Source organism: Cynocephalus volans, chromosome 3, assembly GCF_027409185.1.
Source record: "Cynocephalus volans isolate mCynVol1 chromosome 3, mCynVol1.pri, whole genome shotgun sequence".
NCBI lineage: Eukaryota > Metazoa > Chordata > Mammalia > Dermoptera > Cynocephalidae > Cynocephalus > Cynocephalus volans.
In genome coordinates this window covers 175808254-175952432 of record NC_084462.1, presented here as the reverse complement: position 1 = coordinate 175952432, position 144179 = coordinate 175808254, and the positions used below count along the sequence as shown (strand labels likewise).

Genomic DNA, 144179 nt, shown 5'->3' with positions numbered 1-144179 from the left:
TTATCCCCAACGTGACAACAATCCTGGATGGGACAGGGCCAGTGCCTGCCCTTTGATACTGAGAATGGGAGAAGAAAAATAGGGAAAATTGTGAACTCCACTGAAGTGCCCTGGCCACAGAAGAGGCTCATGGAAATCTAGTATTTTTCCGATGTATAATCAGAAAGAACTGCATTTTTTGGGGGGGGAGATTGATTCTTTTCATTATGAATCATATCCACAGCACCAAAAATACTAGAAAACAGAAGAAATGATGGAATGAAATGACTCTGACATCTTCATGCCACACACTTCCAAATCGCTTTGATTTCCTAGAGCTACACAGGATGCCTCCAGGTCATCAGGGTTTAAAGAGGTCATTTGGGAAATATCCCTGGGGGTTTTCTCCCTCCACATGGATTGGGCTGTTGGGAGGGCACCCTCTAGCCTATAGCGTAGAGACTTTTGGGGCAGGATACTGCAGGGCTCAACTACTCTGGCCTGCTAGGGCTCCCCTGTGCTGGGATCAACTGGCAATGCCTCATAGTTGCAGATCGCTGATCACCTTTCAAAGCGCCTTACCTAACTTTTCTTCCTTTTTGTTATCACAACAACCTGTAAAGTTTTCTGGGAAGGTGTTATTACCCCTGTTCTTTAGATGAAGAAATGGGAGCTCAGAGACATGGAATCACTTGCCCGGTCACAGTGAGTGGAGGCCAAATAGGAGCGAGAACTGAGGTCTCATGGCTGCTAGGCGGGAGGCAGGTGCGGGGACAAGGGCTTTGGAGTGAAAGTGTGCACACGCCTGCTGCCTGGCCCCCGTTTGCCAGGAACCCTTTCTGAGCCTCAGTTTACCTGTCAGTGAATGGGAAGGATGGAGACGTAATGCTGCTTCCTGGAGCTGTTGGGATAATGTCATGAGGTAATATGTATGGAACACACAAAGGAAACCTTCAGATTTTGTCTCGTACAACCACTTATTCAGCAAGATATACTGAGGGACTGAGTGACAGTCACCCCTATAAACTTGTGTAGGCAACTACAATCCAGTTCTAGAATAAAGGGGCAGGCTTTGGAGATGGACCTAGTGCCTGGAGAGCTTACTGAGCCCTCAGCAGAAGCCCACGTGACATTAGCCAGTTTCGATCCCAGTACACAGCCACCGGACCCCGTTCAAGGGTGATCAGAGGGAGGACCATTCTGGGAGCTGAAGGGCACTTTGCCTCTTTGGCCACAAGGTGTCGCCAGCGTTGGCTGAAGTCAAGAAGCACCTCTGACCCGAGGGCACCTGAGTGCTGCACAGACAGTGCATCAGATGGTCATGGCTCTGTGCTGTACAAACCCTCTTGATCTTAATCACAAAGATCCCAGTCCACTGAGGTGCTGGGACAGAGGGTGTTGGCAGGGGCTGCATTGTCACCTGCTTTTGAAATTCTGCTGCAGCTTGGGAGGAAGGAGGGGTCCCCACAAGCTCAAGGAGTACACTGGAAAAAGCCCTGAACCTATATGATGTCCTAAGTTCCCATCTCAGCCTGCTGGTTGTAGGATATCAGGCAAGTCATTTTCAAGTCTGCACTGTGTGGTTGTGCAGGTAGTCTACTGCACAAGGTAGTAATGAGAAGTTGAAATCTCGTCTGCACTTTGCTTTCTGAGACATGCACCATGGAATAGCACTGTGTCAGTCCAGAGAACAGGTCGTGTTTTCCTAATCTCCACAAAGACACTAGATGGGCCCGCAGCAGCCTTTGTCCATTGCTTTTGGAACTTCAGTTTTTTCTTGTAAGGAGTAGGGGGACTTTTAGGGACATGTCCCTAGGAATGCTAGATCTCTCTCCTTCCCACTTACTATTATTTCTTTTTCCCTTCTCTCTCCTTCAAAAAAAAAAAAAGGCTTTAGGTTTATCTCTGAGCTTCCAAAAGGGAAGATGGAAAGAGACAGACTGTGGGCAGAGCCTAGAGATATTTAGAGGGTAATCTCAGCAGGACTTGCTAGGGGGCTGGATATCAGTGGCAGGGAGGCTGGAGCTTCCCCTCAGGCTCGGCGCCTGGCTGGGCAGAGAAGGTAGGGAGCAGGGGGCAGAGAAGGTAGGGAGGAGGAGGCAGAGAAGGTAGGGAGCAGGGGGCAGAGAAGGTAGGGAGGAGGAGGCAGAGAAGGTAGGGAGGAGGAGGCAGAGAAGGTAGGGAGCAGGGGGCAGAGAAGGTAGGGAGGAGGAGGCAGAGAAGGTAGGGAGGAGGAGGCAGAGAAGGTAGGGAGCAGGGGGCAGAGAAGGTAGGGAGGAGGAGGCAGAGAAGGTAGGGAGGAGGAGGCAGAGAAGGTAGGGAGCAGGGGGCAGAGAAGGTAGGGAGCAGGAGGCAGAGAAGGTAGGGAGCAGGGGGCAGAGAAGGTAGGGAGCAGGGGGCAGAGAAGGTAGGGAGCAGGAGGCAGAGAAGGTAGGGAGCAGGGGACAGAGCCTGAGAATGGGAGGTGGTGAGGAGTGAGTGTATCCTGCCCAGATGAGTTTATGGACCTTCCAGGAGAGATGCACAGACTGCACAGGTGTGAAACTCAGAAAAGCAGCCTGGGCTAGGGGCACAAATTGGAAAATCATGGGGCACCTCACAGATGAGCCCACTGGATCTACATTCACGACTCCAACTGCTGTTAAAGAAGGAAGCTGTTTCAGAGCAGGGAATAACAAGATCCTAGAGCCACTCAGGCTCCAGCCTGCAGAAGGTTGTGGTTCCAGGTGGGGCTTCATGCTCCAAAGGTGCAGAAAAAGGGCTCCAGACCTCTCTGCAGGCAGAAAATGATCACAAAGGCTGAGCTGGGCCAGGTCTGCCTCCCCAGGCAGTCAGGCTGTTGGAGAAGGAGATCACAGGCATTTGGGTCAAGCTCTGAAAAACGTTCCCGTCTGGGACACCTTCTCTAAACTGGGCCTATTTTTAGAAATTGTTTTTAATGAACAGTATACAAAACTGTGGATTCAGCAGAGTATATGCCCACTGGGTTTGCTCCACAATAAATTTTAAATGGAGTCACTGGAGAAAGCAGCTAATGTACTCTCACAAATGCCAGTTAAAACACTCTCATGCTGTGCTTTCTGTGACCACTGGCTGTCCCTTAGTGATAATCATAGTATTAACAGCCTGACACATGCCTGGAGCACTTTACAGTTTGCCCAATGCATTCACCTCATTGACTCACTTGATCATCAACAACACAGAAAGGTAGGATTATTGTCCCATTGTACAGATGAGGAACTGAGGCTAAACAAGACAGATCAGCCCACCCAAGACCACACATATGGAGGTGCTCACAGTAGTGAGGGGAAAGCTGGACTAGACACATACAGACAGTACCAGAGCAGCTATGGGAATGCAGGTCCCAAGGACCATAAAGCATCCTGCAGGAGGCCATTGCTGGGATGTAACAACACAGGACTTTTCTATACTCGCCTGTGTCTGCTCAAGTATCTCAGGAGACAGTCTGCTTGGTTGAGCTCGAGTCATGTGCCCATTCCTTGTCTAGGGGAGTAAAGGGTCCTTTGAGTGACAGCTCCTTCCAGAATGCATACAAAGAAGAGGCGGCCAGGGTGCATTAGTAGAAAGAAGAGAAATAGGCCTGGGAAGCAAAGGAATCATCCAGTATTCACTCCATTCTTCAAAAGCTGTGTGTGAATCTGGTTTCTAATGAATGGGATCTTGTGTTTTTCTTTCCTCCGACTTCCATTCTCTTTCTAGCGCTATTTCCACTTCATCTCTGAATGCTTCTGTGAGTAATACCATCTAACTTTTTGGCTGCACACAACTGTATGTGACTTTAGACCAGTCCCGCCCTCTCTGTGACCCAATTTCCTCACTGACACCCTGAGGGAAAACTCTGTATCTGCAAATGCAAGGGAGCCTGAGAGTCCTGCAGACCCAAGGCAGGGACCCAAGTTCAAAAGGATAACAAGAAACAGACCTTGGGAATCTTGGCAGTGCCTCTCACACCAGCCATCTTTTCCATCCTTCTCCGAGCTCCCTCTGATTCTGTGCCTCATTAGTGTCCTTGCCATGTTGGATTAGTTATGTTTGCTTTTTACCAGACTGGGAGCATCTCACGGGCAGCACGTGCATCTTGCTGTGTCTGTATTCTCAGTGTCTAGCATGATGCTTCACTCAGGGCAGGTGCTAAGTGACAGCTTATGAGATAGCGAGTGAATGAATGAATGAATTGATAGATGGATGAAATATTTCCCAAAAGTCATATGAATAGTTGATGGCCAACCGGCTCTAGATCCCAGTCTTTCCACTCTGGAGCAAGTCATTCCCAAATGAATTCTTCTATTTCCCCTGACTCATAGATGCAGTGACATGGTCTGTGTTCATTTTGACTAAACCCCTGCTCCACTGGATGTGTACCTGTTAGGGCTGCTGCTTTATTAATTCAGTCACTTTGCAAACAGGCACTGAGCAGCTGCTCCAGGCCAGGCATCATGCTAACAGCAGGCAGTCCAATAGCCACACTCTGCACCCAGACAGCTTCTGCTTACCCTGACCAGTAGGAGGCACGGCCATACTCTGAGAGGAAGGGGGACGTGGATCGTGGAGAGAGTCTGAAAGAGCCTCTATGGGAAATGAGAGAAGGTGCTAGCCAGGAATCTTGGGAGGTTCCTGAGCAGCACGGGGGATTCCTAAGCAATGAGAGACCATGAGTCTGTAGGGCAGCAGCTGAAAGGAAGGAGTGGACTCCTGGGAAGATCAACCCAGAGAGGAAGCCTCCAAATGCAACTGGGGTCTTGTGGACGGCATGAACTGCAGATAAACCCAACAGGAAGATGCAGGCCATCTCAGGCATTCTGGTTTCACGTGGGGAGCAATTCCAAAGCTTCACGTATTGTCAAGGCAGTAACCAACAGGGACAGAACTTTTAAAACATTTTTTATGTAACAGAGAGGGTTTGAAGAGGGAAGGAGAAATCCCACAAATTCTCCACCACCTCACTAAAAAAGGATCGGTTTGCTATCACTTATTCTTGGAGCTGGGAAAGGGTGGGCATGGAGGGTGTCGTGTATATATTCGATGAATTATTTCTTTTCTCTTGCTTCTCTCAAAATAGATGTCACATACACCCAGATGGGCATTTGTCTGCATTTATGTTTGTTTCTGTAGGGAGAGCAGGAGACAGGGATGCTAATCTTCTTAACTTTAAGCAAAAATGTGAAAGACTGGCTCACTCGTGTGACTGACTTTAACTCTTTCTCATGTTCCTTACATTTTTGAGGACAGTGGCATTTCTTCCAGGTGAGTCTTGGCTCTGCCACCAACCCACATAATTTGTCCAGATTTCAGGTTCCTTTTCTGTAAAATAAGGGGCTTAGAGTCAATATCCAAGACCCTCTGAACCCAAATGCACCACGAGTCTTTCACATCAATGGGAAAAAAAAAGCCTCGCGTGGATGGCTGTGCTCTGCCACTTCTCCCAGAGGCAGGACGTGCACAGATCAAATCAAAGTATAAATCATCAAACCCTGTTATGGGTCTCACACACAGTTTCTTTTAATAAAATATGCAAATATTTCGCGGTAAATTGATTTCCCAGTTTCATTCTCTTATCTCCATATTTATTATTCATGATTCTTCCACTCCTCACTTCAAGCATAAGCGTGGTGGGGAAAAATCTAGAAAGCAGAGTTTGCTTGCTTTCTTCCAGTTATTATTAGTACAATGTTATACTCCCAGGAGTAAAAGACACATGTAAATATTACTTCTAGCCTCACACCAAGCTGAGAACAAAATGCAAAAAAGTCTCCATTGATCTAAATCCAGGCACTTGAACTTCCTGGCAAACTTTAATACAAATGTGACTCTGCTGAGGAAGATGATGGCGATTTCAGATGCGACTGCCTGGATGCTGTTGTTTCACTCATTAAAAGTAAATACATTGTGTCTCAGTTGAGAATTTGGTGCAAAATAAAAATCTAGGAAACTTCTTATTGTTTGGCTAGAGGGTTTAAAAAAAAAAAAAAAGAATATTTGAAGGATATTCATTGTGTATCAGATATAAAGCCTAGATCCAAATGGTCCAGTCTCAGAAAAATGTCCCATTATAAGCAGGAAATCAAACAGAAACTTCAGCCACCAGTCACACCCCTTGAAGAAGACAATCCATAGCAACTCTTAATGACAGCAGCCATCCTCTCCTTTCTCCCGACACCCTGCCACCCCTGGGAGCTTTTCTCTCTCCTGCTCCAGCAGACTGCTCTTTCCTCCATGCCGTTCCACCCAAGTCCTCTTGCACTGGGGCACTCTTCAACCGCCATGCCTCGACTTTTCAGGCTCTCAGCCGCCCACAGCTCCCAGGGTGGACAGATGCCTCACCCATCACTGCTCTGCTGCAGGGCTTCCGCCCTAGTTAGTTCAGTCTTTTCCAACTTCCCTCACTGCAGTGGATTCAAGGGAATTCGGGGTTTGTCAGGGGGAACTACGACCACAAGGTGGCAGTAGCTCCCTAGGAGCTTTATTTGGGTGATGCTTTGACAGGTTTGGTGCGGAGGAAAATCCCTCACAGCTCGACACTGTCCAGGGGCCACCACCCAGAACAGGAGGAGGGCAAGGAAACTCCGGGGGCAGAAGGGGATTAGAGAAGGGACTATCTAGGGATATTGCTCAGTCACCCAGAGGGGAGTCTCTGGGTCAGAGATCTTTGAAGGGCAGCAGCAGTTTGGGGTTTTTATGGCTACTGGGCCTATCTCACCTATGGCTAGCAGACATTGGACATAGTTTTTCAGGGTTCATAAATCAGGAAGGCTCTAATTGGCTAACAATCTGCTTTTCTGGGCTATGTTTAAAACAAATGAATGTATAAAATTTGTTTGGGTCAGGTGGGCTTTTGAGCCATGCTGCGAATGTAACCTCCTTCACCTCTGAGGGTGGTGCTGGCTATTGGCTGGGATGTCTTTGTTATGTGGTGTCTCATCCTCCACTAAGCTAGACTGGGCTTCTTTGTATGTTGGCAGAAATGTTCCGAAAGGCTAAGGTCAAATGTGCAAGCACTTATTGACTGTACTTACATCATACTTGTTTATGTCTCCTTGGCCAAAGCAGGTCACACAGCCTAGACCAGAGTCAGTGTGGGAGGGGACTACACAAAGGCAAGGAAACCTGGAGGTGTGACTCATCTGGGGCCACTACTGTGACAATATGTTGTAACTCCTGAGCTGCAGCCACAGTGAAGGTTTTTTATATGGTGTTGACTTTTCTGTCTATTGGAAGAAACTATTTTCAGCCTAGACTCCAACCGGGAAGTTACTCTTCCTGATTAAAGAGTTCCTCCCAAAGTAGATTCTGATAAAAGAACACTGGTGCAGGTAGCTTACTTGGGAGACCATCCCACGAAGCACAAGTGAGTGAATGGGGGAAATGAGACAATGAGGGAGAAAACCCATAAAGCGTATGCTGTGGAGTGGGTTATCATTGTGGGAAGATGAAGCTTAATTCTGCTGGGGACCCTTTGAGAAACCATGTGGACAGGCGTCAGAATTTTCCATCAGAGGATGAGGAAGCTGGAGCATTTATCCACAACTGGTTGAGCAACTACTGAGATGATGGGGAAAGTCTGAAGGCAGAGAAAACAAGAGCCCCAGGGACTTGAGGTGTGCAGTGGTCCAAGGGCTAGACACAGTCCACCCCAGCCACAAGGGATCCAGTGGGCTGAGGGGATATGGGTCAGGCCATCGATGGCATCTGATACAGGTCAAGAAAATCCCTCCCTCTATCAAAATGTGAGTGCAATGCAGCCAACACACACAGAAAGAACACAGAGCTCACGAGCAGCAGGGAAGAGCTCCAAGTCACAGAAAGTTCACGTCTGGATGACGAGTGACCGTCACTGAGTACTCTCCTGAGCAGAGTGTAGAAGACAAAACACCAGGATCAGCAGTGAGAGAGAATTAGGACTGAAGGTGAACTTTGAACGATCTCATATGTAGAGACAAAGATAGGTTTTGCAAATAGAAATAAGGGTGTAATTACAAAAAGTGGTCTCCTTCCTGGTATTCTCATGCTGGAACAAACCACTCGGGACTCAGAAAGGTCTCACCTGTTTCTTGGGAAGAATGGAACAGAAAGTTAATAGCAGAATTCTACGTAGTAGCTGTAGTTGGTTGTGGATAATGGTGCTTAAGTTAACTATATAGTTAACAATATATACTGTATTTCATTGATTCTGAAAAACACCAGCATCTAAATTTTCATGTTTACTGTTTCTGAAATCAGAATACCTCCTACAATTATAACTGGCAGAAGTTTTTCTTCCTTGGTGATATACAATACATATATGATATACTTGTAAAATACTGATGCACCTTAATATCTTAGATATGATGAACTATGGACGTTCTTATTTCAGAGTATAGGTTCAACCAGGTTGGAATAATCCTTTCATTAACTATTCAAAGTACCAAATTAAAGAACTTTTTCAAACCACAGTTATGGAGAGATGCCTAAACCAGGTGGTCACCCCTGCCTTTTCCAGTTAAGATCCTGAGGTCCCAAGGAGACACACAGAGGTCTGCAGACCTCCTTTCAGAACTTTGCTTTTAAAACTCCTAATTCTCTTGGTTACCCAGGCTATATTTTATATTCAAGATATCAACTTTTCAAAGAACTTGCACATCTATCTGAAAAGCAAATGGTAAGAAATCTAAAAAGAATGCAGAAACAGCAACAGAACTCTGAGCAGGGAAACTTGATTTAGATTGGGTCCCACAGTGCACAACAGAAAGCCCAGAAGAATCCAGATTAAACAAGTTAGAGGATCATTCTCCCTCCTGTGAAAGATGACTGGAGAGAGGCAATTCCAGCCTGGTGAGGAAGCTCTATAGTCACCAGGGATCCAGGCTCCTTCTGTCTTTCTTACTCAAACTTGAAGCACCTTGATACTTCACAAGGTTACTTCATGGTCCATGAGGGCTGCTGGACCTTCAACCACCTGATCTACATCCCAGGCTGGAGGGAAGAAAAAGGTTGAAGGTCAAACAGGACTCCTTCGCCCACCCCCTTTTAAGAAGACTACACAGAAGCTCTGCTCAGCAACTTCCACATGCCATCTCATTGGCCAGAACTTAGTCACATGACTACCTCTAGCTGCAAGGGAGGCTAGGAAGTTAATCTAGCCACAAGCCATGTTGCCCCCATGATGCAGAGGGTGTTAGTGAGAAAGAAGGGAGGAGCAGGCATGGGGGAGGAAGCAAGCAATCCAGGCTGCAGGAAGATTTCCATGGAGAAACCAGCAAGTGGGGTAAGCAGTTATATGAGCATGGAAGATTCCAGAACATCGCAGGAGGAAACTAAGTACAATACCCTTGGTGGAAGATACATTGGCAGCTGTGTTTAGGAGAGCTGGATGGGGAGGCCTAGAGGCCTGGATTCCAGTCCTGACTATCACAAGACTAGCCTCGGAGCCCCATGGGAGCCATGCAGGCTCCATTGAAGGCTGCAGAGGGAGGACCTCTGTCTCCACCAGAGAGGGTCCCAAGGTAGGAAAATGCAAAGCTGTCAACATGCTCTTTGCTTTCTATTGCGAAAGTGAACATGGGCTCCTGCCTCTGTGGCCAAGACTCTGCTCCCATCAGCACACTGTGGGCCACAGGAGGTGGGTGGGCCTGGTCATTAATGCATTTTCCAGGCGGGAGTTCCAGAGTGGGCCTTTATCATGGTCGCTGGTGGTCTCAGTGTCCCACCAGCTCCGCGGGAATCCAGGCCACAGTGAAATGTTCTTGAAAGAGGAAAATGACGCAGAAAGCATCTCCCAAAGAAAAGTCGGCTTTAAAAAAGTTTGTATGTGTTGCAAAGCTTTATCTTTAAGTCCTCCAGCTAGGCTAAAAGCCTATCCCATTCCTCCCTGGGATTTCTAGTGAATTAATAATGCTACTGATGAATATTCAAAAGTAGGCAGCTATTGTGCCTCGAAGCACATAATTAATTATTCATTACACATTTTTATTCACTGAATTAAAAAACACAGGGTGCTCTGGGAAATGAAGTGTACTTCACTGCGGGGGCATGAAATTCCACACTGCCCCTTTAAGGACTATTATTCTCTATTTGTGGTTACCAAGCAACATAAATGCTGGGCAATTAGATCATAGGTTGTCCCTGAAGACTGATGGGATAATAAGCGGTAGTTAAGTATTAAGTTGACCCAGTGAAGGTCCCATATGAATAAACCTGGGTAGGACCACAGCTGGTGTCTTTTAAATGAAACTTTTACATTAATACTGTACAAAAGGTGATTCTGTTCCAGGAGCCCACGTCGGCAAAACTCGCTCATCTGCAAACCCCGCACAGGTTGAACGTGTCGTCCCTCTGACACCACTGCACTTGCTAAGTTGTGCGGGGAGTGTGCCGTCCACTCCCAAGTGGGGCAGCGGCTCACTTCCAGGGACCAGCCAGGTAGAGCATCAGGATTCAGCCTCAGCCTCTCAAAGAAAGCAATTTATTAGTTGGGGGACTTTCAAGTATAAGGAGCAGGTGGAAGTGATAACTGAGTTCCTCTACTAGAGAGGCCTGAAGTCAGAACAAAGACCAGCCGCACCAGGAAGGCCCAGCCAAGGAGAGCACTAGCTACCCCCTCTCACGGCCACTCACTCACTTCTGGATCCCAGTCCCAAGAAGGCATTCCTGCCCTTGACCCCAGTGCAGAGTCCTGACTAGCCCAGGGCTGGAGCTCCAGGTCTATGCAGCTGCATCTCTCCTAGACTCCAAATCCCTCAGGGATCACAATTCAGATCCTACTCATGTCTGTATCTTCAGAGTCTGGCACATAGTAGGCTCTCAATGATTACTGAATACATATTAAGGGGTTTGGGACACTTTCTTTATTAGTCATGTTGTTTGCTTGTAAAACAAAGCTTGGACTAGTGATTGCAGTTAGCTATTTCTTTACATACTCCAGTATTTGCAAATCTCCTTCCACTCTTCTTAATGCTAGTGAGTGCTGCCGACAGGAATGCCATATACAGTTGTACAGGATGTGCGCTGCACAAGGGTGCCTGGCCAAGCCCCCTTGAATGGAATCTGAAATCTGGCTATGGTCCACTAACCAAGTCATATTCCTGTCCAGAAAAGCCACCTTTTTCAGTTCTCACAAAGGCACCAAATGGGCTGACAGTGGCCCTGGCTGTAGTTAGCAAGAGGGTGGCAGAAGGGGAGAGCGGCTCTGAGAGTGGAGCCAGAGTCCTGCTCGGGAAGAAGCAGTCATCAATCTGGGTAGTCAGATGCCAGAGCCCAGAAGATCATGGGCTTCCCCAGTGTGGTACAAGAGACAAAAACCCGCAGGGAAAGGCTGCTTTCTGTCCTCTCACAGTCCCTGTGTCTGCTGTGTACAGCCCAAGAATAAGACGGAGGCCTCAGGTTATCCTCACTGATGATTCAGAGACATGGAGAGAACGTATGGGGTGCTAGCAGCAAGCACTAGCAAGACAGAAACCAGGACATTTTTATTAGTGTGAGTCTCAAAGCAACCCCGTGAAGTGTGCATCCCCATTTGCAGATGGAGAGACTGACGCTCAAAGAGTTGAAACCACCTGCCCGTTGTCACAGAGCTAGAGAAGCACCAGGGTTTCAACCCAGACAGCATGGCTCCAGAGCCCATGCTCTGAACCAGGGCTGATGTTCAAAATCGTTAATCAGTCGGGCGTTAGAACAGACACTAACCTTGTGGTGAGAGCAGGGTCCTGGAGGCCCCTGCTGGCCCCCGGCTGCTGGATTGTTGGGTGGTCAGGGTAGGGGAGGAGGGCCCTGTAGGGATCAGGCAGTAGCTACCTACCAACTGGATGCAAACATTTAAGCCCACGAAAGCACCATGCAGGTGCCTACATGTCAAATGTCAGCCTGCCTCAGTGGTTCCTATGAGTCTGGAGGGAAGCATAAAGGAGGTGGCCAGAAGCGCAGTCCTGAGCAGGGATCAGACTCTGGGGTCGGCAGGTGCAAATGAACCAACAGGAGGTGATGAGGTGACAGCTGGGGAACTACTGGCAGCCAGCTTTTCAAGACTGGACTGGTCCTTCCTGCTCAGGCAGTGAACTTAAACTCACTTGATGGGCAGCTGAAGATGGAAAACAAGGCTGATGATGGAGATACCAGGTGCTGGACCTGGGAGAGCACTGACCTGGCACCCTTGGACACAGGTCCCATTCCCCCACTTGTAAAATAAAGGCTTTGAGCTAAAAAAAATCTCCTAGGAGCCCTCCAACAACAATAACATTTTGTGATTCCATGTTTCTAACAAATGCAAACACTGACAAAGGAAAGAAAATAAAAACATGCACTTTTTGCCATGGAGGTTTTGTGGTGATGGTGTTGTTGCTGAATCTCAGAATGTCCTGTGATCCCCATTGGTGACAAGAGATGATGGTTTTATTGTAGTTGTAGATCATTAATTTTGTAGACAAAAATGTGAAAACACAGCTTATCTCTGTCTGCAGACACTTTGCTATGCCAGAGCATGAAACAGTTCTCAACTGAAGATAGAGAGCTGCTGTCTAGAGTTTTGTGATATGAAGCAGGGAGACAATTCTCCCCCAAAGCTAAGTGGGATCCACGTTAGACATGAGAGATACCGCTGCAGCAGTCCCCAGCTCTATCTCCTGGCTGAAGTTCATCAGGCAGGAACGGAGGTGGGGGTTGGAGAAGAGTACCCCATCCTGCTCCACTTCCACCCCAACCCACCCCACCCACCCTGATGCTGTGCAGACCTTCTCAGAGCTGCTGTTGAGGCTGTCACCGTGACTTTCTTCCTTCCCAAGTGCTTTTCTTGAGAGCAAAATTGTTTTTGTCTCTCAGCTGCTAGCACAAGGCCTGAGGCAGCGAACACTTGGTAACAGTTTGATAAACGGAAGGATGGAAGGATGGATGAGTAATCCAGGGACTCTCAGTGTCTCCTCTCTCTCCATTCATAAGAGGTCAGCATTTGCAAATTTAGGAAATTGCTAGAAGGTTTTTTTCTTGCAAATATCCTGCAGGTCTTCTCATGATTGCACTTCTAACTCTGAGCCCTTAGAAGTCAATGCTGGCAAGACTTACCAGTATAGCAGGGCAAGGAACAATGATAAAACTGAAAAAAAATTGTCAAAAACAACCTGCTATGAGTCAAATGTGTCCCCAAAAGTCCGTGTGTGGAAACTTGATCCCCACTATAACTGTTAGGAGGGTGGGAAATTGGATTATGATATTTGAAAGGTGGGGCCTTTGAGATGTGATTGGGTCATGAGGACTGTGCCCTCATGAATGCTGGCACGGAGTAATGGATTAATGGTTTAATGAGTTGTCATGGGCATGCACTCATGGCTTTATAAGAAGACCAAGCGAGCAAATTAAAGAGCTTCAGCCATTCTTGCCATGTGACACCCTGGTCACCACAGGACCCTGTAGAGGATTCCCACCCAGAAGAAGGCCCTCATCTGATGCACCCCCTGGACCATGGACTTCCCAGCCTCCCAAACTGTAAGAAATAAATTTAATTTTCTTTATACGTTACCCAGTTTCAGGTATTCTGTTATCAGCAACAGGAAATGGACTAATACACAACCATTGCAGAGATTTGTAAATCAACCAAAGTTACACACCAAATTGAGAAGTGGTTACTCACAAAAAACTACTGAACTTCAGATAAGAACCATGGACATATGCAGCATTCTTGCCGGGGGCTGCTCCCATCCCCCACCCCAGATCTGTTCTTTCCTGGGGAAGCAAGTGATGAGAATTAGCAGCTTTGCAGCCAGAGGGGGCTGACTGGCTTTGGAGGAGAGAACTGAAAAACGCCACACCCAATGGCATTGTCAGGAACACTGGAAATCTGAGAAGCAAGTGAATAGGGAAGGCCAGCCTGAGATTGTGGTCTGACTGGGGCAAGTACAGAGCAGCAGACTAGCCAGAAATTTAACAAGGAGATATGAGAAATGAGACAACCATAGGCACCCTTGATACGCTCTTGACACATCTAAGTAGGAGAGACCTGAGGGTCCGAGCTCTCCAGACATTCCACACAGTGAGCCTGTACATGCAAGCTGCGGAGATATGTAAGGCCAGGACAGACTTTAAAACTGCTTGAACTTTGAATGTCTTCCTCTACTTGTACATGCTGATCCATTAGGAAAGGGTGGAAGCCTTACTTGCCCGAGGTGTTTAAGCACAAGACTGACAATCATTGTCTGACCAGCAGACCCAGGGGTACTTACTTAGGGGTAAGCCTTTAGGAAGCCAGGCTTAACAAGAAATAGACAACCCAAAACAAATGATTTTTTAAAACTGAGGAGAGACATGTGCAGCTACAATCTGCAGTAAAATAGATTTCATTCAGGCAATTTACTAAACAACAATCAAACAACTACAGCCACTGCCCTTGGAAGGTGAGGGAGGATCAGAAAGCACAGTTACAAAAATATCTAATCTTAAAATATTCTGCTTTCAACAAGAAATTATGGAATGTGCAAAGAAATAGAAAAGCATGATTTGTACTAAGAAAGGGAGAAAAATATCAGTCAGGAGAAACTTTGTCTAAGGGTCACCCAGATATTGGAATTAGCAAACAAAAATACCAAAGCAGCTATTGTAAATGTTTAAAAAAAAAAAAAAAAAAAACTAAATGTAACTGTCTTTCAAAATATTAATATAAAGTATGATGACAATGACTCAAGAAACAGAGAATATCAACAGAGATAGAAATTATTAAAAAGAACCAAATGGAAATTGTGGAACTGAAAGGTACAATAACTGAAATAAAAGATGCATAAGAGGGACTCAACACTGAGTTGGAAATGGGCAGAAGACAGAATCGATATACTTGATGCTCAATGGAAATTATCCAATCTGAAGAAAATGGGGAAAAAATGCAAACCAAAACCCACCAGAGTCTTGAAGGAATGTGAGACAACATCAAGCATACCAATGTATGAGCAATGAGGATCCCAGGAGAGGAAAGAGAGAGAGAGAAAGGGTATGGTACAGGAAAAAACAACTCAGTTTCTCCTAGTACACTCTTATAAAACTGAACACTTCTGTGACCCCAGATGCGTGAATTCTTATCCCCACACACCAAGCAAGCAATCAGTTCTGCAGGGGACACCAGCTGGGTATCCTCTAATTCAACCTGATTCTGACACCATCTACCTGGAGATAGCACCAGATCCCACAGGTTGAGAACTCAGTCCTGAAAGATGCCAGTCACAAGCACAAGTTGTGGCCTGCACTTCTGACCAACCAGTTATAAATCAGGGAGGTTCCCATAACCCTCTCCTTGGGTTTGATTCATTTGCTAAAGCAGCTCACAGAACTCACGGAAATACTTTACTTACATTTTTGAGAGACGCACAGGGCAAGATACGGGAGAAGGGGTGTGGAGCTTCCATGCCCTCTTCAGGCACGCCACCCACCAGGAACCTCCATCTTTGCAGCTATCTGGAAGCTCTATGAACCCAGTCCTTTTGGGTTTTCATGGAAGCTTCATTATATAAGCATGATTGATTAAATCATTGGCCATTAGTGATCAACTTAACCTTTAGCCCTTCTCCCCTCCCTGGAGGTTGGGAGGTGGGGCTGAAAGTCCCAACTCTCTAATCTGCCTTGGTCTTCCTGCGGACCAGCCCCACGCTGAAGCTACCTAGGGGCTACCAGCCACCAATTATCTCATTAGCATACAAAAGACATTCATTACTCCACAATTTCCAAGGGTTTTAGGAGTTGTATGTCAGGAAACAGGAACAAAGAACAAATATATATTTTACAATATCACAGAAAGAAAAAGGAGAAAGAAATATGAAGAAATAATGGCAAAAATTTTTCAAACTTGGTGAAAAACATGACATATTCTGGATTCTTAATGAACCACAGTAGAATAAACATAAAGATTCACCCTAGACTTATCATAGTCAAATTGTTGAAAGACAAAGAAAACATATTGAAAGCAGCAAAAGTAAAATGACTCATCATATATGGGGAACAACAATATGATTAATGGCTTCTCGTCAGAAACAAGAGACCCAAAGGCTGTGGAGAGACACATTAAAAGCACTGAAGGAAAAACTGTCGACTAAGAATTCTATACCCAAAGAAAAACAAAAAACAAACAAATGAACAAACAAAAAGAATTCTATACCCACTAAAACTATCCTACAAGAATAAAAGTGAAATGGAGACATTCTCAAACAAACAGTAACTGAGGTAATTTGTTGCTAGCAGACCTGCCTTACAAGAAACACTAAAGGAAGGCCTTTAAGCTAAAAGGAAATAACATCAGACTTGAATTCATGAAAAGAAATGCAAAGTACCAGAAAAGGTAAATATGTGGATAATATAAAAGCCTATTTTAAAAAATCTTTTCCTTCTTTAAAAGATATAATATCTGGATCCCCACACCAGCCAGCCACAAAAAAATAAATTAATTAAATAAAATAATAAAAGACATTATTTCAGAAAACAAAATCAGAACACTGTATTGGTGGGCTTATAACACATATATGCACATATATATTAATATATATGACAAATAATAGCATAAAGGAGGGGGGACAAAATGGAGCTCTATTGGAGCAAAGATTCTGTAATTTAGATGAATTAAGTTAGCATTAATCTGAAGTAGATTGTGATCAATTAAGAAGCATATTGTAATCCCCAGAGTAACCACTAAAAGAAAAAAATAAAGAAATAATAAATAAACTTTAAATAGTTTTAAAAAGCCAACAAAGGAATTAGTATGCTAAAAATTATCTGTTTAACACAGAAAAGAGTAGAAAAGAAGAAACAAAGGAAGAAAAAAGGGCATGAGACATATAGAAAACAAATAGCAATATGAAAGACATAAATCCAACCACATCAGTAATTACATCAAATGTGGATGGATGAAACACTTTAATAAGGAGGCAGGGATTGTCAGGCTGGATTTTTTTTTAAAAGTTCCAACAATATGCTACACACAAGAATCATGTTTTAGATTCAAAGTCACAATAGGTTGAAAGTAAAGGAATAGAAAAAGATATACCAGGTGAGCAGTAGATGTAATAGAGTTGGCGTGTCCAGACAAAATACACTTTAAAACAAGAAATAGAACTAGAGACAAAGAGGGACATTTTATAATGACTAAAAAGATCAACTTATTATATTATAATTATAAATATATACATGACTAACAACAGAGCCCTCAAAAGTATGAAACAATAATGAACAAAACTGAAAGGATATTCATTGCAGCATTATTCACAATAGGCAAGAGATGGAAGCAACCCAAATGTCCCTCATCAGCGGCTGGATAAAGAAAGAAAATATGGCATATACATGCACTGGAATACTATCCAGCCTTAAGAAAGAAGAAAAACACATGCTGCAACATGGATAAATCTGGAGGACGTTATGCTAAGTGAAGTAAGTTGCAAAAATACAAGTACTGCATGACTCCACTTACATGAGGTGAGTCGATCTCATAGAAACAGAAAAGAGAACGGTGGTTTCCAGGAGCTGGGGGGAGAGGAAAATGGGGAGTTATTTTTCAATAGGTATAGAGTTTCGGTGTTGCAAGATGAAAATGTTCTAGAGCTCTGTTGCACAACGATGTGAATATACCTAACACTAAAGTTGCACATTTAAAAATGATTAACATGGTAAACTTTATGTTATTTTTCACCACAATTAAAAATAAAAATAAAAGAAATTGACAGGACAGACAATTCAATAATAGTAAAGATTTCAGTCTCCCACTGTCAATAGTCAATAGAATAATTAAACATATCAGTAAGAATACAGAAGACAATGCTGTCCACCGACTTGACCTGACCAACATCTATAGAATACTCACACATTCTTTTCAAGCCCACATGGTACCTTCTCAAGGACAGTATTCTAGGCCATAAGACACGTCTCAGTAAGTCTAAAAGATTGAAACCATACAAAATATGCTCTCTGATCACAACAGAACTAATTAGAAATCAACAACAGAAAGAAATTTGGGAAATCCCCAAATATTTAGAAATTAAACATCACACATGGGTCAAAGGAAAAAATCAGAAAGAAAATTGGAAAATATTTTAACCAATTAAAAACTAAAACAAAATATAAGAAAATTGATGGGATGCAACTAAAGCAGTGTTTAGAGGAAAATAGAGAGCTTTAAACATTTACATTAAAAAAGAATAAAGGTATCAAATTAATAACTTACGCTTTCACCTTAAGAAACTAAAAAGCAAAGAGCAAACTAAGCCCAAAACAAATAGAAGGAAGTAAGTAATAACAATGAGGACTGAATTCAGTGAAATACAAACCAGAAAATCAATAGACAAAAATCAATATAAGTAAACATTCATTCCTTAAAAAGATCCACAAGGCTGACAAACTTTTAGCTACTCTGATAAAGAAAAAAAGAGAGAAAGCACAAATTACCAAGGTCAGGAATGAAAGAGGTAATACCAACCAGAGGTTTAAAAGAATTAGGGGAGAAATTATGAATGAATTTATATCAGTAAATTAGACAATTTAGGTGAAATGAAGAATTTCCTAGAAAAACATAAATTACCAAAACTGGCTCAAGAAGACAAAAAGTCTAAATAGATTTATAATTAGCATGATGGTTAATTTTATGTGTCAACTTGACTGGATTAAGAAATACCCAGAGAGCTGGTAAAACGTTATTTCTGGGTGTGTTTGTGAGAGTCTTTCCAGAAGACATACATCTGAATAAGCAGACAGAGTACAGTAGATCACCTTCACCAATGTGGGCTGGCGTCATTCAATTTGTTGAGGACCCAGACAGAAGTAAAGAGAATGTTAAAAAAGGAAATGTTAATTTGCTCTCTCTTCTGGAGATAGGAAATCCATCTTCTCCGGCCCTCAGATATCAGAGGTCTAGGTTCTCAGGCCTTCAGCCTTGGACTGAATTACACCACTGGCTTTCTTGACTTTCCATCTTGCAGACAGTGTATCACGGGTCTTCTCAGCAAATTCTCATAATAAATCCCCTCTTATATATTTATATATTTCTTATTGATTCTGTTCTCTAGATAACTCTGACTAGTAAAAAATAAACATTTTTTAAAAATAATAATTCAGGCTGGCCAGTTAGCTCAGTTGGTTAGAGTGTGGTGTTGTAACACCAAGGTCAAGGATTCAGATCCCTGCACAGGCCAGCCACCAGAAAAAAAAAAAAATAAAGTAAAAAATCTTTCTACAAAAAGCCTAGACCTCAATGATGAATTCTATCAAATATGTAAAGAAGAAATAATAAGAATCCTTTACAAACTCTTTCAGAAAACTCATTCTATTAGGAGATATTGCCTTGACACCAAAGCCATATAAGACATCACACACACACACACAAAAACCCAAAACTATAGATCAATATGTCTCATGAACAAAGATGTAAAAATTTTAAACAAAATATTAGCAAACCAAATCCAGCAATATATAAAAAGGATTACTCACCATGACCGAGTGGGATTTGTCCCAGAAATACAAGGTTACTTTAACATCTGAAAATCAATTAACATAATACACCATATTAATAGAATAAAGAACAAAAACCACATAGTCATTTTAATAGATGCATAGAGAGAATATCTGACAAAATCTACCACACATTTATGATATAATAAGAATAGCAAGGAAAAAGAGGAATAGGAGGGAAATTCCTCAAACTGATAAAGAGCATCTATAAGAAAACCTATTGTGGGCTGAGCCCGTGGCGCACTTGGGAGAGTGCGGCGCTGGGAGCGCGATGACGCTCCCGCCACGGGTTCGGATCCTATATAGGAATGGCCGGTGCACTCACTGGCTGAGTGCCGGTCACGAAAAAGACAAAAAAAAAAAAAAAAAAAAAGAAAACCTATAGCTAACAACATACGGAAAGTGAAAGACTGAGCACTTTCCCCCTAAAATCAGGAACAAGGCAAGGATGTCCACCCTCACCTCTTGTATTCAATATTATAGTAGCAGTTCTAGCCAGTGCAGTCAGGTAAGGAAGATAAGTAAAAGACTTCCAGATTGGGAGAGAAATAAAACTATTAATTCACTGATGACATGATCCTATAAGTAGAAAAGCTTAAGGAATACAAACGCACACGCAACACACTGCAGAACTAACAAATGAGTTCAGCGAGGTCACAAGACACAAGATCACTGTGCACAAACTATTATACTTCTATATACAATGCTTACAACAAATAATTTGAAAATGGAATTAAAGGAGAAAATCCCATTCACAGTAATATATATATATAATATATATTATATTGTATTATAATATTTATAATATTATAAATAATTATATAATATTTATAATATTATATTATATGGAATTATATATTATAATATATATTATTTATATTATATAATATATATAAATATATATTTTTTGACTAAATTTAACAAAAGAAGAAATTCAAGATTTGCACACTGAAATTATAAAACATTGCTAAGATAGTTTAAATAAAATTTTATTTAGATAAATGGAGAGACAGTCCATACACATGGGTTGAAGACTCAGTATTGCTAAGATGACAATTCTCCTCAAATTGATCTATGTATTCAATGTAATCCCTATCAAAAACTCAGTAGGATTTTTTTTATAGAAATTGACTAGCTGATTCTAAAAATCATATGGAAATGCAAAGGACCCAGAATAGTCAAAACAGGGCCAGCCTGTGGTTCACTCGGGAGAGTGTGGTGCTGATAACACCAAGGCCACGGGTTCGGATCCCACATAGGGATGGCCGGTTGCTCACTGGGTGAGTGTGGTGCTGACAACACCAAGTCAAGGGTTAAGATCCCCTTATCGGTCATCTTTTAGGAAAAAAAACCAAAAAAAAATACAGAATAGTCAAAACAATTTTTTAAAGAAAAAATTTGAAGAACTTACACTAGCTGACTTCAAAACTTACTGTAAAGCTACTGTAATCAAGATAATGTGGTTCTGGCCTAAGGATAAGATTGATGGAACAAAATTGAGAGCCCAGATTGTTACATTTATGATCAATTGACTTTTGACAAAGGTGCCAAGACAACTGAACGGGGGAAGAATAGTCTTTTCAACAAGTGGTACTGGGATACTTGAATATCCATATGCAAAAGGATTAACTTAGACCCGAACCTCAAACCATAAATAAAAATTAATTCAAAATGGATCAAAAACTTAAATAGAGCTCAAGCTATAAAACTTCCACAAGAACACTTAGCAAAAAAGTTTGAACTTTGGGTTAGGCAGAATTCTTAGATATGTATCAAAAACAGAATCCATAAAAGAAAAAAAATGATAAATTGGGCCACATCAAAATTAAAAAATTTTGTGCTTCAAAAGATAACATTAAGAAAATGAAAAGAAAAAACACAGAATGGGAGACAATATTTGCAGGTCATTTGATAAAGAATTTGTGTCCAGAGTATATAAAGAATTTTCACAACTCATTAATAATTAGAAGCCCAATTAATTTAAAAATCCAGTTTAAAAATAGACATCTCACCAAAGCAGACGTACAAATGGCTAATAAGCACATGAAAAACATTCAATATCCTCAGTCATTAGGAAAATGCAAACCAAAACCACAACGAAATACTATTACATACCCACTAGAGTGGCTATCATCAAAAAGGCAATAGCAAGTCTGGAAAGTGTGTGGAAACTCACACCCCACACTTTGCTGGTGACAAAGAATAGGCCAGGAAAGGAGAATAATAGGAAAGAACCACAGTGACTCCATTTTTAAAAAATTTAATTGACTTGTTTTCTTCTAGCTCAAGAAGCTGACCTTCTGTTAGAATTTACTGCTTAACAAACAAACTCTTTACAGGAAATTTGTTATTACCAAGATACCCATTACTTAGATAAACGTAGATGGCTCTGCTTATAGAAATCCTGGGAAAACAGGATGGCCGTTAACCTGTTGTATTTTAAACAAAAGGGAATTACTTATGAGTCAAGTAGTCTAGATGAGAGTAGCCATAAATATCATAAAAGGCCTGAGAAACCATCACGCAATATGTCACGGTCAGCTATCCACTCAGTCTTTGTCTGATGTTTGGAACTTGTATACTGCTTAGACCTTCTGAACTTATACAGTATTAAAACCTCCTCACCTTTTCTGCACGTTGGACAGACTCACATTTCATTCTGCGAGGCGATCTCCTGATTGCAAATCTAACAAAAGCCTCATTTAAATTTCCTTACAGACTGAAGTGTTTTGCTTCGACACTGGTGGGAATGTACAGGGAAAAAAAGTGTGGCAATTTCTTGAAAAGTTAAACATAAACTTACTCCACAATCCAGCAATTACACTGCTAGGTATTTACTCAAGAGAAATGAAAGCATTTCTCCACACAAAGACATGTAAGTGAATGCTCATAGCAATGTTATTCATAGCAGCCAAAAAACTTGAAACAATCCAATTGTCCAGCAGTTGGTGAATGAATAAACATAATGTTGTATATTCTGACAACGGAATTGTACTCAGCAATAAACAGGCACAAACAAACACGTTACAACTTAGATGATCCTCAAAAACATCACGCTGAATGAAAGAAGCCAGCCGCAAAAGACTGCATATTATATGATCCCATTTATATGATATGTCCATCAAAGGCAGATTTATAGAAACAGAAAGCAGATCAGTGCTTGTCAAAATAAGGAGGATGAAAAAGTTCTAAAATTAGACTGTGGTGGTGGTGATTATACAACTCTATAAATTTAGTAAACATTATTAATTATAGACCAAAAATAAGGGATTTTATGGTATTTAAAGTACACCTCAATAAAGCTGTAAAACAGCAGTGAAGTTATTGCTCCAGGAGGGTGTGGAATGGAATAGGGCCCACCTCCACCCTGGCCAGTCTGACCCTTCGCTTTCCACACGATGTACACACCAGGCCATGCAAGCAAATGTACAATTTCGTTACTGAAAGGTTAGGGACAGGGAAGTTTCAGAAGGGGCATGACAAGGTGAAGGGGGAAAGGCTAACGTTTAAAGATTTGGGCACTTCCTTGAATCTCACAAGAGAGTCACACTCACATCCTCTGAATACACCTGCTCCCAAGTGCCGTTTCCTCCTGAATCCTCCTGCATCCTTCAGCCACTGCCAGGCCTCATCCAAGGGATTTATCACAGCTCTGGGACAGAATCATGGCTCCAGGCCCATAGGTGAGGCCCATGCACCTTTAATTCTGGTGCCCTTCGTCCTCCTGAGAGCCAAGCCTGTGGCTTCCTTCCCCAGGTGACCATTTCAGTAAGCCCACCTCACGAAGAGGAGACAGGCAGAAAAGCCACAGGTAGGAAATTCTATTCCTGCTACTCAAGGCTCAAGCTGGCCCTTGGACCCCTGCTCTAGAGCTGAGAAGATTTTAGGTTCTTTCCTGATCATCCTGGGATCCAAGGGTCTCACAAACGAGCTACCACCTTGATTATATCCAGATTAAAGAATTTTGATCAATGCCTGTCTGAGAGAGAAGGGTAGCTTTATTCCTCCCCCTGTACTTGAATGGAGGTTTCCTATACTACGACCCAGAGAAGAGGGCACCAAAGGCCCCAGAGCATCCAGTCTGTGTTGGGATTTGATCAGGGCCTGAGGGGGTCAACCAGGGCAGGGCCACAAGAGTAGGACAGACAAGCAGTCAGATACCAGGAGTGGAACCAGCTGAGCAGAGCCTGAGCCAACAGGAGAGCAGCTGGTTGGTGTCAGCATTCCAGGCCCTAGACAGGAACAGCCCATCCCTAAGTGGGGCACTCCAGGTGGATCATGAGGGTGGGCAACTGATAAGGCACAGCTGGCTGGAGAGAGAGAGCAAGGCAAAAGAGCAGATCCTGGTGGACGTCTGTGCAACGAATGCTGCTACCAGCCTGGCCAGGGTGCCAGCAGCCACTCATCTGGTTTACACAACAGCCCAGCTTCTTCCTCGGCCCAACTCTCAGCACGCCAGTCAGAGTGATCCTGTTACGATCTAATCAAGATCGTGTAACCCCTGTTCTCTAAATCGTCAACCAGAGTAGCTGAGCTCCAAAGGGTAAACGCGCAACCAAGTCAGGTTGGCTATGCCAGGGCCAGGGCTCTCTTTTGGAAAAGAAAGTGACCTTGACACACAGGATGAGAACACTTATGTTGGTACTCTCAAAAATTTTGAATCATCAGATTCCTCTGCACCCTGAAGAAGTGGCCCACCCCTCCCTACTAAGAGCAGAGACTCCCCTACAAGACACCAGGTGACCCCCCTCAGGATCTGTTTCCATTTCCCCTTTTGACTGCTAGGCTATAATTAGGGTTAAATCTTGATATAACCCAGTTGGGGACATGTATACCAAAGGAGCTTCAAGACCCAGTCAGCATGTACCAGCAGGAGTCTGCCAGAAGAGTTCTCACGGCCTTGTAGTCTGGGGGGGCTCGATCAAAGGGGCCAGAGTAGACGGCTGGAAAAAGGAGGCCTTATCAATTTGGGTACACTCTCCCAGAATCCAGGAGTTAACCTCCTGATGAGGATACGCAATGAGGGTGCAGACCCACTACTGGGATGGCTCTGGGAAGAATGGATTAAACGGGGCCCACACTAAGTGAGGTTGAAATACCAGGATCGTCACGGCAGTCAGTTCAAGAGGGATTAAAAGGCTCAGAGACTGGGTATTTGGAGTGGACATGCTGTGCAAGGTCAGAAAACACACCAGATGATTATGTTCCATGGATTATGTTAAATGGCTAACGAGAGGAGCACCAGCATCATGACAAGGTCCACTGGGGACTCCATCTGTAGGCCGGGCTGATGGTGGTAGAAGATGCCATTACAGAACTCAGTTCACGACAGCGACAGGGATGAGCTGTCAGAAGCCAGGCGGATGCAGTTGTCGTAGGAACAGCAGGGCTGGCATGGCAGCCTGGGCTCGCAATGTGGGTACGACTGAAGTGGACAGCAGCTTCATCACAGCCTGCTCAGAGGTGCCCTCGGAATTCAGTTGTGAGGGAAAATCCTCCAAAGGGGCTGAGCACCTGGTCATCTGCTTTTGTGACTTAAGGTTAGAATAGATATGGCTTCACGGCCAATGGCCAGTACCTCGGTGGGCTGTCAGGGGCTTTTAAGAGAAAGACTGGATGGCTCTGACAAAGAGGTCTGGGAGAGAGATGTGGGTGGACAGCCGTGCCACGAAGTGTGAAGACGCCCTTATCACAAGGCCCCCCAGAGTACATCTACCATGGAGCACAAAACAACAGGATGACTTGGCTCTGTCAACAGCCACCCCAGTGCTGGCACGAGGGACACATGAGCAAAGTGGCCGTAGAGACTGCGCATGGCCTCAACAGCATGGGCTCCCACTCACCAAGGCTCACCTAACTACTGCCACCACCAGATGGAAACCCAACAGAGACAGAGACTAATGCTGAGTCCCCAGTATGGCTCCATGTGTCACTTACTGGCAAATGGACTGCATCGGACCCCTTTGACCCTCAAAAAGCCAGACATATATTCCAGGTGTGGTTTTTTCTTTCTCGCCTGCAGGGTCTCAGCCATCACCATGATCCAGACACATACGGAGCGTTTGATCCACTGGATCAGGGTCCCACATTACCTTCGTCACACCAGGGAGCCTGCTTTACAGCAAAAGAGGTGCAGGAATGCACTGTGGTCATGGGATCCAATGGTCAGACCTGCACCACCCGGAAGTGCCAGCACAATAGAGTGTTGACACACCACTGAATCCCCAGCTGGGAGGGAGGACTTTGCAAAGAGTCATCCTCCAGGATGCAATATGCAGTTTAAATCATGGACTTTTATATGGTGCTGTGTCCCAGCAGAAAGAATACATGGGTCAGTCCGGAACTAAGGGATGGAGGGAAAAGTCAGTTATGGGCTCAGTTGTGAACCCTCAAAATTCATATGTTGAAGTCCTAACTGCCGTACCTCAGAATGTGTCTGTAACTAGAAACAGAACCCTCAAAGAAGTAGTTAATCTCCAATGAGGTCATGTGGGTGGACCCTTATCCAACATGAGTGGTGTCCTTAGAAGAGTTTAGGACACAGACACACAGAGGAAGACACAGGGAGAAGACAGCCCTCTACGAGCCAAGGAGAGAGGTTCTCAGAAGAAACCAACCCTTCGGACACCTCGATCTTGGACTTCTAGCGTCTGGAACTGTGAAGAAATAAATGGCTGTTGTGTAAGCCTCCCAGACAGTGGTACCTGTCGTGGCAGCCCAAGCAGGCTAATACAGAGTCCCTCTTATCATCACTTTCAGGGGTTCACTGGGGGAGTTGGTGCTTCCTATCCCAGCTTTGAGCTCTGTAGGTTTAGAGTCCTGGTTTCCAAGGACAGCAGTTCCACCAGAGGCTCAGCAAGATTCCCACTCAGTCATCTGGATGCTTCAGGATCCCTGGACCAAGAAGTCAGCAAGCAAGAAGCAGAGTCACCATCCTGGCAGAGCTGAGTGACCCTGATCAACAAGCACAGTAGGGCGGCCGCTGCACAGTGAGGGTGGGCAGGGAGGAACACGTCTGGCACCCAATGGTCCACTTGGACACCTCTTGGTGTTCCCTTGCCTGACTGTGAGGCTACATAGAAAATCACAGGAACCCAGGCCTAGGAAGGATGACGGTTGGGGTCATGCAGCCAGGTAAGAGTGGCAAAGGAGCTAGCTGGGGTGAGAGGAACCTAAAGTGTCTAGCAGAGAAGGGAGATGAGATGATGACATTGGCTAGAGGCCATGAGAGCAGCTGCAGCTCAGGAGCAAAGTCCCACCAACCTTCCCCTTCTAAGTGTCCCCAGGAAGAGAGGTCCACCGACGTCCTAGAGGAGTGACTCCCACAACACATATGAAGAAGTGGATCCCAGAGGTACAAGCGGCAGACTGTGGTGGACACTGTAATGTGTCCCACATCCCCCTTCCATGTGACCTTTGCCCCAGCTGCCAGGAGTGCTATTGGCAGACAGACTTCAGTTCTCAGCTGCTTCAGGGATCGCCTTAGCTGCTGTGAGTCCCCTAACCCAAGGTCACACCCCTTCCAGTGCAGCCCACAGAACTGATGCATGCAGGAGGACAAAAGCCTGGCCACCTCGGCCCAGCTTGGGACAACATGAAAGGCCATTCCAAAATTCACCATGGGGTCCACCGAGGCTGGGCTTGGGCCTGTGCCACAGCGTGTCTTCCTCCAGTGCCCAGTTCTGTCCTCCCCTCCCTTCCACAGGTTTCGATTTCTGTATATATGAATGTGTTTAAACAGTCGGTGTTCACATGCCTGGGCTGTGTTTCGTAGTCATGTCACAACGCACACCCCCCACTTCAGAATGCACGCTTCTGTCTGAAGGACTAAACTTCCTCACTGTCACGCCCACCCCACTCACCCCCGGCACAGCGTCTAGTCTCGTCGCCTTGGCAATTTATAGCAGCAGTAGGCTGCCTTTTTTTTTTAGCACATGGTTTTGTACCGGGCATTTCTCGTGCTTTCTCTCATCTGATCCTCTCTACACCCCTATGATGTGGGCACTACATTCTTTCCAGTCTGGTGAAGAACCAGAGCTCAGAAGGTTTGATTACCCTCTCAAAGTCACATCCCTTGTCAGCAGGGAAACCAGGAGGCACAGGGAGGTCTGACTCTGAGTCCACTGCTCCCCCACACCCCCACTCCAGCTCTGATGCAAGAGAAGGATGCCCACTGGGTGATTCCAGCTGACAGGAGGGTAACCAAGGGGTGGGCATCATAGGAAGGCAGTTTTAAGGCCCACAAGAGGGGGACTTTAGCAGGGGAATGGGCTTCTTTCAGTGGTGGTCAGAACCCTATCCCTGGGAATATCCAAGCTTCCACCAGAACTACAAGAAATGTCAAGCAGAACAATCAGAAAGGCCCCAGCCACCTCTCAGAAGAACTGACTGTTTGATTTCATACAGGACATTCAAATCCCCCAGCACTAGGCTGACTTGAAGGTTCCAGCTGACAGTGATTCAAGGAGAGGCAGAGTGTGACCGGCACAGAAGCCACAGAGTGAAGCCTGACCTGACTCTGGAACACGGCCAACTGCTGGTGGTGACTCTGACCAGCCTGAAAGCAGGAGGCCAAATCGTGTGACCGCTGGAGGTCCCTCCACAACGTCAGTGCCCTTGACTGCAGCCGGCCAGGTGCTTAATGGATGCTGTGGATGTGCATGGGAATGAATGCCAATGAGCCTCGGAGGGCAGACTGTGGAGATGCAGGTGGAGATCGCTAACTGTAGTCTTTCCACTCTCATGCATTCTTCCCCTGCTGAAAAGGTGTGTGGGTCCACACCCTGGCCTGCCTGTGTGTGTGTTACGTCAGCGCCAGGCTTTGAGCCAAGCCCTGCTCCAAAACCCTCTTTAGCTCCCCACTGGCCATCAGGATTCCCTGCGGGGGAGGGTAGCATCCCTGAGTAGAGACCTACCTATCACCACCCCATCCTGGCAGCAAACCTGGGCTTTGGAGCAATTCAAAGTAGTTCCTTGTTGAGAAAAGTGCAACTTTCAACTCAGTTTACCTCTTCTCCAGTCACCCCTTTAGATCTAAGGGAAGCCAAGAGCATATCCGCTATCAACATAACAAACTGGATTCTTTGGGGTTTAATTCTCACCTGGAATCGATTCATTCATTTAACAAATATATACTGAGCCAGGACCTATAGAAGGCTCTAACACAGGGCCAGCAAACTTTCTGTAAAGGGCCAGATAGTAAATATTTTAGGCTGTGTGGGCCAGCCAGTCTCTGTCACAGCCACTCACCCCTGCTATCACAGCATGAAAGTAGCCACAGGCAATATGTAAACAAATGAGCATGGCTGTGTGCCAATAAAACTTTATTTACAAAAATGTGCAGAAGGCCAGATTTGGCACACAGGCCTTAGTTTGCCAATCCCTGATCTAAGAACACAAAGAAAAACAGATACATTCCTCTCATCTTCTGAAATTTTATAAAACTAGAAAAACAAGTTTTGATCATAACTAACTTTAACATGTCACAGCAAAACCAAGGCATAGCCAGTGAATCTCTTCCAACCTCAAGCTCCTGACAGCACTGGACAGCCCTGGACCAGGAGACTTGGGTTGGAGTCCCTTCTATGCCGTTTACCAGTGTAGATGCCGCTTCACTGATCTCTGGTTCCCTCTTCTATGACATGAGAATATTGACACGTACATGCATCATGGGATTGTCATGAGCATAACATCAGATAATAACTGTGGAAGGGTTCCATAAATTATAAAAGCTATGGAAATGTAAGAGATTGCCATTATTATCCTCCAACCTAATGCAAAGCCTGCGATTTGGCCCCGGCCCTGCCTCTGATTAATTGTGGGGGCTGGGAGGTCCCCTGTCTCGCTTCACTTTGGTCTCCTCGATGCTGAGATGCTCAGAGGAGGTGACGCAAGCTCCATGTGGAGTGTAGAATGTGCATTTCTATCTTGTTGTCTTGACATCACTATTAGATAATAATAACAACCATCATCATTTTTTACCTTTATAATTTTCTTTGTTTTTATCTGAGCGCTCCCTAGATATTTTTGTCACCGTAGCGTATTCTCATCTGCCTAAGCCGCTGACAAGTTTCTTTCCCTCTGACCCTTTGGAGCAGGCCGTCCTTATTGCTCCCAGCATGCGGTCGGACCCTCTTCTATTCAAGTCAAAGTACAGTAACTGTCTGTCTGTCTGTCTCTCCCACTGGACTGTGAGCTCCTTCAGTATGGGGAGGGAAACTGAGTCTGATTCGTCTTTGCACCCCAGCATCTGCCACAGGGCCTTGTGCGTAGCAAACTCTTGCCAGATCTTCTGAGAGTCCCTGGATCTGCCTGGTCATGATTCTCTGCTTGATGCTGCTGCTGGTTCTCCAGGAAGATCACCTGCTTGAGGGCCACAGAGAGAAGATTTCCATCTTCCTTGCCATTTTCATGGCAGGGCCTTGTTGCCAAGGTGCTCCTCTCTGGCCTTCTGCTGCAGCTGAACCCAGTCCCTCAGATCACCCACAAGGACAGTCCAGCACCACCTCACCTTACTCCTCCTGCACTGTCCTCTCACCTCCAGGTTACTTAGTGACCTGCTCCCAGTAAGTAGGATGCAGTGGAGGTAATGGCATATGACATCCAAAACCAGGTCTTAAAACACACTGCAGCTTGCTCCTCTCCCTCGGATCACTTGCTCAGGGGGAAGCCAGCTGCCATGTAGAGAGGACACCCCAGAAGTCCTACGGAGAGGCCCACGTGGCAAGGAACAGAAGCCTCCAGTCATCCCAGAAGCAGGGCCTGTAGCCCCAGCCAAGCCTGTAGATGAATGCAGCCCGGCCCACACCTTGACTGCAGTCTCACGAGAGGCCCTGAGCCAGAACCACCCGGCTGAGCCACTCACGGATTCCTGGCCCTCAGGACCAGGTGAGATGATAACTGTGTGCTGTTTTAAGCCTCTAAGTGTTGGGGTGATTTGTTACACAGCAATAGGTAACTAAAATGACCTACAACACCATCGTAGCCTCGTCCTTGTCTTAGGGCTACCTTCTCGTCCCACTATGCCAAACCTCCACCTCCCCAAGTATCCACCCAACATCCAACCCTTCCCTTCTCAGTGAGGAAACTTGTCTCCCATTGTACGGGGGTGGGGGTAGGGGTGGGGGTGGGGTGGGGTGGGGTGGGGTGGGAGTGGGACTGGGGGTGGGGAGGGTGGGGGGGTGAAGACAGGCTCTCAGATGTGCGCAGCTGCAGCTGCCTGGCCCCCTCCATCCACAAACGCCCCCTCGCCCAACTGCCTTCCCACCTGTCACTGGGGATGAGTCCCTCTCCCCACTCCACGCGCTCCTGTCAAGACCAGCCCTTCCCTGCGCTGCTGCTCCCTATTGTCCTTGATCCCTCTGGGGCCCTCAGCTGTGTCCCCTCCACAGCCTGAAACCATGTCCCTCCCTCCTGCGCAGCCCCTGGCCGAAGGCCACATCCTGCTGCCCTCGTCTCTCCTTCTGCAGCTGAGCACCTTGATTCCCCATCCACTAAGCAGTAGCTTCTGCCCCCTTCACCAAAGCTCCTCTCACCTGTTGTCCCTCAGCTGCTACATCCAGGGGATGCTTCCCCGTCCTCTAGGGGGCTGCTTTGTGGCATTTGACATGTGGGCCACTCCTGCTCCTGGCCTCCACAACCTGCTCCCTCCCAGTTCCTCTGACTGGCCCTCACCACCTCTTTTGTAGACCCCACTGCCTGTGCCCACAGCTCAGAAGGGGTGTTGTCTGGAGTCCATCCTCAGTCCCCTCCTCCAACTCTTCATGGCAACAACCACCACCCCACGCCGATGACTCTCAGATCTGTGCCTAGTCCAGACTGGTTCCCTGAGTGTCCAATTGTATCCTGCTGCCTGTAGGGTTTCCCAGAAGTTGCTCAAAGCCACCATGTCCTGAAAAGGCTTCTCCTTTTGTTCTGCATCTCAGCGAATGGCACCTCCAGCCACCGGCCCACGCCCAAGACCTGGGAGTCATCCTGGGAGACCTTCCTCCCCTTGCAAACACTCCGCAAGGCCTGTCACATCTACTCTGCAGAGAGTCCTTAAATCTGTCCCCTCACTCCATCCCCATGACCCCTGTCCTGGAGTAGACCTCGTTGTCGTCTCTAACTTGGATCTTGTTACAGGCTAAAGATCTAAGGGGGAGAAATCAATGTGGCTCCATGCTGCAGGTCAGGGAATTTTCCAGAACTCTAATCATTTTGCCACCTCCCTAGAACTCTCCAGTGACTCCCTTTCACCCTCTGTGCCCTGTCTGCTGTCAGCCTGACCATCCTCAACCCCCATCACTCCCAGACTTGCTAATCCCAGTGCCATCTATCTGCCCACATGCACCCCACACGGTCCAACCTCCAGGCTCTGCTGTGCCGACCCTCCTGTCTCTGTGCCTTCCCCCTCTCCTCACCTGCCTAACTCTTTGCTGTCTTCCCAAACACAGCTCAGATATCTCTAGAAAGCCTTTCCTGAGGCTCCATTGGCTATATCCTCCTCTGACTCTACTGCAACCTTGTGACCTTGGTGTATGGGACAAAATGGGGGTAATACTCACCTCACAGCACAGTCACCAGGCTTGAGTGAATGACACAGGGGACTCTGCATAGGGCCTGGCCCAGCTTGCAGCCACCACTACTCCTCTGTGCTCGCTTTGGTAACTCCCGTGAGCCCACCTGCCCTGACCTCGTGGCTGTGGTTTGCTCCCCGTCTAACCAAGAGCTTGCCAATGGAAGGACGAGGTCCCACGCCCAGAGCCTGCACGGTGCCTGGCGTGGAGGAGAGCTGAATACACGTTTGCTGCAGTGCTGAGAAATGAAAGGAAAGGTGAAGCACCTGGAAGCACAGAGAGCAGTGTGTATGATGGTCGGTGCCCCAGCCGCGCTGCCCCCTGCTGTCCCTGACTTGGTCACTGATTGCCTGGTGGTCCTGGTGAGATGACTCCAGCTCTCTGAGCTTAGATTCACTTATCTTTAAAATGGGGATTATAACAGTGCCCGGGGAGGTTGTACCCAGTGAAGACCATCAGCCCAGGGTCAGCTTGAACTGGCTGCGTATGATGCTCTGTGCTAGGGCGGGCCCTGGGCTGTCCTGTCCCAGCCCCTCACGGACACAGCCGGCCCCTTGCCCATTTCTTCCTGCCAGGCTGGCCAGGTGGGGTGGGGAGCCCAGGGGGCACACATATGTGCTGCAAACTTGTTTTCTTGGAAAGGAAGCATCATTTTGTCCTTGTGGCTGTCTGAGACAGCCTGTCTAGCTGGGGGAGGCGTGTGGGAGTCAGGGGCTGGGGGCCCACGCCCACCATGCCGCACCTCCTGCTCTCCCTGCTTCTGCTCCTCTCCCCCCCCTCCCCCTGCTCCCCAGCGCCTCTCTCCTCTTTGGCTCCCCTTCCTTCTGACACTGTCCTTCGTCCTTCATCTCTCCTCTCTGTCTTGTTTCTCTCTCTCTGTTTCTTTTCTCTCTCCTTTTTCTCTCCCCTGTGATTTAGTTTTATTCCTCATGCACTTTCCTTCTTTACTGCCCATTCTGTGCAAAGAATCGTTCCCCTGCTGCCTCCAGGCAAAGTTGGTGGAGAAGAATGAATTTTTCATTTGTTTTTCCATTATTCTGCTCCTGTACCCAAGAAAATGGAACTCAGGTCCCTCCGTATGTGACTAGAGATGTGACACACCTTGATCTCCGAGTTTTGTTTTGTCATTTCCCATAAAAGTAAAACCTGCTTGGAAAGCCAGGCACCAGGCCCGGGCATCAATGCAGCAAGACTGTGGGTGCACCCAGTGGACTTGGCCCAGCTGGCAGTCATGGGAGGCCAGGAGCTGCCTTGGCCGCAGTCCCTAGCGGCAGGGTAGGAACACGGAGAAACTCTTCTCTGAGTTTCCAAGGATGCAGGAGTTGGAAGATATGTTTCTAGTCAAGGACGCTGGCTGAGTACACATGTGCACACACACAAACACACACATTCAAAGGAGGTCCTGTGTAGGTCTCACCCACCTCCCTGACAAATCTATTTACTGGATCAGGGTCTTGAGAAACCAGAGCCAATGTGACAAGGAGCATCGTGGGGATAACAGACTTCCCCTAATGAGTTTTTCCTTCCTTGATCTAGTTTTAAAAGAGGAACTGAGTCTGAACCTACTCACCTGGATTTGTCTTCTGTCTACTTTGAGGATGGCACATCCCTCCCTGCTCCTCCATTTCCCATAACATGACGGGATTCAGCGAGACTGGGTCAGTGTCAGATGGGAGCACCGCAGGGATGTTCAGTGCTGCTCAAAGGGAACAGGATGGTCCTCATCACAGCCCCAGCTCTATTTTGCCCTCTGGGTCTCAACTTGAGTGGCATTTCCAATGAAGAGTTCCCTTGCCACCCGACCCAACACACGCGAGTCCTTCTTATGTTTTCCTATCCCAGCCTCCAGCGTGCTCCTTCCCAGCACCTCCATTGGTCTGTAGCCATTGGATTAATTTGTGGGTTACTTGTTACCACACCTTCTCCCTAAAATGCAAGCCCCATCAGACAGGGACCTTGTGGCTGTTGTTTGACATAACATCCCCAACATCTGCCACATGGTAGGTCGCCAGTAAATATCTATGGAATGAGTGAATGAGTGAATGAATGAATGAATGAATGGTCATCTTAGCCAAGCTCCTGATGTTATCCATGAGAGTGACAGGCCCCAGGGGAACAAGCTATTGCCCAAGATTGCACAGCCAGGTGGGGGCCCTGCCAGGAGGCCCCTCACCTCCAGCCCCACTCTCGGGGTCCCTTCCAAGCAAGGTTCCTCCCATTAACCAAGAGTCCTTCCATAAAACTTCAGACCCACCCTCCTACTATCCTCTTAAGCCAGACCCATATTTCCTTTGGAGTAATAATTAAAATAACATATTCACCAGCTGTTTTTTTTTCTAGATTTAATCTGCCCAGGCTCTGATTTGCATATTAAAAGCACTAATTAGCCCCTCCGAGTGCTTGGGCACGGAGAGTGCAGCAACTGGTCACATCGTCCCTGCAGACCCACCCCAGCGCTCTGGGCAGGGATTCGGATGGCGGCCGAGCCCTGGGCACCAGCCACAGCCTTTGTTTCCCAGCATTTGGGGACAAGAACGCTCTGTTGCTTCATCCTGTGGCTCTTCCTCTCTTTCAAGTGTTGTGTTTGATCTGTTAGCTTGTCTGTCAATTTTTGTTTTAACTCCTTTGGAGTGTGTGTTTTAACCCCTCCCGGCCACACCAGGCTCTGAGCCCCTGAAAGTGCAGGTGGCCTTAGACCTGCAGGACAAGAAGTGCGACCGTGAGCCACTGGTCCCTGGGTGGTGGGGCCGTCTTCCTTCCCAAGCTCTCTCCGACCCCTGCCTCCCAATGAAGATGAGAAGGGACAATTCCAGCATGCCGGTCCCTTTAAATTATTCCTTTACCAGAACCATACAAAGGAATAGCTAATTGCCCTTGTTATTATTTCCTTAAAAATAAAATCAGGGAATGTGTGTGAGGGGAGGACGAGGGGGCCAGTCCGTAAAAGCTGTCATCCCAGGAAGGGGGATTCTGAGCATGCTTCCAGCAGACTGGATGCCCAGGGGTAGCATGCAGTGTCCCCAAGACAGCTCTGAGATGTTAGAAGGGGACCTGCCTGCTCCATCCATGGCTCTGGGAGGGAAACTGAGGCCTAAGCCTTGCAGGAGCTGGCAGAGGCCAGCAGGGGCCTGGCTGGGGAGGCAGTCCCAGAATTTCAGAAATTCCAGCCTGGCATCCCACATGCTGCTCCCAGACCCTGGGCTTTCACAGGCAGACAGCCCCTCCAGGAAGGCCTGGGAGCTACGGGGGCTGGGCCACAGCAGAGACAGCCAGATGGCGGCTGTGTGAGCACCAGGGGGCAGGGCCAAAAACCGTAGATGAGAAGAAAACACTGGCAAGAGAGCCTCTTTATTTTCCTCGCCCAGGCTCGGGTGGCATCGAGCCCTGATGGCTGGAGCTTGCTCACTCGGGCTACAGGCAACGGTGGCCTGTGTAGAGTCCCCTGACCAAGCACCTGCAAGAAGGCCACCACGCCCTCTTCGGCTGCTCTGGAGGGAGTCAGTCCTCAGAGCAAGCCCATCCCCTCCCAGCAAGATCCTTGGCCACACCTGATATGCCGTCACCCATGCTGGCAGAGGAGCCTGAACACTCTGCACCCCTTCTGAGCTGTTCTGGAGATGTTCACACTGGCCTCCCTTGTCCTTCCCATGCTGGCCTCCCTTGTCCACCCCACGCTGGCTCCAGAGATGCTCGTTGGGCATCTGGCCTGCACCAGACATTAAGAGAGCATCTGGGAGTCCATGAGTGTGTAAACTTGATTCTCTGTTCCACCAGATCAGCTTCCCAGAGGAGGCAGCCTGACTAGAGACTTGCTGGCTTTGAAGGGTAAGTGTGAAAAATGCAGCAGGAAGCTTGAAAGTCAAGTGTATGGGGTGCAGTTGGCACATACACCGTGAGGGAGAAAGGAGGGAGGGGTGGCACCGGTGACACCCTGTGGACAGAGACTTCGACTTTAGACTCTTAACTCTGGGGGAAAATCACTAGAAACTCCAGGAAACATGGAGTCAGCTATAAAGTTTTATACTTTGCTGTCCAGACAGGGACTGTGGGACAGAGAAAGAGCCAGAAACAATGGAAGCTGTAGACTCAGGTGGCAGAAGAATAGCGGGGAGCAGAAACCTTCTGAGCCAGCAAGGCCTGCATAGCAGCATCGGGGCCTGGACCCCAGGAGCTGGAGCCCAGGCTGATGCCTGGAAGGGAGTCACCCTGCTGGGTGCCAGGGCTGTGTGGGCATGAAGAAGTTCTCCAAGGGCAGGGACAAGAGATTGCAGGAGGAGGCACGTGTGACGAAGGGAAGGAAAAAGGGACGCCCGCAGAGGAGAAGCTCTTGATGGTTTTCTCTGGACCTCAGGAGAGTTGTCAAATATTTCCAGCTTCCAGTAATGAGGGACACAAGGGACTGGGAGGAAAATGTCGCCCCTGCAGGCAAAAGCATAAGCTTATCAGCAACCCACGTGGACGGCCAGACCGTGCAGGCCTGGCACTCCCGCAGGGGCTGGAGAGTGGGCAGGAGGCAGCGGTAGAGAGGGCTGGGGTTTAGGTTGGCCGAGTGGCCTGATGTCAATGGGGCACCCTGTTCCTAAGGAGAAATGGTCACCCACCCTCGGTCCAGGATCCCAGCGACAGGAAAACAGAAGGCAAAGGAGAAGGGCCTCTCGGAGAAGGTGCTGGAGTGAGTGAGCACAGTAGTGAGCAAGACCTTGGCCCAAATGTAGAAACCCGGGATTGCAGCTCACAAAGTCCTAAATTCCACGAGGAGATACGAGTGTTCTGGATGCTACTTACCAGGAATGGCAGGTTTTCCACTAGGGAACAGAATCTTTCCAAAGGTGGGGACAGGGAACCCAAATCAATCTGTTGCTGAGAAATTCCTCCTGATTGCACCTAAGGCCCACAGATGGGCACTGGCAAGACTGGCACAGAAGCTGACAATGTGGCTCTCGACCACGTCCCCTTGCTCTGAACATGCTCATTCCTGCGCTCCCCCCACCAGGTACACCTGCTGGAAAAATCTTTGCTCAGTGACCAAAGATCTAGACTGCCACCCCAAAGCAGGTCACTATGTGGCTCTGAGGGCACTGCTCTGATGTGGGGAACACAGTTACCAGGGGCCATGAGAGACCATCAGCTGCCACTGCTTTGGGGCCTCTTGGTTCTCGAATGTGGCTAATTGGTCAGCGTGTGGATGGCAGGCAGTCCTGAAGAGGCCTGAGGCCCAGGAACTGTGCAAAGGTGGGACACAGAGATGACGATGGGTGTGGCATTGCCCTGCCCCTCAGACTTGCAGTTGGAGAGGAACTGGGGAGAGGAGGTTGCTTCATCCGCCAGGATAGAAACAAGGAGACCTAGGCTCAGACAGATGCCCAGACGAGTGTGCATTTTAGCTAGAACTGGGTAGACCATGAAGACATGGACAGGCAAGAGACTTTGCACACATGTTATGATTTCAATTTCTCTAAATCAATCGCTAAAAGTAAGGGACTGATAGCCATGACTAACTTTTAAATAGAAGACAGCTCTAAGTGCCACGTTTGCAAAATGGGCAGATATTGTGGTGTTTTGTGCTGTGTATAATGCTTTCCTTGGACCATGTTGTTGGCACAGTTGTGACTCAATTGCCTGCTGCAGGTGATGTGACCTGTCTGGTGGATTGTCTGGAGGGGACGTCTGGCAGATTAGGGGGTGGGGTGGGGACCTGAACCTAGTATCCCATGGCCTTGGATAAATGTGGGTTGGACACAGCCTGATGTGTCTAGGGGGCTTCTGAGGCAGCATGAGCTAGCCACTCATAAAAGGCTGAATTTCACATCGGCTTGGACCCAAGAGGGTCTTAAGATAGGCTACAAATTGAACTTGCAAGGTGCATCTTCTCTGAGATGCCCCTAATTCCACCCCCACTCCCCCCAAGAGGTGCATATCCACACACCTGGCTGATCCCAGGCCTGGTAAGAGAGGGCTAGAGAACCCCCTAGAGAAGAAAGGCCCAGAAATAGGCACGACCTCCTCCACAACCTCCTCTCCTCTCAGGCCTTTCCTCACTGAGGAGAGCAGCACGAGCAGAGGGTGAGCTGGGAGCTGGGCTGCGAAAGCTGCTCTCCCTCTTCTGTCCTCTCTCCACCTTTCCCCCTGTTGGATGGCTGGTCCAGGGAGATGTGTTGAGACCTCATGGCTATTCTCCCTGGAACGGACCTTTGGCCCTGAAGACAGCCCAGCACAGAGCCAGGAGGGGAGGCACCAGGTTGCTGGTGGCCAGGGTGGCAAAGCTGGTACTCACTTAAGGTCACACAGTGAGTGTGGCTCCTCTCCTCTAGGTAGAGTCTGTTTCCCAAAGGGAAAGATGGAAGCGGTAAGGTCTCTCGAGGCCCAGGCCCCCGAAGGTGCACAGCATCACGTCTGCCACTTTCAGTCTGTCAAAGCAAGTCAGAAGGCCAGCTGAGAAGAAAATGTTGGAGAAGGACAGGAGCTGCGAAATACCATAGCCACATTTCCCACCTACCACACACACAGGCTCCTCAACTCAGCAATTCCACGTCTAAATGCATGTCCTAGACCTAGAGAGACTCTTATACAAACTGACAGGTACAAGAATGTTCATTACAGCCGTTTGTTATGGCAAACTCAAAAACAAAAATGCCCATCACTGGAAAAATGTATAGATGAAAAATGGCATGTTCATGCATTGGAAAACTATACAGAAATTTATAAAATGAAGTAGATCTCTATTTACAACTCGGATGAATCAGAGATTATGTTGCTTGGTAAAAAACAATTTATAGGATTAGGGATAGTATGATTCGATTTCAAGGAAACTTTTTTAAATACAAAGACAATACCATATATTATTTGCATATACTCATGTATGTAAAAGTACAGAGGGAAGTGGAAGGGATCCTCACCAGTGAGATGAGATTCGGTGCTATGGGAGGAGCGGGGTGGGCGCGGAGTCGGGGCTGGGGTGTGGGGTTGAGCCCTCACCCACAGCAGGTGGGAAGAAGCGTGCAGAGGGTGAACCCTCCTGCCCTGGGTCACGTGCTCCTTTGCGGCCTCCTGCCAACTCTCTCTGACCTCTTGGACTCCGAGGCTTTCTGGCCAATGGTCACCTGGTGGCCAGGCTCTGCGTCCTAATCTGAAAGCCAGGGCTTCTGGGGCCTTCTTTCCCCATTGCCTTCTACATCCTTCTGCCTCTCCATTACACCAGACACGGAGAGGAGTGTTAGCATTCCCTGAGTCTACAACAATCCGTGGAGTTCCTTCCTGGGTGGGGCCATGAACGTGGGCAGTGTTCTGGGCTAAAGGGGGTGGGGAGATTACACTGGGTGAGCAAGATAAAGATCCAAAGGAGGCCAGACCAGGGAGAGACCCATGCTCCCCTAACTACTCTCTGCTCCCCAAGCACCTCCCACATACTCACCCCTCCATGCTCACTCATGGTGTTTATTGCCACCTTGAGCAAATTGGGGGAATGTGCCCCCACCTTTGAAATATGAGACCCAGTCCCAATTCCACCTCCTCTGGAGGGCTTCCCATGACCCATCACCTTCCCCAGGCTGAGCTGAGACCCTCCTCTGTGCTGGCATACACTCCTCTCCTGTGGCTCTGAGCATGCAGCGTGTGATGGCAGCTGGGACTTTAGGTCTCTCCACCCCACCAGGCCACTCACCTAAGGTTCTTCCTCAGTGTTACCTACAGATGGAAGAAAGAGGGAGGGCAGAAATTAAGTGCTGGTTCACGAAGGAAGGGGGGAAGGGAACTGTGGGGTGAATGGAGAGGTGAGGTGACACTGGCCACTTGGTACAAAACCCCAGGAAAGGATGTGGCTTTGGCTGGGCCCTCACATGTCTAGGAAATTGGAGGAGCCCATGGCTATGATCACACCAAGGAGGCCCCCTCAGAGCACAGCTGACTGCGTGGCTCTATCTGCAGGACCAAAGGGGCATGCCAAACCTAGAGCTTGCACAGCACTCCAGCTCTCCCTGGAGCCGGAGTACCTGACTATCTCCATTCTCACACATTTGCTGATTCAATATTCATTTATTAACAACTGCAGGGACAAGACCCTGGATGGGTTCCCTCACACAGTTCAGTGATGGGCTCTGGAGTCAAGTTGCTGCTTAGTATCAAATCCTGCTGCTTCCTGGCTGTGTGACTGTGAACCGGTTACTAACCTCTCTGAGTCTCAGTTTCTCATCTGGAAAGTAAGAGGAGTACTAGCACCCACCCCACTGGTCGTTCTGAGGATCAGTAACAGACCACATCACTGGAGCACTGACCTTTTTCTTTATGTTCATTATCTCACTTTATCCCTGTTTAATTCCCAGCTTGAGGGAAACTGAGGCTTAATGAGGTTGCATGGCACCACCAAGGTCTCCAGCCCGCAGAGGGAAGAGCCAGAATTTGGGCCCAGCTCTTTTGTCCAGCCCTGGGGAAAGGAGCGGGCCCAGGAAGGGCCATGCCAGCCCTCCCGCCTCCCCCAGACAGGCCCAAGAGACCCTCCTTCTGTGGTCATGTCTCCAGACATGACTGATCAGTGGTTCTAAATGGCAGCATGTTGTTAACCAAGAGGTCCCTGTGCTCTCCAGCCCACTGCCATCTGGCTGCACCCCACTCTAGCCCCCACCCACAGTGCTCACACCCAGGCCTCCAGGGACCGCCTCATGGTCAAATGCAAAGGCTGCTGTCCAGCCTGTCCCATCCCCTGCTCCCCAAACCCGCTGCCCCTTGGCTCCTGAGTCACTATTACGTGCACCTGCTCTTCCTGCAGCTCTCCAGCTACATTTCCCAGATTCCCTGCAGGCTCCTCTTCCCAATCCTGGAACGCTGCCCTTCCATCCATCGCCCTTGTGTTCTCAACTCTCAGCCTCTCCCTGGGCATTCTTGCCCATGCTCATCCATGCCCACAGCTGATAACCCATGTAACTTCAGCCCGGGCACCTCTCTGGAGGTCCAGACCCACAGACGCAATAGGAATTCTCTACCAGGATGTCCCACCAGTCCCCAGCAGCCTCAGGGCACCCATACCCAGACCCGTTCTCTCTCCCAAATGCCCGCTCCTTTTCTGCCTGTATTCCCACCATCCGCCACCCAAAATGGAAATCCAGAATCATCCTGGATGCCTTCCTTCTTTTTCTTCATATCAAAAGAGTGGCCAAATCCTGTTAATTCAACCTCCTTACTATCTTTTTCATTTGTCACCTCCTTTCCACCTCTTGGGTCTTCTACTCAAAGCTCAAGGCTCCTCATCTCTTACGTGGGCCACTGAAGCTTTATCCCACGCGTTCTCCTTGGTCCGGGTTCCCCTGTACTCACCCCCTCCCCACACTGTGGCTGATGATCTGGTTGCTTTTCTCCCATCGATGGCAGCCCATTCCACGAACACCCACTGAGTGTCCCATATGTATCTGCACTGTGCTGGGTGTCGGGGGATCAATGTGATGAAACACAGTTCTGCCCTCAAGGAGCTCCAAGTCTCACGGTAACAGCAAGTGAGGAATGAATTGCCATGCTGATCACAAACCACAGCAGATAACGAATGGCGTAGTGGGAGCACATGGGGCCACTTGACAGTCTTAAGGGGCCATCCAAGGCTTTTTGGAGGGACCAACAGCAGAGATGAGCAAAGTCCCCCTCATTGTGACCAGCTGAAGTCCAGTGTCTCCAGGTGGCCTACAAAACCTTTTGTGAGCTGTCCCCTGGCTATCCCAGCCTCATTCTCACCCCCACCGCACACACACACCCACAAACACACACATGAACACGCACACACACACATGCACACATATGCACATGCACACACACAAAGCACTTCCTTCAAACATGCCCAACCACCACATAGCAGAGGGCGGGGGCCCATCTCCCTGGTACAACATCTTGCATCAAGGATCATGTCAATTTGTGAGCTCGCAAATCGGCACTTAGCTTTGCCTGCCAAAGTCCACAGTCCTAAGTTTCGGTGGCAGAAAGACATTGCTGAAAATAATTGTGCCTGGCAGCGCTGGGGCTGGTTCCAAAAGCCGACCGGCGATCCAGCACACGCTGAATCTTCGGTTGCTCTATGCAACAGCCAGATGCCTCCATATCCTGCCCAATTAATCTGGAATGAGTTGGACTGTGATAATGTACGTTCACAGGAACCTGCTTCTGAAAGGACCACAAAGCCGATTCCTGGTCCCTTCCCCTCTTGCCTGTCTCTCCCCCTTCCATCAATGACCCCAAGGGCCCAGCTGCTGCCAGCCCCGCAGGTAGACGCTACCAGGTTGTGGCACAAAGTGGCAGCCCCACTGAAAAGCTGGCAGCAATGACCGCTGCCCTGCCAGACATTAGCCACTGACTACAGTCCCGCTGGCTCCAGCCTGCAACGGTGGCAAATTCCTGCTCACTGCCTCTCTGGGGAGGAGTCCATGCACTGAGCCCTTCCCTGGAATGTGACTTTGGCCCATTCCACGCAGCTGAAACTCCAGAGCATCCTTGAGGCCTGGCTTCCACACGCAGGAACCGGTTTCCTCCTGCCTCAGTGCTTCCCAAAGAACCAGGAAGATGCGAGGCAAAAAAGGTGCCCAGAAACGGCTGGAAGGGAAGGAAGGAGGGAAAGAATGTGCCGAGTCCCCGTTGGGGCTCTCTCTAATCACCCTCGCGGCAGCCTTGTGGGGACCCTGTTGCACTCCCTGTTTTACAGAGGGGTGAGCTGGAAGCTGGGACAGGGTGGGGACAGCGTGTAAGCCCCCCGGCTCATCAGCGATCCCAGCCAGGCCTCCTGGCTCCATCACGCCCCGCTGCCCACTCCTCTTTGTCCAGCGCTGGTTCCATCCCTGTCCCTTTGCCATCCTGGGGTTTGGGGGCAGAAGCCGTGCAGACCGGATGTCTGCAGCAGCATTCAGAGGCTCGGTTCCTTCCTCCTATCCTCCTCCTCTTCTTGGCCCCTCCTCACTTTCGTGTCCCGGAGATCTCAAGGGGACCGTCCCACTTCCCACCTCCGTCTTCTCATCCATCCCTTGCCTATTCTTGGAGCACAGAGAATGTCTGACTCCAGAAAGGGCTTCTGGGCCTGGCGGGTGGCTGGAAATGTCCCATAGCTTGCAGGGGAGTCATTCTTAGGAAATAAATGACCCAAGAAACCGTTAAGGTTGTGTTCCTCTCAGGAGCGCGGAAACTTCAGCGAACTCTCCGACTCCTCGAGATGGCATCAGATGGGGCCTGTCTGCAGGCTGTCCTCCTGCTCCTCCTCCTCCTGCACCTCCTCCTGCTGTCCTCCTCCTCCTGTCCCCCTCCTCCTGTCCCCCTCTTCCTCCTGTCCTCCTCCTCCTCCTGCTGTCCTCCTCCTGTCCTCCTCCTCCTGCTCCTCCTCCTGTTGTCCTCCTCCTCCTGCTCCTCCTCCTCCTCCTGCTCCTCCTCCTGTTGTCCTCCTCCTCCTCTTCCTCCTCCTTCTCCTCCTCCTGCTCCTCCTCATCCTCCTCCTCCTGCTCCTCCTCATCCTCCTGCTCCTCCTCCTCCTCCTTCTGTCCTCCTCCTGCTCCTCCTCCTGCTGTCCTCCTCCTCCTCCTGCTCCTCCTGCTCCTCCTCTTCCTCCTCCTCCTCCTCTTGCCATCCTCCTCCTGCTCCTCCCCACCCTTGCAGTCTCTAAACACACAGCAACTGGCCTGGTCTCAGCATCCGGGCAGCTTCCTCCTGCTCCACGCCCACAGGACGCTTCCAGCTGTGAACTTGGACTTCACCGCACCCTCACAGTCCACCCCTGCCCCACCTAACCTCCGAGACACCAACTTTCACCAAGAGAAATACCAAATATTCACCTCCCACCAGCACCCACAGTCGCGGGGCTTTCTGGGCTCTGCACGTAGCACAGGAACAAGGAGAGAAACCGGGAAGGGGGCAGAGGAGTAGGGAAATGGGACATAGAGTTGTCCCCCAAGACAACCATGGTCAAAGACAAGCAAGACTTCAAAGCAGGAATTGCTGTCAGCCGGGCTCCTGATGGCCCGAGGGCTGGAGGGGCGGCCACTGCAGGCCGACCTGGCACGAGGTCTTTCCACTTGCGCAGAAAGTCACTCAACCATCAGGCTCGGTCCCTTTGTTCCCCTCCCCTCCACCTCCTCCCTTTCCCTCTCTCTCTGCTTCCCATGTCCCACTGTGCGGGGTACCGCAGCCACCCTCCCTGTCAGGCCGTTTCGCAGTAGTACTGCGGCGCCGTGGAGAGGAGCTAATTGGATTTGTTGTCACCTCCTGAAGCTGCCAGGAGCTCACGTCTGCTCTGGTTACAGATGAAGACATCACGGTGACAGGCTCAGAGACAGCTCAGCTGGCATCCCAAGGCCACTAATAGAGCCATGTTGATTTAATGTCCGAGTGGAGAGGTGCAGACAAGCTGTTCAAGTTTTCCCTTCCAAACAAAGCAGGGCTATACCATCCGTCATCTGTGGATCAGTAAATAAGCATCCGCATGCCTCCAGGAGCTCTTAACCATTGCCACAAAAGAATGACAAACTATTTTAAACGGGAGATGAGACTTTGAAACGAAGCATCTCTCTGGTTTACGCTGCCCTCAGGGAGCCTGGCTAATTCCACCAAACATAAATTTTACTTAACTATGTAATTATGGATGAATCCTATTAGCCTTAAAATCGCTCAGTGGCTAAAGGTGTGCCCCTGTGTACGTGATCTTGGGTGTGTGTGTTGGGGGGGGGTGGAGTGAAATCGTTTACCCATTCCATAGACATTTCGTGAGCACCTACTATGTGCCAGGCTCTGGGTGAGTGAGATATGGAGCCTGAACTCAAAAAACTCATGGGTGAGGTGTAGACAGACCCACTGACAGGCAATTACAGCCCAGAGTGATGGGCGCTGTGAAGGGGATAAAAACAGGGGCCAGGGGAGGACTGCAGAGGGGCACCCCAGTCACTTTGAGGGTCTGGAGTCAATTCCCACTGGAGGAAGCATCTAAGCCCAGGGCCTGCCTTCTGGGGAGTGGGGGGATTTGCCCCAACCCTCTTCACTCTGGGAAGTGGGGGTCTGCAATGGGGTATGCCTGGGGTCACCATTCTCCTCTGTCCTCAGGCTGGTCGAGGGGACTGGGGTTGGGTAGTCCTTTCCCTCCAGCCCCCTGATGGCCCATGGCCCCCTGGGGCTTACAGAAGTCTGAGGGCTCCAGAGCAGTGTCCTCACAGGGTGGATGGGTGATGTGGCACATGAGGTCTGAGAGCACCATGAGGTGGTCGAGCCATGCACCCTGGGGAGGGCCAGGTCTTGGAGCTCAGACTGCCCAGCCAGCATGTCATCCCCTGCCATGGGCTGGGGCTGGTCCTCTGCATCCCCACAGCTCCTGAGCATTCAAATGATGTCCCTTACGAGAATTCTCCTCTCAGACCCAGGATGTGCCAGGCCACTGACCTCCCATGACCACCCATTCTCAGCGATGGGGCCCAAATGGGGGTATATGGAATACATGTCATAACCAGAAGGGACCCTGGCCAGTGCTTTGCTTAGCTGGACATCACCCTTGGGCCTAAGCACCCAACTGCCCAGCCCCTAGACTCTCTTCCTGTCACTGCCCAGGCTTTTCTTTAGGCCCCCAACCCCCAAGAACCCACATGCCACTCCCTTCTGCTCTGACCCATAATGGCCCATCAGAAAAAGTGTCAGAAGGGGCCCCAAAAGTCAACAGAAGGAGTTCTCAGGACTGTACCAAACTGGGGAACCATCTGAAGCCCTCATGGAAAGGGCTCCACCCCACAACCAAGGAAGCAAACTCTGGTGGGGGACCTTTCACATAATCTCAGACAAGGGAGTAGAGACCTGCATCCTAGCACAGGCCCCATGCCCCCCTCAGCTGAACTGTCCCCCACACACCCTGGTCATCCCCCAGTTGTAGAAAAGTGGACAGAATTCAACACACTCAGACTGCAGCTTGGATGACAAAACAAATTGATCTCAAATGTGATGGGAAAGGAGCCAGGAAGTCACCCACACTCCCACAGATACCCACCCAGGTCCATTCCAGCCTGGCACAGGATGTCTGGGCAGAGCTGAAAGTAATGCTGTGCACTCAGTCAGCCAATCCTCAGAACAAAGGCGACAGAGACAGAGGGAAACAAAGATGCTGGCCTAGAGCAAAACTCAAGGCAGAGCAGGACATCCCTCATTCTTGAACAACTAAGAGAATGGTAACCCAACAAAACAAGAGCACAAAGACAGGATAATAAAACAATGGGAAGAGATGAAAAGGGAGATTCCTCAGACCTAAGGGAACAGATGAAAGCAAAACATGGCTACAAATAAGGAACAGAAGACATTCTTAAAACTGAAACTGTGGACATAATGGAAAAGGTTGAGAAAATCAGTGAGTGCAGATGAAATAAAGAGATTAAAGGAACTAGAGATAAGTTAAAATAGAAAACTGATGAAGATGATACGACACAAGAAATTTGTGTCCCTGAAGTAAAGAGTCCAACAAATGGAACAGAGATGCATTTTAAAAAATAATATAGGAAGATTTCCCTTAAATGGATAACTTTTTCAACAGATCAATACACATATGGTGTTCCGGAAAAACTTAATTCAGAGCCATGAACACTGAAACATTGCCTGGTTAAAGTACATAACATCAAGGATAAAAATGAGTTCTTTAAAGGCCGCAGGGAAAAAGCAAGTAGAAAAAACTCTAGTTGGCCAAAGACTCCTCTGCAGGCATCTCCAGTACCAGCAAGCATCAGGGCAATATCTATGGTAATAAAAGTGTGACCAGGAGAATTGGAACCTGAAAAGGTATTTGAGCACAACGATAACAGCAGGTATTTGAGTGTAATAACAGGAGATGTTCTCAAATGTAAACAATCCCGGGAATACAGCACCAAGGCCCACAAAAAAATGACCGTCATTGAAATCAGCCAGTTTAATTAAGAATCGTGAAAGGAAGAAGTATGGCAAAAACACGAGGGTCAGGGATTTGTTCCATGTAACTACAGAACGAAAATTTGACTGAGAGAGTTATGGTTTTAAGGCTGGCCGGTTAGCTCCATTGGTTAGAGTGTGGCGCTGATAACACCAACGTCCAGGGCTTGATCCCTGTACCAGACAGTAAAAAAAAAAAAAAAAAAAAAATTATATATATATATATACACACACACACACACACATATGGTATTAGAGGAGACAGTATTATAAAGTACTCAGAACTGGATGTGGGGATGGGAGAAGATGCAAGTGTCAACCTCGGAGCAGGGAGTCCAACTGATAGTGGCTAAAATTAAAACATGGTGAGGACTGCAGTTAAGCAGGAAGGATAGAACACTTGCCTTTGCTCTGGGTTCAGAGAGCCCACCTAAGAGATGGTAACAGAACAAAAGAGCTATCAACCCACAGGAACAAAGAACCCAGCAGATGAGAGATGTCAACAAAATTTTGGAAGATAGACAGTTGATGGATGAATGGTAATTGACTTAGCAGACACCAGAGCTACAACTTAATTGATTTCAAGGAGTAGTGAGGAGGGTGGGCAGCAAGAAGCCAGCCAGCTCTCCCCACCCGACACACACACAATTCCAGAAAGGCTCAGGAGCCAGAAGGACCAAGGACATCTGAAGGCTGGAGGTTGGGGTGGGGCTGAAGATGGGAGGATTGGTGGAAAGTTGGCAGAAGGAGCAGCGAGACCACCAGATAGGATGACCAACTGTCCCAGTTTGCCTGAGACTGAAGGGTTTCGGGGATGCAGGACTTTGGTTGTTAAAACTGGGACAGTCCCAGGCAAACCAGGATGAGTTGGTCACCCTGCCACCACGTTTCTTCCCCCATCCCAGCACTGTGCTCCTCCCACCCCAGTGGAATACCGGAATAAATTTCACTCTGTGGTGAAAACGAACTTGATTGTATATTCAACAACCCCAGGCACAGTGAAGACTCTACTAAAAGTGGGGGGAGCGGGGAGAGAAAGTCTACACAGAGAATACGGTGCAACCCTTAACCTCCTTTTCTCACTTGGTTTAGAATCTTGCCAGCCAGGTTTACAGGCCACCTTCCCCTCCTCATACACTTACACCCCTAGTAGGAGATTAGGAGATTCCCCTTGGAGGAAACAACCCAAGATGAAAGATCTACAGATACTGACATATGGGGGATCCCCCAAGAAAACGACCAGATTGTCAGCAAAGCATCGTCTCACGACTACTGAGCCATAGGCCCTGCTCCTGCACCCAGGGCTCCTACATAGCTTTTTAGTGCCTCACTCTTAAATGTGGTAGACAAGGATCACCAGGCATGATCACCAAAACTGGAGAAAAGTCTTCAACGAAAGGTAGAAAAAGACTCCGAAGGGGAAAAAAGAATTCTAAGGACACAGCAACAGAAATAATAGAAAATACTGCATCTGTTAAATAAAAATGGATGTAGTAAAACAACACCAACAACGAAAGGAATAACCAGAGTAAGAAAAGAGCCTAAGTAGCAAAAAATATGAGTGAAGGAATTTTAAACTCAATAGACAGATAACAAGGCAAAGTTCAGGAAATCACCTGAAACACAGAACCAAGAAAAGCAAAGAGATGCATTCACAGCACAAATTCACCACAATGGTAACAGGAGCTATCCAGTATTCTATTCTCTGTCATTTTGTACTTTCCAAATTTTCCGCAATAGACCCATATTGACTTTATAGTCAGAAGAAAACATATATGAAGATGTTATAGTCGACGCTGTGACAGACAACACAACAGGCAGCATGCTGCAGGCTCAGGGCTGGGGGCAGGGGAGCCTCCTTGGGCACAGGGCTTCACCCACGGGTGTCTCTCTCTTTATCATTGCAGTCTCTGGCATCACCTCACCAGCTAGGTGGTCACAAATAAAAGAACTGGCTTCTTGGAGCCTCAGTTTCCCTCGTAAGAAAGGCATCTTGTGTTCAAGCTGCCAGGCATATAGCAAGAGCATAGGAAGTGTTATTTCCAACCTCCGGCCACTTCTCTCCCCTTCTTTTTGCTTCCTGATGTCACCTGTTGTCTGTAAGACTGCTTAGCCAATAGTGTCCGCTGCTTAGCCACATGGTGTCCGCTGGGGCAGCTGGACCGAGGGCTGGAGAGTTCACATCCAAGATGGTTCATTCCCACGGGTGGCTCCGGCTGTAGGCCTGAGCCCTACGTTCCATTTCCCATGGGCCTGTCCACACACTGCTCAGGGTTTCTCCCAGGCTGGTGAATGGTTTCCAGGAGTGAGTGTCCCAGGAAAGCCAGGCAGAAGCTGTGTCATCCGCTACTATCTAGCCTCAGAAGAAGTGTCTTTTCCACCAGTCCCAAGTTCACCCACATTCGAGGGGAGGGGACATAGATCCCTCTCCGCCCATGGGAGGAGTGTCAGGGTCACACTGTAAGAGCATGGGGGATGGGAGATATGGTTGTGGTCAGTTCCATAAAATACCAGCTGCCTCAACAAGGAGCTTGGCTTTTATTGTACACGTGACAGTATGCCACGGGTGGCAATGAGACTTGATGTACATTTTAGAAGACATCACAGGAGTTACTGGTGGACAGTGAATTGGAGGGGAGGTGACTGGAAACAGACAGGAGGTTACAGCCACAATTCAGCTGAGGGTGACGGCAGGTAGTGAGGGTAGCCACAGTGGAGACGTGGACCTCAGGAAATGCGTATTTCTGTTTACTAGCACACACAATGACCGGACTTGGGACAGGTCAAGGTGGGCCATGCGGGCCGTGCTTGGGGGTCTAGACTTTATCCTGGGGCAGTGGGGACCTACTGAGGGATTCTAAGCAAGGAGGTAATATGATCAGGACTGTGTGGAAAGGAAACCCTCAAGGAACACTGAATCGGGGACAGGACTCGCAATCTGACCTGTAGAGTAATGGCCCAGAGAATCAGATATTTTGCTGCCTCAGCAAGTTCAATAAATTCACCAAAAGTGATGGGCCACCAACTCTTTTCTCAAGCCGTAAGCCAGGCATGGGGGCCTCCTCTCTGAATTCCCAGAGCTTTGGGTTTCTATCGCCCACAACTTCTCTGGGGCACGTGTTGTTTCCGCCTGCCCAGCGCCCACTCCCTTTTGGTATCGGTCAGCTTTCACTGGAGGTGCTGCAGCAGCAGGTGATCCCCACATCTTGGTGACTTACAAACATTCATCTCTTGCACATATTTTACATAGACTTCAGGTTAGCTGCAGCTCTGTTGCATGTGTCTTCCTCATATTTAGGTACAGGTTGAAGGAGCAGCCTCTGTTTGGGACAGTCCCTTCTGGAGGAAGAAAAGAGGAAGAGAGCTGACAGAAATCCATAATGTCAAAGTTTGCACTCAGACATGGCGTACACATCTGCTCACACGCCGTTGGCCAGAGCGAGTCCCGTGCCAAGCTCAAGGCCAGTGGCAGGGGGAGGCAAACGCCACCCACAGGAGGACTGCAAGTCATGCGGGATGAGAGGAGATGTGCATCTCTCACAGAAAAGGAGAATGCAGAGTTGAGAGCAATAATATAATCTATACCCACTTCAACTGGTAACCTCCTGGCCATAGGTGTTGGTTCAAGGATTTGCACGTGATCCAGGCCAGGCCAACTGACTTAATGAGATTCATTTCTAAGCCTCTCATTTGGGCTTAAGGGAAAGAGAATTTGTTCCCATTGGTGCTTCTGAGAAGGTAGATGTGAGCATGAAGCCTCTGGAAGCTGTCTTGGCACCACAGGGGACAGAGCCCTCTTAGATCCAGCAAGCACAAGACCAGCTGGGCCCCTGAAGCCAGTTGTGGCAGAAGCCAATTGCCCTTGGTCTGTTCAGTTATAAGAATCCAGTCAAGTTATTTGAGTTGGGTTTCTGTCACTTGCCACCCAAAGAGTCTTAATGAGTATCACAATTGAATCCAACCCTCTCTTGGGCTATTACAGCTTAACTTCCCTGAGGGTGTGTTTTGCCCCCTCAATTAGACAGAAATTCCATCAGGATAGAAACCTATGGCACGTACTTCTAATCACTCTGAGTATCTAACACATTTCAGGGGAGAAGCATTTACCGAGCATCTACTACACGCCAGGCATCATGCTAGGTGCTTTTACGTGTGCTATATCATCCCAACTTTTGAGAAACTCTGCAAGGTAGATGTTACCACCAAGATTCAAAAAGATTAAACTTTCCATTCAAAGTCGCTCCCAAATCAGTCACAGAACTGAAACTGGAACCCACAGTTGCCCACATTGTTGACTGTATTACTTTCTAGGGTTTCCATACCATCTCCTCATGTGCCAACTCAAGGTTCTGACTGTCTAAAGGGGAAGAAAGGTAGGAAAACATGTCACTGCACTTGGGCTGACCTGCTTGTGAGGAGGGCTGATGAGCAGGCCAGCCAGGGCCAGGTATGGAATGTGTGGACAGTAGGTGAGCCCTCTCTGCCTGAAAACCCTAATGTTCCACCCTGATGTCCAGCCCAGATTTGCCCTGACAACCACTTGGACCTCAAAAACAGGCACCAACGCCTGTACTCATTCAATTCAGCCACCTCTTAAATCAACTCCATCTTTGTGCCAGCCCTCTGGACCTCTTCCCATAGGTCTTGCAAGCTGAAGCCACCTCCTGCCCAAATTTTAAGTATGTGCCAAGACCCCAGACCACTGTGCCCAAGTTGTCCTAACGCCTCTGCCTTCCTCTAACTCTCTGTCCTCAGCATCTAACACTCCCGCCGAGAGATTATTAAATATAACCCCCATTTGCAGGAAATATGCAAAAACTGTTTATCTTTGGAAACTAAAATATATGAAACTGAGTCATCAGGCAAATTATATGCATCAGTAAGTGATAAATGTTCAGGGCCAGCAATCCTGAAATAGCACATGAAAGCCTTTTTGCTACTCCTCTTTCTGCCTACAGAGCACTTTTGTGCAAAGTTCATTGCTGGCAGTACAAAGTCAAGCCCCACAGAGCCTTTCACATTGGGCCTGCCAGCTCAGATGGGTGACAGCGGGCTCCTGGGCCAGGGAAACTCCCAGGAACCACTGTCCTAGCCACCCTCTCTCAACTCAAGGGCAAGACTGTGGACATCTCTTTGCTCCAGATGCAACCCCAAGTCCCTTACTTTGGGTTTGCTCCTCTTCCCTGACATGCTGTCAGCACACCAGCCCGAGAGGCTAGCCACCGACAACAACTCCTCTAGCATGGCCACTCTCTTGAGTTGGCCTGGAGAATGGGGGTGGGGGGGGCACAGCTCCTGGCAGCTTCCTCTCTCTCACATGGAGGACTTGCTCATGCTTTCTCCTCCCCTCTTCTACTCCCTTCCCCGCAGACACGCACGCCCACCACTTCCTTCTCCTGACCACATGGCTCCTGACCATGTGGTGGTTCCTGCAAATAAAACATGAAGGACCCCTGGACTGGACTGGAAAGCTGTCAGGAGACCCAAATTCTAGTCCTGACTCTTTCCCAACTCACTGCATGATCTTAGACCTTCTCTGATCCTGTTTCTACATTTGTTTTATGACAGGCCTCTACTCTAAGGCCCCTGTGGGTCCACAATGAATTTTCTCATTCTAAACAACTGCTCAGCATAGTCCAGCCACAAATACAGTTGCTTATTCATTCATTCATTTAACAAACACCAGTGGAGCACCTCCTGTGTGCCAGGCACTGTGCCAGGCTCCGGGGGGCTGGAGCAATTGAGACAAGGTCCCACCATGAGCAGCTCACAGTGCAGGGTCTGGAGTGCCACCTGGAGGAGGTGCCCACTCAACAGTGAATCAACATGTTGCCTCTCCCTCTTCGGCTAAGGCAAGAGCTCCATTCCAGCATTTGCTTACCTTCTGAATGGACAGGTCACCGTGTTTGTTTAGCACAATGATTAAAATCTCTGATGGAACTGAGATCCTATTCAGATGCCCCCATTTACATTTCTGTGTCTCAGTTTCCTCATCTGAGAAGGTTAATAATAAAGAACAACCTTCTAGAGATTCTGTAGGGATTAAGTGAGATCATACGTTGTGTTTGGTACAGAGCAAGCAGCTAATAAATGCTGGGTGGTTATTATTATTATTAAGGGCACCATCCCTGCCCCTCCCAGTGCTGGGCCATGCTGCACCCGCTGGTATTGCACAGACCAGTGTGGTTTTGTCCAACTCAAGTGCAGCTTCAGTTTTACTGTCAGCTGTCAGGTCATGGGACGACCCTGCACTTTCGTCTGCTGCCCTCCAATCCCTCCCTTCTGAGTTTGAGTTCTAGTTCTAGAGGGTCCTTAGCTGCCCTCATCTGAGACACGGAGCTGATGTCCCCCCTCCCTGCTTCAGGGCTGTTGTGAGGATCTAATGTCATAGCATCCATGGACCTGTTTATAACCTGTGCAGGGTTTCATGCAGATAGAGTCAATCTCCCATAAAAGCAGAAAGTTATTCATCACATGTGGGATCAGCTGGGATGCTTTGGGCTACAAGTAACAGAAACACAAACTCAAAGAGGTTTAAACGATGAGGGGTTTTACTACGTCACATACTGAAGACCCCGAGGTGGGGCCAACTCCTGACCAGTAAGTTGGATGACCAGATTCAAGGTCAAGGGGAATGGAAACCTCATACAAGCACAATTCACTCTCTGCAGCTGGAGGTGGAGCCAGCTCTCCCAAAGCCTCAACCAGCGGGATGAAGGGGGACCCTGAACAAATCAGAATCCACCAGCAGGGAAGGAAGAAGAATGGATTTGGAGCAAGCAACAAGACTGCCTGCCACACCTGCTTACACAAGAGCTTTGAGTGTGAACATTCTCATCTACTTGCAAGGAAGCACTCTTAGCATTGCCTAATGACACTGAGAAAATAGTGATGAAACTGGTAAAACCTGGAATAGGAAAGATGCACAATCCTGTCCTTGGTGTTGTACACCCAAGAGCCACGGGCTCGCATCAGCCCGGAAAGCAGCACCCTTTGGCGAGCTTGCTGCCCATCACCCTGGGCCTCCAGTCACATGCTGGGTCTGCTAAAGTTGTTGTCCTAGAAAACACCTAAGATGCTCTCCATGAATCCCCCTCCTCCTGCCTAGGGATGCGACTGACTGGTATAGGAGTTAGGGGAGTTGGGAGGGAGGACACCATATCCAGGAAGGCCCTGCCAGGCCACCAGGGACCCTCCACTCTCCTTGCCCCTGACCTGCTTCTGCTCTGAGCCACCCCCCAACAGCACACTCTTGGCCCCATGCCCCTCACTGTGGTCACTCTCTGGCCCTCTAGGACCAGCATTGCACAGGCATCGCTGCAGTGACAGCCTCAGCTGGCAGAGTGGATTTCCATGTGGTCTGGCTCTCAGCCCCAACAGCCGGGTAGGGTTGCACAGCCCAGCCTTAGCCTCAGGAAACCCATCCTCCATCCCTGTGTGCCAGCTAAAGCCCCAATTCTGCCCTCAGCACCCAACAAACAATCTGGGAGGCTCTAGGGCTAGGCACCCAGTACATGTTGGTCATCATGGTTACGGAAGCAGCAGCGTCCCAAGGGCAAATGTGGACCATGGTCAAGGTGTGCTCTCAAAAGCATTGGTCCCCTGCTCAAGCATGGGTCCCCAAGGTGAGGGAGGGGCTGGGAGTGAGGCACAGAGTCAGGAGCAAGGAGTCAGGTCAGAGCAGGGGGTCAGGACCCCGGCCTGTCCTGGCTTCAGACCCTAGGAGGACAGGCACACCCCATTCACAATTGCACACTGCAGTGCTGCAGTAGTCACTTCATGGCCAGCTGACTCCCTGCGGTTCCCCTCTCCAGAAGTAGCCTCTGATACAGAGACAGACCCTGAGTAGACACTCCACTCCCGGGAAAGACACCCAAGTGACTGAGCTGAAGAGTCTGCCCCCAGCCCAAAATTGGGGAAGTGACACACAGTGATACCAGGACTTGGGGCAGGGGGTACTGGGGTTGACTCAAGTAAGGGCAGGACCTCCTGCTGCCCTGGTCCCTGTGGCTGCTCTGTTCCTGTTCTTCCTGAGCCTGCACCTCCTTCTATTCCTCCTTCTATTCTATTCTATTGCCAGGAGAGTCGCTTTTGTGGGTTAAGAGAGTAAGAGCCAGATTCTGCTGCTTTCCACCAAAAGAATCAGAATGGAGACAGGGGCCTTGGTCACAACCTTATTTTCCAGGCGTGGACTCTGAGGCCGGGAGGTATGCACTTGCACAGGGAGTGCACAGCAGGCCCGAAAGAACCCAGGCTTCTTAGCACCATCCTCTTTCTGAGAATCCCCCTAGTATTCTTTTTTTTATCCTATATAAAAATGACCAGTAAGAGGATCTTAACCCTTGACTTGGTGTTGTCAGCACCACGCTCAGCCAGTGAGCTAACCGGCCATCCCTATATAGGATCCTAACCTGTGGCCTTGGTGTTATCAGCACTGCACTCTCCTAAGAGAGCCACAGGCCGGCCCTACCCCCTAGTATTCTTAAACATGTAGGACTCAGTCCTCTGCCACGGTCCCCTCGGCTCTGCTTCAGAAGGTCCTCATGCCCAGCACATGGACACTGCTGGAGAAGGGCAAACATCCTGATCTGCCCAGACCAAGTCATGAGCCGAGTCCTTTGGGGAAGCAAACACCCTCGCCACCTTTTCCTGAGCCCTGACGCAGGGGTTCTCAGGCCACAGGGAAAGGCTCTTCGCGTGCTAACACACCTACAGCTCCCACGATTTCCCAGGGACAAAAAAGTTGCCACACCCTCCAGATAAAGAACGTGTGGAGATGCAGAGGGGAAAAAACGGTTTCTGGTGTGTTTACTGCTCCCTTAGCTAGGAGGAGTGATTCTGCTCTCGGTAGTACATAAACTCTTGGCAAAGTTGGGTTTTCCATGGTTTGCTGAACTCCCGAACACAGATGTCCCATTTGTGTTTCATTAGTACATCAGCCGCTCTGCGGCTTTCGACCTCTGCACCAGGCAATAATTACCTGGCTCGGGCCCATCCCCTCACCAGCTGGCCGGGGACTTGCTCTGCCCGACCAGGGCTGTGTCTGCTGTCAGCCCTTTGCAGGCAACTGGACAGCTCCGTCATCACCAGAATGCCTCAGCTGGGCCTGTGTGTGCATGGGGCGGGGGGTAGGGGAGTTCTGTAGTCTCTAGCAGACCCCTCTGGGGGAGAAGTCTAGAGGGGGAAGAGAAAGGTAAAAGGGAGAAGATGGAGGGGGAGGGGGACAAGATGATCAGGGAGGCGGATGGTTGGGGCCAGGAAGGCGCTGGAGCAGGAAACCTCATCCCTGAGCTGGGCACGCTCAAGCGGGCCTGGCAGGGGACAGCCTGGACCCCAGCTCCCTGCTGCCTGGCTGCAGCCTACAGGCCAGGGCAGCTTCAAAGTCCCACTGCAGATGACTTGTAATGGAGGCTTCTGAAAGGACATCGGCCAGATTTCAAGAGCAGCCTTGGTCAGCTGTAGGGCTTTTGCCCCTGCTCACCCCAGAAATGACAAACCTTGGCCTGAGTGAAGGGGGCCGGGGCACCCCCTCCACCTCCATTGGCCTCCCCCTCCCCGGGCTCTGTACTGGGGCTTACAGAAAGCCACCAAGGAGGGCTCTGTTGGAGGAAGGGATTGGGTCTAGGCACAGGAACACAAATGTCCCCAAGCCCAGCTCACTGCACGTGAAATTCTAACACACATGAATCAAAGAGGATTTGTTGAGAAGCTGATGATGCTTCATCTTCAGGCCCCTCACCTGCCCAGGCACCTTCCAAGGACCTGAGCCCAATCAATTTGGAATTCACAGTTTTGTGAGAGAGTACCCCAAATTGTATAAGGTCCAGACTCCAAAAACCTGGATCTGCTCCTGGTCTAAATTTTCAACTACACCCTTTCATCTACACTGATGTTTGAGATATGCTCACTCAAATCAAGAGTAACTATAAAATGGGATGCAGAGAGGCCAAGTCTTAAATCAGAAAAGCACTGCCTTGGGGATGGAGGACCACACAGAGAAGGCAGCGAGGGAGTGCAGAAGGGAGGGGAACAGGAACAGGCCTGCATGCATTAAGTGCCCAATGCGAATAGCACACTCTGAATCAGGATCTCATTTTGTCTTCCCAGCAACCAGGGAGAAAGCTGTTCTCCCATTTTGCAGATGAGAAGACTGCACCTCAAAGAAGTAACCGGTCCCTGGGAGCAGAGCTGGAACTCAAACTCAGGTCTGCGGGCTTCTGAGGCTGCACTCTTCGCACTATGCAGTGTGGGCTCCTATGTCCCTGCCTGAGGAAGGTACAAGGCCACCTCTGTCCCCACCTCCCCAGTTCACTGAATGGCTTAGTCCCGGGGTCATCTCCCATGGCCTGTCTTTGCTCCTCTTGCAAATTTTGCAGGTGTTGAAAGCAGCATTTTCCCTTAATTTCCACAAGAAAATGCTCACGTGAGGCCTTTGTGTATGGGAGGGATTTTACTGAAGTCAGGGGGCTGCAGGGAATCCCATCGCACTGAAGAAACAGCTAGAGATCTGTGGTAACACCCACTGTGTGCTCCCAGCGCTGGGACCCAGATGAGGCACATTCGCCTTGGGCACCAAAAATAAAGATAAATAGTATCTTAACGCAAAAAGTAATGGGAGAAAATCCATGATGAACAAAATATCAAAATTTTAAATAAAGACAGGATCAAGTGCACCTGAGGCAAAATGAGAAATCAGTGAGACTGATCCTGTCTTTATTTAAAATTTTGATATTTTGTTCACCATGGATTTTTTTTTCATTAATTTTGAGTTAAAGCATGCCATTAAAATGCTATTTCTCTTGATTATTGAGATTTGGGGCACCCCTTAAATTCCGTGCCCAAGGCCAGCACCTCACAGTCCTCCCCTGCAATTTTCTCCTCTTCTGCTCTGCTCTTTTCCCTCTGCCTCTGCTCCCAACCTCTCAGGATTATTAGAAATGCCTGCCTCCTATTTTCTTAAAGCAACTCAACCCCTTCACTTCTCTACCCCCAAACTCAGTGCTCCATCTTCCAAAACCTGAAACTTTGAAATTACTCCAAAAGGGAGCTCCACCGGCATGGGAGGGCGCCCTCAAGCAGGGAGCGCTGTTCTTTCAATTATTCTAACACCACAGAAGAACCCCACAAGCCAGGAGGGGGCTGCACTGGCAGATCAATTCAGATAAGCTGTCCTAAGAGCTGGGGGTATGAAATCCAGTGGCCACCAGACAAGCATGTGAGGTGAGGTTTGCAAGGCCATTGGGGAAAGGAGGTCACGTCTATATGTGGGTCCTCTCAGGGTGGTGAACGTTCTGCAGCTCTGGCTGGCATCTAAGGGGGTGGGGGTCACCTCTGGGCAGGATGCTGCAGGGTCCAAGGCTGGTCTAGAGAATGAAGGGATCATTAACCCATTCTTGCCTCTACCTCTGGAGCTCGTCAGTTTCCCCCATGGCTCCCACAGGCCCCTCTGCTCTTTCTGCTCCACCCTCCGAGTCCGGGCAAACCCAGAGCAAGGGAAGAGTCCAGTGTCTAAACTGCTGTGACTCAGCTGCAGAAATCAAGAGAAATCAGGCGCTGGGAGGACATGAGGTGGACCAGGATTGGCATGGGGGCCCGCCAGGGCCTGGCTGCATAAGAGCCATCAGGATCAAAGCCTCAACAGAAGGGCCGGCCTGTGGCTCACTTGGGAGAGTGTGGTGCTGATAACACCAGGGCCACGGGTTCAGATCCCTACATAGGGATGGCCGCTTAGCTCACTTGGGAGAGCATGGTGACAACAACATCAAGCCAAGGGTTAAGATCCCCTTACTGGTCATCTTTTAGGGAAAAAAAAAAAAAGCATCAACAGAATTGGACGGGAGTCCTGGGCGGCTTCTCCCACCAGGGGACGCTAGCAAATAAAAATTGAAACAGGGAACAACGAATGGCGTTTCCTCTGTACCGCACACAGCCAGTTTTGCGTGGTTATAACCATGTTCATCTCACAGCGGAGGGACAGAGGGAGACACAGTCTCTACTGCTGTCACTGACTCCTGTTAAGCAGCATCCTGGGTGGAGCTGAGAGCAAGCGCGGGCCGTCCTTGAGGTCAGACGAGCCCTGGCAGGGGGCTTGAGCCAAGCCCCAAGAGGGAGGCCAAGCCCCGAGGGGACGTCTGCAGTGACTGAGAACCGATCCCACAGCCGGCAGGCCTGGGGTGGAGTTTTGTCTCTGCTCTTTACTAGCTGTGTGACCTTGGGCAAGTCACTCACCCTGCAGGTGCCTCAGTTTCCTTATCTGGAAAATGAGGATCATAGTGGTCCCCACCTCATAGGTGTGGCGAGCCTTAAATGAGCTCAAGATGTGAAGTGCTTAGGATGGGGACAGGCACACAGTGAGGGCTTATGTGCTGACCATTTATTACTACTGTGCATGCATGCGAAGGGCTCATCTCATCCTTACCTTACTTACTATCCAGCTTCAGCAGTGGGGGCTAAAACAGCTGCACGTCGCTCCGCGCTTATCCTGCTTTTTCTCTATTACAAACACTGTTTGTAAATTGACACGATACTTTGCATAGATGCCTTCTCACTTGATCACCACAGGAATCTTTTGAAGTAGACAAATTTCAGGATTATTCCTATGTCCCAGATGAGGAAACTGAAGCTCGGAGATTTAGTGGCCAGCTCCAGGTCATAACGACAACAAAAACAGGAAGGAAGTCAAGACCAAAGCCCAAGTCTTCTGATTCCAAAACCAGGGAGCTGCTGGCCCTTCCTGAGGACAAGCAAGATGGGCATCCTTTTATCGCTGGTGTGAGTTGACACTGAAATTGACTTGGATGATTAAGGAATTACTGTTATTTTGGAAGGAGTGTGATAATGATATAGCTGTGCTTACAAAGAGTCCTTATCCTTTAGAGTTTCCATAATAATAAAAAATATACATCAGGTTTTCTTAAACTGAGGCATACCTGTGTATGCCTGGGAAAAACCAGTCATACTGGGAAAAACCAGTCAGCTGCTTTCTAGTGAAGGTAGCATGAGACCCCGTGGGCTGGCTGCTGGACCCTTGGAGGCCACTGAGTTGAGGGTCTCAAATCCTGGGCCTACAGGACCAGGCAGGAAGTGTCACTGCGGGGCGGGGGGGGAGGGTGGCAGGTAGGGGTGGTGGCGAGTGGAAATGCCCATGTCCAGCCTAATGGTTAAGCTGTAATTGCCAGGCAAGGACAGGCGTGTAGAGGGGAGGATATTATTCTTCAAAATCCAGCCTTTTGGGCCGACCCCGTGGCTCACTCGGGAGAGTGCGGGGCTGGGAGCGCAGCAGCGCTCCCACTGCGGGTTCGGATCCTATATAGGGATGGCCAGTTCGCTCACTGACTGAGCTGCGGTCACAAAAATAGGACAAAATAAATAAATAAATAAATAAATAAAATAAAATAAATTAAAAAAAAAAAAATCCAGCCTTTTATGTGACTTTTCCTGATTGAAAGGTTGGCATGGTGGGCCGGTTAGCTCAGTTACAGTGGGGTGTTATAACACCAAGGTCAAGAGTTCTGGATCCTGGTACCACCCAGCCACCAAAAAAAAAAAAAAAAAGGGGGGGGGGGGTTGGCAACTGATTCAAATTTAACTGTAAACCAATTTCCTATACGTGGCCGATTTGCCTCCTGTGACTTGGGCTAGCCTTCTCCAGCTCCCTGCCCCCCGCCCCCACCATATTTTGGAGATGGGGAATCCTAACCCCAGAGTAGGAAAAACTTCCAAAGTCTCACGACAAATCAAACCAGCTCTATCACCAAACAGATGTCTTCCCTGTCCTGGCCCACTCTGGTTTGTATATTCCAGTAATCAAATAACCACTCCCGAAGAAGAGATAACAGAGAGAGACAGAACAAAAAGCACGTGCTAGATAACAATTTCTAGGAAAATGCAAGTTCTGCTTCTAAGTCCAAATTAGTTAATATGCCCCAACAAAGACAAGTGGGGGCAGGGTTGAGTGGGGGCAGGGGGACGAGACATCACCTGAAGATCAAAAATTGGGGCCAAATAAGTTTTACCTATTTTTTTGCTATGTGCGTTTACTGATCAAGTTACGTAAGCTGGCTGGGCCTCTGTTTTCCATCTGTAAAATTGGATCATACAGGTAGCTCGCTTGCCCTTTTCTGTTTTATAAGGACAATATAAAAGCTTAAAGCCTCTTGAAAATTGTAGTGATCTTCTCAGAGTGTGTGGCCTTGGACAAGCAAGGGGACACGCCAATGTGTCACTGTTTTCACTATTAAGCACTACTAATGGAACAAAAATGAGCAAGAAGCCAGTGCCAAGAGCTAATTGGTCTAAATGCCCAAGCTTCTGAGTCTCCCTCTTTTCAGGAACCGTGACCTTAGGTGAAGGAAAGAGCACTGAAAATTGGAAGGCGATGAAGACTGTGCCCTTACAGTTCCAGTCGCAGGGCAAAGAAGCTCATAGGGAAGAAATGTTTATACACAATATTCCTCTTAGAGATTTTCCGAATTAAATAATGAAATTACTAACCCAGTGCCAATAGTGTTTGAAACATCACCCAGAACCAGGAACATGGCAAAAAAAATGGGGCTACCGGAAGAAAATACGCTGAGCATAGAGAGGGGAGGGCAGGGAGGGGAGAAAACCTCAAGTCCAGAGGAAGAAAAGCTGCCTGTGACCCAGAGGGTGTGGACTCTGCAACCAGCCTAGGCTCCTATAGACAATCAGGCTCTTCCTCACCCAGAGGGTGGTTGCCCCAAAACCCAGAAAAGTGCAGAGGCTCAGAGCTGCAAGTTGGCCTGTGGGACCCCAACAGCCCACCACCAGGAGCAGAGGCTCCACTCCTTCTAGCTGCCTCCTGAGCTGGGTTTTCTATTCTGCAAAATGGAGATAATGAGGTCCATCTTATGAGATTATTGTAAGGGTTAAGAAAATGTATATAGACAACCAAAAATTTTTAGAGACCCAATAATTTGCCCAAGGTCACACAGTGTCCGGGTTAGGACCAGATCCCAGGCCTCTGGGTTCTGGGTTCCCAGCCTGGTGTCTCTCCACGAGGCCATCCTGTGCTTTGTGCTCTGATGCCTTGTCACTTTATTAACCCACCAGAAGTTACAAACTGGTCATCCAAGAGAGTTTTGGTCTTCCCAGCATTTAAATTATTTTATTTTGTTGCCAGAATTTTTTTTTTTTAATGGGAAATTTCACATAAAAACATGGAATTTTCAACTTCCCTTTAGAAATGTAACCTCTACAAATGCTGGACCTGATTCTCACACAGTGAGAATTGGCTGGCCTGAGAACTGACTGCCTCTCTGGGCAGGTCACAGGCCCTGTTTTGCTGCAGACTTTCCCCCACCCCCAACTCACACCAGGCCTGCTTCATCGATTTCCTTTTCCCTTCTGGCCCTGTGAGCATCATGGACATGGGACATGCAGGCTTTTAAAGGGAAAGCCCCTTGCTGCCTAGAAGAAGCAGAGACCTCTCGACAGCAGAGCTAGTGAAAATTGCAAAGCATCTCTCAAAACGAGTCCACAGTGATTAGCAGGCAGGAGGCATGATTTATGAAGAAGGATGAACACAGGAAATGTGCCGAGCTTGGCTAAACAGTGATGTGGGCAGAGATGCACACTGTCCGTGGGCCTCGGGAAGGAGCCGAGTCATGAGAGGAGCTCGAGGGGGCAACTCAAAGAAGCAGACTCTGAGCCAAGAAAATTTTCAGCTGAATTATCAGGAAACTACCTCTAGATTTGTGAAAGCCTAGCCTAGGAGGGGTCGATGCAGAGAGAGAGGGAAAAATACCTTTCCTGTTTCTGCCTGACTTTTTCCCAAAAGAGGACACTAGATCCATTCAACAGGCACTGGAGAAGCAGCCCTTCTGCATGGAAGCTGTGTACTGGAGGAAGAGGCCCCAGGAGGGGTGACCAGCTGTTTGAGCTTCAGCACCCAAAGGAAGTGGCAAAGTCAGGCTCATGGGGGCCTGGTTTTCCTTGACAAGGAAGAACAACATCAGGGAATAGATCCAATTTGGCAGAAGGGGTGCAATGGCTGCAGCATGTAGACAGTATTGGTGGTTATCAATGCATGGCCACGGGACCCTGGTTCGGGAAGAGTAGCCTATTGGATAGGTGATTTAGTCAGGAGTCTTTTCAGTTGCAACAAAAACCCAACTCAAACTGGTTTATGAGAAACGGAAAACTGTTGGTTTCCATAAATGATAATTTCAGAACTGTCTCAGTACTGCCTCAGGCATGGCTGGATCCAGGGGTTCAACTGATGTCATCAAGACCTGGTCTCTCTCCATCTTCTAACTCTGCTTTCCTCTGCATTGGCTTCAGTCTCAGGCAGACTCTCTCCTCTGTGGTGTTGAGATGGCTCCTACCAGCTCTATGCTTATATCTTGGAGATCCCAGGGGAAAGAAAGCACACCTCTTACAATCCCATGAATTGCAGCAGATGTCCCAAGATCAACTCTTATTGGACCAATTTTGGACCACATGCCCATCTCCCAAGCAACCAATCAGATTGATCTGGGGATGTGATGCCATGATTGGCCATCCAGCACTCTGAGGCCCCCAAATGAGCTGCCTGTTCAGGAAGGTTTCCCGTGGGAAAATCAATATACTGTTTCTGGAAGTAGAAGGGATGGAACTGAGAGGGCAGAACCATGCAATCAGGGAGCTGAGCACAAAGGGTAGGCCAGGGGATTGGCGACAAGTAGGCAGCCTCTTGGGACCTGCCAAGCAGGGCTGTCACAAAAGCTCCCAGGGCACTCAGTGGGATCTAGGAAGACTACCTCTAAGGCTGCCCAAGTCTCACATTGGACCCCAGGACCCATATCTCCCCACGACCCAATGTGACTGGGACCATTAACACTCTGGTAACTTGGTGAGGGCTGCCTTGGGGTCTGGGTGAACCTGCAGATTAGAGAGGTCAATTCCCACAGCCAAAAGCAGCCTCGAGAAGGTGGGGGTGCTGGGGCCCAGAGGTTCTAAGCCCGGAAGGGCAAGAGGGCACATCCCAAGCACCGGAAAGGTAGCTCTCAGCCTCAGCCTGGAGGGAATGGGTCCCCTTCTCCTTGCCAGTGATTAGCTTAGGCATGGGTGGTTCTAGCCAATGAGAGTGGAAGGGAGTAGAATAGGGGAAGAAGCCTGGACTTCTGGAAAAGATTGTCCTTACTGATTTAAAAAAAAAAAAATTCATTCGAAAAAACAGTCCCTTTTCTACCTTTGGACTTCATTGTGCCTGATTGGCATGCCTGGACTGGGGAAGCCAATTTGCCACCAAGAGCCGATATGCAATGTTGCAGTTGCTGAATTGGCCAGCCTGGGGCTGCCACGTCAGGAAATCATGTGATACAGCGTACTCACTTTTGAAGCTAGTTGAGTTGGGGTTTCTGTTACCTGCAGCTGAAAGTAGCCTGCCTAATACAGAACACGTGGAGGCTGAGGGCAGCATAGACCAAGAGTGACAGCGAGCCCAGCCAGCCATCTCCAGTACTTCCCACCAGCTCTGATCGCTGCGGACTGTCTTACTGAAGACGCACTTACTGGTCAGTTTCTTCTGCAAGAAACCTCTTTCCATCACTTCTAGGCCCCAAACGGAGAATTTTTCCTTAAATAACTTTCTTACCCTAGTTTAAGTATGCCTCCCTTTAAAATGGCCAGAGACTGTCATTTCCTTTTTACACAGTCAAAAGAGAAAGTTCCCCACCCAACTATCCATCAATAGGGGGGTAATTAAATTCATTCAACTACAGCCATTTGATGATTGTATGTGCAGCCAGCTAAACTGATGCTGACAAATGGTGCTTAAAGACATGGGAGATGCTTTGTATATACTATTAAATGGGAAAAAATACACAGGTTACAGAACTATATGTTCACAGTATGATCCCAATTTCATACACACACATATATATATATTTTCTTTTCTTTTCTTTTCTTTTTTTTTTAAACACACACAGAAAAAGACTGGATGGAAATACACAGTGTTTATCCCTGGGTGGTGGACTCGGGGTGGAATATTTCTTTTCAATTTTATACTTCTACATATTTTTTGAATTTTCTATAATAAGCATGTATTATGATTATAACCTGAAGATTAGAGGGAAGACTAAAAGGAAGCACTTGAGGGGAGGAAAGAAAAATCTTTCCATGTCTTCCTCAAGATCCAGAACTCCAAGTATCTACAGCCAAATCAGGCCAGTGGACCGTTTGGGTGTCTCAGCAAAAGGAAAAGTCAGAAGCGCAGGACTGGGGCCCAGGAACCTCCGTGTGTGTGAGGAAACCTCCTCCCCTCTCTTTGCCTCCAGTCACTTCCATCAGATCCACCTTCCACCAGATGTCTGAGGTTTTCTTGCTGAGACCAAGAAGGAGCAAAGCCCCCAGAAGTGGCCTGGTGTCAAAGCCGAGCCAGCATAGGCCAGCTCCTTGGGAGCCCCTTATACTCAGGGAGTTTGGCATGTGGGAGGTTAATTCTCTTATCAAAACTGTACAAAATCCTAATTTTGCAGAGTGGCAATTTGGGGGGAAAAAAAAAACCCAGCAATGGGAAAATGTTGGTTATGCAGCACTAGACATTCAGTTCTCAGGGGATCAATTATAAAAACACTCATTCAGCTATTTCTATTCAAATGAACACCTGAAGAGGAGGCCTCAATGGTTTTAAAAGTGTGTGGATATTACTGGATAAATGTTAGTCCAATAAAAGAGATCATCATCCGCTATTTGTGTACATTTAAGTTGACACTAAAAAGATCTTTGTGGAGTATCGCCGCGGCTGCTTCTTTTTTTGCATGCATCTTTTTATCTCCTGTTCCCTTAACACTTTAGCAACTGAAGAAAACAGACCAAATGTGGCTAGTCATGGGTTTTTTTCCTTCTTCTTCTTCCCCCGAGATTAAAAAGGGACATGGGTGCTGCGAAGGCCACACCTGAAGTGGGCAGCCTGGTCCCTCACACTTATGAATATGTAACGCGTCCCGCTTGGAGGCGCAGTCACGAACTCCTAATAAGAATTCACCAGTCTGTGTCTGAAAACAGACATTTGCATTTGCCCTCCGGTCATGGAACATGGACCATTCTTATTCAAAAATTTGTTTTTCTTCTGTGTCCCTGCTACACACGCACACGCACGCGCACACGCACACACACACGCACACGCACACGCACGCGCACACACACACACACACACACGAAATAGTCTGTGTCCCTGCCCCCCCCCCCCCCCCCCCCCGCTGTGCTCTGGGTTCCTGGGGTTGTTTGGTGGTGGCAGGCATTTCTTGGCCAGTAGCAGAATAGGACAACCAGGGGGCTATGGTTTCTGGGGTTAGCCAGTAGCAGAATAGGACAACCAGGGGGCTATGGTTTCTGGGGTTAAATTCTCTGGAAAAACAGCACCCGCTGGTAATTTTTAAAAGTACACTTTTATGAGGGGGACTTTCTCATCTATAACTCCTGAACCTCTAAATTGTTGGCAGTGTCTAAGGGGGCCGGGTGCCACCATGTGAGGTTCAAGGAACCGAGTGTGAACACCCTTGTTTATTCAGGTCTCTCCTCCCTTGCTCCTTCCCTCAAAACTGCTTGGCTTCTTCCTTTCATGGCCAGGCCCCAGGGCCCCCCAGCCGGCCCAGCCTGCAGTGACCACTGGCTGTGCTCGGCCTCCCTGGTCCCCAGCAGTCAGCCCTGCTGGGTACCAGGTCCCATATCAGCATTTCTACCTTTCCTCTGCAGGGCCCTACCACGTGCCCCTCTTTCCTGGGAGGTCAGCCGAGGTTAAATGCTGATCCCACAGATGCCTGAGTTTTGAGCATTTGTCATAACTGCAGGCATTGAGAGAACCATTTGCTTACCTTGGAAAACAGTGCTTTGGGGCCTGTTGGTGGTAGATCAGTATCTTTACTTTATCTAGGGGTGGGCAACCTCCTTAAAGCTGGGGAGAGGGTAGTGGGAGAGAAGGGGGCTCCCTGGCCAGCCAAGTTGCTAAACTAGGAAGATTCCTTTGTAGGCTGCCTAGGGGTCGGCCCAGCTGAGCCCCCATTTCAGGGCTAACAGTGACACCTGCAGTTTAACCTGCAATATATCACACTGTGGAACAGCTGCCCTGGGAAGGGACTGAGGGCCCTGGGGGCCAGGCTCACCAGCGTTTCCCAGGGAGAGGGGCAGAAGACTCAGTTCTCTGGGTCTAGTGTAGGAGCCAGAGAGGGAGCAGACCCACCTCTGCTCTAGGAAGAGCCCACGGGAACCTAGTTTTCAGCTCTGAGCCTCCAGAACCAAAGACCTGTGTCTATTGCTTTCCCAGCACAGCCACTAAGGTGGGAAAGCCAAACCCAGGGGTACCTGCTGAGCAGGGAAGCAGCAGGGACCAGGGAGAGCCACTTGCCACAGCAGCAGCATCCAAACCACCATTTACTAAGAACCTTTTCTGTGCAGCACTTTCTCACCTTCTCCCTAGTCCTCTCAACCACTCACAAAGCAAGACCACATAGTCCGATGCCCTCATTTTACAGACTGAGAGACTGAGGACCACAGAGAAGTAGCTTGGTCAAGATCACCCAGGGAGATGGTACCTAAGTCTGGCCTCCAGACTCGGACCACAGAGCAGTGCTCAGGACTGCCACAGGACCCTTGGCTTTCGACCAAGTGACATGCCCTCCTGGCATGGCCACCGTGGGAGAATGCATGCACAGCTTTTCCTCAGATCACTCAACACCACTGTCCTCTCTCCTCAACACCACTGTCCCTCCTGCCCCCCATGGAGGCTCACATACCACGTGAAGGTGGCAGGTTAAAGTTGAATTACTTTCACTTCTGAATCCAGTCCCAGCTCCCAAGGCTTGGCTTCAACAGCCCCGGCTCCACTTCTTTCTGTACCGTTGTTCATAAAAGTCTTAGAGCCGGGACATGGGGAGTTGGGAATGAAAATGAACCAACACAAAGATTTCTTTATAACTTTTCTCAATATTCTGCTGATTGCTAGCTCAGTAGCAGATGTGGTATGCTTAATGATGCATAGACAAGAAGCAGCCCCTAATCCCTAAATGAACTTCTTATCTCTAAATATATACAGGGGAAGCTATATAAACTCAATTTAGCCCCTCTGCTCTTCCAGCTATCCGGATCAAGGAGTGGAAGGAGAGAGTGGGCACCTAGGAGACCCGGCAGGGGCAGATGGAGGGCTAGGAGGCAGAGGTGGGGGTTCTACAGGGGCAGCCAGCCACAGCACCCACTGTGACAAAGCCAGCCTGGCTGACAGGCAGCCCAACTTCCTCTTCATTTCCACAGGGGGATATGAGAGGCTTCCTCCTGAGAGAGCCTTCAGTGGCGGCAGCAGCAATAGCAATAAAAACCTGCACTAGCTCTCCTCTTAATTGCTTCCATTAAAGGTGCCACGACGATCCCCGAAAACTGGCCTTTCTTCCTAATCTCAAGTCTCTGCAAAATACAGCTGTGGCAAGATTCAGCAAGTTTTTAAAACTGAAGTTCTCGACAAAGGGGATTAAAGGCATGTTGGCCCTGGGCCTTCTTCTCTTTGCATGCACTGTTTGCAGGCACTGAACTGGGGCCCCAGGGAGGGGACAGATGTGAGTTCCAGAGGCAGACACACTGGGCTACAAGAACACAGAGGGGGGCTCTGCACCGCCCTCCCGCCCCTGGAGAGCCAGAGAGGACAGAAGAAACCGAAAGTGCAAAGGCTCAGGAGCAAAAGAATGCCTGGCTTGTTTAGGAGCAGGCAGGTAAGTATGGGGGCTGGAAGGTGGGTGTAATGGAGGGCCTAGGGGCAGAGGGAGCAGGCCTTCAACACCAATACCACGTAATGAGCTAGACCTTTATCCTGCAGGAGATGAAGGGGATCCTGGGCAGGTTCCCACAGGTTGCTGCTGACACACAATGGTCCTGAGTGGGTGGGCAAGAGGGTGGATTCGGGTTCAAGACTCAAGTCCCAGAGATCCTGAGATGCCAGTCCAGGGCCTGGCCAAGTCACTTCAAATAGCTGTTTAGCCCAGCTAACCTGCTAATCTTGAAGGAAACCCAAAGAAACACAGAGACACAGTTGAAAAGAAAGTAAGCTCACCCTCTGCCCACCCACAGCCAAAGCAGAGATTATGCACATGCAGCATGGGCCCACTCACAGCTTTCGGTGAGCCGCAGGGAGAAGCCATGGCCGGGCTGGGGAAGCTATATTTCACCTTACGCTGCACACAGCTGGGTTCAGATGGGCACCAGTGCTAATATGCAAATGAGGCAGGATCTGTACTCATCAGGATTCTGTCTGAAAAACCAGGAGGGGCTAGGATCCTTCTCTTCCAGAGCCAGCAAAGAAAGACAGGTGGGTAGAGCATGCCAGGAGGTGCCTGGCTGGTAGGCAAGGACTGGGTGGGAAAGCGGCCATTGGAAGGGGAGGAAAGACCAAGGTTCTGTGAAATAACAGTTTATAGGGAAAAAAATATTCTCAGAGAGGAGTCTTAGAACCCAAAGGGGCTTGGAGCCAGAAGTTCCTCTGAGAACCCCAGTCTAATGGCCTCATTTTACTGATAGAAAAACTGAGGCCCGGAGAGGAGAAAAAATTTGCTGAGACACACACACCACTTGTAATGTTTTTGTTCATACGTAAATACAGTTGTGTTTAATTTTAATTTTTGTTCATATAGGTAAAGAAAGCTTCAGGGAATCCTAAGAAGCTCAGTCCTATCAAAGCCATGCTTTTTGTGCTAAACACTGTGTGGAGAAAAAGAAAGTCTAAGGCATGGTCCTTCCCTTCAACATGCATAATACCAGTTGGGAATTAAAAAGACTAGCTCCTATTCCAAACACTTAGCAACCCCCACAAAGCGACACGTCATAAGAACTCAAAAAACCAAGTCACATGAAATGAACACATAGTACGTGCCAGGGTGGGTCTGGGGAATTGAGTCGGGTGAGTATTATCTCAGAGATCCACAGAGATCACAGGGTTGGGTGGAGGAGCTATCAGCCCCTTCATCGCTACACTCCAACTTGCCCCTTTCTTTTAGCTTCACTCTGAGCCCCCCTCTTGGCTCCTCGCCCCAAATCCCCTTCCTTAGGGTTTTCTGGGAGAAATGTACAAAACCTCACCAGTCTGTATAGATGGATGACACTTTTCTGGTTGGGTGCAGCGCCAATGGTTCAAAGTGTGCATTTCTTAAAGTCAACTGAGGCCAAAAAGCAGCTTCCCTCCCCATCACCTGCCCCCCAGCACCATTAGCAAATCGATCAGCATAGCAGCTCTCTATGCCAGACATATGCAGCCTACAAGCTGGACACCACTTATCTGAACTAGTTTCCTCATCTGTACAATATGGGCAGCAAGGCCTATTTTGGGGAGGAGTAAAAGGGATGAAGTATGTGATGACATTTAGCATCGTACCTGGAATACATGAAGCTGGCTGAAGTGAAAGCATCTAGGACAATCTGCTGGGAGCTGTGAAAACAAATATATATGCTTGCGTGTTAACTGTGAACTACACGTGAGATAGCACAAAAAACTTTGCTATGTACCTATGGGGACAGGGCCCGACCTTGGCGTATGGGCTGTGTGACTTTCTTTTCCAGAACCTGGAAGCCTTTTTCACTTACTGCTCAGTTCAGAGATTTCAGGGCTAGGTTCCAGAGAAATGGAATATCGGCAAGCCAGACTTCCAGATAAATAAGCTTTCACTTGTAGCATAGATTGTCTGTCCTCCTTCCGGAGTCTTCCCTTCACCCTTTTTAACTCCAACTCCATTTGCAACGGTCACAGGAATTACTCTAAACTTAGCCTGTGAATTTGGCATTGCTTTAACTTTCACTTAAATGCTCTTAGCATCCATTTAAAGAAATGAGAATTAGGGCAGTGATATCATACTCATTTTTTATGAAAATGAATTACAGACTAAGATTGGGTTCCTGAAATCCCATAAGTTACAGCTGAATTTCCCTAACCAGCACTGGCCCAACCCTATACTACATTTGCTTTGGCCACACTCACAAACTTTTTTAGCCTGTCATTTTATTGCACAAAATCTGCCCTAGCCAAGGAGGTGATGGATTGGAAGACTTAGGGTAACTAACAATTAGTCCCAATACAAAGAATGTGCTTTGACAGTGACCCCTGATATCTGTAAGGACATTCTAGCTACCAACTGCATCCCCATTAGCTGGGCTCCCTGTTGTGGTTTATTCAGTATCTTCCCAGTAAGGTGGGAGAGGCCACAGGCAGACACAGTTCCTGCCTTGGCATTACAATACCCAAAGATCCTCTCTTCAGGGTCTGTCTGCTTAGGAATGGTCACAGGGTTTGAATCCTGTCTCCACTACTTCCTAGGTATGCCCTTCGACAAATCACCAACTTTCTCTGAATTCTTAGGTTCCAGGTAACACGACTCCCACAGGGCTATTTTGAGAACTGGGCAAGAGATGTGGAAAGTAACAAACAGTGGCCCTCTCCTCCGTCCCGTCACCCGTAAACATTCCCATCACAGCAACTGGCTCCATCGTCTAGAAGGAATGGGACATCGGACAAGTATTTAACGTCTCTGTGCCTGTTTTATCACCTATAAAATAGGAAACAATATCTGCTTCAAAGGATTGTTGGGAAGACTCGATGAGATAATCCACGTCAGGCATTTAGCACAATGTGTAGGATGTGAAGTCTTAATAAACATTGGCTAACATTCCCCCGGTACATTGGGAGCCCTTCAGGACAGAACATCATCAGTCTTTCATTCACTGAACTTACACTGACGAGGCTACAGACATGTATCAAGACATGGCCCCAGCTTTCCAAGAGCTGTTTCCAGACAGGGCAATGATACAATATGGTAAGTGCTAAAAGATTTAGCCACAGAGTGTTTTGGGGGTGGACAGGATCTAACCCAGCCTGAGGGATCAGAAGACTTCTCAGAGAAGATGATGTCTAAGGTACAACCTACAGGATGAGTGAAAGCCAGCCAAATACAACAGGGATGGATAGTGAGGAGTTGGGGCAAGAGCTTCTAAGCCCACAGAAGAGCATGCAATGGCCAATGGGAGAGGGGCATGCTACGGCTTACTCAGTTGACACACTCAGAACTCATGCCAGGCACCTGGGGCTCAGGAGGTGCTGAATGAGTAGACAAGCCTGCTGCTCATGTTAGTGCCCTCCTGACAACCAGCTCACATCCTCCCTCTCTACCTGCCACTCTAGGTTTCCAGGGAAGAGAAGCCCGCTGCCTCCAGTGCAGAAGCCAGAAGCAGAGCATAATCAACATGGCAAAGAGGAGGGCAGTAGGTGGAGCAAGCAAGTGGCTGTGCTCATGCATCACTACATATACCAGGCGGGGCTGCTATGGAAAAGCGTTACAACCGCCTGGGGAGCTGCTCACACCCCAGTTGCCAGGTCCCTACATTCTCAGTCAGAGATACAGGCTGGAGCTCCAGTTGGTGCTAAGTGGCTTGAGGTTAGAAAACCAAGGTTCTAGGCAAGGTTGTTCAGGGAGTGGGGGAGAAGGCACATGCTCCTCCCGCTACATCCTCTGAGGATGCAGGGACCGTGCAGTACATAAGGCTCACCTCAGAGCCACGCTCCCACTGACTTTCTAGCAAAGGTTCCCAAAGATTTGTCCTCATTTCTCCTCTTCTCACTGTGGCCCCTGCTCCAGACCCACCCTCAGCACACCTGCTCTTGAAACTCCTCTCTTGGCTGAGAGGTTCGTTGTTTGCTGCTGTTCCCTCCCCTGCAGTCTTCAGTGAAGGTTGCAATTAGAACTAGAAGACAAACAAGCAGCGTTGAGAGAACAGGCACTTCCCCAAATGCTTGTTGGGTTGTTGTCCCCAGTGTCTTCCACTAGGGCCACAAGTTGCCAAATGCCTTGGGACAGGGATGCCCTTTGGTCAAACTACAGCATCTCCCACCAATGGTGAGTGCAATTGCACTGAGAGGAACCCTGGTCTCGACTTCTCTATGGTGAGCAGTGGGGATTGGAGGCCAGTCAGCAACATGCCATGAAGAGTGACAAAGCAGCAGAGCTTGGGCCGCAAGGTGGCTGTGGGCTGAGAGGTGGTGGTGAGGACCAAGAGAGGGGTGATTGCGTTCGTCGATGAAAACATGAAAGGCTGTTTTTAACCTTAATGAAATAAAGATTCATAAATATTCAGTTCAGCAAGGCTGAGCCCCCACAATGATAAATGTCAGGGACTAGAAGGTTTTCTCGCAGAGGACTTTGCAGAGACACGTAGGCCCCTACCTAACCAGGTCACATCATGGCCCCCTCATGTGTCAGAATGGAAAGGGCACACTGCCCACTCCCCTCCACTGGTTCCAATGACTTACTGTTCCCTCTTATCCACCCAGCAAGCCAAATGCACTTACGTTTCAGGGAACCATTTTCTACAGCAGGAAGGAGAGAAGTGCTTAGCGCAGTCCTGGGGGTCGTGGCCAAGCAGCCCAGGCAAGTGGAGGGTAGCAGAGCTGGAAGGAGTACAGCACAGTATCCAACCGCACGTGTTATGGCTCCGCACTTAGGCAAGTACTCCAGCTCCCTGAGCCCACTTCTTCATCAGTACCTGGGGATTCGAAGTATCTACCCTCATGGGGTTGTTGGAAGAATCAAATGAGGCGATGTCCATAAAGCACTTAGTGCAAACCTGGCACTCAAAAGATCGGTATTGTTTTGTACTTCAGGGCATGGTGCTTTCTCCCAAAACACCTATATTGCAGGGAAATTGAGAGGACAGGTGTCGTTTTCAAGTAGAACAGGTGAGCAAGAAACAAGATGAAGAAGGGCCTGAAGCTGGATCTGGAACGAAGGGAGGAGTGAGAGCAAGGGTATGATAGTGAGTATCTCCCAATACAGGGCTGGTGGCTGGTGAAAGTTTATTTTTATTGCCACTCACTGATTCTAAGCACAAAGCAAGTGGTTTGGAGGCAGGACCAGGTACAAGCACAAGTGACTGAACCCTGCAGTCTCGTTAACTGTCTGTGCAGTCCTTTGTCTCCTTCATTTAGCTTATAAGACCACCATATCTTGGTCATTTTGAACTGTTTTGACACACTAGACCTTTCACGATAGAGCTGTAAAGTATCTTTCTCTTTCTGCTTAACCTACCACTACCGCTTCCCACCACGTCCCTCTCTAGCTGCTTTGTTGCTGCTTTGGCCTCCAACCCTACCATGCTTTCCCATCTGTGCCTTTGCAGGAGCCCTTCGCTTGGCCTAGAATGCTGTCTCCTGCTCTTCCAACTCCCCTGCTTTCTTTCATGGTCACTACCAAATCACCATTCAAATAGCACCTGCTTTCCTACATCCTCCCCAAGGCCACCAGGAAGCTGCATCCTTCCTCAGCACTTCTATGCTTCTTATTATCACACAGTGACACCTATGGGCATTTACATCTCTCTCAATCCCAGTGCCCAATCACAAAGCTGTAGAAATTCTGGCATTTTCCTGTTCCTCTGTAGTCACCAAGACTCAACATCAGGAAAATGCCGCTCCCTCTCTGCACCTGGCTAATGCTTCCTTAATCTTCAGGTCAAACTGACCCGCTGAAAGCACTGCAGTATTTTTCTTCAGAGCCTTCTAGTGGTTCATGTGTCTTCTCAGCAACCCTTTTCTCCTCTGAACTACAACCTTTCATAAGGACAAGGGGCTACTGCCAGTTTTGCTCACCATGTATACAGCCAGGGTCTCTCCACAACTGTTCAATGAACCGAGTGCCCCAAAATGGAAACAGTCTGCACTTTAGAACCAGACAACTCATTATTGGCCCCACTGCTTCTTAACTACCACAGGCAATTGTCACAGCAGCTAAGTGTGACGCCACTCAGAGTGCCCCAAAGTGCCTACCACACCGCAAATACTCAGTGAATCTCAGCTCCCTCTCCTGGCTTGCCTTTTTCTTCCTCACTATAACAGCACAGCACATGGTAGGGGATCAATGACCATTTGCTGAATGAATGAATCCTCACAGGAGGCAAAAGAGTGTCCATTAGAATTACAAGACTTTCTAAACATCTTTTTTTTCCTGACTTTCTGATACTGGTATTCAGTCATTGCAGTGAGCGTCCATGATTCAATCCCTCCCAACAATCCAGAGAGTCTTTCACCATTACACAGCCTTCCTTCCTGGGTCCAGGCAGCTCCACCAGGTTTCCCCAAGTTCTAAAGCCACACTCCAAAGGGTATAGGCCATCAGCTTATGGAGGGGTACACAGAATATTTTTCAGTTCTTCACTCTACCAATTCAACAGCCATGATAATTTCCAGGGAAAACGCTTGTTACAGGAGTTTTCAAAAAGTTCATGAAAAGATTCATATTATCTTTTATTTTTCCACAAATTTTCTGATGTACCCATGTGTAAAATTACTTGCCCAGTATGACTTCAACTATGTTAAAAAAAAAAAAAAAAAAAAAGGTATGAAAGACAGAAAATACACAGATCTTAAAAACTCTGAGAGGTAGGATTATGGGTGATTTTTATTTTCTTTATACTTTTCTGTATTTTTCAAGTATTACAATGAATATGTATTACTACTATAATCAGAAAAAAATTAATGCTAACAAATTCAAGATAGCATCAAATTTGTCTAAAACCATTAGCCCAATAGTGAATTTGCCAAATGACATATTCACCCACCACCCACATTTTTAACATTTACCACACTCATGACATTTTATATACAACATAATGAAACCCTCCCCACAAAAAAAAATTTTTACATGTCAATTTTGATTTCTACTACTTTTTTAACATTAAGTATTGTTTTCATCTAATTCTTCTACGGCACTTCTGCCTTAACATTTTAGTTTTTAATACACATTTATCTAATGTAATACCTTCTTCAGATATGTTACAGTAGGGAAAGCATGTCCTGAGCAACCTCTAAGGTATTTTTGTTGATATTTTATTTGCTCTACCTCTTAAGCAGTCTAAAGACTTTTAGCATTTCTTTTAGGGACTCTTTTGCTTTAATTGGCTCAAAAAGAAAAACATTTCTAAGATGCAAAACTTTCAAGGAGAAACCATCCAAACCAATATGGAAAATTACATTTTTCAAACATCCAATTTTTAGGCAAACCTTGTTAAGAGAATTGGGTATGAATAGGTCAGTTCATCCCAAACTAGCCAGGGCCTGAACCTTCCAGTACTAATAAATATAGCTCTCTACTCTCATTGAAGCCCATCTCCTTACAGTCATTAACCACCAGTCTTTGCAAATCTCCCCTCTCCACCCCCATCCCTCCAACAGGCCAGCTTTAAGGGCATCAAAATAGCAGAGAGGCATTTTAGCTGTTCTGAAACTAGAGGCATATACAAAAAAGAGCATTACCCTGGCCTTCCCAATGGTAACATCCAAAGACAATAAGAGCCAACACTGCAGATTAGGAAAATACAAGGCGATATTTCAGGATTAAGTTTTAGAATAGGGGCTGGCCAGTTAGCTCAGCTGGTTAGAGTATGATGTTATAACACCAAGATCAAGCGTTTGGATCCCCACGCCAGCCACCCACCAAAAAAAAGAGAGATCTAAATAATAAGTTACATCTTACTCAGACACTGAAAGAAAGTGTTAAACAACTTGCCTGTGGTTACCAGGCCCTGGTGGAGAGAACAGGATTTGTCCTCCCTGAAGGCCAGGGCTTTTTCTTCTAACCATCAGACCCATACGAGGCTCTTCACTGCCTACCTTTTATTCTCACAATCCTAAAGAGATCTGAGCTCATCTCTACTGAAAAGGAATATGAACCTCAGAGAAATGTGGTAACTGCATGAGATCATACAGCTAATGAGTGCTAAAGCTGACATCTGAATGCAGCTCTGATTTGAAAATAGGCATCCTTTCTACTACAGAAAAGTTGCTTTATTGTTTTAATTCTGCTAACACGTGGCAAAATAGCAGTCAAGGTGGATGCCTTAATGGGCAATTTTGCTGAAGACTGTTTCTAGCATGTGTCAATCCTAACACAGATGGAGTACTCTATGGAATTCAATTTTTACACAAGAAACTAGACATCCCTACCACAATGTCATTTCTATCATAAGTGGCAGTTCAAGCCTTTCACTCATCGAAGCCTCTATCTTCCAACTGGCCCCCGTGTCTGGTCATGCCTCAAACACCAAGGTGGGATTCTCCCGCCCTTGTCTTCTCCCCATGGTAACCAATATGTCAGGTTTCAAGTACACCCCACTCAAATCAGTGTCCCGTCCTTACATGATTAACTTCTAATCTTTCATTCATGGAACCTCCACTGCTTTGGATATTATAGTCCTGAATGGTGAACAAACCAAAAATTACAAACAACAATTTCCAAGTAATTCTGAATTAACAAAGTTTTGCTAATTTTTATGGTCTAGCCATTTACTAGCCATTATTAACAACAATAAAACAAATAAAAAAACATTAACTTCCACTGGAACCTAAGTTCCATGAAGCCAGCAGAAAGAACTTGAAAATATTTGTTTAATAAATGAGGGGAGGGAATTAAGTTATTTTCTCTAGTTTCCTCTATCCCAGTTGCATTATTACCCTTTAAAAAATTCTATTCTCAGCATTTCAAAATTCTAAGCCATTTCAAACCTTTTTGGAAATGAAGTAAGATTTTCACGCTTTCCTACAGCCTGTTTGGTTGACAACGGTCAAATCCAAAGCTCTTCAAAAAAGTACTACATGGCCAAAGGTGAGCTAAGAAAATACCAGAAGTACTTCCAGCTCACTCGCCTTTCTTCTACCAATCACAAGTCTATTTGGCAGAGTATGGATTATAGTCTGTGATTAGAACTCTACCCCCCTTTTTCAAAGGCCAACCCAGGGAGGACTGGCCAAGGAAACCCTCCTTTGGAAGACTCTTGAGAACAAACCTTAGAGAACATGCTCTCAACATACTCTAGTTCAGAAATGCCAGGAAGCCTCACTACAACAGGATCCTGCAAGACATTCCATTTTACTTCCTCCCACATCAAAGGTGAGTCAAGAGAACAGACATTAGGATCAGACAGATGTAAAGAGGAAGTACATCACCTCTGAGTTTACTTAAACTGGTTTCTTCACCTATTGTAAATTATTGCTGTATTCCCATGCTCTTCTTTATCCCTCTATCAGACAGTGGATTCCTAGCTTAGCAACAGCTCACGTTCACCGTAAATCTTGAAAATGTCTACTAAGAAAACCTGATACTACCCTAAGGTACAAATTGCTACACTATTCCCACAAGGACTACTTCACTTAGAGTGTTTATCCTGATTTTAACATACTCAAGGACAGGAGCTTGATCTTATTCCCCCTTCAGTTGTCCAGTTCCTGGAGAATTCATGGTGTTAGATTATCTCTACTCAACATATTGGGGAGTGATGTGCTAATGTATTCTGGCCATAAAACACACCCCAGCATAATTTTATCTGGAATGAGAAAACTAACCAGGGACAACTGAGAAACCTGATTTGAGGTCTCATGTTAAAAGAAACAGATGGGTCAGAATTTGCTTCTGTTAAACATGACTACTGGGGATCGAGGAAATTCTGACCCAATCTAAAACTTCAAATACTGTCCAGAGATGTCAATTATTAAATACAAACTCCTTTCTCAATGGAAACAGTTGAGCAAGGCTGTCATGGATACAATAAACTAGATGGTTCACTGGGTGCCTTCTACTTTAAAAAAATTTTTAAGCCTTGTTATAAAAAAAAAAAGTTACTTCACAGTTTAAACAGATGGCAAAGACCATACTTGAAAAATTTAATTTGCAAGAATTTTCATTGTTAAAGAAAATGTCCACATTTGGGTCACCTAACAAGACAAAGACAACGATGACATAGCAGTTTCTTTTAAAGAGAAGTCTGACTAACAATTCTCACATTCAAGAAAATTTAGGAGGGAAACATGTAACCTAGGACAGCTTAAATATTATTGGCAAAATGTGTACCTTTATAGTCAGTATTAAACAGAGCCAAAAATTCTAATGGACTATCAAAGAGATCACACAAAACAGATGAATAGCTAAACTGAATGCGTGGAGCCTACCTACTAGCAGCAATAGATGAAAAATATACACAATTACAATCAGTATGCTTATTGCAGCCAATGCTTACTCTTGAACCTGTTAGACTTGACTCCTTAAGAATTTAAGAAAGCTGCTATCTAGAAGAAATGTAGGCTTTCTATAAAAACTGCAGTAATATCTCCAAAATAAACTTAAATTTACTAAGCCAAATTAGTATGAATTATGAGTGCTTTTAAGAATTTGCAAAAATAATTATTTACATTTGGAAAGTGTGTGTCATATTTGCAAATGTATTTGTTCTGATCATCCCATGAACTTTAGGATAAAAATGGGAATGTGAAGCAAACCTAAATTAAATACAGAGATGTAGTAACCTAATAGTGCTAAAGCTCCTTCTAACAGTCTTGGCATAGTGTCCAGGCACGGTCGGTTCTCTGCTGGGGACAGCTTTTTTGGCTGTGAAGACAGATCAAGCCCTCTGTCACTCATGGGGAGCAGTTCTGCCCAACTGTCTCTTTTCGACAACTTTATCATCAATCTCTTTATTAACAGCTCCACTGCAGTCAGAAAACGCAAACAAGGACCAATTCCTGTGCCAGATTTCTGGAAATCACATAGCACCAGGCACCACACAGTGTGAAAGTTTGTAAGGAGGGTGTTGTGCCAAGAGGGAGACAGCATCCACAAGGAACAAGCAAAAGTTGGAAAAAATTTACATTATATTTAAATACATATACCTACTTTCTTATGCCTACAATCAAAGAACCCAAATACCTGCATATGTGTATATGTATGGTGATTGAGAGAGGGGCACAGAAGTGGCACAAAAATCATTTTACCTCCCAGAAACAACTCTGTTATTTTCCATTTCCAGAAGTCTTCTTAGAGCAAAAACTATTTTATACCAAAAAAAAAAAAAGGTTTTAACTATTTTAGGACTACATGACATTAGAAAATACACAAGACTGAGGTAAACGTCTGCAATGAGTTGTAAGAAACCTAGGAAAATGAAATGTTTGAATTATTCAAAATACATATTTTCAGCATGAAATCTGCTGGATGAAAAAATAACATTTTACAAATCAAAGGAAATGCTTCTAAATGGCTTGTGAAAGAGTAAGAGACTTGGATTTTAAAAATTAGGTCATAATCACATACCTAATATGAAATTTAAAACATCCAGGTTAAAGGGGCTGGCCAGTTAACTCAGAGTGCAACCTTATAACACCAAGGTCACAGGTTCAGATCCCCATATCGGCCAGCCGCTCAAAAAAACAACACAAAACAACCAGGTTAAGTGAAAACTGAGCATAGTGTGTGGGTAGTTCCAAATAGTGGGATATATGATAATTAGACTAGGTGACACTTTTTATCACTTAACTGTAATTACATTATAATCACCTGAAAGTCAGAATTTACCCTTAAGACTTTACCTTCTGTCTGTTTTGTACTTCAACCTACTGATTTGTTTGAAAAACACATTAACAAAGAGTATTTTTCAATGAGCACAGGGAAAACTTTATAAAGTGTTTTTAAGACTCCAATATTATATGATTCAATTTCCACTGTTTCACAACTATGCATTTTGCTGTTATTTCTTAGGGCTTTGATGCCTGTGCTCAGGTGGAAAGGGAACAGTGCTACTAAGACCAAAGTGGCAATGGCAAGTTCGAGCCCTGGCTTCCAGACTCTGTTTGGACAGTGACTGCTCTGTCTTATTTAAAGTATGAATATTTTGAAAATTAATATTTTAAACAGTAGATGCTCACTCTATAACACTGTGCTTTTTAAAGATATGATTTTTAGCTACACTAAAACATGAAGCATATTAAAAGACAACTGGAGAAAAAAGAACAATTAAAATCACAATCTTCCACACAAACGTGAGGTTTCTGAAATGTAAACTTGAGCAGAACCCTAAATTCTACACTTCCCAGGAAAGTCTTGTGAATTGGGAAGAAATGAGAGGGAAAAAAATGTACCTAAAATTCTATCTCTTTCAACAAAATACTTCTGTGGTCTGATCAGCTACAAAGATGTTCCCAGAATAGAGACAAAAGCATGTCTCTGAGGAAGAAAAGCAGAAGTTGAAACAATTTCCCAAGTATACAAAATCACTTCCAGAATAAAGCACAATCACTTCTGAAATACATACTCAGAAATATTGATGTCATCTTTCTTACTGGTACCAAAAAAGCTATATAAGATGTATTAAGAATTTTTAAATTGGCAAGAATTGAGAAAACATGAACAAACTGATTCTACAAATATAAGAAACAGATATTACACAGAATTAAACAAACCACTTGTGTCTGCATGACTGAAGGTCATGTTTACTACAGAACATACTTAGTATTTAATTTACCATTTTCAGGTCTGAGTTAAGATAGCATCCGTTTGTGATTACAACTTGAAGAAAAGCTAACAGAGGAAGAATAATGTGGAGAACTATAAAAACAGAACAAAATACACAATTCAGGCTAAAAGGCAACCAATTTTCCTTGTATTATTCATTTTTGTTAGAATTAAAATAGGCCAAAGTATATCCAAAGGATTTGTCAATGCCTTTTTAGGTAACCAGTTTATCTTTTTGCTTAAATGCATTGAAGTGCACTAACAGTTAATATTTCTAAGGCTTGGTCTACAAGTTTGTATAATATTAATGATTTACCCTTTCATATATCAATTACTACTTGGAGCTGCTGATCATTTATTGCCACCTTGAATGCAGCCAGAATTATTACTACACAGAGCTCTAAAACATTTTTCTGTGTGGAGAAAAAGAAAAAAAAAGGTGTTGATTAGAAAAAGAAAAACTTTATTCCAGAATTTACCCAGAGCCACAAAACATACAACTTTCAGTTATAATTTTACTAATTCAGCAAGATGCATAATATACCAAAAAGTGATGTGGGTGATAAACAAGTCAGAAAGTATGATATTCAGTTCCATGTCTAGGTATTTACCAAGATAGAGGAAGTGCAACAAATTCAATTTCTGCAGGTGTTAACAATGGAGTCAAGGGTAATGTTTATAATGTTTTCCCTTTTACTAAATAGTCCCAAAAGTTAAATTTTACTTTAATAAAAAGTTAACCCACGGTCATATATTTTTATATATATCAAACTATTAGAACTTGGAATGTTAGGAATGACATCTGCAAAAATGCATGTGCTCAGAAATAACGGCTTTTATATAAAGAGGTCCATCCCTCCATTCAAAACACTGCAAGTCACCACACCCGACCCAAGAGTCGGCTATCACAAATACACAGAGTAGTTCACTCCTAACCCACTGAGTTAATTACACAATGTTGAGCATTTGCGGATTTAAGAAAAGCAATGTCTGGTTTGGATTTAGTAAAATAAGAAACACAGGATCCTGGCTGATTGTGGTCTATAATTCTACATTCACTGAAAAACAACAGTGCCATCTGCTGACATTAGAGATAAAGTGCCAACTGCTTTGAAAACCAACAGCTTCTACATGCACATAATATACTCATAGATAACGTATAATGTTTACAGACAGAATAAAATACTTTAGAGGATGGGACAGATAAAAGTGAATTAATAGTAACAATATTCATGTTTTCTTCCAAAGATCAACTATATGAAAAACAAATATCTGATTATTATGTGAGATGAATTAATATTATGCTGCTACTAACAGTTTGAGTTAACGAGAAACAAAACTTTTCAAATCTAACCAAACTATAAACTTATTAAGCTGAACCAGTAGAACCAATTAAATCACTGAAAAAAGTCAGTCAGTAAAAACAAATCAGCCAGCTGGGATTCTGCTGTTTTTTTTTTTTTTTTTTTTTATTGTGTTTTCAATGGAGAAATACATCATCTGTTTACAAAATAGCTCTTGAAAAATACAAGGAGTACAGATACTATAAAACAAAGCAAACTCCAGTCATGAGACACTACGTACATCATGCGAAAGCAACAGTCTGATCTCCAGGTTATGAAAACTAGAATTAAAAAGTCACTACACAGAAAAGGTCCAAGTTTCCAGCTTGGCAAAACTTGGGTGCAGTTACATGAAACGTTTAATAAACTGAATTTCTTTCCCCAATGTGTAAACAAAATGACAAGACTAAATCTGTGCCTGGCAATTTCAACTAACTCTGAAGCTACACGAAACACACAGACACCTTGTACACTTCACCTGTTAGTATGACCATCTTTTTTTCTTAAGTGGTGGGAGATAGGGCAAGGTGACTGTGCAAAGATGTGGGAAGTAGAAATATTGTATACTAGACATTATAAAGTCATGGTGGAAAAAAGCTTCAATTAACGCATAGCCTAAGGGGTGAAAGACTACACTCCAATTTCGAAAAATTAATTTAGAAGGATAGGGGAAGAGTTTAAGTAACTGCCACTTAACATGAAAAATGCACATGTGATCGAATGGAGCACAATGGAGGATTCATTAAACATGCTCATCCGAAGAACCTGTTAGGTTTGCTTTGTCCAGATTAAGAAAGAGTAACTAAGTTTATCAACATCTGGCATCCTTCATACGTCGTAAAGATGAATGTTCTGCTGCTTAATTATGAGAAATTATTTTCTTGAAAGTTCCTAATCTTGTGATACAATAAAACAAAATAAAAAAGGAGTAGACAGCTGACTAGATGTCAAGTACTTGCTAGAAATGATTTTTAAAATGTTTCTATATGTAAAATTTACTGACAGATTTTGGTGAACCATTTAAAAATAAAAATTAGTTTAAAAATCTTGGAGAAAATGCATTTTTGCCCACATGTTTAAAATTGAAAATCAATTTTACTACAGACAAGAGTTCTATGGAGTGTACAAAATCCCTCTTATTTAGAGATCAAATGGCCATTTAAGATAGATATCATGTTTTACAGGCATTACTTTTCCCTAAAGTTTCAGCCATGGGACCAAAATTTAGTGTTCTGTGCCATGTGGTCACAGGGTCACTGGTTTCACATCATGGCTTAAGAAAATACTGGCATTTTGTTTTACATGAAGTAAGTCCTACCGCGTGCATACAAAAAGAAAAAGAAAAAGGGACAGAGGTGCAAAAAGCTTTTCTTGTTTGTTTTGAAGAAAACAGATTAAAGGCAAAAAGAATACAGAGCTTTCTCTTTAAGCTCAAAGAAAAATATTTGCTGGCTGATCGCTGATTTGTATGCACTATAAAACAATTCTATAAATAAAACCAATATATCATTTCTTAATCATGACCCCATCAAAACCAAGTATTTCCTAATTAATTTTTCAATGTCAAATGCATACACTAGAGTTTACATTCCATTTTTAAGAGACACAGCTACATCATAGTGACTGAACTAGATGTACTCTTATCCTTTCTCTGAAGAATAACAGTACATCACTGCACAATGGTATCCAATTTGAAGACTAATGGTAAAAGAAATTATTTAGGAAAAAATGAAAATCCATCAAGCTGAAAATCTAAAATTAGTTCTACTTTCTAATAAAAAATACAGAAAAGTGCATCATCAGAATAAGGAATTCTTATGCCGGTTTGTATTGCAAATTTTCCAAACAATGCATCAAACATAAACCCAATCCAGATGTCAATTATGGATACAAATATAGCTTGAGGTTTTTTTTGTGGTTTTTTTTGTGGTTTTTTTTTTTTGTTTTTTAAAGGCAGTAATTTTTTGAAATAGTTAATGCAACTGTTGCTAACACAATAATAATAGTACTCCTGGCTTCACATACTAACCTGGACTTCCGATCAAGTGCTGATTAGCCCAGTAAGGGAGGTCACCAAAAAAACCTAAATCCATTTTCAGTCATGTCTAATCTTGTACCCTCCATTCTCCTTTTTTAGCATTTGAAGACAACAGGTTGAGTTGGCAGATATTGTTTATGGACCCCTGAGGTTGTTTTTACCGATTCAATCTCAGTTTTATTGAATTCTTGATAACAGGAATAGGATTTGCAGGGAGAGCAGGGATATCAGAAAGGTCTGTACTGGATGTTTTCTGAGAATGAAAGCAAAGAACACAATATAGTTCAAAGAACTGTAATTCAACAATGAGATGTACTTTCCATTGCTTTACTTCTTAAGAAATGATGGAATCTTACCACAGGAAGAAAAGTATTAAAAATTTAAAGAAAACTACTCTAAAATGCTATCAAAATGGAATGAAAAAAAGAGATAACTATTACAATCACATTATTTGCTCTATACTTGTAAAAAATTTTAAATAAGTACACTTTAACAATATTTTAACAATATATATAAAACTCCTATGTAATTTCAAATACAGCTTTTAAAAACATGCTGCTCTAAGAATCACCTATCATATAATTATTAAGTTAATGTTAAATTGTATGTACTTATTATAATACTAATAGCTGTAATATCAACCGGTATTGGAGCACCCCCATGTGGGAGAATACTTAAAGTTCACCTTATACACAGAAATAGCAGCTGTCGGTAAATTTATTATTTCCTGACACTGTAAATTATGTAACTAAATCTGCACAGCTGAGCAATAATTTAATTATCCTAAATTTTAGAGAAGCTTTTGCTATAGTGAACAGGTTAAATCACAAGCCTTCCTTAACATTCAACAATATAGAGATGAATTTTTAAATGTTTTATTATGGAAAATTCCAAACATACACAAAAGTAGAGAGTACTGTATAATGAATCCCCACATATTCATTACCCAGCTTCATCAATTGTCAAATCAAAGCCAATCAACCACCCTTCCAACTTCAATCTCTGTATTATTCTGAAACAAATCTTAGAGATCCTATAATTTCATCTGTAAATATTTCAAGATTTATCTCAAAACAGTAAGTTCTCCTTGGTAGATATAGCCACAATAGTATCACCTCCCCAGAAATAAACAGGTTCTTACAATCACCAAACATAGAAATATATATATATTTTTAAATCAACATAATCATTCTTTTTTATAACTGGGTGATTTTTCTCAATAGCTCTAGAAATCCTCTCCTTAGAAAGATTTTACTTGCTCACAAAAATATCTAAAAGGCAAACACCCATGGGTACTAATTACTACAGATATGAGCTCAATAACACAAAACTATTAAAATAGGTCCCTAGAGAGTATGTAGCAAACCAAAAGACATGCAATCACAATCACAGGACAGTTTCAGTTTGATAAACTAGTAGTTTGTCCATGTATACTAAGGACAACGTTTCCTAATGTTACTTTAGTTATCCCCCCCAAAGTTTTATTAAATAAAGATTATGGAAATAAAAGACATTCCAAAAACTAAACATAATATTTATATATCTTAAGAGACTATGAAAGTTAACATCCATCAAAAGCACATTCTAAAATGATCACATTAAAATAACTCTGAACCACAAGGCAGCAAAATATCATCATAGTATCACAGTACAACAACAGTAGGCAGCAATTGTTATCTTATTTTGGGGACTTTTATCTTTTAGTGGCTGGCCAGTACAGGGATCTGAACCCATGACCTCGGTGTTAACAGCACCACACTCTCCCAAGTGAGCTAATCAGCCAGCCCCCCTCAGTTATTTTGTTGAGGTTAACCAGTTTCAGATCTGCTTAAAGAAAAAATTTACTTTGTGTCAGAGTTTGACATAGATTTGGGGGTTTATTCAATTTAAAAGGATTCAAGAAGAAGACAGTTATTTCACAAATAATTGAAGGTTCACAAATCAATAAAAAAAGATTCCAGATGCCTACTGTATATAAAGGACTTTCACAAATAGAATTGCAAGGACAAATAAAAAAATAATTCTAAACAACTATAGGTTATACTGAATAACTAACTGAAAATAAGTAATGAAAACTGAGGTAGCAACACACTTTATAAATAAAAAGATCATATTAACCTCACAAAAAACCCATGAAGAATGGTTATTTCCTAGTTTAAATTTCACTCTTTGACCTATAAATAAAAAACCTCTATATGAATCCTGTGTATATGACTAGTGAGGACTTAAATGATTTGTAATATCAAATAATATATAAGGGGATGAGTTAGCATCTTCATAGTGCAAAAGAATAGTTCCATCACATCTACTGCCCTGCCTTTAAACTACAATAAATACATTTATAGGCTAGCATGTAATTACCTCCACAAAGATAGATCTAACAGTTTTCTATGAATGCTCATTTTAATTCAATATACCACACTAATCTTAAGAACATTTACAAAACCCTCCTTGCTTTTTGCGCTTAGTACCTGAGAGGCCAACAGAGAAGCCGTTGTCTGAATAGTTTCTGATTGAGTTGTACTTGTCTCTGTATCAAGTTGTTCCTGTGAGACAAAGAGGATGGGGAGGGGGGAAAAGAGACTTAAAAAAGAATAAAAAAACATAACTGGGTTTGGTGGCTAATAAAGAAGACAAACTGGAAAACAGGAGGGATCAAGAGAAAAATGTAACTAAATTATAAAATCATCTGTTAAGCTTCACTGTAGGTTATTTCACCATTTTATATATTCATAAATCTCTATTTGCCTACTTAAATCTTATAAGGCATGGTCAAAATATCTCAAGACTTTCCAACTAGCTCCAACTTCGACATTTTAAGCAAACAATAAAGTTACACACACAGGCACATAATGAAGTGCTGCCTAGACAATAATTAACAGAATATAAATCCAAGGAAAGCTCTTAGCTATATTTACCAAAAAAAAAAAAAAAAAAATCCAATATTATTAAATAGAATTACCCAAAAGAACAGAAATCACCCCATTCCTTTAATTAAAAATATAAAATATGTCTCTAAAAGATTTCTCCCTTCTTATGGTCTCTCCTCCCCTTTCCAATAAATGTGTACTGATTCTACACTAAGTATAATTAGAAAACACAGGGTAAACCATCTCATTCCACTGCTCTGAACTTTTTTAAAGCAGTGCTCAAAAGAAAATAATACATACATGAGGGTACTACCAAAAGTTTGTGGAAAAACAGAAATAAAATGTAAAGGAATCTTTCCACAAACTTTTTGAAGACCCCTCATATATACAACACAAATGAAAATAAACACACAAAAACTTCAATTTCTATAAAACGATATATACAAAAATAAAACAATGAAATATAAATTTTCTCCTATGAAACTGAAAAGGGAAAATAAGGTATATGAGGTAGGAATGGAAGAAGTGCAGCCTTTCTGGAGGATAACATGGCAACATATATCATAGTTTTAAAATTAAGCATATTGTTTGCCTCGATAATTCCTCTTTCTTTAATTTACCTTAAACAAACTAAATGAATGGCAGGTATTTAGCTGTAGTGAATACTATAGTAGGAATGTACAACTTTCTTTTTTTGATGGAAACAACTGCTTAAGAACAGGGAACTGGTTGACTAAAATACGTTAATAGCCTTAAGAGAGCATCCTATGCAGCCATTATGAAAATTAGAAAGCAAACCTGTACGCACATATGAGGGCAAAACAAAATCTAGAAAGACACCAAAACAATACTTGTTAAAATACCTATCATGTGAATCTGGGTAATTTGGAAGAAGGGAGAGAATTTCCAATTTTTCTACAACAAAGGGAAGTACAGTTAAAAAGCCCTCAGTGTATTTCAATTTCTAAAAGAAATGACACCAAAGTCTTTTACAGTTTGAACAAACCAATCTCTTCCACACCATCTACCTTCTTTAAGCTCCATATACCCTAGGTTCTGGCCAAAAACCTTCTGCCAAAAACTGGTTCTCTACCCATACCATACTCTCAACTAATAGTGAGATAACCTTCTCATCTTGGACTGACAAAAATCCTATGCATCCTTCAAGCACCACTTCAAATGCTACTTCTCTCTTCTATGAAGCCTTTTACTATTTCTGCAGTCAGAAATAACACGTTACTCCTCTTGCCCATCAGCCCCCCAGCTCTCAAATGCTTTGATTTCCTTTGATAACGTAGTTAATGACATCTCCATTTTATCAACTCCATTTAATTATAAGCTCCTTTAATGGTATGGAACATGTCTCACACATCACTATATTCCCTTCAGTGTTCAGCATTATCAACTAACATTGAAAAGGAACAAACACTCTTCTAAAAACAATACTGAAAAAAATCCAAAACCTACAGCACAAAATACAGTACAATATTCTAAAGACATTTCTGTCACATCTTCTGTACTGATAACTGTGTATGTATTCTAAAGGCTAAATTAGTATACCTTTGCTTCTGTTTTATCATGTCCACTCAAAGCAAGACAGTTAGCATCTTCGCTTGTTTCATCCTGTTTTTAAAAAAAAAAGCTTTATTCTCTAAAATGAAAAATTTAGATTATATGCCAATCAATGCTTTAATTTATAAAAATTTTTAAAACTATGAAATAATTAAACCTGTAAGATCAAGTACAGTCTTAAAATAGATTACTGGTTCCCTCCCTTTAAAAAATGTTTTCAGATTAATAAATTTAATTTGGCTTCAGTAGCTACTAAAATTAAAAAGAACATGAGGAAAATTGTTTCTGTAAATCACAACCACCTAAAGTACATTCCCCAAACCGCTAAGTTCATAAAATATTTTTTCTATGGAAAAGAAAAAAAAGAGTTCAGTGGTCAAACAAGCTGAGGAACTTGGCATACTATCATCACCCCCTTTCTGGGAGACTCATTCACACATCACACATCAGCACATAAAAGGTTTGAGAAATTCTATAGTGAATGTCACTTTAACTTTGCCAAACTTAACCACAGAATTCCCCTTCTTAGTTAAGACCTATCAACATCCTGAAGAATAGAAAGTTTGAAAAATACCCTCCTTGGGTCTTAAAAACTATTTCGATACTATTTTCTGAGGTTTATTTACTACACAGAACTAAAATCCAATTTTAAACGTGACTTTAAAAAAAGACTTATAAACCACAGGCTAATTTACAGATTAGAAGGGATTTAATACAATATCAACCAATTCCGGTAAGAAGTATCCTGCAAACATACAAACTTTAAAAATAGTAATTTAAGTTACAACTGGGCAAATATGAATACTGACTAGAAACGTTACACTATGGAACTACTGTTAATATTTGAGTGATAAATATACTGAGGTTATTTTTTTTAGAAATCCTTATTTATAGATACACACTGAAATATTTATGGTTGAAATGATATGCTTGGGTTTTGCTTCAAAACAATGAGGAAGGGAGTAAATGGGTATGTAGATGAAACGAGGCTGGCCATGAGTTGTTGAATAGTTGAAGCCAAGTGATATGAATAGGACAATTCATTATACTTTCATACATGTTTGAAATTTTCCATATAAAAATGTTTTTAAAATGTAAATAGCTTAATTTAACCATATAATCTAGGAGACTGCTCTTTTTTATTTTATATTACATTATGCATTTGTAAAACTTTAGGATATAATGAACATTAAGCAGAACTAAGCTACCGCACAGTATCTAAAACCCTCCTATCTATAAATATGCTCGTGGATTATTGAGTGGAACCAATATTTCTTTTTGATTTGCAAGATTTCTGATACCAAGCTAGTACTCATTAGCAGAGAATTAAATAACCCAGTTCAGGAGGGCTTCAAAATTAGGATATTTATACTATAACAAAGTTCTTCAACTTCAGCACCATGAGATTTAGGCCTGGGATCTAATCCTACATCTCTAACTATCATGAGCTGGAAAAAGCTGGAAAAGCCACCAAACAGCAAGTTCTTCTGCTGGGAAATGAGACAAGCCTATGAAATAACCTAAGATCTGTTCTCTACCTTAAAATTTTATGTTTCTGTTAATCAATTCCATGGAGATGCCATAAGCAAAATCCAGACTGAGAAAATATATAGAACAAAAAATTGCAAGAAAATTTTAAAGGACACTCAGACATCAAACAATTGCAACATAGGGATCTTGTTTTAGTTCCAGATTTGAACAGACTATCCAAAACAGCCACAACAACAACAACAATGGGACAATTAGGCACATTTGAGCACTCACTAGATATCTGGTATTAATTTTTTTTTTTTTTAAGGGGACAGTTTTTTTGTTTTGTTTTGTTTTTGCCTTTTTCGTGACTGGTACTCAGCCAGTGAGTGCACCGGCCATTCCTATATAGGATCCGAACCCGCGGCGCAAGTGTTGCTGTGCTCCCAGCGCCGCACTCTCCCGAGTGTGCCACGGGCTCAGCCCTTAAGGGGACTGGTTTTATTCTGTTTATGCTTTCTTTCAGATACATGATTTTAAAAATTCTAATGAGATGATATGTCTGGATTTGCTTCTATATAATTCGAGGACAAGTGAAAATGGGAAACGGCTTAAAGAATTAAGGGTACAGAGATTGGCTTAGAAACTGCATGATGGGTATGTAGGTATATTAAATAACTCTTTACTTTTGTGTATATTTTTAATTTTTTATACAAAATTTAAAAATTCTATATGCCTAATGCCTCTCTAAACCAGATGAGAAACATGAGTATTGCTCTACCAAATCAAGTGCAAACAAAATCACAAATATTGTGCTGGCATATATTTACTTAGTCAGAGCTCTCAGGGTGCCATTTATAACACTAAGGAAACCAAATGTTAAGTGCAGAGTTATGCTTACATATACTTTACTAAGGTAAAAAGAAATGTGAATTCCAAAATGCTCTGACAACTTAAAACAATTATCATCAGTAGGCAGAATATGAAATTCACATCAAAACTAGTATGTCTTAGATTGCTGCACAACATAATCATGTGGCAGCAAGGCTTTTAATAAGATTCCCAGATGCCTAACTCCTGGAAGATTCAGTGTATCTGGCAGAGGCCCTAAAAATCTATATTAAACTAACAAAAAAGACACTTAAAGAAGTAATTTTGATATACAACCGAGGATAAAAATCACTGCCTTAATAGGTAATTACACAGACACTGACGGGTTTTCAGAACACACTTTGTAAAACATACTATACTCATTTTTCATTCTCATTTAGCATCATAAAGAGTGACAAACCATTAAATTAATTCATTTTTTAGTTAACAGTGGCTATTTTCAAATAAATCTAAAAGAAGAGCCTTCAGAATAAGCTAAGAAATTGGATATAAATTAGAGGCAAATAATTTTTCACCATTACTGATCAAAACACTGGACTCCGTGAGAAACCTAGGTTTGTCTTTTTTCCCATTCCGAGGAAACTCTGGTGTAATGAGTAAGTTCCTAAATAACAAATTCTCTACCAAAAATTGCAATGAAATTGGTGGTTTAAACTGTCATCTGTGGGGCAATGGTGAACGTCTCACTCATATGAAAACAACATGAAAGTAACTCCAGGGAGAGATGGAATTGTGTAACAAGACTACTTCTATTTTAAGACTCACACCAAATCATTGTACACTTTTAACAGTTTTCCTAAAACTGTGTGAGACTGTGACAAGTAAACCAGGTATTATAAAAAGTGAAAGTATTGCTAGAAAGTTTCCTGAAGGGTTGGAGGAAGAGTAATCATTCAGGGTCCCAAAACTAATCTGACTCATTCAATAGGAATTCCCTGAGAACTTCTAGTATGCAGTAATCCTCTAATACCAAGGAGAGTACAGAAACTCCAAAACTCCATTTGGATCATAGAAGACTATCCAAAGGGACCAAAGAATCAGTACAAATAAAAGATACAGTTATCAGAGAATAAAAAATTACAATGACATATAATTCCATGCTAAATTGTGTTACAGACTACACATTCTAAAAAAGTTAAATAAGCACAGCTTTATGGAAGAAGTACTAAGAAGAGTGAAAAAGGTGAAGAGAAACTATGACACTAAAGCACGACAGACACACCTACAAGTTTTCTAACAGCTTTGCTCCTTGATCCTTCTCAATTTTGGCTCACAAAACATTTTCTTCCACTGGATTTTAAAACAGGCAAGCGGGTATTGCCAAGGCCTAATATATTTTATATATATACCTCTTCAGTTTTGGTTTTCTTGGGACTCTCTTCTTTATGAGGTGAGGATGTCCTCTTGACTCCTACTATAGGATTAGGTATTTTTGTTGCTGCATTTCCTGAAGGTCTAGGTGGTGGGTTTACCAGACGTGTTGAAGAAACAACTCTGGAGATTGTAGGCTTTGGTGGTGGAGAAATGGCTGGTTGTGTGGCAGTTTGAGGAATGCTTTCACTCGATGTACCTAAGTAATAAATATATGAATCCATACAAATTAAAATAATCAAACCAACAACAAATTATAAAGCCTTTATTTCTCTGAATTTGATTCATGAGTAACTTTACATGTAAAATAATAAAACGTCACTTACAAAAGTGAATTCAATCTACTTAATCAACAAACCTATTTTTTTCAAAATGAAGGCTAATATCAAATATAATCTAAGAATTCTCAAACCTCTCAAACCAATCACCTTACCCCCTGAGCTTTCACTGGAATTTACTTGTGGCACAGAAACTTCAGTAGCCTGTATGTTGGTCACAGATGCTGCTGTTACAGCTGGAGCAGGACTGTTTCTGCTACAAAAAATATAATAATAATAATAATAATTAATTTTAAAGTACAAAAAGAAAAATAACTATAAAATAAAATTCAGTAACAATATTTAATATGTGCAAAATCTATATTCTAAAGTAAATGATTCTTTAGTTTTATTTCCCATATACATACTGCAGTAATTGACTTTATTTGATAAAAAAAAATAACAACCAAAAGCACACAAACATTCTACAGCAGCACTGTCCAATAGAACTTTCTGGATAAAGGAATGAGAAGCGAACCCTCAAGGGCACACATATTTATGATTAAACAGAAAAGGGGAGTTGGTCAGAACAACCACAGATGGCAGAAGAAAACCTGAAATAGCTAGCAAAGTGCCTAGTACATAATAAAAATACTCAATGGTTGAGCAAATACACAACCATAAACTTAAATTCCAGAAGTTTTTATTTATGAAGTTATTTAATATTACTTGAAGAACTAAATTTCAAGACTAAATGTGTAAAAATCACAAATTTACACATATTTTATATACATGTACACAAAGTACACAAAAAGTTTTTCAAATCCCCAAATTCTTACTAAAATGTCTGCTTCTTTACAAAACAAAAACAAATAAAAACATTTAAAATAAAAATATGGAAGTTCATACTCTACAAATTAGGAACAGTTTTAAAACTATAAAATTTACATGTTTAGGCCTGAAATCTTCAGATTCCACATGATTAGTCTAAAAACACATTCCAAAGAGAAAAAAACGGAACTCCTCCAGTGCACTTCGGCATCTTCTATTTCACAGTCCTCCATGAATCATCCCCAACCTGCAACTTTTGCCGCTGGTTATACTTTAACTGAAAATCCAATTTTAAAGACTGTTTTTTGAAAATTGAAATATAACATGTGTTCATAAAGGTGCTCAAATTTTAAGTGTCAACTCATTGGCTAACAATGTTATCAGTAAAACCATCACAGTTTAAAACACTAGCAGCTCCCCAAAAACAGCTCCCTTTGAAAATATGGTAGTATTCCATTTTTTAAATTCTAGAAGGATACACTGTAAAGATTTATAGAAGTTAAATATAAATATGGCTTTACTGTGTTCTAATTTTTACAGCCATAGACATGTATTTCTTTTATAATAAAAAATTTTAACTGCTTTAAATGTTAAATAGATACTTAATTCTTCTAAAAAAGGTTTCTCTAATAAAAACCACCTCACACAGATCTTTACCTTATTTAGAAGATCCCTACTAGTTTCAAAGATAAGCTCCCCTCCTACACAGGTATAAGCAGCTCTAGGACAGAAAGGTGGTTTTCTCCCTTTTGTCTATTTTCCTTAGCACATCATACAGTTCACTGGAGCAGTAGGTGTCCAAATACACAAATCTGGAGCGGTTATGGTGCTAACATTCATTCCTATCTGAATCAAGACATATCAGTCCCCAAAATGAAATATAAGTATGACACATGAGGACAAAACTAAAAATTACTGTCCCCAAAACTATGAGTTAAATTGCTATTTTTAAAAAAAGGATTAGAAGATGGAATAAAAATAACACTCTAAATAGATGACTTTAACAACAAGAAAACATATCTAATGGGTTTAGTAAACAGCATTCTGCTTCTGTTTCCCTCCTTTTCCTTACCCCTGAGAGCTGCCAGAACTGTTCAATGGACTGGTCTTCATAGCACTAGTAGGTGAAGGCACAGACATGCTGTTATCACTGTCCATAGACAAGTCGAGGCTGCTGTCATTCAGAGCTGTCAATCTGACACCTTCTGTTGAATGCTGCAATCAATAAAATATATCTTTATTTCATCCAAATCTCTGAAACATAAAAACCTTTTACTTAACTGTATGATTTCTACTGAAAAGCAGAAACCGATAAATTTACAAAAATCAGAAGTACGATGCTGAACTATAAAAGGCAAAGATTTGGGAGTCACGTACTTCATGACTTCTAAGAGGCCTTCAACTTAAAAGGTGAAAGGAATGCTACATGAAACATACACACTGATTGTAGGACACCTCACCAATTGAAAAGCACTATAAAGTGAGAACATGAATCTTGAATCAGAGGACTATAAACATAAATATATGAGAAAAATTTCTTAACAATTAACATGACTATCTCTGGCTAATGAGATTAAAAGTGATTTTATATTTTAAAGATTTCTAACTATCCTACAATGAACACAAAAATCACATAATTTCAAAAAAATTATCAAGTTCAATTCATTGCCAATCATTACTATTTGTCAATAAATGAACCTCTCACAAAAGCAAAAGATTTCTTGTGCTATAACAATTTAGGATTTTAAGATGGAACATTTAATAGTGCAAATTATCTTGTGAAAATAAAAGCAGAAATAATTTTCTGAAAACTAAACCTAATATCCACATATAAATCCTAATATTTGTCTTCCTTAAAAATCAAAGCACACCAAAACAGGTAATTCAGGAAAACCAAAAAAACTATAAATGGTCTTATAAAATTAAAGTTGATTTCTATAGTGACAAAGTTATAATTTTTGCTATTTAGTGCTACTATAATCTTACACTGATTCCATCAGTTTCATTTTTTTTCAGAATGCACTTAGCCTCAGTGTTCACTTACCTACTGAAACATTTTAACAGAAATAATTTACACTGTTGACAAAAACCCATTCCATATGTATATACATGAGGGTACCTCAAAAGGTTCATGGAAAAATAGAACTAAAAGATAACATGAATCTTCCCATGAACTTTTTGAAGACCTTCAAATGTTTGTGTGTATGCATGCTCTACTCTCCAGTTCCCCAAATGACAATATATTCTAATTTTTGACTTAGCACCAGAGATACCACCTATGCACAGAAATCAAAACTGATCAAATGGAGAAGATATGATTTGGTAGACGGGAGAGGAGAAAATAGTAATGCCATTTGCTTATAAAGTCAATTGTAAAACAAAAGTATATAATAGTCTGAATGAACGTGTTTCCTGTTTAACTATGCTACCAATCTTACTTTCTACCAGACTTGTGAAGAATTTATTCAGTAAGTAAATTACATTAAATTCTACACAATCACCTGCCTGATCAGGTGACCAAACACCTGTGAGATAAGAAGCCAACACACTGGGGATACATCTGTGAATGTGAAGGTTGTAACTGGTTGGTCTGAACAAAAAACAGCATTAAGCTATTTGCTTTGCCTCTGTATCAATATAATGTTTGGTAGCAAGAGACCTCAAAAGACAAATAATCATAAATATCAAAATTTTCTAATAAAACATAGAAAAGACAGGTGTACTACAGAGAAAAACAAACACACATACTTTGCAGTCCAATTCATGGCTCATACTACATGACCCTGGGCAAAATCTTAATTACTCTTTCTTCTACAAGAGACAATACCTACAGGGTTGCTGGAATATTAATTATAAAAAAGGAAACAGCAGTTAATAAAAGGAAGCTATTAATAAGAGTCCCCAAAACATTCATGAATATAAACTCCTACACACTTGTTACTTACAAAAACAAGTGCTATTTTACTAACGGAAACTTGGAAATAATCTAAATGATCCCAAATAGAGGAGAGATTTAACCATACTGTCACTATACCAAAAAATATTAAGAAGCCACTAAAATTTTAATTTGGATAGATGGTCACAATGTATTAAGCACAAAAAAAGGCAAGTCACAATATGGTAAGTTTCATCAAAAACCTTTTAAAAACACATTTTATATGGTAATATATTTGCACTGAATAGTCTATACAGAAATAAACTAAAATGTTAAGAGCAGCTATTACTGCCAGATGAAATTATAGTTACTTCATTTGATAAGTAAAATTTTTGGACTAAACAATAAAGTTCTGACCATTAAATGATTCATTTTATATTTCAGATAATTATATCTAGAGCGATACTATCTTAAAAACAGAATAAAAACGAAACACCTTATATTAAAATTTATTTAAACTATACACTAGTTGTTCCAAATATCAATACTGTCAGGTAAATAGCAAGAGTTTAAACAGGTATTCTGGGCTGGCCGATTAGCTCAGCTGGTTAAAGTGTGGTATTATAACACCAAGGTCAAGGGGGATTCGGATCCCCAGACCAGCTATCTGCCAAAAAATTTTTTTAAATAAATTAAAAAAATAAAAATGTAATCTGAATATAAGATTCTGGAAAAGCTAGTTACTTCCATTAGAAATAGCAGTTTTAATACAACATAAGTAAGTGTTAAAGAACATAATCTGTTTACATTCACTTCTGAAAATACATAAAATGTTTATATATTTTTATATGTAGTACATTTACATTTAAGTGCAACTGTTTTAATCTGTTAATAATGTAACACCAAAGGACAATTAAAGGCAAATGTTTGACTTGACACTTTAGTTTAAAATATAATAACACCAACGTCATGGGTTTGGATACCCATACCGGTCAGTGGCCAAAAAAATAATGAAAATAAAAAATAAAATTGATTAATGTTAAATAAAGCCACAAATAAGTAAATAAATAAAATTGCTTGAGAAAAAATTGTATATTTTTGTCACGTTCTAGATTTAGTTAGCTCACAAAACCATTAGGTTAAGAGAATAACAATTTTTTAAAATAACAGCACATTTAAGCCTTTAAATATTGCATTTTAGACTCCCCTACCCTCAAAAAATCTATGTACCTATCCCCAAGTTATGAATAATGATGATGGTGATAATAATAACCGATGCTAATATGAGCACTTCCTATGTACCAGGCACTAGTCTAAATCACCCTTCACATGTACTGGCTCATTTAATCCTCAAAAATACCTGATGAGATACATAAAAATATTATACTGATTTTAGAGATGAGACAAATCAAGAACAAAATGCTTGCTACATAACTTGCCCAAGTATCACAGCTAAGAAGCAGCAGAGCCTGAATTAGAACCATGCAGTCTACATCAGAGTCCTTGCCCTTAACTTCAATGGTTTTGTACCATAATATATTCTATGTTTTAAGAAACAAAGTTAAAACACTTTGTGTATTAATTTCATTACTCTAATCCCAACCTTAGCTACAAATAACCATTATCCTGAATGCAGTGGTCATCATTATCTAAGATATACTTTTATTTCATTATCTCTCCTAAATACATACATACATATATATATATATATATATATATATATATATATATATATATAAAACTTGTAAACTTAAAAGTATCAAATGGTATATATTCATCTGCACCTTTTTTTATCCTCAACATATTAATATATGCAGTGCTAGTTCATTTATTTTCACAGCTGCATCCTCTAAAGTATTCCATTATAGAAATAAGCCATCTATTTCTGAAACTACTGAAAGAAAAAAAAAGTGTTATCTATGCACTAAATTTCAAATCTGCCCACTATAATAAGTCCAAATAAGAAAAAAATGGCACTAAGTTATTCAAAAGGAAGCACTAACACCAGAACAAAATACTACAAAATATTAACTCTGGTGACCTCTGTCAGTGATCTCCTTTATATGCAATAACTGTTCATTTTTAAATAATATATATATTTCTTAACCCAAAAAAAAAAAAAAAAAAAAAAAAACTGTTCTTTAAAAATGTCTCACATAATTTACTTGATCTAATTTAATTTTGTTTACTTTTTATGGAAACGGAAATTAGATACTGATATGGAATTTTAAATGAATAAAAATAAAAGGCTTTTAAAAGAGAATACGGGTATACACAAAACAAGGATATGAAGCATCTGAAGTCTGCAGTGTGTGTGTACAAAAACTGATTAGAGCAAGATTTCACATAATGAAACAGCTCCATGAACAGATTTTTAAAATGCTGTCATTTACTTCAAATATGACTTATTTAACTGTGCCTAAATTCTGAAATACTGATAGGCTGTATGCAAAAAACATTGTTAGTAATGCTTTTGTAAGTACTTTCTAAATTTACCTTTTTCTTTTTCTGAAGCACATGATTAGGTAGTAGCTGATGGAGTTGCTTTCTTTTTACATGCATTGCAGCAATTTTCATATCCACCTCAAACATCTTGCTGTTTATTGCTTGCCTATAAACTATACAATTAGGAGATTGTTACAAGAAATGAAACATTTTAATAAAGACAATTAAAGTCACACAGGAGAAATTATTCTAAGTAGGGATCCTTTCTCCAGCAATACTGCATATCTGTAAAACGATCGGGTCAAACCCCTAACGTGACATAATTTATTGTTTGAGTAAACTCCTTTTATAAGGTGAACATAATGAATAAAGCACAAACTACATTGATTTTTTTGGTGTAGTAACTCTTTATGTAGCTCTTAAAGTAGTAACTTTAAAGATAACTCTAAGAAATGGCAGAATTAGAGTGAAATGGTTTCACAAAGCCATAACCTTTTATGCTACCAGTATTATTTAAAATTTTACCCAAGTATGTAAAACATGCAGCAAAATAAAAGTCAAACTTACTGAACCTAAAGATACTTTTACAAGAATCTGTAAGATAAAATTTTAAGTAATGACATATTTTCTATTACAGAAATAACCCAATAACAGAGGTCACAGGTATAAAAAGAAAATGCCACAAATAAATAAATCCAAATTATTCAGATCCAGAGGAGCCCAAAATGGAAAAATTCAGTCAGTTACTCAACAATTATTCATTGAGCACCTATACTGTATTCACACTATTCTAGACACTGGAGATACAGCAGTGAATAACAAAAACAAAAAGAGCCTCAGAGTCTACATTCTAGTGTTGAGAATAGAATACATAAAGTAAGTAAAATATGTTCCATATCAGACAGTGATAAGAGCTATGAAGAAAAATTGAGTAAGGAAGAGGATAAGAAGCTCAGCCTGGAAACTGAGTTGACGTATGACTGCAGATTTAAATGAATATGATGAAGTGAGAACTGACAGTATCTGGTGGAATAAATAGCTTCCACAGAGAGCAAACATCAAGAAAAAAATGCCCTAAGCAGTAGAATATGCCTGGAACATTTGAAGAACAACAAAAAGACCAATGGAGAAGAAGAAAAGTAGAGATCCATAATCCCTTATCTGCAACTCTAAAATACCAAAAACTCCCAACACAGAAGTTTTTGCTAAGATTGGCATCAAAACTCACCTATCAACAAACCCTGATCCGAACTCCTTGTGGCTATTTGGTCTTTACTCTTTGCTTAATGTGAATATCTACGGTTCTTTACAGAAATGTTACTGTCTCTGATTACCAAATGCTGCTCAAGGCCCCACTGGGTATATATTACTTACTAACTTTATTACCTTTCCGGTCCCAAGACATATGGATAAAGGATTGTTGAATTTATAATTGGAGATGAGGTCAGAGACACAATAAGAAGGCCAAATCAGGTAAAGGCTTGCAAACCACAGTAAGAACTTGGACTTTTATTCTGAGTGAAATGGGTAGCCATTGCAGGCTGTAAACAGGTGAAACACAATTTGGCTTAAAAATATCATTTGAATGCTAATTGAGAATAGGTGAAGGTGGGCAAGGGCAGAACAGAAAAGCTGTGGCAGTGTCAATAATCCTACAGAGCAATAAGAGTGGCTTGAACTAGGATGACAGCAGTGGAAATAGTAAAAAGTAGCAAGAACCTCAATGTATTCAGAAAGAAAAGGCAAAAAGATTTCACAGTGGATTGATATCAAGAAGGGGAAACACAGGAGTTAAAGTTAACTCCAAGGTTTCTAGCTTGAATAAGTAGAACAACTTGAAAAGAAGCTAGAGAAGATTAGGGGTGATAATTTGTTTTGAACATGTTAAATCTGCTTTATTAAAAAATCACATAAAGTATTCCATTAAAATGTTTCAAGATACAGAATAAATTATTTTCTTCCCAAAATACCTGAAAGATCCTTGAAAATCTTGATGGTTCATTAGTACAATCTTTAATAAACAGCCCGACTTGCATGTAATGTACAAATTTTCTAATTCAAGTATCTCTCTACGACTTGTTAGTTCACAGATAATGTTAACATTAGAATTTTTATTTCAATAAAAAATATTTCTGTGGTTTTCCGCAAGTGGAGTATCATCCTACATACGACATCCTAAAAAGCTGTAGAGTTATTTTTATAGTAAGTCACAATGACTAAGGGTTGCTACTGGCTAGAGACACTAGATATTCTTCAGTGTGGACAATTCCACCCAATGAAGAATTGTACCATATCCTACCTACATTCCTGAAGATGAAAAACCTACTTAACAATTATTTGAACTAAGAACTTAAGCCAAATTTACATAAAATCAGAGTATTTTAATCTGAAACTTCCAGGAACACAACTACCATGTATATCAAAATTAGATCTTTTAAAAAAAATTTTTCGGGCCGACCCGTGGCTCACTCGGGAGAGTGCAGTGCTGATAACACCAAGGCCCCGGGTTCGGATCCCATATACGGATGGCCGGTTCGCTCACTGGCTGAGCGTGGTGCTGACAACACCAAGTCAACGGTTAAGATCCCCTTACCGGTCATCTTTAAAAAAAAAAAAAAAAAAAAAAATTTCAACTTTCACTCCTATCATGTCACCAATGGCAACACTGCTAATGGTATCAGAATCATAACAGGTAACACCTGTAATCAGTCAGCATTCACAGATGTCACATTGCTAGTGATTCTACATAAAGATGCCACCATCGGACTAGTAAAGTATGTCTTCTAGTGTCGTTGTACCTGAGCATTCACATACTGAAATACTTTTCCTTTTATTTCTCTTGTATAGTACACTTAATATATGATACTGACTTTTTAACAAATTAAATTTTTCTCTCTCCAAATAGATGAAAAATGTTTTATGTTAAATATAAATGGTATCAGGAGAAAACTCCCCTTAGTGCACAGGTAAAAATGCCACTTCTTAAAATTTTTTTTAAATCCGGGGTGGGGGAGTCGGGGGAGAGATTTGAGAGAATAGGATTAGCCCTTAAGGAAGATGCACAGTTGTTCCATGCATATTCACCATTCCCTTGAAAAGCTGGGCATCTACAAAAAGCCTTAGATTCTGTCAACTACATCCACCATCTGGTCTTCAGTGAAAACATACTACCTTTTTTCTCAGGCACAGATCAACGCAAAATATAAACTTAATCATCCTATTCCCCACATATGAATTGACACTTGAACCTATATTTAACAAACAGAACAAATTTCAAGTCACCAGAAGTTTAGTGTCATCAGCCCCTAAGGTTCAAAATAATTAAGGCAGTCATACATAGACTCAATCTTCTGGACAACCACATATTCAGGTTGTTTGTAACTTCCTAAGGAATTGTGGATAGCTCAAATCTAAAATAGTTCTATTAAGTTTAAAGTCCATCACAATAGAGAAAAATCATTTATATATTAGACGTTACTAAAACTAGGAACTAATACAAAAACATTAAGATTATTTTGATGATCACTGTTCAATATTCCCAAGTAATTTCAACAGTTATTGCAAATATCACTGACCGTGGTGTACATCAAGACAAATGCAAATAAGCAAGCACTTGAATGTTTTTATCATCCAAGTACAGACATACCTGTATCTGTGAAAGACTGAATATCATAGGTGAGATCAACACTGAGGTTTTCAGAGTTTTCTGTTTTTTTAAACACTAATCCAATCACCCACATTGTGCGAAATTCTTCCCTGCAAAGAAGAATATTGCTATAGTTTCTCAGGACTTCATGAAAATATAGCTATCAATGTGGTTGACAACCTGAGGTATATGGAAAAACTTGTAATACAAATATCTGAGCAAACTCAAGTTCTAAACCCAAACTTCATCAAAAATCGATGTCTTTCTCCACATGTGTCCTCTGTATTCCTATTACTACATAAACAATCAGAGTCCCAGGACCAATATACACTAACTGTAGACATTGATAGCCAATGTTCTCAATGATGATTCTGAAGTACCAAAGGCACAGGAACCAAAGAAGAAATATGTTCAAACTAATGAAGGGAAAAGAATAATATTAACTTTTAGAAAGTCTGACACACTGAAGATTTTCCAGATGTAAAAATTTAACTGAAACTTAATATATACTTCAACTTTTAAAATTCGATTTAAAAGGTCATGTAAACAGCAATTTGAATGACTAAAGCTTAACAATAGAAGCAATTGGTGATTCAGCTACTTTTGACATTTAAAATTTTATTTACTGAGTAAAACATCATATAAGTCTTCCAATAAAGACTGCAGTAACAAAAACTAGTAATGAACACTTAATGACATATCTACAGAATGGAACATCATACAGTCTTTTAATAATTAAAACTGCAATAACCAAAAACTTGTAAAAAGTTCAAATAACTCCTTTCCATGACTGCAAAAGAAAAAAAAAATTACATTATCAGAATAATAGTTGTTATATAATACAATCTTAAGTGATCCTTTCACCTTTATCTTTCAATCTTTAATGCTGCTTTATTTATTTATTTTTTTTAAGTTCATTACTAATACTCCCGTAACCCTCCAAATGCTATAAAGTACAGGTAAAGCAGAGTCTCATATTAAAGAGCCTCAAAAGGACAAAGTGAGCCTGCTTGTATTTACATATCTTCTCACTGGTCCAAAATCCAACACAAATCAGATGTTTACAAGGTCATATTAAAATATGTTCCCTTTTTAAAAAATTAAGGTAAAAAGTAAACCACTTACGTATGGTATAACAGCTATTCCAACAACTATAGTACAATATGGGAGAAGAAAGGAATGTTAAGAAGAAATGCTAAAGACAGTATTACAGCAGATCTGCAGAATTTGAACCCTACTTAGGTACTCATAATTAGAGAGTATTATCAGAGAAAATAACTTATTTCAGTGCTGATTTTTCTCAAGAAATAGACTTTCTCTTCAATGTTTCTGATCAGGAAAAACTAAGTTAGAAATTCCAAATTGGTTTTGAGCCATATGTAGTCAACAGAATAGTGACACGAATTATAAAAATTGCCTATAAAAGTTTCTATAAGTAAAAGTTGAAAAGGGGCCTGATTAAATTAGAATCCTTACTTGTCAGGATTTTCTTTGGGTGCTGGAAATGACTGGGGATTCACATGAGCCAGTGTAATAAATTCATTCTTCTCCAAGCTTCCAACCAGGATTCGGATTTTTGATTCCACCAAGCCCACCCTAAATAAATGTCACTTTGCATTAATAAAAGTTTTAGTTAACTTAAAAAAAAAAAATCAAATGTATAAAATCAAATGTTTATGTTAAGAATATGAAGATGATAAATAACTTAAAATACACAGCAGGGCAGTTCAATTGGCTGAACCCCCAAAGACAAAAGTAAAAGCCTTATGCTCTACCCAAAAATGCTGAACCGGGGGGAAAAGAGAAACAAGGCACACTTCATTCAAACCAGAAAGGTTACAAACGATAAAAAAAAAAAATCACCAAGTTCGAACAAAGCACTTTAAGTATACAGCTAAGAAATGATACATGGATCTTTATAAAACAAACAAAAAAGTGTACATGAATCCCCTAAGTCTTATACTTCCATTACAAGTTGTAAAGCTCCATTCATGAAAAAATCAAACCCAAATGGATGTTTTAAGAACTTCCTCCCATCTCCTACTGTGTTCCGCGGCTATCTGATTAACTTGGAAGTTTATTTTTCCTGTAAAGTCTTATCTTATACTCACCATTCTAGGCGTTGTTTTTCTGTTGGTGCACTTGCTAGAAGTACAATATAATGCCTTTGAAGATAAAGACAACATGCTATTTATTTTATTTACATGTTTTGTGCTGGATATTAAAACCATAATGTAATAAGCTTCCTTATAGTTACAGATCATTAATTTAGCAAGAAGAACTGCAATATGAACATCATGTTAGCTAATTTCCACACATTTCTAACTACTGGCAATTTTAATTTGTCTTAAAAAGATAGCAATTTTAGAAATAATTACCAAAAGAAAAGCATCAAGAAGGCTGAATAAACATTAACTGGTAATTTTGTTCAATGACTTTGGTAGAGTGCTCTACTCATAAAATTAAAGAGCGGCTCGCTAAAACATAATCTATTAAAACAAAAACGTATCAACAAGAACAAAACACCAGAACTTTGGCCACAAAAACATGATCACTAAATATACATTTTACAACAATAACTTCTACTAAAAATTTACAACAATAACTTTCTACTAAAAAAGAGAGTATCAAACATGTCATGCTCTTTAATCCAAATTAAATGGTAGCAAAAATTAAACTGAATACTTAAGTTAGGCCCCAACTTAAGTATTGATTTTTCCCAAGTAACAGTATAAATTTCTATGACAAAGAAACAGACATCACAAACTTGACAGCAACAAAGAAATCTGATTTCTATCCAGAATTCAGTCCCATTCAAATTAAAGAAAAGGCAAACTTTTTTTCAGAAAATACCATCACGACCAAATACCTATCCTTAAGTAGTTTTAAAACAAACTATTACTAAATTGCAATTACTGTAATTCAATTTCCTAAGGCAAAAAAAGTTCAGTCCGATATACCCTTTTATGCATCCATTTTAGAAGTGCTAGGAGCCAAATCTCACACCAGAAACTTTACTTCAAAAAGCAAACTGGTATCATTATCTAATTTGGCAGTAGGACAAAAAAATTTCATTTTACTCTTTTAAAACTCTGAAACTTTTCTGATGTTTTCTATCATATTATACAAGTCAGGTTTCTATCCAAAAACAAGAGTCTAACCTAGACCCAGAAAAAAACTACCAACTATGGTTAAAAAAACATAAGATTTCAGGCAAAGAAAATAAAAGATTTTAGGCAACGTTATTGAAAGGTTTGGCTAATTTAAGCATTTTTTAAACCACAGCATATTTGAAAAATAGTTACTAATTTTCATAGCTATGTAACCCTTGACAGTTCTAAGACTTGTGTACCTCATCAACAATACCTGTCTTATCGTAGAGGCATTATAAAGTTCAACTGAATTAACATCAAGTATTTATAATCTTAAGGTAACAAGAGGTAAAAATAAAAGAAATGAGACAGATATATAGATACACACACATACACACACTCACTTTAAGGGTTCCTTGTCCAAAATGCTTGGGACCAGAAGTGTTTCAGATTTTGGATTTTTTCAGATGTTGGAATATTTGCAGAATGACATACCAGTTGAGCATTCATAATCCAAAAATCTAAAATCTGAAACGCTCAAATGAGCATAACATGGGCACTCAAAAAGTTTTGGACTCTGGAGCATTTTGTATTTCAGATTTTTGGGTTAGGAATGCTTGACCTATATATATAATAAATATGGAAACGTGTATAGATATGTGAATATGCAGTCCAAATCCATACAGACCAATATTTCCTTTGTTCAGCATTATTTGAAAGAAGCCACATACATAGAGCAAGCACAGATGACCCAAATAAATAATAAAGATCACATAAAAGCACTAAAAGTTCATGCATTTTATACACAGAAAACCAATATTCGAGAGGCCTAAATGGTCTTATCAAATGAAATCTTAACAAGCTCAGCAACCTGATTTCTAGATCCCTGAGACATTAAAAATGGCGAATTTTTTTTTTTTAAAGGGAGATGAAGAGCTCTCTCACAAAAATATTGCAGTTTATAACGGGAGACAACAAAGTATAAAAATCAGGCATGCACACAAAAACTCAAACACACAAAGGTGTCTGGGGTTCACCTTATGTAAAGATTAAACTCCTCTAGTTCTAAATCACTCTTTTACCACACTATTAAAAATATTCATAAGAACGACCTGAGTCTTCAACAAAATCTTTTTTTTTTTTTTGGGACCCGCATTCAGCCAGTGAGTGCACCGGCCATTCCTATATAGGATCCGAACCCGCGGCAGGAGCGTCGCGGCCCTCCCAGTGCCGCACTCTCCTGAGTGCGCCACGGGCTCGGCCCCAACAAAATCTTAAATGATATACAATGTTCTCTATTTACAAAGGGAAAATATACAAACCATTTGAACATAATTTTGTTGGCAATTCAATGTTTAAAGTTTTGAAACATAAAGAATTCAACTTTGTTTCTTACTGAAATGTGGTGGGGGGCGGAGAGTATCCACTCTACATTGCATATGCACAAAAGCATATATTTACGTATAGGTAAAGCTGTTAAATAACTCTAACAAGTATTTATGCTAAAGTTAAATATCCTTTACTCAGCCACATTTAAGCAAATTTGAATTGAGATATATAAAATGCACTAACTAAATTTAATAGAAATAATCTGCAAAGATTTTACATGAGTCATTAGGAATTCATTTACAAAACAAAGGCTCATTTAAGAAATTGAAAACATCCCAACTTCATTCTCCAAAAAGGTACACTTTTAAGTTTTAAAAACCAAAATTTGTATTCAATTATAAAAGTTCTTAGAGCACCGAAACCATATAAAAGTACTTCTAAGTTAGAGTATATTACTTTGTTGTACCAAAACACGTAATCCCCTATTTCACGACTGCCAAGTTTGAAACTGTCACTCTTAAGATGCTCAAATGCCTCTGGGAGACACTCAGAAGTCTTAATGTAATTGTCATTATCTTTTCCCCAAATTTAAAGATTACCATATAGCTTCCAATAAATATTCAACTATAAAAATGTATCCCAAATGAATTGAAACCTATGTAAAAAGTCCTACAAACACTTATTTGCTGTATTTACATAAAAAAGCATTTTGTAAGTAGGCTTCCTGGCCATTTCATCTCAATATTTTACTTGGGAAGATCACAGTTCAGATATGTACACTGAAAAACCTTCACAAATTGTTACAATTCTAGGCTGGCCCATGGGTCACTCAGGAGAGTGCGATGCTAATAACACCAAGGCCACAGGTTTGGATCCTACATAGGGATGGCCAGTTGGCTCACTCACTGAGCATGGTGCTCACAACACCAAACCAAGGGTTGAGATCCTCTTACCGGTCATTTAAAAAAAAAAAAAAAAATTGTTGCAATTCTATTTTTAAGGAATTCAGAACCAAGAGTTAGTTTACTATTTAAAAAAACAAAACAGATTTTAAGGCTAAATTATTTTATACATACTTATTAAAATTGATGTTACACCTTAGAGAACATTCTGATTTTAACATCTTTCCCTCGTTTCCCAGTAAAATGTAACACCTGAAATAAGTATTCACATTTCCTAATGTTAATGATTTATTTTACTGCTAATGACTTAAGTGTTAACTTGAATACTTTAATATGAAAAATATTTCTTAGAACTCTAAATTTCACAAAATTATGTTACCCCTTTTTCTCAAGGAACACTGTCTCTTTCTGGCAGATGATTTTTTTTTTTTTTTTTAATTGTTCTTTCTGGAAGATCATTAGTCAGCTTTTTAAGATAAATGAAATTTCCTCCATGGCTCCCTCCCTTCCAAGAATGGCAGGTATGTTTCATATGATTTAAAACCCTACGTATACCAAAAAGCAATGCTTTCAGGATATGCTTCAAATAAGGCTTAACTAACTTTGACTCAAGGGAAAAAACTAAGGATTTCACAATTCACCTGTACAGCCAATTTGGGGGGGTATTTCATGTTAAGGACATGTTAAAAATTCAAAGCTGTGAATACTTCCAAAAACTTAATGATGGTCATCACAGTATCTTAATAAACAGGGAGATTATTGGAGAAGAGTTAAAAATATCAACAGAATTTGGTACAGATAAAATTAGATCATTGACATGTTTTCAAATCTTTATTTTCCCAGGATACTCAGCTGAAATTTAAATTTTCCTGATATAGTTCCCTCTACTTGTTCCTACTTCCTTATATCTAATGTTTAATTAAAGTCATTTTTGATAAGCTATAAAGATTTGAGTGTTTTAGGAGAACTCAGTAAAGACAGTAACATATAATCTTTTAACGAGTCAAATCAAAGACCTTACAGGTACTATCTGGCAAAGATTGAAGTACAGTTTAAAACTTTTAAAAGGAACGATAACCCAGCTTTAAAAAAAAAAAAAAAAGCACCAAAGTTCTAATAATGTGAATTTATTCAAATGAAATGACACTGTCAAGGTTTGTTCAATTTCAACATTAATCTTTCTTAAAGGAAGCCACTTAAGTAGGTTATTTTCAAGAACCTCTTTCTACCCACCTCTTACTCCTATTCTATAAGTAAGTAAGATAGGACAAAGAATGAACCTAGTTTCATCTTTGATTCTCAGGAATTAAAAGATGCTCATACTTTTCTGTTAAGACCATTTTCTTTATTCTTCTCCTTATGTATAATTATGTCCCTTTTACACTGTAGCTTTAAAAATATCAGTACATATGTTTATTAGTTTAACTGTTCAAAGGCAGTTCCTCATCAACACTGGTTAAAATAAAAAAAAAAAAAAAAAGATCTGCCAAATGGAAAGCACAATTTATGGGGAATAAGTAATAAAACAAGAGCATTCGGTATTATGCTAAATTTTTACTGACAACATAGTGCTCCCAGAACACAACAGTTAAGCTGCTCCATTATTGCTTGTTCATGCAAAAGATACAGAAACAAAACACAGAGACATCATGAAGGTCATCATTCTTGTTTTTAATTGGGGAAATAGCATAAAGCAATCTTGCTTAGATTATTACAAAACACAAGCCAACACAAGATCAAATGGTCAGGAAAGTGTCAAGCATTAAAAAAAAATTTAAGTGGGACTTTTGCAAATTTTCAGCCCAGGGCAAATAAAAGTGCAAGTCCGTGTTTTTTTTAAAAAAATAAGATTTATTATAACTTACATTTTTCATCAAAACCAACACACTTAATAAGGCTTTTAACCTGTACTAAGGTATTAAACCATTATATTAAAACCATAAGTAAAAATTATTCCACTCAGACCCCAAAACTATTTGTAGAAATATTTGAAGGGGCTTTATTAACACTGGGGGGAAATGGTAGGCCAATAATGTGCTATAGCTATTGAAAACATTTAACTGTCTATATATATTGACATTTTCTTAGTTTTATCTACATTATAAAGAATCTTAATGATAAACAACTTTCCATAATTAGACAAAATTAGTTTCTGAATAGAGAATATTAACTACAGGTTTTAAAAGTTCACCCATTTGCCTAGGTACAGATTTACTGTCTTGGTCATAACTGACATATGCCTATAAAAATGATGTTGCTACAAAGAGGAGTTTGGTTAGATCAGAGAGCAAAACCATAGAGGCCATACATTACCCTGACAAAGAAAAAATAAGGAGTTTACTGAAAACAGTTATGTCCTTTGTGACAGGAAAAGAAACTCTATACAAGATGTTTAAAGGAATATCTGAAACAGCACTAGTCTAGAAAGAAGAGATGTCATATACGCTATTAAACCATTACTTAAAAAAGCAAAATGTCTGACATGCCTTAAAATACATACTTGTACTTTTGAAAGAAGTTTGGAGCTTCAAAAAGTTTGGACCACTCTGCCTTACTCAGCAAAATTTCATCTGTGATAGCAAGACCTAAATTAAAAACATATTAAAATATTTGCATGCTTCAGTCTAACAATCTAGAATTTTAAATAATCTTATACACACCACATGCATTTACCATAATCCTAAAACCATAATTTTAACAAATAAAAGTTTTAGTTTATGACTTGAGAGCATATTCTTACATACACATACGTATACACTTCATAATAACTGGAGGATTTTTTGAGAGCCAGGTTTCTGGTAAAGGACCATTATTCTAAAATGCCATGCTCACAGAATGACTTTCTCAAAACTGAAGCACTGTAGTTACCTGAGAAGGAAAACTTTCCCATATACTTTGTTTCATGCCTCTCTAAAAAGTTTTCTGCTGTTTCTACAGGGATAGAAGCATCTTCCCATTTAAAGCCTATTTAGACAATAGGAAAGATTTTTCAATTTCTAAATTTAAAGCTGGTAGTTGTACAGCTGATTTTACTTCCTTGACTGCTTTCAGTCAAACCAAATACCCTGTCCCATTTATTTCCCTCAAAGACCATTTGGTAATAGCTACACCTTCAAACTAATACTTACAACTAGGGTTCAAAAAAGTTAAAAATCTTCCAAAATAATGGGCTCTTTGGTCCCAATGATGCTCAAAGCTCTTTCCCAGGAGTATACAGCCTTCTAAGCATCTCTCATGTCACACAGTGGAGGCAAACTGATACATATAATTTTACAAGGCAATAGTATGACACTTAACCAGCCCACAATGGCCCAGCTAAAAATACGGTTTTAAGTGTTTGTTAATAATCCAACAAATAATCAAAAGTAAATTACCTAAAACTTTTCTGCGTCAATACTCTTATACCATAATAAATGAATGCCAAAATCCACTTAAGTGAATATTTTCTTTCAACTTAAACTACATAGCTGACTAACAGGTCTATAATGGTATGTAAATCCTTCGTGTATAAAGGAGAGCATAAGCATAAACACTTACCTTGTTTAAACTCCTCAACCATGACCATCCGTGTTGAAACGGACACATTGTACGTGGAGTTCTGTTGTGGGTATGCTGGTGTAATTATAGGCATAAGATGGTACCTATCACTGGGGTTTACCTACATACAACAACAGCCAATCAGTTTCTTCAAGTACATAGCAACAGATACTTGGACTTTTTACCCCTTGTTAAACTGAACCAATGATTAAATTTCATTTATTCATAGCTGGAGTTGAGAAAGAAAAACCACGTAAGGAGACATTGCTTTTACAGGAATTCTTTATAGAATGAGAGAATTGGTCTTAACTGAGTTTCAATCATTTGGGCATGACTATTTTGGCAATCTTACTAGAAATACTGTGCCTGCAGAGCAAAAATGTTCTACCTGGGAATCTACTGATGTTTAGTTTTTCTTCATTCAACAACAGAAATGGAGATGCACACACAATTACACTTTAAATAAATGTAAGGCTACAATATGTTCTGTGTAAAACTAATTTTAAACAAGATGGAAACTTAGCTTTTAAAATACCCTTAGGTTTAAGGAGTTTATGCCTATTAACACTTGGTGAAATTACATTATCCATGTTGATAACATTTTAGGAGAAAATGGGATGATTTACTGTTAATCTGTATACTAATGATAAATAGCCCCACAAAAGAAAGTGTAATCTCACATCCTCCAAAATCAAAGGCCTTGAGATTTGGAAAACCTGGAAATACATAGCTTGATGTAATTCAACAGAGCTTAAAGTTTTTGATATTGGAATAAGATAGCAAATTAATTTTGAAAAACAGAATTTCATAAACCTAGAAAGTATTATTCAACCTAAATTTCGTTTCAATTGATAAAGTGCATGTTGTTAACATTTAAAATGAGTTAAGCAGTAAACGTCATAACTTCTCAAGAAACAGAATGAAAGCTCTTCTTTAGCCCAACCATGTTTTTGTCATCTTTGAAATATCTAACTCAATTTTTACAATTACATCATGGTAAATTAAAGTGATATTGCTTAGAAGTCATCTGCCCACATAAGCATTAAGCAACAGTTTTCCTACAACAACCCAATTTCAACAAAATACTTAGATCAAATAAAAAAATACAGGAATTTTTAGTATCCTTTTATTTTTTTTTAAGCACAAATGCCCACACAACTTTGACTTACAAGATAGTTCTATATAGAATAAATTAAAATGTTAGTGAAATGTGTATTAAAAACTATGTACAATTAAATATGGTTTACAGGGTACATAATTATGCTTCTCACATCAGAGGACAAGTATAGATGAAGTTATCTAAAAGAAAGTGTAATACGGATACGTCCACTCATACATAAAAAGCTGGGAAGTCTCCCTGGAGTTTATGCAGATGATTTTTACTTGTTATTGCACAGTGTGAATTTGTAGGGGAAAAAATAATACACTAACCCTTGGGTCCCATACAGGCAAATTAAGATTGCATTCTTCAGGCTGTTTCAATAGCACTGGATTTGGCCATTCCCTGTTTAAAAAGATTGTAGCACTTGATAAGACTATTGGATATTACCATCTAAACGTATTTTGTTAAACATATAGCATTTGTGATGTGATCCTTGTTCATTCAGTTTGCCCTCTTGGTATACATAACCTTTTGTTCCTTTCTGTCAACATTAGATTACTCAAAATACTTTTCCTCTAACCATGAAATTAACTCAAACTACTTGATAGTTTTCTTGGACTAAAGGCAAACATCTTCTATGCTTCCCAAAGAACTGATAAAGCACTATTTAAATAAAGAAGCACCATCCCAAGACATCTGATGTGTTCACCTCAACATTGAACAGGATAACCCCCCCCCCTTGAAAAGACAAAATCTTGTCCTTATACTAGTTTCATCCAAAGACAATTGAGAATTAAAAAGTCACTTCTGATTATAGTCAAAGGGGTATGAATAGTTACAAACATTAATTAGAAAAATCCTTCTCTATCTTATGACTTAAAAGTTAACACGAATTAGTGTAGTAAAACTTTATGGTATGAACACGTTTTCAAGAGGTGGTCTATAAATTAGCTACTTCAGTCCTTTATAGAAGAGATAAAAAAAAAATGAAAACCATCTGCCATCCTTAATATATCAAAGTTAGCTTCTTAAAAATATTACTAATTTATGTATGTGCAGTATTAAGAGAAATTCTGACATTCTTTAATCTTATCACACCTAATTACATATAATTAAGTGGTATCAAATACCAAAATAGCAGAATGTGTATTGAAAAGTGAGGCACAGTTCTGAATTACAAATTGTCTCCAATAACTCTAATTTTTATAAAATTACTAAAAAAGAAAAATTCTTTTTACAGAGTGAGGAGGGGCAGGAGTTGGCAAGAACAAGGATGGAAGATAAATCTAAGATAAACCTGTTTGGAAACCAAGAAGCCTCACCTTTTGGGTCATAGTAACTAATATGAAATGGCAATGATCTTCAATCTTAACTTTTCTTAAAAGAAATCATGGTTAACAAATGTGGATATCTTGAAATGAGGGAACTTTAAAAATAAAATCTCTCCTAGGTTAATGTCTAATCTAAAAGGGATCATCAATTGCTCTTTTTTTTTGTAAGCACCTTAATTTATTCTTTAAAGGCTTTTTATAAAATTTACATCTTTAATATATTGCCAAAGATAAATGGATAGTTGAAAGCAAAAAATAATCACCAAAAAAACTAATGGCCTATAGATTTACACAAACTCAGAAAGTGAAAGAGGTGGTAAAGTATAAGTTTTATCTAAAAGTAATGGATATCCCAACCTTTCAATAAACTGGATTTTAGCAGACGTTTTAGCTAAAATTCAGTTTACTAGGAGGGTAAGTTTATGCGAGAAAGATTAAATAGAATTTGCCTTACTATCTTAGCTAAGCTAGGGAAAAGGAATGGAGTTTAGGTTTGCCATTTTATATACGTGATCTCCCCAAGGCTATCTAAATGGCTATATCATGAACTAAAATTTGAATCTGAAACCAGCTGCAGAAATGTCATAGAAATAAGACTAAACTTCAGGTCTACAATCAATTTTATTTTAATATAATCTAAACACATACCATTTAGAAAATACCAAGAAAAATTTATGTACAAGAGTTGATGCTATTGCATTTGGATAAAGCTGGCAAGTTCTTGCTACTAGCATAGCCCAGGAAACACCACCGAGGAAACCTAATATATTGGAATAGATGTTGTGGCCTGTTGGTAAGGGAAAAGCAAAAAGATAAGTTAGTGTTGAATAAAAGTTTAAATATTTTTAATAAGCTAGCCAACAAATTCTGAACTCACGTTTGGCCCACAGTTTGATAGCTCTCAGAGTTAACCTGAAGTTGTCAATGTTTGGTACTAGATGTAAAATTTCATCGGTTACCCTGCAACCTGATTAATGGGGAGTGAAAAAACAGAATATTAAATCATCAGAAGTTTAATGATAATACTTCTAAATTTTCTGAGACTGACATCAAATTAAACAAAAACTTTTATTTGGTAGAATCTGTAATGTTAATTCAATAAAGAGGCAAAAAAAAAAAATTTAAAGTATTTACCTCTTATCATAAGCACTAACCTAAATCAAAGAAACTGAATTGTAACCTACCTAATCTCAAACTTTCAACTCATAATTAAAACATTTTCCTGTCCAGACATACTGAGAAGGGTACAATCCACTTACATTTCTGAAAGTTGTCTTTAAGAGGACGGTAACAAGCTATGCTAATATAAAATTGTTCAAAAGTAGCCCTTTTAACCTAACCAGCTGACAGCATTACAAAAAGGACATCAAAGGGGCCAGCCCGTGGCTCACTTGGGAGACTGTGGTGCTGATAGCACCGAAGGCATGGGTTCGGATCCCTAGGTAGGGATGGCCGGTTAGCTCACTTGGTAGAGCGTGGTGCTGACAACACCAAGACAAGGGTTAAGATCCCCTTACCAGTCATCTTTTTAAAAAAAAAAAAAAACCAAAAAGGACATCAGGATCAAAATTAATTAGGGTTATGCAGTGAAACTTAAGTCACTAGCAATAGAATACAAACATCAGATAGTCTTTTTAAGTGTTCCAAGCATCATTAATGACAGAAGAAAAGAAATAACAGTGCAAGATGAGTAAAATAAACTACTGGACACTCCTTTGTAGTCTATTAGGTAAAGCACGTTGTATTTGACTCAGTATAGCTTAATAAGATGGCTATAACAGGTTCATTACAAAACTTGAATTAAAAACAACTATTTAAGGGGCCGGCCCATGGCTCACTCGGGAGAGTGTGGTGCTGATAACACCAAGGCCATGGGTTCGGATCCTGTATAGGGATGGCCAGTTAGCTCACAGGCTGAGTGTGGTGCTGACAACACCAAGCCAAGGGTTGAGATCCCCTTACCGGTTATCTTTATTTAAAAAAAAAAAAAAAAAAAAAACTATTTAATATTTGACAAAAACTGTAACTATGGCAAAAGAAGTAGGCTTTGACATACCGTTAAGACTTCTTATGCATCTTATATCTAAATTTTTAAGCAGACTGTCATCTCGTAGGTCCAAATCTTCTGGAATAGTCTGCAGTGCTAATCTTGCAAACAAAATATCAATCTAAAACAAAAACAAAACTTAACATTCCATATCTGTCAAACTATTTTTAAGGCATTTCTATAAAGAAGAAAACTTGAGGTCTGGTCTGTTAGCTTGGTTGGTTAGAGTGCAGCCTTATAAGGTCATGGGTTTGGATCCCCATACTGGCCAGCCGCAAAAAAAAAAAAAAAAGATGATGATTTAATTCTCCTTGAAGCCATGATCTTCTCAGCAACTATGAACATGACATAGCCCCCCTCAAAAGCCCAAACTATATTAATTCATAGACAGGTATTTTAATCAGATAATGTTAAAACATGGTAATATAAAATGGAACTTAAACAAATACCTGACTTGTTATTTTATTCAGTTATTAGGAAATTTGATTTTTTAAGTTGGTAAAGTGCATCTACTGGATTCACTAAGTTAGCTAAATATATATACTGAATTCTTTAAAATTAATTGTTTAGTTCTTTGCCTATATATTGTGAGCTGATTATATATTACATATATCTTTATATTTAGTCCCAAAATACCTCTCAGTAAAAAGGGAGCTCCTTATGTATGAGAATGTATTGTCTGTAATACTACAGTTACGTTTTTTTCAATTTAGTTTTGAGTAAAAAGAAACAAGAACAAAAACAAAAACTGGGGAAAGCATGGCCTAAAACAACCAGAGTTAAGGCTAGTTTGAAGGCTTATAAAATTCAACTGACAAAACTGTTTTTCTTTTTTAAAGGAAAGGTGAGAGGGCAAAGAAACTTGGCACAGATCTGGTAATTATTCCTGAGGATGTGACTTCATGGTTCCAAAACTATGGATGTTGCTATAAACAAGCTTTTTTATAACAGCAGATAACTTTCAAAAGAAATATTTTAAGAGAATATTGTGAAAAAGCATTTAAAAATACACCTAAAGGATGGAAGGAAAAAACTGTACTGTTATTCAAATAAGTACTTGTGGTATAGGAAAAATTTTCCAATGAAACAGATTTCAAAGTCCAGTATCTCCCCCAATTTAGACACAAAGAGTATATGCTCATAAAACCACATAACTCAAAGAGCAACTCAGTGATGACACTGATATTTTTAAAAGTTAGGATGAAATTATTTCACAAAATGTTGAAATGTGAAAATGAAGAGATATTTCCTAAAAGTAGTATTATTTTATATAGCTTATATGATAAAAAACTAACATGGGGGCCGGCCTGTAGCTCACTCGGGAGAGTGTGGTGCTGATAACACCAAGGCCATGGGTTCGGATCCCATATAGGGATGGCCGGTTAGCTCACTGGGTAAGCGTGGTACTGACAACACCAAGTAAGGGGTAAGATCCCCTTACCAGTCATCTTTTAGAAAAAAAACCAAAAAACAAAAAACCTAACACATTAAATATTCCAAGCAGCCATCTGACTTTCATCTCCACCCTGCAAAGTTTATAAAGTTGAGTTGAGTCTCCCACAACAAATTTCCTCTTTGTGAGTAATGTTCTTTTTGGGAAAATGGAGCACCACCTTATACACCTTATATTACAGATTATTTTATATTTAACACTGATAGTAAATCAAAGCTACATGAACTTGAAAATCCTTTACCCCAAATTTAACACTGTATGTCTACTTATTAAGGTCAATCATTCAATTTTCATAAAAGATAGAGTTGGGCACCATATGCAGCAATTCTAGAAACAGCCCTTTTTGCCAAACAATAAATGATTATTTCTCTAGCTTCCAAACTTTTATAATCTTCACTATTACTATCAGGACTTTCCAGCACCATTATGTTCAGCAGAACTAACATAATAAGTAACTAAAGTTGCTTCACTGTCAGCTTTGTTTCTACTTTCCCTATACACATTGAAAGCAGCAAGGAGAAATATACCTCATTTCAAGAATCTGAGCTCATAAATCCTCCCTATCAGAAAACATTTCAACATACTACCACAGTTCACACTTTTCTCCCAACTTTTAAAAAATATTTAACTTAAGTGAAGTCAAAGGAAAGTGCTATTTGCAAAATCACTGTTATTACCTGAGTGAGAGTAAAACTACACTAAATTTGCATATGGAAAACTACCAAAGAAACTGTTTTGTAATAGCAGTTTAGTCTCAAGGTTTCTTCAGTTGGTTAAGAGCTCAGTGTTGATAACACCAAAGTCAAGGGTTCAGATCCCCTAACAGGCCAGCCACCAAAAAAAGAAAAAAAATTAACAGTCTTAAGGTTTCATTACTTCTATGTTTTAGTCCCTAATTTCATTGGTATTTCTTTTAAAAAACTAACAACAGTACATTCTACAAAGAATAGGCAGTCCCTTCCATTAAAAAAACCTGAATTGCTGTTAATATCACAACCAAGTCACTAATTTTAAAACTTTAAAATAAACCAAGATTTTAACCTATACCAATCAAAATTAGTGACACCACATAGCAAGAATGGTCAATTTGAATCACGCCTTACCTCTATTCCATCAAAACAAAGTTTGATAACTGGTACAAATGCCTCTTCAACAGCCTGTAAGAAAAAGTAAACAAGTTTAGTGTCTCTGAAACTACACATTAAGCCTCCACTAGTTTTAGTACTTTCAAATCAATGTGATACTTGAAATTGTTTAATATAACTTAGCATAATGCCTGACATAAAATAGGTTCTCAGCAACCAGCTTTACCACACTGGGATCTTCACTCAGACCAATCAGATCAGAAATCGAGGTTCAAATCCTTGATTTTGCTATTTATCAGATGTGTGATAATGGCTAGATTATAAAGAATAAACTGCAAACACACACATTAAGTGCTTAGAAGGGTCTGGCAAACTGCAAGACCTCAATAAATGATGGCTATACAATAAAATTCATACAAATGACTAAATAAAATTTTATAACCCCACCCCTTTCACCCCAAACATTTACGCACTCTTAAATCTTTTACTTCTTCCTGTAATTTCAACTTATCATAGAATGAGGTGAAAAAGTCACTTCGATCAACATGTCTTGGTGCAACACACAAGGCATCAATATCGGCACCTAAAAAAAATTAAACCCATCAACCACTAATTATTATTACAAGAAAATTATTTTGCATCTTATAATGGCATTATTTGAGGTTGACAATCTTTTTAGCATTATTCTTGTAAGCCTCTTAAAATGCTCCGAAATAAAAATTACTAGTCAGTAAAGGAAAAATATGGTTCTAATTAATAGGGTATGTTTTTTCCTGCAGCATCCTCTATTTCCAGTGGCCCATGTAAACCAAGAGTCCAAAGAAAGGTGGCTCAGACAGGACTTTCACGGTAAAGAGAAGGAATCTTTCAAGCACATCCAACATCTTGATGTCATTTGTCATAGCCACGTTCATTAATTAAACAAAAAAATATGGTTTTCCTCTACATACAAGGTTACTTCAAAAAGTTCATGGAAAAACAGAATTAAAAGATAAAACAAATCTTTTCATGAACTTTTTGAAATACTCTCATACTATGTGACTGGCTTCCTACCTGATCCCTAAATGTGAACTACAGAATAAACTTCAAGACAAGAATCCAAAGAGGCAGATTTAATTTAGTGCTTGACAGGAGGCTAGAATGAAGTACATAAGAAGAATACAAAAAGGAGGATTTAAATCAATAATTGAGATCATAAAAGGGAGAGATCAACGTGGAATCAGGTCAATGTACTCATTTTCCTATATGATGAGACGCTTAGGCACTACTCTGAAGGATGTTTATTTAGAATATCCATGTAGGGGGAAAAGGGTGTACAGTGCACAGAACAAATCAGAAGCAAATGTATTCCTGAGACAGAGAAATGGGAGATAGAGACAGAGAAGGATAGCAGAACACAGAGACCACTATACTGACAAATACTCTTAAAACACAGAGGTCAGTGGTTAATGGTTAGAGTACAGCCTCAGACTGCCTGAGTTCTACTGGTTCTGCTGGTAAACTATTCTAGCTTCATTGTCTCTTTAAGTATCAGACCCCTACTTACTACGTGAGAATAAAAGTACTGTGAGGAATAGCTCAGATAATGAAGAGCAAGAACTTAGTGCCCGATAAAAAGAAAGAGCTCAGTAAATGTTCTTTACCATGATAACACTTTTAGCGTATATTTATCTGCACAGAAAAAGTAACTACAAATGTAATTTAAAAATTCACAGTGACTACCAATCGCTGTGAATACACATTTTTTGGTTTGTTTTTGCTTAGCTATATGTTACAATGTCTACAGTAAAGGTACAGGGAAGAGAAAATACACAAGATTTTCTGAAAAGCTTTACTTCATTTTGTTCTGATTTCCCGAGTGATATTCTTCAGGTGGGAGAAAATGATATATGAATAGAGAGAGCAGCTGTGTCCAAAAGAACTCTCCAATGGGAAAAATGTTCTATATCTTCACTTTCCAATGCACTAGCCACTAGTCCTATCTGGCTATTCACCATATAAAATGTGTCTACCCTCTATTAAAAAAACGAATTTTTAATTTTACTTAATTTTAATACTGCATTGGACAGTGCAGGTATAGAAGGTAGTTATCATTTTATATCTTTCTTCTTAAATTTAGACTCTTTGAAGTCTAATTTAAATTTAGACTCTCCTCCATGCAAACCTAAGATGTATGATACAAAAGTAACTGAGATAGGTGATTATAATTTTTAAGAAATAAAAAAGTATTCCTTATCAAGATAAGGAATACAATATTTACCTTTTGTATGTACTCCTAATCTGTAAGATCCAAATGTAAAAATTTTTCCTCCAACATTTTCAATTACAGATTGTGGAAGATTCTGTTGTAACAAACAAAAGAGTTATTTTGCCAGTGGAGCCCAAGAGAAACTATTTCAAATGATACTGTACTTTAAAGACAATACAAAAGCCCAAGTAAAATTACAGTGCAAATTTACACAGAGGATATTCAAACTCTATAACCTCTAAAAAATATCAGCCCTTAAACTTTTAATAAAATGTTCTTCAGTAAAGACCCTTACTATTTTAGAATTTTGTCACATTTCTAGAAACTGCTATAAAGACTGTGGTAGAGAAGACCATGTGATCCTACAGGAGCAATGTGAGAATCAGAGATTTTATTCATGACAAAGATGCTACATAAAATAAATCATAAATGTTAGAATATAATAAAAACAGATATCCTGACTACTTAAAGGAAAAGATTAGATTCAGTGATTATACCAAATATCCCACAGTGCATTAAGAATATAATTTCACCATATCAAAAGTGACTTGAGGCCTGGCTGGTTAGCTCGGTTGGCTAGAATGAGGGGTTATAACACCAAGATCAAGGGTTTAGATCCCCAGACCGGCCAGCCGCCAAAAAAAAAAAAAAGTGACCTGAAAGTCAATGCTGCTAAATAATATTTTAGTTTTTAGATTCCCAAAAGGTTTTGGTGGGGTAACTTTACAAACAACTAAACTTACTGACACAGTTTCTTACTCAGAAAGAGTAGATTAACCATCAGAAAAAAAGGAGAAAGGGAAGCATTCAAGATTCATCTTCCTGGTCCTGGCACTACTATAAAGTACTATGGTGGTTATTTAATGGCCCTAGTCATAAGGATGATGTCTGTCCAAACAAAAAAACATTTTAATGAGTGTTAGGTCAATATTTCCTTTTATCTTCAAGTGTCTATTATTCAGTACCAGAACATATAAGAGACCATCCCCCAACCTGCCACCAAAAAAAACATAAATGACATAAATTGTTATTTCATACTCTGAAAACCCTAAAAACAAGTTCTCAAGATTCAGGAACTCCCTTGTTTTTTAAGGGCACATCTGGCCACAGCAATAGAGAAAAGAGACAAGCTATATGTTTAATGTTACATTTTTAAAAAGTAAACGGTTAGCCAGTTAGCTCAGTTGGGTGTTATAACACCAAGGTCAAGGGTTCAGATCCCCTTATCAAGCAGCCATCAAACAAACAAAAAAATAATACATTAAACAGTAAACAAAGCCGTTGTCTTCCTATATTTAGATATTTTAAAACTCAACTGCAATGCTGGTCTGGTTATCTAAAATAAGCCAGCAAGATGTGTGCAGAATTAGGCCTATAAAGGAAGTTAAGGAGAAACTACTTTAAAACATAGATCTGTAGACTTCGCTAACAAGACACACAAATCTTTAGGAGGAGCACTCTCCAACAGAACTTTTTGCAAGGATATTAACATTCTGAAACTGCGCTGTCCACTGCAATAGCCTCTAGTTACTTACCACTGGCGAGCTAGTGTAGCTACTGTGGTTAAGGATCAGAATGCTGAATTTCAGTTATTTTGGTTTAAATGGCTATATGTGCTTAGTGACTACTGTATTACCACACTCTCAGACATTAGAGTATGTTTATACTCATGATCACTGCAACCCAGAAATTAAGATTTCTTAAATTCAAGACATAAAAAAAAATTTGCAATCAAATGTTTTCTAAGTCTTAAGAGTATCGAACTATATATTAAACCAGTAGTTCTTAATTGGAGATAACTGTGCCCTCCCAGGGAACATATGGCAATGTCTGGAGACATTTTTGGTTGTTGCAGCTGTAGGGGAGAAAGGGGTGTGAACAGTACATACGTAGGCAGAGGCCAGGTATGCTATTTAACATCCTACACAGGACAGCCCCTACAAAAAAGAATTATCTGGCCCAAAAATATCAACAGTACCAAATCAAGAAATCCTATTAAAGCTTAAAACTAACCAGCTGAGGAAGAAATTCTCTCCACAAAAGGCAGATAAAGATAAAAATTTGTGAAGTCTAACCTCTTTAGCCCCATTTTCTAACCATTGCTACCTACAGAGCCAGCTCTGTGTAAGACACACAGAAAAATTTGACTAGAAATGAGCCTGACTTCATTAATCTCAGCAATTTTTCTTACCCTCAGGAAAGCCAGCAGGAAAGAACTGTATCAAGAATTACTGGTTCAATAAACTTACCAGGCACTCAAGTACCTGAAACAAAACTGTCAGTGAGACAGTACTCTGGTTTCACATTAAAGAAATACAAGTTCTGGCCTCATCTATTTGACTAGGGTTTGAACTTCAACTAAATATCCAGAAAAGAGCACCTACAAACCTATCTTTCCTACACAAGTTTAACACCAAGTCCAGTAAATGATTAAACAATACTTAAGCTTAGACATCTTAAGCTCATCTCAAAAAGATATCCTTTCCAAAATCTCATTTTCTATCAGAAATTCTATCAATAAAAAACATACAGTACATAAAGCCCACAATTTAGAATACTCCAGATGCTAAAGTTTTAATCAGATGTTTGAAATATATTGTACAATATTGCTTTTTAAAAAATTATAAATTTGACTAAAACCAAGACTTTAATTTTTCTTCTAAACTGACATCCTCTCTCCCTTGTCCAATGAGCTTTTCTTCTACTCTTGATTCTCTTCCCATCAATTTTTCAATTGTGTTAATCAAAAGAATTATACAGACAACTCTAAGATTACATTTCCTTTACCAGAAGCCCACCCATGGATTCATGAGTTGTATGTATTCATCAAAAAAAAAAAAAAAAAAAAAAATTAGGAACTCAAGAGAATAATACTATAAAAAACTAAACAGAGATATTCAGTTTGAAAGTCTGATACCTGAAAACCTAAAAAAGCTCACTGTATGATTCCTTAAAAGGTTACAAGATTCTCAAATATATCAAACATTTTTAAAGCATCTTTTCAAGGAAACATCTATTCCTGTGACGAGTATAAGTAGTTTGCAATTACTGAGTTTCAGTTTTGAAATGTTAAAACCAAAGAGCATTTATTACAAAAATCACTAAACTCAGTCAGTTTTTCTCACTTTCAAAATAACTTAGAAACAAAATATAAACGCTGTTATCAATAGTCTAAAATAAACTCCATGTTAAAGACTCTAAATCCATTCAAGTAAGAACAGGTTATGTAAGACAACTGCTGTGTTAAGTTGGCTATACATGGCAAATTATTTCAAATACAAAAAAGTCATCTTACCTTGAAATTACTTCATATACAAAAAAGCCATCTTACCTTGCTTTCACTGATTTCGCGTATCCATTCTTTTACCAGGTTATTTAATTTTCCCAAAATTAAAATCCTGTTGATTAAGCAATTATCAAATCAAGTATCAAGTTATTCCAAGTCAATACTGATTAAATGAACAAAAATTTTAAATAAATGGCTTTCTAAATGTTATGTTTTTAAGTGATCAGAAAGTATAAAGTAATTAGCTATTTATAGGCACTGTGCTACACTGGGTAAGGCATTCCCTTTCTCCTGATAATTTAGTACTATAATAACCAAACACATCAAAAAGTCAAAATTAAGAGACTAGAATTCTACAAAGAAAAAATTAAAGTTTTGTCTCCTAAGTATCACTCTTGTCTGAAACAGACACATAGATCTGGGAGAATAACTCTGATACTCTAAGCATGTAGAGGATGCCTCAAAATTAATTTCAACATTAATAAAAAAATATAAAATATATATACACACATGTATCTGTTTACCTGCGCTGCAGTTCCTCTTCCTCTTCAAAAACCCCAAAGGGCTTCAGAGTCTCAATTAGTTTCTGTGTAAGTATGCAGTCAGTCTCCTTGGGGGCTGCTAAGCTGATAGGAGAAGTAATGCCATAGTGCTTCTGTGGCGGCTGTGTTTGTTGTGATCCCTGCGTTGTAACTGGACTATAAATATAATTGGATAAAATTACTGTCAAAAAAATTCTACAACTTGAAACAAATCAGCATGACTAGAAAAACTAAGTTAGTAAAATGCATTTCTCAGCATAGTTACCTGCCATACCCCCAAACTTTTTATTTTTCAGAAGACATTTTATTTATATTACAACAAAAAGTAACCAAAAAGAAAACATTCTCATCTCACCCCAGAATTTTAAAATTCCTCTTATTTTTCCCTTTTTTTCTCTTCCTCAACTCGTCAGGCTTTTCAAGCTGGCCGGTTAGCTCAATTGGTTAGAGGCGGTGCTGGTAACACCAGTGTCGGGGGTTCAATCCCAGTACCGGCCAGCAAAAAAGAAAAAAAAAGATCTTCGGGTTTTTCACTGTCACAAAAAACAATGTTTGGAAGGCTCCATCTACTTCAACTATCTCACCAGAATATTAGGATACAGGCTCAGATTTCTAAATGCACACAAAGATTGTTCATCCTAATTTAAAAAAAAAAAAAAAAAAAAAGTTGATGTCTACATTAGTTTCCACATTAACATACTGATGGAAAATAAATCATATGCAAGTTGGAAATTTTTATTTATTTTCACACAGTCACATCAGCCAGCTTCAGTACTACTATGTTAACATAAAAACACATTTATTTGTTCCATCTAATTCAAGAAAGAACATATACATCACATAACTATATGTGATGTATATGTATGTGTGTGAAGGTAAGGAAAGACTTGTATTATCTTTCAATTCTATTTTTCCACAAACTCTTTGAGGTATCCTCATACCTGACGAATACATATAGAACATAGGCCTTCTGTATCTATGGGATCCTCATCCCTGGATTCAAAAAAAAAAACCACAGGTGGAAAATATTTGGAAAGAAAATATGTCTGTACTGAATATGCAGACTTTTTCTTTGTCATTATTCTCTAAACAATACAGTATAACACAAGTATTTACATAGCATTTACATCATATTAGGTATTATTAGTCCAAGTATACAGGAGGATGTGCATAGGTTATATGCACATAACTATGTCATTTTATATCAGGGACCTGAGCAAACCCGGATTTTGGTATTCATGGGAGGTCTTGGAATCAATCCCCCACAGATACTGAGGGACAACTGTATATCTAATTCAATTAAGACCATGCATAAAATAAATAAAAATAAATCACAACCAAATAAAAACAAATACAGATGCTCCTCAACTCACGATGGGGTTATACACCACCAAGACCCAAAGTAGAAAATATCTTAAGTCAAAAATGCATTTAATACAACTAAGCTACCAAACATTATAGCTTAGCCTGGACAACCTTAAACACACTCAGAACACTTGCATTAGTCTACAGTTGGGCATAATCACCTAACACGAAGCCTACTTTATAATAAACTGTTGAATATCTCAGGTAATTTATTGAAAACAGTACTGAAAGTGAAACACAGAATGGCTGTATGGGTACTCGAAGTACGGTTTCTACTGAACACATATCACTTTCACTCCATTGTGAAGTGGAACCATCACAAATAGGTGACCATCTGTACATGTTCTGAAACTTACAAGATACTGTGCCTCCAATAAAAATGGCTTAGTGTTAGCCTAAGTGGCTAGACTAGGAATTCCAGGCTTCCAGATGCTCTGAATGTCCAAAATGTCCCCAAGTAGAAATATTAACCATTATTATACTTTAAAGGAAAGTTTTTCCATTTAATTTTATCAGAAATTAAGTGAAGTGATAAAACAATTTAAGGGATCTTTTTGTTACTGTTATTGTTTCTAACAAAACAAAATTATACACTTCAATATTGGTCAATATGGAACATAAACCCCAGAATAAGAATTCTGCTTTACATACATACTAACTTGTCTTTGTCCTAAAACCATACAATACACCAGACAGCTACCAATCCCAAGAATGCAAAGCTCTTCCTCCCATTCTTGAACACATTAAACATCTGCCCATGTCTATCACTTCTCAGAAACTTTTTTTTGGGGGGGGGCAGCATAGCTGGCCATACAAGGATCAAACCCTGAACACTGGTGTTATCAGCACCATGCTCTAACCAACTGAGTTACCAGCCAGTCCTTCTAGAAACATTTTTACAAGTATTTAATTTTCTTCAGGCTTATTCCACTTGAAAAAAAACAACTCCAATAATTTATGTGAAATAGTGAGTATAAAATCAAACTAGACTTACAGTATTTGTGATTCACTAAAATTTCTTTCTGGTTATCAGTATCAATAGTACATGTCCTAAACTGTGCCACTGGGTAATTTTCATTTCATGAATGTGATTTGTATTTACCTTTAGGATACTGCCTGAATTGGTGGCCATCCAGCGAGTTCTCTACAAAAATACAAAAATCACTGTATTTCCATAAGGACTATTTTTAATGCCCTAATTTCTTGCTCTGTTTTGTATCTCTTCATTCTTATTCTTTTTTACCTACCTCTAATGCAAACATCTTGCTAGTTTTTCAACATATGACTAAAGCATTCTTAGAAATCTTAATCCTTTCTGGATCAGAATAAGATATAAATACATACCTACACATACAGTACAAATATGAATTCTATCCCCTCTGAAAACCACAAAAGACAGCCAAACACTCCTCCCACACACATATACCTTTTCTTTTCAGGTTCAGGACATGGTATAAAGTGTACAGTATTTCCAGAACTCTTCTCTCCTTAGAATATGCGGTATTTTCTTTATATTTAAAATATTCTCATCAAGGTACAACTCACACAGGACACACACTCATCTTTCCTTTTAATTTTTTTCATTTTAACAACATTCTACTTAACAATTCCATTCCAACTACTCTAGTTCTGACTCTGACCATCTTGGTCCCACTTTGTCCTTCTACTCCCTTGCCATGAAGGTCTACCATACATACTATTACCAAGCATATCTTCCTAAAACACAGCTTCCTAAAAACTAACTTTAGTGACATACAAGACTGTCACAAAATCTGTCCTCAACTCAGAAGCAATCTGATAAAGACAGAAAGCAGGCTTGATTTCACTTCTACGAGTCATATTACTCTGGTTTCATTTCTGCCACTAGTGATATCACTCTTGGTAAGTTGTATCTCTATGGATTTACCTTAGAATTTATCATATATCTTTTTCTACTTTGAATAACAAACTAGGAATTTAAAAATTATAATATTTATAACACTAAAGAGCAGTTTCCAAACATGCAAAGTTTTTAAACCAATGCTAAAAAATAGGCCTTTCCTTTCTCCATATCAGGCTGTCCAAGATCTGGCTCTAATTAGGATAAATATTTAGGCACTTAGAAAGAATAATGAGATTTTTTGTGAAATTAAATTATGACTGTTGGCTACTTATATTGTTTCAAAAGTTCAGGCATCCGACTTAACCAATATGTACACTCTGAAATATTAAGAACCACCTTGGTATAGTAATGATTAAAGTTTACTCAGTGCAAGTTCCTATGACTTGTTAACTGCAGTTTATTTATTTTTTATTTTTTAAAAAGATGACTGATAAGGGGATCTTAACCCTTGACTTCATGTTGTCAGCACCACGCTCTCCCAAGTGAGCTAACTGCCCATCCCTATATAGGGATCCGAACCCGTGGCCTTGGTGTTAGCACCACACTCTCCCAAGTGAGCCATGGGGCTGGCCATAACTGCAGTTTAGAAGCCAAACACACAAACAGTCAAAGTATGATCAACCTTTGGTAGCCTGGAATTCCTCATCTACCTTTAAGCTAACAGTAAGCCATTTTTATTGGAGGCACAAATATCTTGTAAGTTTCAGAACATGTTTATCAGCATCTTTGGACATATACTGATAACTATTTTAAGTTAGGGTGGAAAGTATGGAATATTCAAATGGCTTTAGCTATTCATAGTAAAATCTAAATTTCAGATATCAGACTTCAAAACATTTAGGAATTATAGAGGTACTAAAAGAATATGAAGAACACTATTTTCAGAGCCATATTTAAGCAAGACACAAAACACAAAAGCCATAAACAAAAACAGATTTGCTTACATAAAAATATTGTTTTATATACAGCAAAAATATATATAAGGAAAGTTAAAGCAAATGATAAAAGGGGAAATATATACAACTTATACCAAAACAGCAATATTCCTAATACAGAAAGAATTCTTAAATTAATTTTTTTAAAAAAACTTTCACTGCAAATCAGGGAAGCAAATTAAGACAACCAGACTGGAGAAAAAATTGACATACACATCTGTTAAAAATGAAAGACAAAATAAATCTCCAGTGTTGGCCATGGTGTAAAAAAAAATGAGCACTCTTACCTATCACAATGGAAGTAAATTTGGTACATTATTTTAAAAAGCAACCAAGCAATATTCATCAACATTAAAAATGCATATACCAATTTTAAAAGTTTATATCTAACAACTTCACCTTTAGAAGTCTCTTACAGAAATACTAGGACAGAAGATACAATGTGAAAGCCCTGAAGTTGGAAGACCTATTCTCTTTAACTCACAAAACATTTTTAAAATAATCTATTACATAAAAATCCAAATTTCCAGCCATTCCTGTGGTAGGGGTGCAAAGGATTAGAAGACAGGCCAAAATATGGGCCCTGTACAACAAGCTTGAAATGAGCAGTGTCTATCCCAGAGCTAGCCCCCAAAGGAGGGCCATGCTTGGCACTCCACTCATTTCTAAATTACCTCCCTTAAACCCCACAGGTTCTAGAATTTGACCTTTCTTACAGGAATAACACAAAAAGATATTCAAGGTTGTTCATTGGTGCACTGTATATGATGCAGTGAAACAAACTAGAAACCACCTAAATATACATCAATACAGGATTGGTTAATTATAGTACATGCTTTGAACATAATACTATGCCATATTAATGAGTTAGTAAGTACATGGAGTAACACGGAAAGATGCCCACTGGTGAAAAAAATTTGTAGAATAGCATTTAGCGAAATCTCAACATATTCCAGGTAGTATGTCAAGCATTTTATGTTATTTCTAATCGTTCCTAACAACTCTACTATTAATTGTCGAGGCTAGCCAGTTAGTTCAGTTGGCTAGAGTGCAGCCTTATAACACTAAGGTCACGGGTTCGGGTCCCCATAATGGCCAGCTGCCCCCCCCCAAAAAAAAACTGTCCCCATTTTACAGGTGAAGAAACTGAGGGGGAAAAAAAAAATTAAAAACTTGCCTAAATTCACTAGGTCAAGATATGACTCTATAGACTGTAAATGTAAATACTATGCTGAGGTGTCTGTGTACATCTTTCATAATATGTTTTTTTAACTGTTTGCTTTTTTTTTTTTCCCCCTCTCACTGGTGGCTGGTCTGAATGGGGATCTGAACCCTTGACCCTGGTGTTTCAGCACCACACTCTAACCAACTGGGCTAACTGGCCAGCCTAACTATTTACATTTTATGTCTACATATGCACAGAAACACAACCAAGCAGAACTAAGATGGTATAATTTCACTTTATATTTTATAAACTTGTTTCAATTTGTTAAATTATTTTTAAAAGCAAACATTAATGATCATGCAAAAGTTCAAAATTATCTAATTATACCATTCACCGCTAAATTCAGATAATGATAGCAAGGAGACTAAAATCACCCCCTAAAATCATTCTCTGACAGCAAGGGGCACCAAACGAATCCTCAATTTACAACAATAATTACCTTTTGATTACTGGCTAAAAACTCAGTTTATGCTAATCAAAACACTATTTTAAAGAAGTGAAATAAACCAAGATTTTTAAAAATGTGGCTAGAAATAGTAAATCCAAAATAAGTCATGATTTATTGCTCCAGAAATCTGCTATAGCCTCCAAGGTTATCAAATTAGCCTAATTTTCCTAAAAGCATCTTTTTCTCATCTGACTTACTTTTGTCAGAAATCATAGTATTTAGTAAGCTGAAATTTACCAAATTCCTAAATATGTATGAAAGACAACACTAAAGTCAGGAATACAAAGATGCTTAAAATAGTCTCTGTTCTCAATGACAATCTCAAATTTAGTCTGGGATTCAGATCCTTAATAAATAAGTGCGAAGTAAAAGCTTGAAAGAGAACACTAAAGAAACAAAGACAGAATCATGGCTATGCCAGGAACAGAATGTTAAGGAGGTATGCACACTAAATAACTGGAAGGGAGCGGGGATAGGTACAGTCTAGGCAGATGCCTAACACAAAAGGAAAGGAAAACATCATATCACCAATGATGTTTTCCCAAATAGTCAATGTTTAAGTACTCTGCATTCCAATTTATACAAAGCTCAGACTGATGAATTCCTGCCTCCTGATATTGGGCATTTGGAACATGTGGCCCATGCTATTATTAACAGAGTCAATTGCCTCAAAATTTATAGCTACTTCCTAACAGAAAATGCTTTATCATTTCTATGATAAAGTTAAAACTGAAAGCTTAACTTGCTAGACATTCTTCTTTGGAAGCAATGAAATAAACTACAATAACTTTTATTTAATATAACATTCACCACAGTATAATTTGCTGTCTACAAATCTTAACCTTGGTGGGCTGGCCAGTTAGCTCAGTTGGTTAGATCTCAGTGTTGATACACCAAGGTCAAGGGTACTGGTCAGCCACAAAAAAAAAAAAAAAAAACCTTAACCTTGGGCTAGCTGGTTTGCTCAGTGGTGCTGATATGATAACACCAAGGTCAAGGATTCGGTTCCCCTTATTGTCCAGCTGCCAAAAAAAAAAAATCTTAAACACAATGTGCCCATTTGAGTTAAGCAGGGAAAAAGGACATGGACAGAAAAGGAATAAGGGATCTCTAAAGTATCTCAATGTGCATTAAATATTAATTCTTAGCAGAAATAAGACAATCTCCTCTTTTACAAGGGGCTTAGCATATAATAGTAGCTTGGATGTAAGCAGAGTGAAGATAATATATTTGCTGAGAAATCTTTTTTTTTTTTTTTTTTTTTGGTGGCTGGCAGTGCAGAGATCCAAACTTATGATCCTGGTGTTAGAAGGCCGCGCTCTAACCAACTGCGTAAATGGCCAGCCCATGCTCACTAAGAAATTCTAAGGATGGCTAATCAGCCCACCACAATGTGTTCTGTGTAAGTGGCACTAAATATATTTAAAACCCAACTATACACATTGTTTGTTTCCTTTGGCTGGCTGGCACAGAAATCAAACGCTGGCCACTGGTGTTATCTAACCATCTGAGTTAACTGGCCAGCCTCCCAACTATATTCTTAAAAATGTATGCCAGGTAGACCATTCAGCCAATATTTAGTAAGCAGCAGCATATGTTCCAACACAGATAATGTAATAGTTTATGCTCAAGAAGAATAAAGGGGATGACCTCTTAGGTCAGTTGATTAGAGCCTGGAAGGTCCAGGGTTTGATCCCATACCAGCCAGCCGCCAAAACAAACAAACAAACAAACAAACAAACAAACAAACAAACAACAAAAAGGGGATAAAAGCACAATGAAGCCCAAGCCCAAACTTTGGAAATTCCAGGCTGATTATGCAAAGAAAGGGTACTTGTTACTCAATTACTACAAGGGCCAGGTTATTTTTCCTCCTTTCTAAGGGTACTTCCAACTGCACCCTTGCCTTCTTTGCCTGGTTGGGAAGCCAGCCAAATTGCAGCATTCCTGCATCAACTAGCCAAGTACAACTTGAAAATGAAAGAAATATAAATAAAATAGAGAACCTGAAAAAGTATAAAAATGTATCAGAGGGCTGGCCAGTTAGATCAGTTGGTTAGAGCGTGGTGCTGATAACACCAAGGTCCAGGGCTGATGCCTGAACAGGCCAGCCACCAAAAAGAAAAAGAAAAAAAGATAAGAAAAATGTATCATAAAAGAATAGTCAAAAACATATTAGGACTGGCAAGTTAGCTCAGATTGTTACAGTGCAGTGTTATAATACCAAGGTCAAGGGTTCATTCAGATCCCCGCATTGGTCAGCCACTTCCCAACCGCCCCCCAAAAGTACGTACATTTTAAATCATAGTACTATATACATTAATTCCAGAAAATGCAATTTAAATGTTTCTGATAACCACAATAACAGGGACACTATTCTTAACCCAAGAACTATAAAAACTACCATAAAATGCAAGTTTCTGGATGAAATACTGAGAGAATACAAATTTGAAAGATAATTCTGTGTCAGAGGAGAAAGAAAAAAAAATATGACAAAATCCCTGTATTTTTTCTTTCCCAAATCCTTAAATTTCCACAAATAAAAATGCTATGCAATACTGCATGCATACAATCCAAATATTAAAAAGAAACAAAAACAAAACAAAAAAACCCCCAAAAAACCCACCACTTTCCACAGAAGGTAGTGGACACAAAATGGGGTTTGTAAGTGGCAAATCTATGCATGGCTTTAAATAAGGATCTACACACAAATAAAGTCACTAAAAATAATTACTAATTATAATTACTAAGATCTTAGGTTCTATAGTAGTACTCTGTGCATCCTACATACTTGTAAATAAGTTGAGATTTAAATGTTCTACACAAAAATCTTGAGCTTGAACATTAATTCTTCATAAAACATGGAAACGGATCCCAACTGAGCTAATCAAAGATGGTTCCCAACAGGGTCTGCAGGAGATGGTACAGCATACTGGAATGAGAATGGAATATAGAAGCCAGAGCTACAGATCAAATCCCAATCTACAAGTTAGCACCTTTAAGACCTTGGTCAAGGGACTACATTAAGCCTCAATTTAACCAACTTTAAGGGGAACCAATACCTCCTGCAATGTTACTGCTTTGTAAATCATAAATTGAGATTGTGCAATTATTTAAAAGCTGCTGACTAATCAGAACACTGCACATACAAAATAAGAGACATACACTCCTCAAAAATGAGAAATGCCTAAGAAACCAAATGGTCTCATTTTGCCCGAAAGTAACTTTTATAAACTTGCCTAGATGCAACTAAGGTGAAACTTAATTGTAATGTTAACTTGAAGCTATTTCAAGGAATGAAATGAACCAAAACATTTTCAAAGTTATCAGGCCAGAGGCTTTCGCCTTGGGGGAGGGGAGTGGAAATCAGAGAATATGAATTGAATAGGCTCATAAATTTACTCAACTCCAGTACCTTTCCTCTCAACTTCTCTATCAAAAAGCATGAACTGAAAACATGTTTTAGGTAAAACACATTCCAAATCCATAAGCAACATTTACTGAGCAGCAAGCAATTCTCTATAAAATCTGCAAATCTTAAAATCTGAGAATCAAAATTAAACCAAGTTGGAAGTTATCTTTCCTAAAGGTTATCCAATGCGGTGTTTTTCATTAACAAAAAAAATTCTTTAAACTGTGTGTGTGTTGGCCATGAAGCCAGGGGAACGGGATACAACACAAGGAATGTCCATCCCTCCTGACTATGTTTAAAAAGCACCAGAGATGTTGCATGGACAACTTGCACGTCCACTGACCATCACTGGAAGTAGCCTACTCTATATCTTGGGGCAGCTGGCTGTTAGCTGAAACTGTACAGCAGCAGTTATCAAGCTCGCAAACTTTTTGTTCTCAGACCCCTTTCCAACTCTTAAATTTTATTGAGCACCCCGAAAGAGTTGCTTTAAATATGGATTATGCCTACCAATATTTATTGCACTGGACATTAAAACTGAGATCTTTTAAAGTATTTACTCATAACAAGAAACCCATTAAATAACACAATAACTTAAAATTTTTAAAAATGTTTTCCAAAACAAAAATTTAGTAAAAATGGCAACCTTACACTTTTGCAAATCTATTTAATTCTAGCTAAACCAAAGATGGCTGGATTCTCATATCTGTTTCTGCATTCAATTTGTTACGATAAATTGGTTTGGTTGAAACATAGGAAGGAAAGCTGGCATCATGCCAACATTACAATTGGAAAAGAATATTTTAATAGCCTTTTCAAATAATTGTGGATAGTCTTCTCTGATACTACACCAAAATTCCACAAATGGTAGTTTCTTAAATATTAGTTGTAATACAAAAATTGAAATCATCATCCATAAATCTTTGTACTCTGCTGCACTAAAATCTGCCTTGCACTTTGTACCTTTCACCCATGTATGACTTTATTACATCATGATTGGTCTCTTGGAAAATATGGGTTCACTGAATTATGCATATCTTCCAAATATTGACACTATATTAAAAAACTGTATTCGTTAACATCACCACCAATCTCATCAGAAACATCTTTAAGTATTGATAAGCTGTCAAGCTCACAATGGCAAAAACAAGCTTTCCAAAATTCCAATTTTTTCTTGAAAGCTCAAATTTATCACTGGCCACAAATAATGTCAGCTGTTTTCCTTGAAATGACAGGCTCACTTCATTCTCAAGGAAATGTCTGCTAAATACTAAATACTTAAGTATGAATATCCACAGTTTATCACTTGTTCTTTCAGATTAAAATGGAGCTCCATTAAAAAAAAAAAAACTAGTTTAGCTCACAAATCAAACAGGGTTCTTTCTCAAACCCACCATTTACTTTTCAGCATGCAGCTTTATACGTACTTTATATGTCACAGCATATTAACAAAACAAACACTGGGCCGAGCCCGTGGCGCACTTGGTAGAGTGCTGCGCTGGGAGCGCGGCGACTCTCCCGCCGCGGGTTCGGATCCCATATAGGAATGGCCAGTGCGCTCACTGGCTGAGTGCTGGTCACGAAAAAGACAAAAAAAAAAAAAACAAAAAAAAAAGCAACATTTTTTACTGCTTCACCAAGGGCTTTTTTTTTTTTTTAACTGTGTGTGTAGTGGTCAAGAAATAAAATGACTATATGTAATATGGGGCCTCTGTCTTGATAATTCCTAAGGCACATGCAACATTATTCACCATTGCTTTTGTACCATCAGAGTAAATGTCAACAGAGTAAAAAAAAAAAAACATAACTCAGTATTATGAAAATAGTTTGGATCTTATGTGCCCTCTGAAAAGACACCCCCCTCCACCCACAAAGCATCCACAGACCACCCTCTGAGAACCAATGCTACACAGGACTACTATCCACAAACAGTTCTACCTGTGTGTTACAACTACATGAAACTACTCCAATTCTCTCTTTCTTGTGATAGTCCCTACAAATATTTGGGACGAAAGCTATTATGTCCTCTAAGTCTTGCAAAATATCTCTTCCAATAACTTGAGCAACATTCCATGAATGTGGCATGTATGATAGCTCAGTTATTGGATATGCTCCTTTATGTCTTTTTATTACAAGTGTGACAGCCAGAAGTGAGCTGTGCAAATAATGATTTATAACCAGCAAAAAAGTAGGGCAGAAATACAAACATGAAAGTACTTCAAAAAGTTCACGAATTCATATTATCTTTTAACTCTATCTTTCCATGAACTTTTTGAAATACCCTCATAGTTTCCATAAGATCATTATACTTTGTATTAATGCAGTGGCTTTCAATCATGAGATTTTTGTACCCCAGGGGTACATCTGGCAATATCTGAAGACATTTTTGGTTGTTATTACTGAGGAGACAGGCGGTGGACCTCCTGGCATCTAGTAAAGGCCAGGAGATGCTGTTACCCACCCTACAATTCACAGGACAGCCCTGTGAAAGGAATTATCTGGCCTAAATATCAATAGTACCAACATGAAAAACACTATTGATGGATCCTAAAACTATCAAAACTCTGCACAAGTTTCAACACCATGGCTCTCAAATCTTACCAGACTTTTCAAAATTATATATGTAGTTACATATGAAATTTAGACAAAATATGGGACACTTGATCACAATGTTTTGTAATGCCCTGAACCTTAACAATTTTTATTTAATCCATTCTAACAACTTTCCTATGGTCAGGTCAATGCTCAAATCCCATTCACCCATCCAAATTTAACAGCTGGACAGGCATACCAAAAATAAAAGTGGAATTCAAACAAAATATAGCTAGGAAACCACAATTCAACACATCCAAAAAACAAAATTAATGACTGTGACACCAGAACATGAAAAACAATGACAGAAAATTAATGAGGAAGAAGGCCTATTTTCTTAAATTAGGTAGCTTTGGTCTTTCTATTGCTTACTTTTAAAGAATTATAGTATGCTTACTGTTTAAAAACGGGGGATAGTTAATGAAAAACCAGCTATACAGTTCAAATTTCAAGAAACACTGGAAAGGAGATATCCATGTGTTAATCTGCCATCTTGACACTGTCTTCCATTTTATACATCTGAACTAAAAATAAAAAAATTTGCAGCACTTAAGATCTATAAAAGAAACTTATACTTTCCTTCCTCAAAGAATGCTGGATAAAAGTAGGTGTATAAAAGTACTTTTAATTCCTAGAAAAAAGACACAAATTACTTACGTTATTTCTTCATTGAAGCCTTTTCCTTATGGCATACATTTCCTATCATTTTAAATACTGACATGATTATCAGAAAGAGAAGTCCCTTTTCAAAAACAGCAACAAAACATGAACTATCACAAAATCATCACATGGTATACTGCATTTATTTTTAATTCTTACTGAACTGAAAAACTCCACAAAAATCTTGTTTAAACTCGGTTCTTAGTGCCTCTTTTTACCATTCCATGAAAGAATTAATCAATTAACAGGGAACTTGTAGATTCTAAGATTTCAGATCTGTATATTTAATTAAGCCTAACAAGTGTTCTCATTACAGAAATAATCTGGCAGACCTTTTAACAAAATGGCAGGGTGGGTGAGTGGGGTTGGGCATGAGAAGGAAGGAGCAATGAAATTCTTTTTTAAAATATTATGTAAAATGTGATACATGTCGTCAAGGCTTGTGTCAAAATCAGAGTTTCATCTGTAAAGAAAGACACACACACATATGTAATTATATGTGCGTGTGTATATATATACACATATATATAAACTATAATCAGTGATATTTGCAAAAAAGAAATTGTCTTTACTAAAAAACACAAAAAAATTAACCTGGGAATACATCAGATGTCCAGAAACCATAAAACCTTTACCTTGGATTTAAGTAAAACCGTGTGTGTCAATTACGTGCTTCGTTTTGCAGCTACAAAGATGAAGGAAACGTGGTCCCTCATCTCAGAGGGACACTCTTAACACTTCAACCTTCAAAAATGGAAGAACTGCAGTCTCACTATTTAGGCCTCTACACTGCTAGGTATACGCAGGAAAAAGCTGTCATCTACTTTTTGATCTCAAAAATGAGCTCTCAAAGTACATCTCATTCTTAGAAAGAAAAGAAAGAGAAACGAAACTTTTTAAAAAACCCCTCTAGGGGGGAAAAAGTATACAATATAGGCCCAGTGGGGTTAGAAGGTATCAATGGACTAGCTTCAAGCCTACGATCAGAAAAACAAAAACATCACTAGAGATGAAAAGCGAAGAGGGCAGAATAAAATCCGGTCACCCCATCAGAACAAACAGGGACAGCAACGCATAACAGTTTCGGAGGAAGGTACCGTAGGAAGTGTCCCTTCGAATAGCGGGGCTCGACTCTCAGGACCGGGCTTTGAACTCACGGTCGCTCCTGCACGTGTGGACGTGGGAGGTGGGAGCAGACTCACTCGGGCACGACACAGGCATCGTGGACACCGAAGGGACAGAGGAACCAAGCGGAAGTACGACGGGAACAGAAGCACCGAAATGGGGCCGGCAGACGCCGAGGGCTTAGCCCGCGCCCGGAGTGCACATCCCGCGAGGAGCTGGGCCTGCCTTCCCCGCCGCCGGGCGTTGTTTTCGTTTTTTTTCGGACGGGGCGGACGACCCCGAGTAGTGGGGCTAAAGGTTCCTCAGGCTCTCCCGGAAAGGAAAGGCCCCCGGCCCGACGGCGGCTGACCCGGCCAGGAAGGGGTGGGGGGACGCAGGAAACAGGCACGAGGGGGGAGCGTGGCGGCAGGAAGGACCCCAGCGCCGCCCGCGTCCCCCACGAGGCGAGGGCCCGGCGCGCGCGCCACCCCTGCCCCGTCCCCTGACGCCCCCAAGGCCCAGTCAGAATACCAATCACTTACAACGGCATCGTCTCCTGCGCCGGCACCGCCCAGTCACTTCCCCCCCGCAACCGCCGCCGCTGCCGCCCTGGGCATGATCCACTGAGGCGGGAGGGAGGGGGGGCCTGCCTCAGCCCTGGGTCCAACCCCACTCCCGCACCGGCTCCCGCCGCTTTAAGCGCTTCTCCTCCTTCCCCTTCGTCCTAACATGGCGCCCGAGCGCTACCACAGCAACGTTCTAGAAACGCTGACGCGGCCACGCACGCCGTGCGCGCGCCTGCGCACCAGCCGCCTGGCGCCGCCAAGCGTCACGGGAAGCGTAGTTCGTGAGGCCGCCGGCAGCCGGGTAATTTACACCCAGATTCTCTCACGCTTCTGCGGTGGCTGTAGGGCGACGTGTGGGAGCAGTCGGGGAGGCTCCCGGCTGCGAGTCATCGCGCGGGTGGGGACGCTCTCGTGGCCGCCGGGGCGACACGGCACGAAGAGGACCCATGCCCGCGAGGCGTCGCTTCCGGCGCTTTGTGAGGTCCCGCTTTTCTCGCCACCTGAGGTCGCGGCGGTTGCTTGTCCTCCCAGAAAGGCATCGTCTGTGGAGGTGCTTCCAGGGGACAGAGGGACCCACGCGTTCACCGTCTGCTTCCTCAGAGTGCGGGGCTTAGAGCTGAGCCATTGGGTCGGTGCCGCGGTTGTGAGAAGGTCCTAACCGCTTCGTGCTTCACTGCGAAGTGGCAGTGATGCCGTCCTCACAGGGTCGTGGTGGTCACCTCTCTCAGAGGTGCTTGGCGCACAGCCTGGGACAGAGGCCGCAGACGTGCTCCCGGGACTCCCTCTGAGGTCCCCGAGGTGGAGCTGCGCATCGGCTTTGTCCACTGTGTTCTTTCCGCCTGTACGCAGGCGCTCAACAAGTATTTGACGAATGAATACGTTTCCAGGATAGGACTGTGATGGCAGTGAATTCTGGAACACGAGCTCATCTTACTTTTAACAAATGGTGCACTGGAACTTCTTGGTACAGCTGTCCTTCAGCAGAAACGTGATTGGCAGTAACCACTGGGATTTTAGCCAAGGCTGTTTGGGCCATAACTTCCCCAGGGCTGTGTGTCCAGACCTTTCGGAAGTGGGTCCTGGAAGTCTCTCTCTTCTCCCTCCCGGGAAAAGTTTGAGAAAGTGCCTAAGGCAGAGCATCCACGCTGATATTCCTTCCTTCCTGGGATTAGAACGTTCCCAAGAACATTCTAATCTTAAATTCTAAGGTTCCACACGGAAGGCCGGGGCAGGGGGCAGGACGGGCGGAGGGGGAGGGAGGAATCAAATGTAGGAAAGCTGCATTAACCGAAGTTAAAAACTTTTTAAATATATGAATATGCACTTGTAAATCCTCAGGAAATTTGACTAAGGATTTCCTTTATTCGCAGAATGTCTGGTAGGACCATCCTTCTAGGATTGATGGTTCAGAATGGGAAAAGCACAGGACCTAAACCTGTGCGGTCCAATGGGTAGTCATTTGCCGTGGTAGCTGTTGAGCACTTGAAGTGAGCATAGTCCATTTAAGATGTGCTGCAAGTGCGGAATACACACGGATTTCAGAGATCTTAGTACAAACAAAAGATTGTGAAATACCTCACTGATCATTTTTTTATATTGAGTAGATGTTGAAATAATCTTTTGGATATTGCATTAAAGAAAATATATTAAAATTAATTTCATTTGTTTCTTTTTACTTTTTTGAAGGTGGTTACTAGAAAATTTTAGATTGTGTATTTGGCCCTCATTTCTGTTGAACAGCCTTGATCTGGAGACAGACTTATAATATTTGATTCTCAGTTCTTCCACTGAGTCCTTTACCCTCTTTTCATCAAAGTGGCTTTGTTTGGGGGTCCAGTAGCAGACCTGTCCTTAAAAGTTTGAAAAATCAGGGGCTGGCTGGTTAGCTCAATCTGTAGAACATGGTGTTGATAACATCAAGATGAATTCCCATACATGCCAGCCGCCAACAAAAAAAAATAAAGAGGCTGAAAATCTGAGAACAAGAGAAATCTGTCATGTATAAGGTCTGTGTTCTTAAAAGTTGCTCATAAAGATATGCAGTGATGATGTACTTTATGAATTAAAAGAATGGGAATTTTTTCAGTTTATACTGTCCTCTGCCAGGCATCTCTGTGCTTTGGGTCTATGGTTGCTCCAAACCATTCCTGTTTTAGCCTTCCATAGAATGAGACAGTTAGAAGGACAACTGATGAATATATAAATATGTAGAATGTGCTAGATACCATGTTACTTGCTGAAGATATTTTAAAGGAATTATACTTGGGTATGGAGTCAAGGTAAACTTCACATAAGAGGTGACTTTAGAAATGACCTGATAGGGCTGGCCCAGTGGCTCACTTGGGAGAGTGTGGTGCTGATAACACCAAGGCCACGGGTTCGGATTCCATATAGGGATAGCCGGTTAGCTCACTTGGGAGAGCGTGGTGCTGACAACACCAAGTCAAGGGTTAAGATCTCCTTACCGGTTACCTTTAAAAAAAAAAGAAATGACCTGATAGGGGCTGGCCAGTTAGCTCAGTTGCTTAAAGACAGCCTTATAACACCAAGGTCAGGGGTTTGGATCCCTGTGGCAGCTGGCTGCCAGAAAAAATGTCCTGATAGAAAGGTTAGGGATTGATAAGAGGACAGGAGGAAGAGAAGGGCATATCAGATAGAAGGAACAATAAAATATCTAGATACTAGATAAATTTAAATAATTTAACATTTATTTGAGGAAAGGCTTTTTTTTTTTTTTTTTGGCAGCTGGCCTATATGGGGATCCAAACCCTTGACCATGGTGTTACAACACTGCACTCTAACCAACTGAGCTAAGATTCCCTACCCACATACACCTTACAAAAGGGGGAAAGGGAACAGATAATAAATCCATAAACAAACGGACAAGGGAGTTACAGATTGTGATAAGAACTATGAATAAAATACACCAGGTGATAGAATTACAGAGATCAACTTCTCTAGACAGTGGTCAGAGGGGACAAGGCTTTTCAGAGGATCTGAACTTTGAACTGAGATCTGAACCTACTCTGAGAGATTTAGATTTTATCTTTTTGTGAATGGGGGAGCTATTGAAAGTTTTAAAACAGGGTGAGATGAGCTTATAATTTTGGAACTATCACCCTGACAGTATAGGGAATGAATTTGAACTAGGAGAGATTTTGAAGCTGGAAGATAGGTCTGGCTGCTCTTGCATTAATTCAGGTGAGAGATGATGAAGCTTGAAATAAGGTAGCGAAGGGACCAAACTGAGGGAGATTTGGGGGGCACAGTTAATGCTGGATGTGAGAGGTAATGGAGAGGAAGACAAAGATGATTTCAAAGGTTCTAGGGAGGGTGCCAGGGTGGATGGCGCTACCAGTAAATGAAATAAGAGACAGGAGGATACCTGAGTGAGTGGAGGAGATTGGGAGAGTAGTTTGATATGTGTTGATTTTGAAGTGGCTGTGGGACCTTCAGAAATGTTTATCAGGCAGTTGAAAATAAGCTTCTGAAAGCAAGAATTGTGTTCATGGTTCTTGGAATCATGTTTCAGCTCCGGAAGGACTTTATTACATATACCCAGCAACTACTCCAACTCAAATTTTACAAATGAGTAATGAGCTAGATGTTCACGTATCACATTTAGGACCCAATTAAAGATATAACTTTAGCCAAGGAAAGTGAAGAGTGAGATTAAGGCCAATTACCAGTATATTTAAGACAGTCTCTGTACTGTACCCTTGCCTTGCTTGTCCCCAGAGCCCCTCCCTGCCCACACCTGCCTCCGGCTGCTGCCCATCTCCATTGCTATTTGCCCATCGCTGCAGCCCTTCCCCTCCCCCAGCACCCGTTTTCTCTTGGCTGCTGAGAAAGGGGAAGATGTGTTGTACTGGTATCTTAAGTGCAGTGGCCCCCCCCCCAGTGGATGCCTGAAACCGCATATAGTACCGAACCCTATATATATATATATATATATATATATATATATATATATATATATTATATACTGTTTTTTCCTATACATACATAAACACGGTAAAGTTTACCTCATAAACTAGACACTGTAAGATATTAACAACAATAAAATAGAACGATTAAAACAATATACTGTAATAAAAGTTATATGAATGTGGTGTCTCTCTCAAAATATTGTACTGTAGATCTTAGCAACCTCTGCATACGATTTTTTCCTTCCTTATTAAGTCTAGAAATTTCACTCTCCACTTAAAGGAACCACTTTACAGCTTCTCGTTGGCATATCTGAATTGCCAGCATCATTACTTTTGCACTCGGGGGCCATTATTAAGTAAAATAAGGGTTACTTGAACACACGTGACAGTCAATCTGATGACTGAGACAGCTACTAAGTGAGGAGTGAGCAGGTAGCATTGACAGCATGGATATGCTGAATAAAGGGAGGAGTCACATCCCAGACAGGACAAAGCTGGATGGCACAAGATTTCATCATGCTACTCAGAACAGCACTCAATTTAAAACGTACAAATTTTTTATTTCTGGAATTTTCTATTTAATATTTTAGGATCATGGTTGGCTGCAGGTAACTAAAACTGCAGAAGGTGAAACTGCAGGTATGGGGGAACTACTGTATCATTTAGATTGCATTTTCCACAGAACGATCTCATAAATAGTTTTCCATAAAGGGCTCTGAACCCTTGACCTTGGTGTTACTAGCGCCACACTTTTCCAAGCCAGCCCTGCTTTTGTTCTTGCTTTTCCCAAGTAAAAGGAAAAGCCCCGGCCTGAGCACGAAAATAAAACACACCAGGAGACAGGGACTCAACCAAAGTGGATTAGGCAGGCAAAATGAACAAGCGGGCTGCCCTCTCGGAAATGGGAGCAGCAGCAGGGAGAGTCAGGCTGGGCCTTTTATACCCAGTGAGGCTGAGCTGGACTGTTCCTATTGGCTGAGAAGGAAGGGGAGGGAAGCGAGTGGGGTTTAAGCTGAGTTGGGGTTTTTCTATAGGTGGAGAAATTCGCGCGTGGGAAGGGGATGTGGTGCTGAGGAAGAAGGGGGAGAGGTTTTTTGTGATTCTCAAAAACGTGCTGTTCTAGGGACCTGAAACTCTCTGCAGCCATTTTGGGTGTTCCTCCCGTCTGCCTGCTACCATCTTAGACATCGGCTAAAACATAATTGCCTAACACCCAGTCCCTCCATATAATAGCTGTTCTTTTAAAACATACTTCAGATTATGTCACTCCGCTGCATAAAACCCCGTTTAATGGCTTCTCATTGCTCTTAGAATAAAACCAAACTCTATAACGGCTTA

The 144179-nt window shown here is 41.9% G+C and overlaps 1 protein-coding gene across 14 annotated transcripts; it reads right to left on the bottom strand.

Annotated features, from left to right (window-relative positions):
• Positions 1-49236: 49236 nt before the first annotated feature.
• Positions 49237-139129, bottom strand: PAPOLA (poly(A) polymerase alpha). Of its 14 annotated transcripts, none has more exons than XM_063092272.1 (23): positions 138889-139129; positions 124706-124879; positions 124227-124293; positions 120908-120989; positions 119121-119230; positions 118666-118719; positions 116119-116230; positions 114940-115029; positions 114711-114849; positions 113061-113133; positions 111630-111750; positions 110961-111056; positions 110593-110677; positions 104881-104934; positions 104246-104365; positions 102770-102879; positions 99175-99296; positions 94876-95018; positions 93149-93249; positions 92694-92914; positions 88972-89034; positions 87013-87087; positions 49237-50204 (listed from the first exon to the last, which is right to left on the bottom strand). In XM_063092272.1, the coding sequence occupies exons 1-23, from the start codon at positions 138894-138896 to the stop codon at positions 50160-50162; spliced, it is 2265 nt and encodes a 754-aa protein (XP_062948342.1). In that variant the 5' UTR covers positions 138897-139129; the 3' UTR covers positions 49237-50159. The 14 variants fall into 14 exon arrangements, with proteins under 14 accessions (XP_062948342.1, XP_062948340.1, XP_062948341.1 ...); XM_063092270.1 differs by lacking the exon at positions 49237-50204 and adding an exon at positions 82627-84794; XM_063092271.1 differs by lacking the exon at positions 49237-50204 and adding an exon at positions 82627-84794 and having other exon boundaries at positions 93149-93246.
• Positions 139130-144179: the final 5050 nt, after the last annotated feature.

Coding starts and splice junctions, on each gene's coding strand:
- PAPOLA (XM_063092270.1), bottom strand. Junction 92,915..93,148: donor TTCCAGTGAAAGCTCAGGGG/GTAAGGTGATTG, acceptor TTTATTACTTAG/GTACATCGAGTGAAAGCATT. Junction 84,795..87,012: donor CTTCTCTGTTGGCCTCTCAG/GTACTAAGCGCA, acceptor TTTCATTCTCAG/AAAACATCCAGTACAGACCT.